General features: G+C 36.9%; 7 protein-coding genes across 10 annotated transcripts; 6 read left to right on the forward strand and 1 right to left on the reverse strand.

Annotated features, from left to right (window-relative positions):
- Positions 1 to 8,563: 8,563 nt before the first annotated feature.
- On the forward strand, positions 8,564 to 16,976 carry chic2 (cysteine-rich hydrophobic domain 2). Its single transcript, XM_052137976.1, has 6 exons — positions 8,564 to 8,829; positions 9,210 to 9,264; positions 12,970 to 13,125; positions 14,654 to 14,710; positions 14,803 to 14,862; positions 16,831 to 16,976. The coding sequence occupies exons 1-6, from the start codon at positions 8,696 to 8,698 to the stop codon at positions 16,879 to 16,881; spliced, it is 513 nt and encodes a 170-aa protein (XP_051993936.1). The 5' UTR covers positions 8,564 to 8,695; the 3' UTR covers positions 16,882 to 16,976.
- A 1,589-nt stretch (positions 16,977 to 18,565) lies between these two features.
- LOC127651913 (OCIA domain-containing protein 1) lies at positions 18,566 to 23,968 on the reverse strand. 2 transcript variants are annotated; one of them, XM_052137975.1, is made up of 8 exons: positions 23,823 to 23,968; positions 23,402 to 23,486; positions 23,264 to 23,317; positions 21,775 to 21,822; positions 21,557 to 21,686; positions 19,919 to 20,079; positions 18,880 to 19,029; positions 18,566 to 18,708 (listed from the first exon to the last, which is right to left on the reverse strand). In XM_052137975.1, exons 1-8 carry the CDS (start codon positions 23,880 to 23,882, stop codon positions 18,671 to 18,673), a joined length of 726 nt encoding a protein of 241 aa, XP_051993935.1. In that variant the 5' UTR covers positions 23,883 to 23,968; the 3' UTR covers positions 18,566 to 18,670. The 2 variants fall into 2 exon arrangements, with proteins under 2 accessions (XP_051993935.1, XP_051993934.1); XM_052137974.1 differs by having other exon boundaries at positions 18,880 to 19,032.
- Positions 23,969 to 35,653: 11,685 nt separating this feature from the next.
- On the forward strand, positions 35,654 to 47,893 carry LOC127651911 (recombining binding protein suppressor of hairless-like). Of its 2 annotated transcripts, XM_052137971.1 has the most exons (11): positions 35,654 to 35,687; positions 36,926 to 36,964; positions 37,073 to 37,168; positions 37,486 to 37,651; positions 37,774 to 37,948; positions 38,203 to 38,340; positions 39,017 to 39,129; positions 39,300 to 39,440; positions 39,612 to 39,767; positions 39,925 to 40,028; positions 43,668 to 47,893. In XM_052137971.1, exons 1-11 carry the CDS (start codon positions 35,668 to 35,670, stop codon positions 43,990 to 43,992), a joined length of 1,473 nt encoding a protein of 490 aa, XP_051993931.1. In that variant the 5' UTR covers positions 35,654 to 35,667; the 3' UTR covers positions 43,993 to 47,893. The 2 variants fall into 2 exon arrangements, with proteins under 2 accessions (XP_051993931.1, XP_051993932.1); XM_052137972.1 differs by lacking the exon at positions 35,654 to 35,687 and having other exon boundaries at positions 36,925 to 36,964; positions 37,073 to 37,167; positions 37,484 to 37,651.
- Positions 47,894 to 48,493: 600 nt separating this feature from the next.
- On the forward strand, positions 48,494 to 71,411 carry stim2a (tromal interaction molecule 2a). The gene is made up of 12 exons (XM_052137960.1): positions 48,494 to 49,180; positions 50,739 to 50,869; positions 51,783 to 51,897; positions 52,338 to 52,449; positions 53,249 to 53,364; positions 57,071 to 57,248; positions 63,526 to 63,703; positions 63,786 to 63,947; positions 64,061 to 64,161; positions 64,766 to 65,004; positions 65,372 to 65,555; positions 66,877 to 71,411. The coding sequence occupies exons 1-12, from the start codon at positions 49,027 to 49,029 to the stop codon at positions 68,267 to 68,269; spliced, it is 3,063 nt and encodes a 1,020-aa protein (XP_051993920.1). The 5' UTR covers positions 48,494 to 49,026; the 3' UTR covers positions 68,270 to 71,411.
- A 2,965-nt stretch (positions 71,412 to 74,376) lies between these two features.
- LOC127652210 (uncharacterized) lies at positions 74,377 to 77,530 on the forward strand. Its single transcript, XM_052138343.1, has 5 exons — positions 74,377 to 74,413; positions 74,536 to 74,925; positions 76,221 to 76,373; positions 76,477 to 76,535; positions 77,158 to 77,530. The coding sequence occupies exons 1-5, from the start codon at positions 74,377 to 74,379 to the stop codon at positions 77,284 to 77,286; spliced, it is 768 nt and encodes a 255-aa protein (XP_051994303.1). The 3' UTR covers positions 77,287 to 77,530.
- A 36,358-nt stretch (positions 77,531 to 113,888) lies between these two features.
- Positions 113,889 to 120,948, forward strand: LOC127651545 (caspase-6-like). Of its 2 annotated transcripts, XM_052137430.1 has the most exons (8): positions 113,889 to 114,023; positions 114,306 to 114,344; positions 114,619 to 114,658; positions 114,750 to 114,899; positions 115,097 to 115,173; positions 118,101 to 118,276; positions 118,397 to 118,544; positions 118,705 to 120,920. In XM_052137430.1, the coding sequence occupies exons 1-8, from the start codon at positions 113,993 to 113,995 to the stop codon at positions 118,941 to 118,943; spliced, it is 900 nt and encodes a 299-aa protein (XP_051993390.1). In that variant the 5' UTR covers positions 113,889 to 113,992; the 3' UTR covers positions 118,944 to 120,920. The 2 variants fall into 2 exon arrangements, with proteins under 2 accessions (XP_051993390.1, XP_051993391.1); XM_052137431.1 differs by lacking the exons at positions 113,889 to 114,023; positions 115,097 to 115,173 and having other exon boundaries at positions 118,705 to 120,948.
- A 745-nt stretch (positions 120,949 to 121,693) lies between these two features.
- On the forward strand, positions 121,694 to 130,587 carry LOC127651546 (caspase-6-like). Its single transcript, XM_052137432.1, has 8 exons — positions 121,694 to 121,834; positions 122,102 to 122,140; positions 122,478 to 122,517; positions 122,609 to 122,758; positions 127,138 to 127,214; positions 129,823 to 129,998; positions 130,119 to 130,266; positions 130,427 to 130,587. The coding sequence occupies exons 1-8, from the start codon at positions 121,804 to 121,806 to the stop codon at positions 130,579 to 130,581; spliced, it is 816 nt and encodes a 271-aa protein (XP_051993392.1). The 5' UTR covers positions 121,694 to 121,803; the 3' UTR covers positions 130,582 to 130,587.
- The last annotated feature ends 13,592 nt before the right edge of the window (positions 130,588 to 144,179 follow it).

Below are 144,179 nucleotides of genomic sequence, written 5' to 3' on the forward strand. Positions count from 1 at the left end.
AAGATCACTGCAATGGCTCTATACAATTTTGTTAAATTAAATACACAACATCTGGACTGCTTTAGGGTTTACTCAAGAAACAAATGGCAGGACTGATGACACTGATTTTGAGCCAGGGTCCCTTTCACCCAGACCAAAAGATTGCTGGACTTTTGATCTTGAATGTCTTGAAGATCAATCTGTCCTTTGAAAATCAAATTACAAATGTTTGTAGAACAGCATTCTTCCACCTAAGAAATATTGCTAAATTAAGGCAAATGCTCTCGGTTGCATTCATGACCTCAAGACTAGATTATTGTAATGCATTACTGGGAGGATGTCCAGCAAGATCAATAAAAATAAACTTCAATTGGTTAAAAATGCAGCAGCCAGAGTGCTGACGAGAACCAAGAAATATGATCATATTAGCCCCATTTTATCATCGTTACATTGGCTACCTGTTAAATTCCATATTAATTTTAAAATTCTATTAACTACGTACAAAGCTTTAAATGGTCTAGCTCCGCAGTACTTAAGTGATCTACCACGCTATATTCCAACACGTTCATTAAGATCGCAAAATTCTGGCCTGTTAATAGTTCCTAGAATATCAAAATCCACTAAAGGAGGTAGATCCTTTTCATATTTGGCACCTAAACTATGGAATAGTCTCCCAAACACTTTTCGAGATGCAGACACACTCTCTCAGTTTAAGTCTAGACTAAAGACTGATCTATTTAGCCAGGCATACACCTAATTTATCCTCCAACCCACAATTAGGCTGCTTTATTTGGGTCTGCCGGAACCAGAAACATTGATCATGATCTCTAACTCTGCAATAAATTGAATGGCATCTATGCTTACATCTTTTTATTTGTTTCCCTGTCTCAACCTCGGGACTCCTATCCTGAGGTCACCAGAACCGGCTGGATCCAGCACCATTCCTGCTTCATGTTGGACTCTGCTACATGTCGCAGAATGATGACGACTAAATGCAGCCGGTGTCAGCCAAACATCACTTCAGACATCATTAAATGCCAACTCCACCTGCATCACCTCGGTCTATTGATGGACTACGATCTTGAAATGGAATGCTTAGACTAACTATTACCAACAAAAGCCTTCATCAGCCAATTAACAAGGACAATTGCATCTATGTGAACTTCTGCAATTAATCAATATGGACTTCAAAGACTGTGGTCATTAATCTTACAGTTCAAACACAATCGATGTTTAAACACTGACCCTTAACCCTTACTTAGTTTAATAATTTTAAACCATGATTTTACACATACATAATTAATATTTACATTACATTCATAATGTTAGCCAGAGGGGAACTGGCCCCCACAGTGCGTCTGGTTTCTCCCAAGGTTATTTTTCTCCATTAATCAACATCTTATGGAGTTTTGTGTTCCTTGCCACAGTCGCCTACAGCTTGCTCACTGGGGTTATTAATACAATTATCATTTAATTATTCTTAAACACTATTAAAAATCGTATTTTATCTAAATTACACAATGATGTTTCATCGACATTATAGACATTACAGTCTTATCGTCTGTTAATGCTGATATTCTGTAAAGCTGCTTTGAAACGATGTGTGTTGTGAAAGGCACTATACAAATAAAATTGAATTGAAAAATTGGAATTGAATTGAATTGAATTGAAGTTCCATTTCAGAAATGGATTGAATTCATGCCTGAAACAGTTAAATACAACAAGTTCTCTAAAACACCAAAAAGGGAATACACAATTTTGAAGCCTGGCATCTGGACACATGTGATAAATAATCACATATTGCAAGAAGTGAAATGCCCCTGCACATTTGCCTTTAAAAGAGCCAAGGTCTATCCATCAGCCAAAGAGAAATACAGAAAATGTGACAGAGTGCGTGAAATGAACAGCCCAACGGTGCTCAAGTGTTTAATTAAAAACACTGATGACTCCCTGCACACTGGCTGTTCCAAGCGTGCAATGTCTGGTAACTTGCATGTGCAGATAGCCAAAGAACTGTGTGAGGGTAGAATGGAACCCCATGTATGGAGGGCATCAGAGGCAACAAAGCTGATGTATTTTGGAGATCCTGAGCCAAGTCATCTGCCTAATTTGGCCACCCTGCACAAAGCAAGAGAGAAATTATTTAGAATTAGGCGACAAGGATCCCATGGTTTCACTGCAGATGTTAAAATACAGTGCACCACACAGTGGTCGCATTAAAGACATTGGACTGAACAAGTTTTTCTGTCACTATTGGAGTCAAACACAAATGTATATGTACAAGTCATTCTCAAAGACATCTACTAACCCCACTGTGAGTTTTGATGCAACTGGCTCAGTAGTGAGGAAACTACAGAGACCAAATGGCAAGTCTGGCCATACAGTATATTCTTATATCAGGGCATTCTGGCAGGGGATGAGAGCTCAAGTGTCCCAGAGGTGCAAATGCAGTCAGAGAGACACAATGTTAATGCAATAACACATTGGCTGACAGAATGGATACGTGCAGGTACACCAACTCCAAAAGAGGTTGTGAGTGACTTTTCTCTGGCTTTGCTCGGAGCTCTGGTCAAGGCTTTTACTCCTCATCCTGATCTAAATACCTACGTCAATGAGTGTTATGGTGTCTTACTCGGTAAACAGTCAGCAAAAGTGCTACCTTGTTTGATCTGCCAGTGGGACTGCTTGAAGAAAAAACACAATCACATTAAAGATTTCTTTGTGAGGTCAATGGCATAGCTTCTCACATCACATTCCATGGACGATGCAAGAGAGCTACTATGCAGTATTACTGTTGTGGCTCTCAGTGAAGCAGAGGGCAATGACAGTTCTGGAGCCCCCCTCATATCAGAAAGGTGCAAGAAATACCTGAAAGCCAGAATTGCAGAAGAATGTGTCATAATTCCAGATGTAGAGGGTGAGGACCTGGAAATGGATCCATGTGACCAAACACAGACAGACCTACGACAGTGGGTAACAGACATATGAGAGGAGAGAAGGTCACTTGCCGTAGGTAATGGGGATCATGATAATATGCACTTCCTCCCTGAGATTATTCCCAATATAATCTGGCTAGCAAGTTACATACCACTCTGGACAGGGGTAATGATCCCTCACTTTCGAAGCACCAACATCACCGCAAGTTCAGCCAATGTTGAAGCAGATTTCAAAAACATCAAACGTGGCCTTTTCCAAGCATGAAAACTTGCCTATTCGGGTGGATGGATTCATTGCAACATGCAAATTTGTTCTGCAAAACAAAAAGGTGAGGAAAAAGGTGAAGCGGATGCAGCTGTTGTAACAGTGATCATCACAGGAGCCAATCCACTACCCACCACAACTTGCAGTGTAGATGGAAAACCAGAAATGGATGCTTCCTGTTCTGGGAAATCTGACAATGTCAGAAACATCCATCCAACATATGAAAACGCTGTTGAAAACTGGAGAGGCCTAGCGGTTCCACCCAAAAAGAGGAAGAGGAATTCATACCTCTCTCCTTGTCCTGAATTCCTCCATGCAGATCCATCTGTGAGGGGGAAAAGACTGAAAGTGGACCTGTTGAAAAACGTGCATGTGTTTCCTTCACAAAACAGTGCTCCTCACAGTATTGTGGTCTCAGCACACAAGTCACCCGGGAAGTTCCATATGTTTGTACTTCTGTTGCTGTACTGCAGGCTTCTGGCATGGCTCATCTTCAGGCCGCAGTGGAAGAAGGCCTTACCCTTCTGGAGTCCCCCTGCCTCAGGCCAATACAAAGTCTGTCACAGTGTCCCTCTGCATTTTTGTTATATGCCACACACCCTTGTTTTCCTACTCCTGTTTGGAGTAGTATCTGCTTTTCTGGAAGTCGTGCTTCTCAAGTCTATTATTCTGTGTGGTACATTATTTGTGTTAATGGATGTTTGATACTACACAGTAATTCAATTTCAAAAGTAAAATCATTTTGGCTTCTTAATTCATTGAGTCACAAGTTTCCACATATACACACACACACACAATATATATATATATATATTAGTACTAGTCAAAATTTTGTCAAAAGTTTGAAAACATTAAGATTTTTTAATGTTTCTGAAAGAAGTCTCTTCTGCTCACCATTCTGCTGCATTTTCAAGGCTTATTTGATTAAAAATGCAGTTGTTTTCTATCTGAATATATAGTAAACTGTAATTTATTCCTGTGATCAAAGCTGAATTTTCAGCATCATTACTTCAGTCTTCAGTGTCACATGATCCTTCAGAAATCATTCTAATATGCTGCTCAAGACCGTAGACTTTGTCAGTTCGAATAATAGTTTGAATAATAGTTCGGTAATTATGATAATTACTTAAACTTTATAATCCTTTATAGTCCTCAAAATTTATGAACGAAACTAAAACAGGGAGGAAAATTACAGGAAGCTATAGGTGTCTTTAAAGTCAAAAATATAAATTCTTATAATTTACTCACCCTCATGCCATACCAGATGTATATGGGATATTCTTTCATCTGAACACAAATGAAGATTTTTAGAAGAATTTTTCAGCTCTGTAGTAGGTCCATACCATGCAAATGAATGGGTGAAAATTGAAGCTCTAAAATCCACATATGGTCAACATAAAAGTACTCCAGATGACTCCACATCCAGATGACACAAATCCATATCTTCAGAAGTGACATGATAGGTGTGGGTGAGAAATAGATAAATATTTAAGCACTTTTTTACTATAAATTCTCCTCCCTACTTTGTTTCTTATTCACACTAGCACCATCTTTGATTTGAAATGGGAATGACAACGGATCGTGAGGAATATGCCGTTTAAATACAAACAACAACAACAATGGGCTGTGAGGGATATAGACTTACCATCTCTTCAATGGCATGAACGGAATAAAGCTGTATAAAAGCTCCATGATCACATCTGATTTTCTATAACTCATGTTGTCTGGAGTTCTTTAATGTTCTTGGAAAGATATTTGATCAATGTTTTGTCCGTGGAGTGATCCATGTAATTCTATCCCTCACAGATTTGTTTTCATTCCTATTAAAAATCAAAGATGGCACTAGTATGAATAAGGTCTGTTAATCTCCATTTTCACATTCTCCTTCTATTTTGGGGGATTCACATTCTTCATGCATATTACACCCAACTTGGGAAAGAGGAGAATTTATGATAAAAAATAATTAAAGGTGCACTAATTTTTAATACGTATTGGTAATTTTTTAATGTCTTAATAACTTACCTACACTGTAAACCTAACTGTTGTTTTTACAAAAAAAAAAATTTGCTGTGGTAATTCTGTAAAAAATACAGTTAAATGTAAACCACTTTACATAACAACCTGTACATTTTACAGTTTAAAATGGTTGTAAATAACATGCTGGCACTGTAAAAAAAAATGTACAGTAAAATAAATACAATTAATATGCCTTCTTACACTGTAAAAATCTGTTGTTTACTTTATGAGGTATTAGTTAATCATTTTAGTAAGTTCAGAAGGCCACATGATGATATTACATTCATCAGTAGTACCTCCTCCAGGAGCAATGACCAATACACATATGGAGAAAGCTCTCAAAATCACTCACACAAACACTAATCACCATCATGGTAACACATGTGACATTTAAATAAACTAATTTACATCAAATATAACACAGAACACCCCAGTGTACATAACTGATATTAAAAACATGAAGAAACATAACTATTCCCATAAAATATAATGACATGTAATGGGCCATGCAGGGAATTGTGGGAATGCCCGATTACTGTTTTTTACTGTAATTTTAACAATAATTTACTGTAAAAAAAGTGCATGTACTCTCTTGTTCTTTTCACCATTAATTATACAGGAAAATCGTTCTTTTTACATTTCAATGATTTAATTTTTACATCATTTTACATTTTATTGTAAAAACTACTGTATTGACTTTTAAAATATATTAAAAATTTTACTGTATATTTTACAGTTAATATTTGTTAATCAATTAACATTTTATTTCTGTAGTATTTTTACACTATTTTACTGTTAAAATTACTGACATTTTTTACATTGGATGCTGCATCATTCAAAGTGTTGTTTTCAGGTAACAATGCCATTGTAGATGTTCACTATGCACAGTAAACCAGGATTAATTTATTCAATGAATGAAAGTGTCCAATAACAGGGCAGTTACTGAGATTAAATGAGTAGTATTCAGCTGGTCATGTGATACTAACATGGCTGCCCCATGAGGCACCCCTGCCTGATGTAGAATAAATGTTACTGGTCATAAGATTACTGATAACTCTTCATCTTACATGAGTGGTCATGTAATTTTAATAATTATTTTAAATTGAGCCTCAGACAAGATGGAACACCTTTAAGATATAGAAAATTTGGGGCATAGTATCCAATTAATCAATTAGCCTGTCAAAAGCTAATTAAAGGCTTGAAATCATTTTCTGGAATTTTTCAAGCTGCTTAAAGGTACAGTTAACTTAGTATATGTAAACTTCTGACCCACTGGAATTGTGATACAATCAATTAAAAGTGAAACAATCTGTCTGTAAACATTTGTTGGAAAAGTGTTAAAGCAGATGTACTAAACAACTTGCCAAAACTATAGTTTGCTCATATGAAATCTGTGGAGTGGTTAAAAAATTAGTTTTAATGACTTCAAACTAAGTGTATGTAAACTTCTGACTTCAACTGTATATATTCATATTAATGGCACTATTTCTTTTGTTCATTTCTTTAGAAATAAACCTTTGTAAATGAGGGGGGAAAATACTGAGTGAACCTTTAAATATTTATCTGTTTCTCATACACACACCCATAGGTGTATTACAGACCGGGCCAGTGCCTAGGGCCCTTGACTACCAGGGACCTAGGGGCCCTGGGCTGCAAGGTCTACCAGCCCATCAACTTTGAAGACAAATGTTTATATACGCTTGAATATGTGGCCCCCACATCTGTCAGCTTATACAAGTTCCCCTCAATAAGGCCCTGTGAATATGAGGGCCCCCAGCCTGCTTATAGAACCCTTTTGCCTTCCTGTTTCTAATTACATTTATTTGACCCACTCTTTAAAAATTTGAAATTTTGTACTATTATTTAATACTTTAGGCTTTATAGGGTTAAGCTTTATGCTTTGTATGAAAAGTGCTGTCGAACAAAAATATTTATTATACTATTCATTGCTATAACTGCATTTCTCCCCAATATTACAAAGAAGATATTGATATTTTATATTGTGTGGTATAAAAGTACTGACCTAGAAACGTTACGTTTTTCGGACAAACTGTAATGTTGGTTTGACAAAACCTTGTCTGAATGTTTAAAGGCTTGAAGTTAGAATATTTTACAGGTCTTACAATAAGAAAGAAACAAAGAAAGCATCTTAAAGGGCTTGTGTGTAAGTTATGACCACTGAAGTTTTGAAATCATGAACATTCAAACTTGTAAGCTCATTTAAACATTCTGTTAATATAATCTACTTTAATGGATTTTGGCTTACATGATCCCTTCACAGGGATTTTCGATGGAAGAATAATAATGGCAGCCAAGGTGTATGGTCATTGCAAACCGAATTTACAATAAAATGACCAAATGACCGCTAGTTTTGTGCCTCACATCTTTCAGCCATTCGAAGCTCTCACAATGGAGGTAAATTCTCTGAATGAAAAAGGGTGTAGGGATAATCATTTCTGAATGGAACACACCCCATCATTCAGATGAGTTAGAAAAGATATAGCAGCACAAGCCAGAATTGCCTGAAATCTTTGCAAAGTTTCACCAAACCCCCAGTACATGCTGTAGGAGTCTATATGTTAAATTCTTTACATTTAAAGTGCTTGATGAAGTTAAAAATGTCACAATGTATTATTGCCCCTTTTAATATATGCATGTTTATGTATTTATTACACATTTTGTTACATTCTTGTTTTTGTATGCATAATTTGCAGTATTTACATTGAGTTTACATTATGTATAACAAAAGTTAAAATGCTACTGTCTCTTTAAGAACAGTGGCTGTTCAGCATACCTGTTTCGGTTGAGCGGTTTCTTTACCATGACCGTGCTGTATGTTTAAGTTAATCTGACAGTAAATAACAGAACAGCTATTAAAAGAGACTTAAATCAATGAAAACAGATTGCGTGGATCTCAACTTTGAAAGATAATTGGGCAAGGTTTCCTAAAAAAAAAATTGGCCCCAGGAGCCTAGCTAGTCATAATGCGCACCTGCACACACCTATCATTTTTGTGTCTGAACACATGGATTTAACCACTGGAATTTTATGGATTACTTTTATGCTCTCTTTATGTGGATTTTGGAGCTTCACAAATTTGGCACCATTGCATTGTGAGGAACCACAAATATGAAATTCTCTTTTAAAATCTGTATTTGTGTTTTGCAAATGAAAGAAAGTCACACATCTGGGATACCAGGAGGATGGGTAAATCACGAGGGGTGAACCATCCCTTTAAGATAACAAAGGAATTTATTTTTTTGTTATAAAGGTGGCAAGTTGCTTGAAAAAGACCCAAGCAACCTCCCAAAATGTGATTTCCATAATCTCGCGATGCAACCCGAGATAAACCCGCACGATATTTGCGGCGGATGTTGATGTTTTGATCCGGATTTCTGTCGTGATAACTGCGTTATAGCCAATATTACCGTAACGTGTGAGAAACGCGGTCTATCTCGGCGCTTCTCTAGCGAAGCATAGAGGCCGAGGCGGGGAGGCGATGATGGAGGACTTTGACGAGATTTACGAGGAGGAGGAAGAGGAAGAGGAGGACGAGGACAGGGCCGCGGAGGAGCAGCTGCTCAAATACGCTCCGGACCCGGTGGTAGTGCGCGGATCCGGACACGTCACTGTGTAAGACTCCCGGCGGCTCGTATTAATATATATTTGTTTAGATTATCAATCAATAAGTTTGTGAATCAAAGCCTCCAGAAGCTCAGTGCTTCTTTACAGACAGGAGACATGCTGGAGCCGGTGAACTGTATCATCTGAGTGAATACACAACAGCAAAGATAGTACAACTGGTGTGGTATAAGCTCTAAACCTTGTGAGTTTCCTACCTAGGCACCATTTTTTTTTTGTTTTACTTTAGATGAGCCTACTATGATCCAATATGCTGTCTAGGTAGGCAGATTACTAGATTGTGAGAGACAGACCTAATCTGACACATTTAATGTGTGAGTGTAAAATTAAATTGACATTTTTTTTGTTTTGTTGTTTTTGTCTCCCTTCAGGTTTGGATTAAGCAATAAATTTGAGTCGGAATTTCCCTCAGCCCTTACGGGAAAGGTGTGTAATTTGAATGCTTTTTCATCTCTAGGAAATGATAATCGTGATATTGTGTCATCTCTATTCACCTTCATATCATACTTGTGATTCCATATCAACCCTGTGTAATACAAAAGGAGTTAGTCCCTATTTAGCAGAATGTCCAGGCTGCTCTCTTCCATACAACAAAAGTGAATAGTATAGCCCAAAGTAGAGGTCAGCCGACAGTGGATTTTGCTGATACTGATATTTAAGGTAATGGGAAAGGCCGATAACCGATTAATTGGCTGATAGCTTTTACAAATTGATTCATATTTCTTATTCCTTCTTTACTATGACAAGGACAGTCAAAGAGTCAAAAATGAATAAAATCCTAGATGCATTTTAATGTTCAACCAAAATCCCACTAATAACTAGAAAAAAACTATATTTGGTGCTTACCGTGGGATTTTTAAGTACATACAAGCCAGAAATACATTGGGGATTTCTTATATAATCCATTATTAAATACATCTTATTTTGAAATTGCAAAATTATGAAAAAACTATTGTCAACTATCGGTATAGACCTTTGCCGATAACGATAGTTCCAAAAAGTATATATATCGGTCTACCTCTTGCCCAAAGTATATTTCGAAATGTGTACAAGACTCCGGACTATTTCTCTTCAGGTTTTTAGACCCATAAAGATGTCTTTAGATTCCTTCAGACTCGAGTTATACAAATGCTGGTATCTCCAGACCTCCTCACACATGCGCTCTTGACGTGCACATCCACTGTTGTCATTTTCAAACTTTTACCTGGATTACATCCTCTTCTAGCACATCTTTGTGACAACAGAGGCTCAAAAGGTGTGTGTTGCCACCTTTTGGACACATTAATTAGTGCAAATAATTCCAGGGACATGTGGACTCAAAGATGCATGCACGGTTCGAAATATTTGGCAGCACGCATTCAGTGCTCAAGTACTAAGCTGATGTTGAGAATTGTGTCACATGTCCTGTACATTGACGCTCAGTGTTCGTGTCTGACTGAAATATACTTTGGGCTTAACTGGGGCTGTCCAGAGCCAAAAAAAATTTATAAGTGCCATAAAAGCACCATAAGTGTAGTCTTGTGGCTATACTTGTGAAAAATCATACAGGTTTCCAAAAGTTTGGAATAAAGTTACAGATTTTGCTCTTATGGAAAGAAATTTGTTTTTTCATTCACCAAAGTGACATTCAACAGATCACAATGTATAGTCAGGACATTAATAACATGAAAAATTACTATTACAATTGGTTATTTTTATCACAAAATTCTTAAACTACAAAGAGTTCTCATCCAAAAATCCTCCACGTGCAGCAATGACAGCTATGCAGATCTTTGGCATTCTAGCAGTCAGTTTGTCCAGAAACTCAGGTGACATTTCAAACCACAATTCCTGTAGCACTTACACATTTCTTTCTGTCCTTGTTAGAGCCAGTTGTCCTTTGTCTAAGAAGACTGTAGTGTACACCTTTTTATGAAATCTTCAGTTTTTTTGGCAATGTCAAGCATTTGCCTTCATTCCTCAAAAAAATCTATTGACTGACAAGTTACTAATGAACGCTGTTACTTTCTTTTGCCATTTTTTACCTAGTATTGACCTTAAGACATGCCAGTCTATTGCATATTGTGGCAACTCAAAAACAAACACAAAGACAATGTTAAACTTTATTTAACAAACCAAATAGCTTTTAGCTGTGTTTGATATAATGGAAAGGGTTTTTTAGTACCATATTAGCAATTTAGCATGATTACTCATGGATAAATTGTTGGAGTGATGGCTGCTGGAAATGGAGCCTGTCTAGATTTGATCAAAAATGACTTTTTTCATCAGAAATGTCCTGACTATACTTTGTGATGAGTTGAATGCTACTTTGGTGAATTAAAGTACCAGTTTCCTTCCAAAACAGCAAATCTGTACATTATTCCAAACTTTTTCCCACCAGTATATATTTATTTATGCTACAGGAAGTGTGGGGTGAAATGTGAGTATCTGGACAAACTGACAGCTAGAATGCCAAAGATCTGTAAAGCTGTCATTGCTGTACATGGATGTTTTCATGAGAACTTGTTGAACTTTTAGTTTAATACGTTTTTGAATTTGTTATCAAATTATAAGAGTAATTATTCATGTTATTAATGTCCTGACTGTACATTGTGATCAGTTGAATGCCACTTTGGTGAATATAAGTACCAATTTCTTTCCATAAGAGCAAAATCTATACATTATTCCAAACTTTTGGCCACCTGTGTGTGTGTGTGTGTGTGTGTCTATATATATATATATATATATATATATATATACACACACACACACACACAGTACTGTGCAAAGTTTAGACACTTTAGACAAAATTTGGGATAGTGAGGATGTCTTCAAAAATAATGACATAAATACTTTGCATTTATCACTTAATGTCATACAAAGTGCAGTAAACAAAACAAAAATAAATCAATATTTGGTGTGACCACCTTTACCAGTAAAACAGTACAAAATCTCCTAGGTACACCTGGACAAATCTCCTAGGTACACTTTTCTTGGTTGTTGGCAGATAGGATGTTCCAAGCTTCTTGGAGAATTCAACACAGTTATTCTATCTATTTAGGCTGTCTCAGTTGCTTCTATCTCTTTATGTAATCTCAGACTGACACAATGTTCATTGGGGAGCTTTGTGGGTGCCATGACATCTGTTGCAGGGCTCCCTGTTCTTCTATTCTAATATATTCTATTTGCAAAAGTAATGTTTGGGAGTCTAACATTTATATTTCCTATTGACACACTAAAGCTAAAGATATAAATAACCATCTTAAGACAAATACTTGTGTGTGTGTGTGTGTGTGTGAAACCACCAAACGGGTATAAGGTCGTTAAAGATCAAAGAAATGTAATAGTGTTGCTTTTTTCCCCACTTCCATATATCAGATTTTCATGATTATTTGTATGATTGAATACTTATCGTATTTCAGCCTACTAACACAGGATATATATTTCTTTGTTTATTACAATACACATGAGTATTATATTCATAATATACAGATGACTACATATCAGGATGATTTTCTGCATATTATACAAGCTGTTTTTTACTTAAGGTGGCGTTGATGTTTCAGTGATTGACATGAAGTACATTTCACAATGCCATTTGATGACAAAGTAACATGGAAGTAAACTATAGCAAGTGTAACACATGACCAGTATAATTTGGATAAGTTAATTTGGGGGTACTACTGAAATGATTGTTGCATCACCTCTGTGATAAATGAAAAATGTTTTTTAATAAATAAAAATAATTATGTTTTGAGAATTTAACACTGTCTGGGCATTTTGTAGATCAATTTGTGGTAAATATCTTTAAAGACCTGAGGCATGTATTAATGTTTGGTGAAACACCTATTTATTTAAGGTTTAATTGGTAATCAATCATTGTACAAATTCAAATAGAAATGTCATGAAGTTATAATTCATAAATGTTCATTTACACTCGTATCTGAATGCACCTGAACTGCCTAATGTGTTTAACCTCCTATTAATGAAAGTGTTTATAAAGTGTTACCTATGGGTTAACCTGGAAGTGAATGTGTTTTTGATGGTCAGTTCAGTTGTTTTGATTTGCAACTCTTTCAATCTTTCATTGGTTCTCAATTGCTGCACACAAAGCAATTCAAAACTCAGAGATTCTAACATATTCTTGTCTAGGTAGCGCCAGAGGAGTTCAAAGCCAGCATAAATCGTGTGAACAGCTGTCTGAGGAAGGCTCTACCGGTGAATGTTCGCTGGCTGCTTTGTGGCTGTCTGTGCTGTTGCTGTACTCTGGGCTTTAGTCTGTGGCCGGTCATCTGTCTTAGCAAAAGGGTGAGTTTGTGAGAAGTTCATATTCACTTAACCTTAAAAAGGTGTTTGTATCCTGGGGGATACAAACATTTAAGACTCTTGGGAGGGAAGCAATGGGTGAGTCTGTCAAATATTGTGAAAATATTCAAAAGGGGGTTCTGCAAATACTGAGGACATGCGACTTTGTGTATGAAGTCTGACATTAATTCACAATCTTTATCTAAAAGGAATAAGGCAGCATTTTTAGCTGACCTCAAAGCAAATGCTCCTTATCTTTTAAATGTTATTTTCATGATGTCTAAAAGATATCAAATTAAATAAAGCATTTATTTTAGAAAAAAGACAACAAAAATAACAAACAAACATGGAAATGTATTACGTAGGCCCTAATGTGTTGGAAAATAGCAATGAATCAATGGTACCTGTATATTCTTCCTGTTTTTAGGGTTAAAGGAATGTTCAGTGTGAGTCAAGCTTTATCAACAGAATCAGAGACAAGCTGTTGATTACCACAGAAATGGATTTAGTCGTGTCCCTCAGTTTGTAGAAACTAACAACATGTACAGTAATGGACTGTTGGAAGTGGGTTAGGATGAAGTCTAAGGGACAAGAATTGCACTGTAACAAAATGTTATCCTGAAGACTTAAACATTATGCATAAAATATGTTAAAATGACACTCGATAAAATGATTACTAACCTGGTCTGTGAACATTTCCAATCCAGAGAACAGAACAGAAATCAGGAAGGTGAATGAAGGAGAAAAACAAAAAGGCATATCTGATGCTATCATCTATATATATAAAAAGAAAAAAAAAATTGATTTACTTTATTGTCCTTATTGCGATGCCAAAATATGGAGCAAATGCCACGTCCCGAAATCAATAGCTAATGCATAACCTAAAAATTTATCCGCTTAGAAAAGTAGTCCCTCCTCAAAAAGAAAGTTATTTAGACAATTTCCCAGCTCAATTAATACATATATTTGTTCAGAAAAATTATATAAAATGCTTTACCAAACATACAAGCTTCACATTGCTTGCTTTAATCTTCTGGAATGCCTTGCCACTTAGACTTCCATTGTCAGTGCATTACAGTAGGCTAAACATTTATTTATTTATTTTTTAAATAAGATGAGTTGAAATTATAACGTATATGTGGTATTCACGCTTATCTTATATTCAACCATTGTGATAACACTTTACAATAAGGTTCTATTTGTTTACATGTGCATGTCCGTGTGTCCGGCACTTATTAATCCTGGTTAATATTGATTTGAAAAAATGTTATTGTTCATTGATTAGTCATGTGAGTTCATAATGCATAAACTAATGTTAACATACAACATTTTGAAACTACTCTTAACCAAGATGAATAATTGTAATAATAATGTATATTAGACTGTTTAGTGTTACCAACATTTCTTTAGCAACCTTTTCTCCAGTAAGATCAGATCAGTGTAGTTTACATTTAAAAGCTCATTAATAACAGGCCCTCTTGAAGAATTATATTAATTATGTAATTTCTAAATGTATCTCTTTGACGTGTAGACACGCAGATCCTTAGAGAAGTTATTGGAGTGGGAAAACAGCAGATTGTATCACAAGGTATGTACATATTTGTATCGTTCTTGGGTGCTATTTGTCGTTCCATCCATAGCTGATTTTACTACCTTCTCGTGTCTCTTCCTTTCATTTAGCTGTGTTTGCATTGGAGGCTAAGCAAAAGAAAGTGTGAAACCAACAACATGATGGAATATGTAAGCCAACTACTAACACACACAAACACACAAGATCATTGTGGGGACTCTCCATAGACTTGCATGCATTTTATGGATTTTATACAGATCTAACGATAATTAAATACCTACCCTTAAACCTAACACTCACAGAAAACTTTTTGCATTATTAAATTGTCGAACAATATATAATTTAAGCCATTTCCCTCATGGCAACCGCTGGCTGGGCCCCACAATGTAGGTGATCTTAGGTTTTACTATACTTGTGGGGACATATCCTCGCAATGTAGGATAAACATGTACACACACACAAACAGGACATCTCATAGACTTAGCTGGCTAAAGATATATTCTATCACCTATCTCTAATCCTTACCCTAAACCTAACCCTCACAGAAACTTGTTGACTTCATTAGATTTAAATATAAACATAACTTAGGTGATTTATGAGCCTTTTACCAGTAAGGACCAGCTAAAATGTCCACACAAATGGGTTCTCTAGCACTTTCACTATACTTGTGAGGACATTTTCAAATATTTGGCACTCACAAGTAAAGTAAAACCTGTACACACGCACAGCCAAAGCTAGTTGGGCAGTAACATAGTTCATAGTTCCAAAAAGACTAAATGTGACATAAGTTGAAGTGTGAAATTTCTGCACCACTAAAGGCATTAAACAAATTTGCAAACATAATTGTTGTTTTCATTGGGAAACCCACAAAGGCCATATTATAAGTTGTGATCTTAAAGTCAACATGACATTTACTTGACACTTGTTTAGTCTTATTGTGAATGATTAATCGATACACATTATACCAGAGAAGAAAAAAAAAGTTTAATTTGTGTAGTCTTTCATCAAAATATAAAAACTTGCTCCACCTCTGAAATGACTTTCCTTTTCGGCTGACATCACCAGGATCTCCAGTGGATTAAATCAAGTCCCAGCCTATGTTTTTGGAGTGGTGGTGGCGTAGTGTGCTAAATCACATAACTGTTAATCAGAAGGTCGCTGGTTCAATCCCCATGGCCACCACCATTGTGACACTTAACTTCAGGTTGCTCCGGGGGGATTGTCCCTGTAATAAGTGCACTGTAAGTCGCTTTGGATAAACGCATCTGCTAAATGCATAAATGTAAATGTTTTTCTTGGTAAATATTATGTTTTACTACATTACAGAGAAGCATAATAGCCGCGTCTTGTTGACTTTCCAAAAACAAGATACAAATAATAATTGCATCCATGTTTGAAAACAATCATTATTTTTGCTATTACTTTTGTTTTTGATATGGGTTGTCGTGATACCAGAATTTCAGTCTGTACCAATACTGGTAATATTTTACAATTCACGATCCCACAGCAAGAATAGGTAATATGCTAATGCACATACTTTTTAGCCTATTCGAAAAGTTACATAATTAATTATCAGTTATGTAAACATTGCTTCTAAAAAATGTTTTTTAGGTTATTACACATAAACAGCTAAAACTAAAAATGTACTAAGTAAAAAGTTAACTAAGAAAATCAAATAAAACAATTAAGAACATTTGATTGTTTTCTTTTTAATATAGGGGTGTTTTAATTGTTGTTTTTATTAATATGCTATTAACCACATAGTAGACAGCCAACGCAAGGTCTAATGCTCAGATCAATCCTGATTCCAATACCGCAGCAGCTGCCTTTCCGAATTTCCCACGGGGTGTGAGCACTCTTCTTCTGAGCACCGGCCCTGACATGACAATCATCAGCATTTTGATGTAAAATAAATAACAGAGCACGAGCTCAAACAAGCGTGTGAGCATTTGAAAGCAGCCATGTGTCAAACAGCGCACCTGTACCAAATTGAGTTAGTACTTGGTACTACTAGTACTGCAGAAACACCGGTATCGTTAAATCATTATTTTAGTATCGACTTAGTCCCTAGTTTCTGATAGAGGCTCCAGAAATTACACACTTCAGCAACTTTTCATACTTTCTCTCCCCATGTACAGGTCATCCAAATAGAGTTTCTACCCAAGATTCCCATCTTCAGGCCGGATTAGCAGCGGGCCAGAGCGCAAGCCTCCGGCGTGGTCTTCCTGAGGTGCCTTTATCCGGTACTGTCATGGTTTTATCACGTGGCCTCATCCCCTTCCCTTTACACACTGAGCAAGAGACTCACTTCACATCTAAGGGCCACTAACAGCACTTCTCACTGAGAAAGCACTGTTTACAACCCATACACATTTGCACAGACTAGCGCACATGTCTGTGCTCTTCTGGTTTCGTGCATGCATGAATACACACTGAGGAACCTTTACTATCACATGATTACACAATACCTGCGAGGAGGCCATGGAAAGAAAGCTCCAATCCGGACCGTCTACTCTTAATCACACAATCTGCACACAAGCTAAGTGACATCCTGTTGCCAACAACCTCTTGAATCACTGTAGAATGGACCAGGACATCCTGAGGAAGGGGCAACTGCGTGGAATAATCTGTAGAATTTAACACGGTTACTGTATTTGTTAAAAGATGGATTTTTTTTTACGTATAAGGAACGGTTGAGGTCAACCCAGGATCAGATAGCTGAGAGCCAAAAGGACACGATCACTGCACAATGAATAGATTTCCCATCTCTCCTTATCACAAATGATCATATTCAAAGACAATCAAACGTTGACTGTGCCACGCACCGACTGGACTCCGATGGGACTTTAGCGAGTCTAGTTCAACTCCCGGACCTGATTTGGTCCAGGTGCACCAATGGGCAGTGATTCAGCACAGAATTATTAATTTTGCTGTTCTCCTTTTCTTTTTTTTAAACCTTTTGTTTACTTGCTCAGTTTTAAAAGATGAGCAGCAAACGTTTGTCTCTTGATTTGTGTGCGTGGGTGATTGTTTCTGTCTGTCCCTATGACGTGTTGTTTGTCATTTGCTCAAATGGAAGACAAATAAGCACTTCTAAATCGGTTTGGTCATGTTGAAAACGTTTAATGCATTATATCATCAATTATTCTGGGACAAACTGAAAAATTATTTCTGTTGCCATTTTTTAAATGTAAACCCACATTTGTCGGAGCTTCACCAGGGCAGAAAGATGCATCTTAAGTTTTTTTTTTACCATCTGTGTTTTAATCCTGGGTATAATCCTAGGTAAGAATATTTTTTGTGAAGACTGTTTAGGCTGAGCAAGCCTTTGTTGCTAGTGCAGGCCTTTTTTCTTAGTGAACTATACTTGTGTAAATGTATCCAATGTAGGTTTATAACTCCGTAATGTCCCATAACTCTCAAGAAATTTGGTCCTATTAGATCTTAAAACACAAAATGCACGAAGAGTGCGTGTTTCTATCACTTAAATTACGAAGCCCTTCTATTTCTTGTCTGATGTCACCCCAAATCCCAGGGACATCATCTTTATTTTTCAAACATTATTTCTGTGTATTTATGTACAATGTATGTACAGAAATAAAATATGCACAACTTGACTTTTATGACAGCCTGCATTTGTTCATTAAAATTTATTTTTTGTGTATGACCAAATTAAAATATTTAATAGTTAGATTAGATTCAATGCACAATTAGTGAACTAATGCATGTTTTTAAAATCTCAACATCCATTTTGTTTTACCATATAGTTGAACAAGTGAATTCGATATTTTTGTAAATCAAACTTAATTAACAGTTGCATCTTTAACTCATGAAGTCAATGACAGGATGTCTCTCAGACATACAGTTAAGCATCTGTATTTTAGAAGACATCAGTTTCAACAGCACAAACAGAAACATTTTTGACAGATGAACGTGCAGTCAGCGATTCTAGACGAGAGCAGTTTATCAAGGTACTTCTCACTCCTCCCATGTGTCTCCATATATATTCTTCTTCCCTGTTTACCAGAGAAAGTCAGAAAGAAAATGTATTTATGGCACCCTCTTTTAATATTACTATCAGGGAAATTATATTCTGAACCATTGAATCGACTCATTGTCATTTCATTGACAGACATGATAAGTGTATTAACAAGTGAGTTTTGGAAGATTGTTTTTAAAAGTCTTACCTCTGTTTGTTGGGGCGATCACAGTTTCCGGCTTCAGCTGTGTGTCTTCTTTGGGAGTCTTTGTGACTTCATAGTTTTCCCTGTTCTTACTCCGCAGTTCTTCATACAGCAAGGGCTTCTTCTGTGCGTCGTCCTCAATGTAAGATGGTTCTGCTGGATTTAAATATATAGTTCACCCAAAAATAACATTCTCATCATTTACTCACCCTCATGCCATCCCAAATGTGTATGACTTTCTTTCTTCTGCAGAACACAAATTATGATTTTTACAAGAAAATTTCAGCTCTGTAGGTCCAAAAAATGCAAGTGAACTGGTGCAAAATTGTAATGCTCCAAAAAGCACAAAGGCATCATAAAAGTAATCCATAAAACTCCAGTATTTTAAACCATGTCTTCAGAAGTGATATTATTGGTGTGGTTGAGAAATGGATCAATATTTAAGTCCTCTTTTGCTAGAAATTCTTCTCCCTGCCCAGTTGGGGGCGATATGCATGAAGAATGTGAATCGCCACAAAAAAAAGTGATCTGTTTCTCACCCACACCTATCATATTGCTTCTGAAAACACTGATTTAACCACTGGAGTCTTATAGACTGCTTTTATGCTGATTTATGTGATTTTTTCGAGTTTCAAAATGTAGGCACCCATTCACTTACATTGTATGGACTAAAAGAGCTGAGAAATTCTTCTAAAAAAATTCTTCATTTGAGTTCAGCAGATGAAAGTCACACATCTGGGATGGCATAAGGGTGAGTAATTGATGAGATCATTTCTGGGTGAACTATCCCTTTAAGTAGTTTTTAATACCAATGTATAGTTCAAGTAAATCTTTGTTCAGTTCCTATTCATAGTTATGCTTTATGTTCCTCCCTTTCTCTATATTTATATAAAACCTATGAAAGTGCAAATACTGATACATTTGTGTAGACACAGGTTTTGACATGATAACCAACAAGAATCAATATCCTGCACTGGGTTATATGATATGTTGCCTTACGATATAGCAAGCTCTATGTAAACAGATAAAGGCGTTTATTTACCTAGAAGCTGGGTGTCATACTGGGATGGTGAAGTCATAGGGTCACTGTAAGTGAAATCTCTGGTTAAAGAGAACGACTGATCTTTCCGATCATCAAGCTGAAAGGCCGGCTCAAAATCTGCTTTTTTTGGATCACTCAACTCCGAATTCTCATGGGTAAACCTGAGACAATACAAACCGGGGCAGAAATTTACTTTTCCCATTAAAGGGACAGTTCAACCAAAATTGTAAAGTTACTCACCCTCATGCCATTCCAGATATGAATGAATTTCTTTCTTCTGCTGAACACAAATTAAGATTTTTAAAATAATATTTTACCTCTGTTGGCCCTCGCAATGCAAGTGAATGGTGACCAGAACTCAGATGGTCCAAAAATGACATTCAGGCATAAAAGTCCTTTTTCACTATAAATCTCCACCTTTGATCAGCCCAAGCAGTAGGTGGCTGAATGTGAAAGTGTAGATTTACAATGAAAAAGGACTTGAATACTGATCTTTTTCTCAACTGCACCAATCATATCACTTTAGAAGATATGGATTTAACCACTGGAGTCTAATGGATTACTTATATAAAACCTTTTGAGCCTTTAAAGTTCTGATCACAATTCACTTGCATTGAATGGATCAACAGAGCTGAAATTTTCTTTTAAAAATCTTAATTTGTGTTTTTTTACAGAAGAAAGTCATTCACATTTGGGGTATCATAAGGGTGAGTAAATTATGAGGGAATTTTCATTTTTGGGTGAACTATCACTTTAAAAGGCAATTTTTTAAAATTAAGTATAAAAATACCATTCAAAAATATTTGTTATTCAATTTCAATGTATTAATACTTCATCAAAGCAATGTTTTAAAAAATTACATTTATAAATATTTATATATATATATTTAAATAATTGTATTTGATTAAAGATTACTCAATTCAATTTGGAATGATGGAATTTTGTTATGAAATTAAAATGTATTTAAAAAATAAATTGAGTGTGCAATGTCATCTTTTTGTGTGACATTTTATTAAATGTACTTAATTTATATTATAACATTAAAGTAACAAATTTCAACATGAATAACAAGACTTTAGTTCCTCTAACCCATACATTTAATCAACATCAACATGATGTTGTACTTTATAAAATAATATGTATATTGTATGCTTAAATAGAAAAAAAGAAATCATTATGGGGTAATTTTTACCAACATATTTAGAATTTTGCATGCATCTTTATTACTTTCAGTGGCATTTTTGCCCAGAGCCCCTTTTCCTTTTTAACCCTGACAGAAACAGAGAATAGAAATATGAAAATGTGGGCCAAATCTCATTTAGTGTTTAGGTGTTTTCACATAAAAAAAATTTAAAAAATGCATTTTGGTATAGCGGTAGGCCACCATTTTGATTCTTTTAATGAAGTTACAGTATTAGAAATCAAATGATTTTTTTGATGAAGCAGATCAGGGGCCCAAATATTCTAGGACACAAATATAAAAAAGAGAGAAGGAGCATTAGGCATCTGTTTTACTAAGATAAGAATAAAAACCTTATCTTGGGCAAACCCTTTTTTAGGGTTATAATAGTTAATCACAAAAGTACCATTGGCTAAACCTATACAAATATCAGTCATTTATAAGTGGGTTGTGCTCACATTGGTGGTTGGTGGCGCTGTCTCTGTCTCATTGCCTCCCCCAATGGAGAATTCTCCAGGCTCATAAACTTCTCCTGACATGTCTTCATATATGACATCTTCCCTCCGAGGTACCCACAAACACCAGCAACTAACACACACACACACACACACATATATTTAGTGTTTAGTCAAACAATAAACAATCACATATTTACAGTATTATAAGTATTACTCACAGCCTACTTTGGGCAGAGAGCCGAATCTACCGGAGCCTGTAAGTGCACCTAAATAAAATAACAAAACATTTAGATTATACCATTTTCATTTGATATAATATTGAATAGATAACTAAAAGAACATCATTGAGATTATTCAGCATTTAACGACCAAACATCATACAGGGACCCCAAAATGTATTTGGAAAATGAAGCTACACTTAAAGAGTATTTTCAATGGCATTGCATTAAATAATAAATTAATCTGCAAAACAATTATGTTCGACCAACTGTCAGAGCTAATTTCACTTTTATTAGATGTGTTTTGCAATTTCTTCCTTAGTTCATCACATTGCATGTGCTTGGAATAGCATACTATTATATAACTCTACAATTTCTGGAGTACATAGTATGTATATTTTTGTTGTATAAGTTTTCTGTATGCATGAAATATGAGCCATATTGTTTGCCAAAATGTGCAGAATATTACAGAGCACAATGTACGATACTGTATCCATCAATGCAATGATAGGTGTGGGTGAGAAACAGATCAATATTTAAATCCTTTTTCTATAAATTCTCCTCTATACCCAGCAGGAGGCGATATGCAAAAAAGAATGTGAATCGGCAAAAACGCAACAATCGAAAGTGGGGATTTATAGTAAAAAAGGGCTTAAATATTTACCTGTTTCTCAACCAAAACTTATCATATTGCTTCTGAAGATATGGAATTAAACACTGGAGTCATATGGATTACATTTATGCTGCATTTATGAGCTTTGTAATTTTGGTACCCATCAGTGTTGGGTAAGTTACTCTAAAAAGTAATTAATTACTAACTACAAATTACATCTTCTACAGTGTAATTAGGTTACTGTACTAATTACTCTGTCAGAAAAGTAATTGCATTACTTATTAATAATTACTTTCTAAAACCCTTATCAACCTCAACCAGATGAAAAATACAAGGATAGATATAAAACAATACTTTTAATTCTTTCAAAAATAAATCATATAAAATCAAATACATTTTTCATGAACTGGCCACAGAATTTAAGGTGGCAGCGTTAAATTAGAAAAAATATATTTTAACATTAGACATTACATTTTTATTTTAAATTCACTATTGTTTCATATAGAATTGTTCTATAGTTTATAAAGTATTTAAACACATTTAAATCAGAAATGACTGTAATTCAATTACTGAAAAATTAAGAGTAATTCCTTACTTTACTTTTTCAATGAAAAGGTAATTTAATTACAGTAATGAATTACTTTGTAATGCATTACACCCAACACTGATACCCATTCACTTGCATAATATGGACCTACACAGCTGAAATATTCTTCTAAAAATGTTTGTGTTCAACAGAAGAAAGAAAGTCATACATGTCTTGGATGGCATGAGAGTAAATTATTTTTGGGAGAACTATTCCTTAAAATGGCCAAATACTTTTTGCATCTATCTGTATACAACATTTAAAAAACAAACAAAAAAAAAAAAACTCACCTCTAGATATAAGAAACTGAGTGAGAGCCATGCCAATGACAGATATAGGGAGAGCTGTATTTGAGTAAAGAGAGATAGATAAACTTAATTAATGACATCAATAAAACCACAAGTTGAACAAATTGTATGTCCACTTACATCTGTACCAGAAGCTTTCCTGGTTGCACTCTCTGAACACCCTCCTCTCCTCCTCTGTGGGGATGTAGTCAATTCCAATGGGACCCTACAAGCACACATTATAAGTACTGTGGAAAATTGATATATACCATGGTACTGAATGACTACGATACAAGTACCACGGTAAATACATGGTAATCAAAGGTACTTCAGGGAATACCATGATGAATGTCCCAAAAGCCATAATACTATTTCCAAACACATGGTATTACTGCCATAATGTATAGGGTTAAGACAAATCAGATCACCCATTCAGTCAAATAAACGGGTCTCTTTATGTTATAGTGGACAGCAACAGTATTCAGGATTAGACTGGTCTAATCTAGCTGGCAACATCATGCAATCCTTTGTTTTATTAGACGTTTTTCGTTACCAAACACACCAAGGATGCCTGTCCTGGCTGTTCAGATTTCGTGAAACCCTCTGGTGACTGACGAGACATTGTGCTTCCGATATCTCTGGTATCTTTAGCTGTAGCACTAGAGCACCGGTTTTCCTCCAGACACCTTTACAAATGTCAAATACACCAGAACAGTCTTCTTCGACCGTGTTAATGGTGATCTGCTGCTCTATTACTGCCACCCTCAGGTGTAACATAGAATAACATTAGAAGACCCAATCTCTATACCTCTGCTTATTGTTCTTAAATTGGTGGTCGCTGGTTTAGGTCTAAATTATCATACTCTTTAAAACATATGCTATATGTTTACATGTGCTATATATAACATTTTTGTGTAACGTGATGAAGTGCAAGTGTAAAGAGTGAAAGTGAGTTCGTGCATGATTAAAAAATTCACTGTCCCGCATGCCACTGGTTATCAATGATTGTTTTATTATTCAATATAGGAGGACTAGTTTAGCCTGATTAGGAGATAGGCAATGCATTATTCCGCTAGGGTTTAGGGGTGTGCCCAATCGCTGATTCAATGTGGGTTGACAAAACAAAACATCAATGTGGTTCCACAATAGACGCATGTAATTTAAAGTTCCCAAACTCACTCTTAGTCTTAATGACGGTGATTTTCATTTTTATGAAATTGGATCCAACGTTTATCCATTATATAATGGCTATACACTGATACAGGCTATACCTTGATCCAAAACGTTGTAGAAAAACTTTAAACAAAACTTTAAATTAAAATACCAAATCACCGAAAAATAGCATTTGGAATCTTTGATATGCAAATTACCTATTACATGAAGCCTATATCAAATTAATAATTAATTTACTGAATTTACTGAATGGAAAACTAAACACTAATGCTTTTATGTTCACACTCTCACTGGTATAATTTATGAGGAAGAACAAAAACACGTGTTTGTAGTATTTTATAAACTTCAAATTAAAAGAAAAAAAAAATAGACGCTTTGATACATCTTCATTGCAACAAAGAAAGAGGAGTAACAACTCAATCGAGTAGTGACAGTGGCTTCTCAAAAGCACTCACATAGAAAATATCTTCACATTTTAAATTCGCAATCAGGCGCATCAAATATATCAATACTAACTTAATTAAAGATGCACTCAGTAAATCTTATCTAGTACACTTTTTGTCCAATTCTGCAAATATCTACTCACAGTCTGCTAGCTCTCCATTCTTTGGGTGGGCTGAAAAAAAAAGTAATATTTGTACTAGGGCTGTCGATTTAACACGTTAATTCTGTGCGATTAATTTGACAAAAAATAACGCGTTAAAACAATTAACGCATTTACTCGCAATGCCCTCCTGGACCATAATAAGGAAGAGTCCTGAGCACTGATCTATATATATAGAGAGAGAGAGAGAGAGAGAGAGAGAGGAGAGAGAGAGAGAGAGAGAGAGAGAGAGAGATCAGTGGTCCTGAGAAACGCAAGCTTGTAGTACCACCTGTTTACTCCAGAGGGCAGTAAGAGAAATTTCAGCTGTGTGAGCAACACGCAGTTTATACAGTGAAGAAAACACTTTCTTGCGTTCAAAACACTTGAAGGAGCGCATACGACAAAGATTTGGAATTTAAACTAGAAATTGTGTATTTTGTGATGAGGTAGAAACCACTGATCATTTATTTTTTCATTGTATGTATGTAGAGGCTTTATGGCTTGACATTCATGAGTGGCTCTTCCCAAAGGTTCCTCTTCTTTCAGATTTCTCTCAGAAGGACATTGTCTTTGGACTTGTTATGAACAGTTACAAAGATGATTTTCTGGTTAATGACATTATTATTTTTGGAAAATTTTATATACACAAATCGAAATATTTGAAATTGAAACCCAGGTTTTCTGCATTTCACAATGCATTTCTTTCTTACACAAAGGCCCTGCAAATGATGAAAAGTAAATATGCACAAAAACTTTTTGAAATAATTGAAGAATATGATTTAAAAAACAAACCCTAGCTTTTTATTTAAATTTTTTTTTTGTTTTATTTTGTTTTTTTGTTTTCTGTAATGCAATTTTGCACCTGATTTCATTGTTATATTGCAATGATATATGATTGTTGCCATGCTGTTTGTATATGCTATAGTTCAATAAAAAAAAAAAAAATAAAAAAAAACTTGAAGGAGCGCAAATGCGAACTAAGGGATCTCAAGATGTGTTTAAAAATTGAGTATTAAACTATATTTAACTTGAAACAGTGACCTAAACATTTTATGTTCATGATGCAATGCACTCGAGACACTACACAAGCATGTCTGATGCTGGATTGAGATTGAGAATATGGAAATTACCCATAAATATTTAATCTTGAATAAAATCAAAGAAATTTCCTTCAAACTTATTTATAAGTACTACCTCACTAATTATTTTCTTGTAGAGAGATTGAATTGTGGTGTCAATATATTCTGTACATTTTGTGGTCTTTCATTTATTTTGGAGTTGTCCATACTCGACTTGTTTTGTCTGATTTCTGCAATTTCTGCAAAAAGATTGTTAGAGATCATATTATTCCCAGCTTTCAACTTTGTTTTGAAAATGTTTTATTAGTTTTTTTTAGCTATGACATGTTTCTTCATAAGGAATATTATTTGATTAATGTTCTGCTTTTGTTGGCAAAGTTTAGTATTCATAAATCTAAGTATGGTGGTTATAAACCATTAGTTTTATCAATATTTAGAGGTTCAGCAATACCTAAGAACAATTTCCAATTTGAGTAACAAGAAAGCTGTAAAGTGTATTGAAATATGTAAACAATGTCATATGTTTATTTAAACGGCTTATTTATTTATTTATTTACCTTTTTGTCTCTAGATGTAAAAGTTTTGAAAACATTAATAAAAAAAAAAATTCTGACGCAGGTGTACATTGACGGGTGCTTAAACAAGCTCTCATAATAAATCTCGAACTGATTGACAAATTCACTTGTGAAATGGATTGCCGTGAACTGTGTGCCAATGATTGGATTATGATCAATAATATGGTAGTAAACAATACATTGTATTCTAAAGCTGCTTTTTGTATTGTCTTGATACTCTCTTGATAAGAACTCTTCTGCCACAAGAAAGTAATGCATTTTTATTATCTGAATATTTTTTATTATATATATATATATATATATATATATATATATATATATATATAATTTTTAAATATTTAAAGAGAACTATGTATAATTATATATTGATATAAATATGTATAATCTTTATATATTGAATTATTGTTATATGATGGGCTTTCTCAACAAATATTAGTATATGCGATTAATCACGATTAATTAATCGGGACACCATGTAATTAATTCGATTAAAAATGTTAGCCCTAATATATATATATATGGGAATTTTATGGATATATGCATCTTTCAGATCAATTTGAGGAGTGTCTATTGTTTGCATATTACACATTTTATCGTAAGTGTGTCATGCAGTTTGGGACTCATGTGATGCTCATGTTCTACCCGCTCCATACGGGTCTTGAACCGGCGTCTCCGGCAAAGGAGGCGGGTGTCAGGTCCTCTGTCAGATCCTTATAATGCAAGTAAACTGGTGCCAGCATTTTGAAGGTTCAAAAGTCACATTTAGGCAATAGAAATCTAATCCATGCGACCCCAGTCGATCAATGAATGTCTTCTGAAGCAAATCAGAAAATAAATAAATTGATAATTAAAAATGAAACTTTTAAAAAGCATTTCCAAGCAGTTGACGCACTACGTAGCTGTTGCGTGATGTAAGCGTGTTGGTAGGTTCATGCAAGAATTTGGAAGCGGCTCTTATTTACAACAGAATAATGAACGTCATGCGAGAGTTCGGCCATTTCAAACAGCATCAGTGCCCAGGAAGGAAGCACCAATTTACAGTTAAATCGTTTTAATTATCTACTTGTTTCTTACATAAACCTATCAATTAGCTTCAGAAGACATTCATTGATTGACTGGAGTCGTGTGGATTACTTTTATGATGCCTAAATGTGACATTTGGACCATCAAATTGCTGTCACCCATTTACTTGGATTGTAAGGACCTGACAGAGCTCTACAGTATCTTCTTCTAAAAAAATCTTTATTTGTGTTCTGCTTAAGAAAGACAGTCATACACATCTGGGATGGCATCAGGATAAGTGAATAATGAGAGAGTTTTCATTTTTGGGTAAACTATGCTTTTAACAACTCTGCTCCTTTCTAGTAAAACCTAGAAGTTGGAAGTTGACTATATTAAGATGGTTGTATTCTTTTTGATCTCAGGTACTGGCATCATAAGAATTGAAAGGGTATATCCTCTTTCCTTGGGATCCAATATTGGCACAACTACTACAGCAATACTAGCAGCCATGGCCAGTCCTGGGTAAACACTGGCAAATTCATTACAGGTTAACATGACATGTTAATTTAGGAAAAGGTTCTGTATATAGAGTATAAACACACTACCACTACCCAGTCCATAACTTCACAATGTAACTTTTTATCTCCATTAGATAGCCCTGGTTCATCTCTTCTTCAACATCTCTGGGACTTGCTGTGGTACCCAATCCCCTTTACATGTGTCCCAATTCGCATAGCAAAGGCTCTTGTTGGTATAGCAGCCCTTTACTGGTGGTTTGCTGGCTTTTACATCATCCTCTGCTTCTTTGCTTTCCCTCTACTGGTCTTCATCCTCTCTATGGCTGGTTGGCAGGTCCTTGTGGGTGTACTTGTACTTGTAAAGAATCACAAACCACAGTGGCTTGCTTCTTGTCTCTGGTCTTGGGACTTCCTCCCCCTATGGTCCACTCTCTTAAACCCTGGGACAAAGTGGTTGTAATGATGACCGCTCACTGCTGCTGTTGTTGTTGCAAGTGCTGCAATGTTGCTGAAGATGATGAGGAAATGGGAAAACATGAAAATATGGATCATGAAATAGAGATGTATGACAATCCGACAATTACTGTTAAACTCAAGGAGGAGAAGAAAACATTGGATAACTCTGATATCCTTAGGGGAACCTATTTATAAAGTAAAACGCAGCATTATATGTTATTACTATGCTATTATGTATGTATTATACTGTAATTATGCATCTATAAAATATTAAACTGGATTTGGATTTTGATACCTGACCTTGACTGCATATCAGAGAACTTCAGAAAATGAAAAAAAGAGGAAAAGTCATAGTTTTATTTCACTGTGTATTTTAAAGCCTTACATTTATTTTGCTTCTTGTCTTAGTCAATTTGTTTATATAAGATTCTATTATATATGGGACATTGTAAATGTTATTGTTTAATATAAAATCTTATGTTACATATTCTGAGAGTTTCTGCATTCTGCAATTGTTCTTTTACTTGCTTTTATGTGAAAGGCATAAATAGAAAAGGTCAACTATTACAAAAAAGTTGTATCAGAAAAAAAATCTGAATTTAAATGTGAAATGTGCATCATCCTTCATATTTCTTAGTTTCCCTTTATTTATCTGAGTAAACTTCATCAAGGGGATGCAGTACAAAAAATATTTACAACATGTTTTTTGTACACAACATAAAGAAAAAGTATTCAAAATTGAACTGAACAAATATGCCACTCTGCTTGAAAAATAAAATACAATTCTTATTTACAACAATTATTACAACAATAAGAAGAATCATAACAAGGTCCTTTTTACACAACATACATAATAATTATTTTAAATACAATCGTACAAGTCTGAACTCAAAAAAGTAAAGAAAACAAAATATGTAACAAAGATGGCAAAGGAGTCCTCGTGTGGCCTCTACTTTTTAAAATTTGTCTAGCAAAATCTTGAAGCAGATGCTAGAAACAAGTTAATATTATTTATAAAATACTTTTCAGACCAGTTAGTTAATGTATAAATAAAAATCTAGAGGTCGACTGGATTTGGCCAATACCAATAACTAAGGTGGTGGGAAAAGCTGATAACCAGTTTATCAGCCAATGACATTGTATGAAATTGATTTACAGAATGTCCAAAAACATTGTATTCTAAATGAACAAAATCCCAGATGCAGTTTAATGTTCAACAAAAATCCCCAAAATAACCAGGAAAAATTCAGATTTGGTGCACAACTCAGGACTTTTAACAATAAACAAGCCCGAAACACACTGGGGACTCTTAGTTTGAAATGATTAATGAATAAACGATCGGCAACTATCAGCATAGATTTTTGCCGATAAAGATAGTTCCATAAAGCAACCATTAGCAATAACCATATTAAAAACCAGGAACTGTTTCTAAGGCCTCATTTTTACTAAAGTTGTTGTGAAATGTACAGTAAGGGTGGAGATGTGGAGGTGGAGGGATGGTGTACTTTTAGCAGTTTGCTTAGTTTTATACTTACATTTTTCAAATTTGCAGTGGTCCTAGATTTTTTAATGTTATGAGAATTTCACCAGTGGGGCCCTCTTATATATATATATATATATATATATATATATATATATATATATATATATAGCCCCTAAACTGATTTGTGCCGGCAACACTCCCCCTCAATGCCATCTCTTCCTATGATTCTTCTTCTCAGACCCTCGTATTGGTTATATCTCTTCTCTTCTTAATGTCTCAAACAAGTGTATGGCAAGTGGGTAGATTTAAGATCATGACATCATGATTGCCCCAACTTGTCCTAACCTTTGCCAACTTGTTTATGATGCCCCACTATTTAAAGGTGGTGAAAGAGGATGTTGCAATGGTTAATAAATTGATAATACCTGATATAAAGTGAGCAGTGGCATAGCTGGATGGAGATGAAATTAGGTGAGGGGGTTTTGCTTTTGTCCATATCTTTATGGTGCCATGCACATGTTATCCAGCATGCTTTAAAATTGCACTGTCAGAGGAATTTATATGACAAACTGCTATGAGAACCATGTTGTGTCCCTTTTGTGATTTCCTCAATGATAAAGATCACTAATGAATAAGTAGACTTGTTTGAATGGACTGTTGTGTGACATTTTATTTTATTTTATATTATTTCTATAAAAATAGGTTCCTATTCCAGTTAAGGTGATTTTAAAGTTTCTGCAGGTATTTGCAAAGATTATAAACATCCTATCAGACAAATAATGTTTTTAAGTGCTAATAAGTTCTGAAATTATAATGATGTTATTTTAACAAAGTTTTGATTTAAAGAGTACTGTAGTTCAATACTTAACAGAAGGGAAAAATGTGATAGTGAAACAGTGGAAGACGTTAAGACTTTAATTATAGTACTTTATCAACTAGAATCTAAAGAATGTGGAGAGAATAAAGACAAAGTACTAGCTTTCATTTTCATATATTTTGTTTACATCAAAATGTGCATATTCACAAACAGGGTAAAGTGAAGTTGAGGTGGGTTCAGGTAAAAAAAAGCAAAACATAAAAGTGAAATAAAGTTATAAGAGTTTTGTGATGTGCTTGGAAAACCATCGCCATTAACACATAGCAAAAAGTTAACATCAGCTATTCATCATTAAACTCATTTTACACATTCTGTAAAAAACACGTTGTTTCACTCTGAAAAACCCCAAAAATGTAACTTTACTTTATTCAAGTAAAACATTATTTAACATCCCTGAATCAACCTGAACACATAAGGTTACACCAACAAAACTACTTTTGAGGGTTAGATCAGGTATACATAGCTCCTTGTGGTAAAAATCAGTTGGTTATCACCATTTTGTTTTTTACAGTGCCTATGAATAAGAGGGAATGGCACCCGTTTTGTAGAATGAACCATATATATTTATATATTAATTTATAATATGAAATATATTTAGAGGGCTTGGGTTTAACAAGGTCAATATGTGAACCACCATAAGAGTTTTATCCTATGATCTCTTATCTTGGTTAATTTCCACTGAGTTTAGTAATAGCAAGCCTTACACAACATATCAATAACAGCGCCTCCCCTAGAATAACTTTGATTAAAGCTTGGTCTAAGGAAATCTGGTGAAAGTAAAGGATTTGAAACTCAGGAATTGTTGTTGCTGCATATTCACCCTCGTTCCTTGAGAACCTTAGGTGAAGTAGCTTTTCGACAAGTAGTTTTGGTTCCAACCATTATGCCACTCTCATTCCAATGAACATGGGGCTTGTCATATATTTGAAGTGTTTGAACACACAAAGTTTTTTCTCAGGAATTATGAAGAGAGAGCTTGTTATTCAGACATTTGATATCCTGTTGAACTGACTGCAAACTTTATACAATTACAGTGTCATGTTTGTCATCATCCTTTTGTGTTCTGAGACTTATGTTGAAGATTTTTCCCCGAACTACATTTCCCATCATGCACCTTCCAGACATCCTCATCTCACACACCGGTTCCCCATTCCCTCTATTGTTGTTCCCAGCTGTTCATTGTAATGTCTTTAGTCCCCATGTGTATAGACCTATTGTTCTCCTTCCTCTTGTCCATTCTTGTTTGTATGGTTGTGAGTTTACAAGTTATGTTATTTCTCCAGACTACTGCTGTGACTTATAGTTTTCTTTCTTAGTGAAGCATTTCTTATTCATCATCTCTTGTTTTCTTTGTAAATAAATCTACTGCATTCCCTAAACTGAAGCGTAGTTTGTAGCAATCATATATATATATGATTGCTACAAACTATGTCACGCTTCAGTTTTGGGAAGAGTATGTATATATACGTACATACATGCCCCACCCACTTTAAACAATTAATTTCATTCTTAGATGTTTAGTATAAATTAAGTGGAACCTTTTTGGAGCAATCACTAAAATTGAATGGGAGAAAAATTTATTATTTTTAGCTGCCCTAGAGATGTTACACAATCAGGGCTATCCATCTGAATTACGAGCTTCACAATTTAAAACATGTCTGCAGACCAAATAAAATAAAAATAATTGCAAAGTAAAATAAAAATACCTAAACAGTACACTCTTAAAAATAAAGGTTCTTTATTGGCATGCATGGTTCCAAGAAGAATCTTTAACATCCAAGGAACGTTCCCATTGCACAAAATGTTCTTTGCAATGGTAAAAGGTTCTATAGATTATAAAATGGTTCTTTAAAAAATTGTTATTTCACTGAAAGGTTATTTGGGGAAACAAAAATTGTTATTTTATAGCATTGCTGCGAAAACCCCTTCATGGAACCTTAATTTTAAAGAGTGCAGCTTTAACTCAAAGAAGTGCAGGAATATGACTCTAAACAGAGACTACAAATTGGTGAAATAAACCTCAACTAAAGTCCTGACCACTTATACGTCACGGTGAACACTGTCATGCCATAGAGACAGGTAGGGCACACTGACAGACCCAAGGAAGACAGGCTGTGCATTGATTTAAGTGGAAATAGAACTTCACTTCTTGACATTATGTCCTAATTAAGGACCATTCCTGCTAGGTGAAACTCCAGCAAATTCGAATCTGACTGCTCATCACACTCTCACAGCAAAATCGTAAGGATTCATATGACTTTTCTAAATTTGGCTAATTTGTATGAAATAGTATGACTGCACTCGTGTGAATTTTTATGACTTTCACTGTAGCCAATGACGTTGCTAGACATCGTTTTCATCTAATACATGACAATTACTTTATTCTGTCACACACAACGGCTTCCTATCGTGTTTTACACACTCTACTGATCAGTTAGGTTTAGGTAAGGGGTATGAGTAAGGGCATAATATTGAAAAGCATGTCCTTGACACCTCACGATTCCTCATTACTTATCCGGGCATTTGAACTAAATGAAATCGCATGAATTCATACAAACTAAATCGTACTAAATCATATGAAATAGCCAACTCGTAAAATATGTATGAATTTTCATGAGATCGGATTGAGTTTTTTTTTCAGTTGAGCATAAATTAAGTTTAACTACATATCCACTGACTTTTAAACATAAAATGTTTATTTTATATAAGAAATTTAAAATGTCCTGTAGATTTATCCGTACTGTGTTTACTATAATGTACTCAATCCCTGAACTCATAACTTATTATTATGTTCAAGTAATGAAGGAATAGGAATATAATCATTAGGTAAGTAATCACTGATTAAACAGGAATATTCGTGTCCTATAGTACACTTATTACAGGTTCATTCCCTCTTGGAGTAACCTGTGGTTAAGTGCATTGTTCAAAGGCACAATGTTGATGGCTCATGGTTAACTATTGTGGGGATCAAAATAGCAACCTACTATTAATGATCCATAAACTTACTACATTACTTTTGCATCACATGGCCATTGGTTGGGTGCAAAACAAGTTGTGACAAGTACAGTGCATGCCAAGGGACAAAAGATATTCGATTGTTTTTAAACATTTTTGCGTTTGCTCAACATTGCAGAATTGAGTTAAATGCACTAATGTAACACTTTACAATAAGGTTCCATTTGTTCATTGGTAAACATGAACTAACAATGAACAATTATTTTACAGCATTTACAAACCTTGGTTAATAGTAATTTCAACATACTCCTACATTGTTCAATTCAAAAGTTGTATATACATTTGTTAATACAGTATGAACTGACATGAACTAATAATGAACAATTATATTTTTACAAAGTAACATTGCGAATGCCGGAAAAATGTGTTGTTCATTGTTAGTTCATGTTAACTAATGTTGTTAACCAATGTTAATAAATGGAACCTTATTGTAAAGTGTTACCAGTAAAACAAAGCAACTCAGTTTCACCATGAAACATGTATTTGACAAATAGGTTCAATGACATTTTTGTATTCATTTATAATGTATAACACTTGTATCTATTAATACAACTATATGTATTTATATGAAACAATCAATAGTTATTTCCTTTTTTTTTTAACTTGTTAGGGTTTCAATATCTTTTGACCAATGAATTTCCATGATTTTTTTAATGACTTTTGCAGTTGTTTGTGATTTTAATTAAATTTAATGAGATTGTAGAAATTGTAGTCACATAGAAATGCTGCTATGTCAGACAGTTTACTATGTAGCCGAATAAGAAGATGCAGGCCTGGAAACAGAGCTGTAGCAAGGTAATCTGGACCCCCTGACTGTATATTGCTCTGGGCCCCGTTCCTATTAGAAAATACAGTTTAGAATTTGTTGTGGGTCCCCCTGGACATTTACAACCACTAGCTATGGCCCTGCTTGGAAATCACAGTGGGAACCCAGTGTTCATAATGTTACTAATATGAATACTCTGAAGCTTCATTTGATATATCTACACAATCTGTTTGCTTTAGCTACACAGTAAAGTGATCTGTTTGATGTAGCACCATTTCCACAGTGAAGCAATGCTACCATCTGGTGATACCAAGACACTTTACAGTGCACTAGGCAGTTCCATAAATTCTGTTTAATCATGTAATGTTTAGGTTGTCAAGTGCTCTCACTAAGATTGTTGGAATTTATACAGTGGAAAGGGGCGAACACCAACAATTTTCTCACATTGAAGACTTCAATCAAGACTTTTAATAATAACATTCGTTTGGCATCTTTGGTTTTAAACTGCTCCCCGTCAGATCCCCATTTCCTGGAGTTAGCGCATTAGTTCCCCAGCTTCCTACCTACTAGAAATGTTTTCTCACGGCCCGCTCGAAAGGTGCGGTCTCTCTCTTCCCATCGTGAGAACTTTCACACGCGCCTGGCACTCGTCCGCAACACACTCTCGCGATAACAACAAAAATAACTGATCCCATAAGCTTCATATGCAAGCTTACAGGAAGTCTCGCGTGACTTGAGAACTTTCCCACGCTTGTGCACCCCCCTCCCCCCATCCGCGTCGCTCCGCCGGCCCCTCCCCCTCCCCATCAGTCCAGTCTGTTGTTGTGCGGTGTGGAATCTCGCGATTGTTGGCGTTATTAGAAGAGAGTTGGTGAAGATGGCGCCTGTTGTGACAGGGTAAGCAGCGAAATTACCAACGGAGGGGACATGGAAAAGTTGGAGTTATAACAAATTTCGCCTGTTTAATTGAAATAACTCGCTTCAATTTATTTTTCTACACCCCTGGCGGTCTGTCTGAGCACTGGCCGGTCGTTTCGCCGTACTTTTGTCCTGTTTTGTGAGCTTTTTAGCGTTGGCTCTTTTATTCAAGTAGCCACTTAGCTTTTAGTTAGCTTTTAGATTTTTTTTTTAGCAGTTTAAAAAAAATCGTCAATCTAATGATTAACCGTACACACAGTAAAACTTAAGAAATTATCTGTTTAGAAACTTCAACGTACTTTAGTATTAAAAAGCAAAACAATTAAGCCAGACTCGCGAGTTGGTGCACAAGAGAAAACAGTTTAGCAAATGTTAGCCAACAAAGTTAGCCAATCTAGTCTAGTACCATGACTGAGACTGAGGTTTCAGGAGAATTCCGACTTCTCTATTTTTTTTCATGTCAGGCATCCTTAGTAAAGCTATGCTAACTCTAAAAATGTTCTTAAAGTGCATTTGTTGTTGCTCGTCACAAATATGTGAAATATTAGTGTCTCTCTCTCTCTCTCTCTCTCTCTTTTTTAATCCTCTTTTCTCCACAATTTGGAATGCCCAATTTCCACTACTTAGTAGGTACTTAGTAGGTACGGTTACTCAGACCCCGCTTCTGGGACATTCAATCCATGCATCCTATCACGTGGCTCGTTGTGCATGACACCACGGAGACTCACAGCATGCGGAGCCTCATGCTGCTCTATGCGGTTTGCGTACAACTTCCCACGCGCCCCATTGAGAGCGAGAACCACAAATCGCGACCAGGAGGAGGTTACCCCATATGACTCTACCCTCCCTAGCAACTTGTCCAATTTGGTTGCTTAGGAGACCTGGCTGAGTCACTCAGCACACCCTGGATTCAAACTTGCTACTCCGGGGTTGTTAGTCATATTAGTGATTTCAACTTTTTGGGGGGTCTGTTCTTTGGCGAGTCTCAAGGCCTAGTAAACTGCCTGCGTAGACAGCATTTTGGGGCATGCTTGAATGAACATATGATGTTGAAAAAATGCTGTCTTTGTGTGCAGCTTTCTAAGTGTTGAGTTATAGCCAAAGAAAAACTTGATTGGATTGTTTGTAGTAGATCCCCAGCAGTAGTTAAGTAAAGTAAATCAACAGTAAGGCTTGAATTTGTAATACCACTGTATGTTGCATTTTGTTTTTTGCAGGAAATTCGGGGAGCTCCCTCAGCCAAAGCGTTTAACGAGGTAAATGCACTGTAAACTTGTATAGCTTACATACTGTAGCATATATGTATAGTTGTGATCGTATGTTTATTTGGAAAATGCATAAATTAACCTGGTGTGATTTTACAGAGAGGCGATGCGCAATTACTTGAAAGAGAGAGGAGATCAGACAGTGCTCATACTGCATGCAAAAGTCGCACAGAAATCGTACGGCAATGAAAAAAGGTGAGAAAGTGTTGAAATTCACCTGTCAATGTTTTAAGGTTGGAATATGATTAGCTGTTGATGTTGTATTTTAGACTGTTACTAAAGACAACATGAAATCAAAATAGACCCTTTTACTTCCTCAATGCTTGTTCTTGGTCTTTTTTTTTCTCTCATTGAGTATTCTGTTTCACTCAACATGCATCACATTACATGGGTAAAGTGGGTTGCAAATGCCTGTTTATGTTGACTGTAAATCAAGTTTTGGTCAGACCCAATTTCTTTCTTAATCAGTTTCGTTCTTTAATCAGTTTAAATTTGCTTTGATTCTGCATTAGATTCTTCTGTCCTCCACCTTGTGTGTACCTGATGGGTTGTGGCTGGAAGAAAAAGAAGGAACAGATGGAGAGAGAGGGCTGCTCAGAGCAGGAGTCTCAGCCTTGTGCCTTTATCGGTATTGGAAACAGTGAACAAGAGATGCAGCAGCTCAACTTAGAGGGCAAGGTGCTTTACGGGTTCAAATTTACATATGTTGTAACTGCCTTCCTAAAAATGAATTGGAAACCATGTTTGAAAGAACACTGCATATCCTGTCATCTTTATCCCTGTCTATTTTGCTTCTTCAGAATTTTTGCACAGCAAAAACATTATACATTTCTGACTCGGACAAACGAAAGCACTTCATGCTGTCGGTGAAGATGTTCTATGGGAATAGCGCAGATATTGGAGTCTTCCTCAGCAAACGCATCAAGGTCATCTCCAAACCTTCCAAAAAGAAACAGTCGCTGAAGAATGCAGACCGTGAGTCAAATTAATTTCAGTTGCTATAGGTCTGTTGTAAAGTACTATTTTTTTAGAGTATGAAGTCTTTTATGTATTTTAAATGTACCATTTAGTTCGAAAAATTCTAATGGGTTGTAGTTTAAAGCAGATACATTCTAAGATGCATTACCATTATGTTCAAAGCTATGCAGTATATACGGTACATTATATTGGGATGACCTACATTGTTTGGCGTTTCTCAATTTCATCTTCATTTTGATTCTCTCATGTAGTGTGCATAGCTTCTGGGACGAAAGTGGCTCTTTTTAACCGCTTGCGGTCTCAGACTGTCAGTACACGGTACCTTCACGTGGAGGGAGGAAACTTTCACGCCAGCTCACAACAGTGGGGTGCTTTCTACATTCATCTATGTAAGTCAGTCACCCAACAAGTCTATTAAAGGGGTCATGAGGAAAAAAAAAATCCTAGATCTTTTAACATAAGAGGTCATTGTACCATAAAACCATACTGTAAGTTTCAGAACTCAAAACTTCCACCTCACTGCAAAAGAGAGTATTTGTTGAAACCAAGCTGCCAAAAGGACTCAAACTGTAATAAACATTTGCATCTGTCCACCTCAGTATACAATAACACATCGATGCCTACTTATCACTTGATAAGTGAGATGGCGAGGAGAGAGATGGTCAGTCAAGAGCATGGAGCCAATCACAACAGTGGGCATTTACTGTCAAGTTTTAAAAGAGAAGCAGCACCAAAACCTAGCGTTTCTGACAGAGGGTCAGAATGAGTGTGGAAAAGGATCATGTTTTACAAATATATGACTTTGTTCAAAACATTTTTTACTAATTGTATAAATGATCTGCATGGAACATATTAAAATAATAAAGGCATGTCATGACCCTTTTAAACACATTATATGCCAAATCCATAACAACACCAGGGCTCAATGTTGAGCTTTTCCAGGTACTGGTTCTTCAGAACATAAATAACTGATAGTTTAGTACATCAGTTAAACATTGCTCATGTTTTTTCTACAGTCTTTTTGTTACATAGTGATTAAAGTAATTGAGATTTTGTTCACCCTAGTGGATGATGAAGAGTCAGAGGGAGAAGAGTTTACAGTCAGAGACGGTTACGTCCATTACGGTCAGACGGTAAAGCTGGTGTGCTCGGTTACCGGCATGGCTCTACCGCGACTGGTAAGCCACCTAACATTCATCCTGACAAAACAGAGTGACTGAGGATGTACATGATTAAAAGGCAACACATGTTGGTCTGGGGTGAGTGAGTGGTACAATGAAGGGATGATGTATTGTTGTGTTTCCTCTAATTTTAGAGCATACATTTTCTTTTATGCAAACAATCATAGATAATTCGTAAGGTGGACAAGCAGACGGCGCTAATGGATGCTAATGATCCTGTGTCCCAACTACATAAATGTGCCTTCTATCTTAAAGACACAGAGAGGATGTACCTCTGCCTTTCACAGGAGAGGATAATACAGTTCCAGGTAAACTTTCGTATGCTTATAGAAAAGTTGTTATATTAGTTTTGATCAGTCCTTGTAAGCTTGTCTTTTAAATAAAATGTAATACATTAAATTATAACATGATAATTGTGACATTACTTTTGCAATATAAACAATTGAAATATTTTCCTCCTAACTCTAAACCTCTCCCAGGCCACACCCTGTCCCAAAGAAACGAACAAAGAAATGATCAATGATGGGGCGTCATGGACAATCATCAGCACAGACAAAGCAGAGTACACTTTCTATGAGGGGATGGGCCCTGTACCCTCACCTGTCACACCTGTGCCTGTTGTTGAGAGTTTACAGGTAATGCACACAGACACTCGACTTTAAAGGTGCTGTAAGATGTTATTTTTATTGGAAATGCTGTTTTTCATGGGATGATGTCTTTAAGAAAGCACCAATTGCTTGAAAAATCAATTTTTGACAAACTATCAACAAATCTGAACCCTGAATGTTGTAGCTGAATGGAGGAGGAGATGTTGCCATGCTGGAGCTGACAGGCCAGAACTTCACGCCTAACCTCAGAGTCTGGTTTGGAGATGTGGAAGCTGACACTATGTACAGGTGACACAAACACACCAAACATTTTAAAGGTGCACAATTTTAAAATAATGTAAACTCATGCCACGGACATGACTCCAGATCTCTGTAACCTTATAAAAGCTCTTTTGTTCAACATGGAGAAGGTCCCCTCATGGGTGCTGGCATGATGATAACATGGTCAATCGAATACTGCTTGCTTAATCTCAGTAACCACCCTTTGATTAAGACACTTTTACTCATGGATTAAATTAACCATGGCAAACTGTAAATAGTGAATTTCTATAATGACATTGGTAACTGAATATTTTTGAGTTTGATTGACGCTTTATCCATAAACACTAACCCTAGATGTTAGTGTTAGTCCAAGATTATTTGCATAAAAAATTACTAAGTTCACCTTCAACAAACAGAAATAAAAATAAATGGACATAAAAGTTTTATTTGTGTTGAAACATATTATGTGAGAAGAAAGAGACTGCAGTGCAGAGTGAAATATAAGAGGCAAGAAACTAGCACATCAATGTGGGAAATCCCTGCCTGGGCAGTGGTCAATTTAACTGTTCATGTACAAACATATTTGAGAGCAGAAGGCTGTGTTTGACTTGTCAGAATCAACAGGGTTCCCATGGTCATGGTAAACCTGGAAGTATCAGGTAATTAAAAAAAAAAAATTCCAGGCATGGAAAAGTGACGGAAATTAGCAAAATAATAAAAGTAATTGAATCAGAGATTGCATCTGCTCTTTGCTGCCTGCCTCACTGGACTCACTGCAGTTTGCATACCGCAACAACCGCTCCACTGATGATGCCATTGCATCTACACTACACACTACTCTCTCCCACCTTAAAAAAAGGGACACATATGTGAGAATACTGTTTGTAGACTACAGCTCTGCATTCAACACCATAGTACCCTCCAAGCTTGATAAGAAACTCTGGGCTCTGGGCTTATACAGCTCGCTGTGCAGCTGGATCCTGGACTTCCTGTCAAGCAGATGCCAGATGGTTAGAATGAGCAGCAACATCTCATCACTGACCCTCAACGGCTGTATTCTAAACCCACTCTTGTATTCCCTGTACACACATATGACTGTGTGGCAACACATAGCTCCAATACCATCATTAAGTTTGCTGGTGATACAACGGTGGTAGGTCTGATCACTGACAATGATGAAAGAGAGGAGGTGCCCACAACCTCTCCCTCAGCGTCAGCAAGACCAAGGAGCTTGTGGTGGTCTTGGAGAAAAGACAGAGAGCACAGCCCCATCACTATCAATGGAGCACCGGTGGAGAGAACTCACTGAGGAACTCGCATGGTCCGTCCACACTGAGGCTGTTGTGAAGAAGGCTCACTAGCGCCTCTTCTTCCTGAGATGGCTGAGGAAGTTTTGAATGAACAACCACATCCTCACACGGTTCTACACCAGCGCTGTAGAGAGCATCCTGACTGGCTGCATCACTGCCTGGTGCGGCAACTGCACCCCCCTCAACCGCAAAGCCCTGCAAAGGGTGGTGCGAAATGACAGACACATAATTGGAGGTGAGATTCCCTCCAGGACATCTATACCAGGCAGTGTGTGAAAAAAGCTTGGAGGATCATTAGAGAATCCAGCCACCTGAGCCATGGGCTGATCTCACTTCTACCATCAGGTAGGCAGTATCGCAGCATCAGGATCTGCATCAGCCGACTCATGACAGCTTCTTCCCCCAACCAATCAGACATTTGAACTCTTGATCGCTCATGATACATATATCAGCACTGCACTTTATTAGCCTCAGCCTGGACTCACATTTTATACTTCTCTTAACACACTGGAACTGACTGTCAACCAAGAGCTGAATTTCAACACAACACTTCATACAGTGGGGGTACAGTGTATTTTTATTGTATGCAGTCTTCTTATTTTGTGTATAATGTATATTCTATATTATAATTTTTTGTATACAGCCTTATTGTGTATACTGTATTTTGTATGTTATTAGGTGTATATTGTGTTATGTAACAGATTTTATTGTCATAATGCAATGTTGCTTGGAACCGCACCCAAGATTTTCACCCACTGTTACACTTGTGTATATGGTTGAGTGATAATAAAGGAATTTGATTTGAGTGTGAGAGCGAAAGCAACTAATTACAGGTAGAAATAACCACAATGTAAATTTTACAGGTTTTTTTTTTTCATTTTAAAATATAACTTGTGAAAACATACCGAACCATGAAGAAACTATTTTAGCCCGTTTCAGAACCAATCAAGCAAGCTACAAGCCTGAAAACGGCCTAAATCGCAATTGTATATGCTCACGCGGTACTCCTATTGTTATTTTGACAAGTTCCATGTGACAGGGAATCAGAGGGAGAGATTTGCAGTGAGTTGGTTTGTTTGTCACCCTTGCACCATTTTGTATCGGGAAGTGTGTCATACTGGCGACTGAGAGAGTGAGATCCCAGCAAATCAGTCTGCATGTGTGATACCCTCGGCCAAAATAGTGTTGTTTGGAGTCTGCTAGTGTATCACCAGATTTAGTGAATCAATCTGAATTAGGGCTGGGCGATAGGACGATGTTATTGTATATCGATGATGTCTTAAAAATATCCTGATGCCGATTGTGACACTCAATTGACAAGACGATGATCGACGATATCAAGAAATGGCAAAACCATGAATCTGGCAAGTCAGCAAATATATTAAACGGTAGTCCATGGTGTGAAACTAGCACCCGCAAAATGCAACGAGGCTGAATCCAGTTCGCAAGCTCCTTGTCCAAATGTATTTCATGTGCAGGTAATTTTGCTCATCTACCCGCAACGAGCAGGCGACCTGTAAGATGTCTCTGAGTGACACGACAAGAAATGCTGTCAATCACAAAGACATTTGCTTGAAGAAACGCACATTATATTTTTAAGAACAGACAAAAGAAAAGCCGTCAATGCTTGTGTCTGATTCGCTGTTTGTCATGTGGAGCACACGCATGTAAAGACTTATCACTTTTTTTTTTATTAAGAATAAGTTTCAACGCATTTGGGAGCATTATTTTTTGGAACACAAGGGAGTTTATTAGGCTTTATTATTATTATGATACTCATTATCTTTACATTTATAATTGTCTTTGGTTCTTAATATGTAGGCTATTAGTAATTTTCCACGTGTTGTTGACTGATGCTTGTGTGTGGGAAATAAAGCTGTTGGGGATGGTTAATGTTTGGATTTCGGGAGGTGGTTAAATATGATTTTTTTAATCTTTTGTATTTTATTGCTTTTTTCATTTAGTTTAAAGTACAATTTTAATTTAGAAATGTCTTTTATGTTTTTCGTGTTTCAATTAATTAAATTTTTAAAGCAAAACTCGACCCTCGGCAGGGCGGTCTAAATATCCCGTATATCGGGATATTTTTTTTGGTGATTATCGAAAAAAATATTTTTGACATATTGCCCAACACTAGTCTAAATTTCATTAAAAAAAAATCAGTCTCCAAAGAAATCTCAAATGACTACAACATTTATGGAAATTAATTGGTCAAAAAGGGTGAAAACCCTGAATCAAGTATTCCAGAGAGTCATGTATTAATGTTTTGAACCAATTGGTCTTTCAAAGTGGTCTAATTGTGTTGGGAGTGTACAAGTGGATTTTATATTCTATGTAAATGTAATGTTTCTGGCAGGTGTGGCGAGAGCGTGCTCTGTGTGGTCCCTGACATCTCGGCATTCCGTGAGGGGTGGCGTTGGGTTCGTCAGCCAGTGCAGGTTCCCGTAACTTTGGTCCGTAATGACGGCATCATCTACTCCACGGCTTTAACATTTACCTACACACCAGAGCCAGGACCACGCCCTCACTGCAGCGCCGCTGGTGCCATACTGCGCACCAACAGCAACTCCTCACCATCATCTTCATCCTCCAGCCTACTGCTTCAGACAGCCATCGACAGCCAGGCAGGATATGCAGCTGGGAGCGTGACTTCCTCTTCCTCGGCTATGTCTGTTTCCTAACCTGGGGATCTTCAGGTTTGGTTGCGTGAGTGTGTGTGTGTGTGTGTGTGTGTGTGTAAGTGAGCCTGCTTAAGAGATGGTGGTTTCGTCAGCTCTTAGACTCTCCTGCAACAATTCATGGGATAAGGATCTCAAATCATGGAAAATGGTGCCACAGAGAGAGACGCAAAAGAGAGAGATAAGACTTCACAAAAGACTGGACAGAATAAATGAAGATGTCTCTCTTCTGTTCTCTCTCTGTCTTTCTTTATTGCGGTTCTTTTTCTATCTGTTTCCTCTCGTTTGAGGATTCGGCAACAGAATTGATGCGTGCCATGGATCAAGATGACACAGGATCAATGCATTAGCCTTAAATGAAAACAAAAAAACAATCAGTCGCAGAAGACACTTTCTCTTCAGATCAAAGCCTCTTCTGTATGTAAGCTTTGAGAGATTTTGTTTTCTACTAAAAGGCTCAATGCACTGTTTTTCCAGGCTTGAAGAAGAGTTATCATAGTAATATAGTTTTTACGGACCAAGAATTATTATTATTATTTTCTTTTTAATTGATATGTAATTTTATAAGCTTTAGCTAAGGTACATTTTTCACCTTTTTCAGTTTTATAACATATAGTAAACTTTTGTTACCAAATAGTTTTGTATATTTCTTGTGAGCGTTTGGGCTCAGAAGGAAAAGGTTCATGCCTTTTGAAAGGTTGAACTCATAGCTGCCTTTTGCTTGTCTTGGCAAATGCCTTATATCTTCTGGAGTTTTACCTGACCTTTTTTCTCTTTTGTAATAACATTTGTATGTCATGTATTTTGGTCTTATTTTTCCCCCACTAAACTCTGAGGTGTATACAATATTGATGCCGTTTTTGCGTATTTGGGAGACAGTGGCTCTTCTTGATTGTTTTTTTGGTTTTTTACTTTCTCATATGAAGTCCTTAACACAAAAGCTTTAACTGACTTTGCCAGTTGGCCTTACATGCCATATCTTACTCCTCAGAAACAAACTGCCACTGACCTCTGGTCCTTTTTCTTTGGCTATAGATGTTCAAGCTGCCAACACAATGGCAGCAATTTCTAATTTAGATATATAATCACTCAAAGCCTTTGGTGGGGAAGATCAGTATTGATCTGGTTTGCAAATCATTCAATGCCATGTCTTTTATTTATAATATCAAACTGAAAGCAACATGTAGGCAAAATGCTGCTTTGTAGTCATTTGGATCATATCATGAGGAAAAGAGGTTTTGGGTGATGGACCCTTGATGCTATAACAACAAAAAAACAATTATTTCCCTGTGAGGGAACTGATCTTGCACCCTGGAATAATGTTGAGATTGTTTATGCATTTTAAAGCCCCTCACCCCCCAACAAAAAAGTAATTCTAAAGAAATTAATATTAAAAAGTGTTTTTATTGCCTAAGAATGCCATCTTCTTGCACATTGTCATTGTATGCAACATAGGGATGCCGGTTTGAATATTGGTGTCGCAGTGTGAACATGAAACGTTTGCGAATTTTAAAGTGAGTGCTGAAACCATATAGAAAACAAGTAGAAGTAGGAGTGCTGCAAGTATAGCCATTACTGGTTTTGCCAGTCTAGGAATGAATGGAAAACAAGAAAAAGCACTTGTTGCATTGCAGCGCAAAGATGTTTGAGGGTGGTTTGTAGATCACAGATTCTTATCCAACCATTCATGTGTGACAGCCCAAACTGCTACAAACAAACGCTTTCTTTTTAAAATGGTTAAGGTGTTTCATTGTGATGTCATGTCACATCTTCAGTTTTTGATGTGCTTTTTTTCTCTTTTATTTTATTTTTTTTAACAGATTTACGCTTTATTAATATTTAGTACCAAAGTTCACTTTTTTTAATAGCTGTAGTCTAAAGCAAACCTTAAACCAGGCCTTAAACCACTACTTCAAGTAATTACTGGAACTGATGGTTTATAACACTAAAAATTATATCCTTTTGTAAAGAGGGGAAGAACATTAGTTTCTGCCTTTTTAAGGATAGATCACAGACCACGTGGAAATCTCAAGAGTCCGCTCTTTGTTTTTTGTTTTTTTTGTTTTTCCCCCAAGTCTGTTTAGACTCCATATGCATCATCATAATTTTGTAAGGGGAACTTGTACAATAACATGCTCTTGATTTTGCTTTCAATTGGAATGGGCTGTATTTTGTTTCTTTTGTAATTATAAAGGAACAGCAAAGGTTGTTCCTCTGTGATTTTTGTTTTCCAGTTGTATCATGAATAATATTGGTATAAGATTCTAAGTCAAAATAATATTATATCTAAACATTAATATTCTATGTTATTAAAATTGTTATATTAATGTTTAAATATTAATATTAAATATTTCTTCTTTGATTGAGGGACATTTTTATTTGTTGCATTTTTGGAAAGAAGCCTTTGGTTAAAGGTCTGCATTAGAAATGGTCACTTATGTAAGACATAAAAGCTAAAACCATGCATGCACAAAGCCTTTACCTAGTATCTATTGTGAGCTGTTTTCAATCCATTCCTCAATCAGGGAAAAATATTAAACTATCATTTGCAAGCACAGAAATGGAAACTGACATATCTAAAGTTCAAATTGTGTAGTCACACATTACCTTTCTATGTGTTTTCAGTGTTATTTCCTCTTCCTCCTCCAGTTGTCTTCCAGAATATTCTGAACACAGAGGACTGGCTAATTGGTTGATTTTAATACTAACCGTGTTGAGTTTCATCATCTCTGTTATGTAAGTTGGATAGTTTCCTGTCATCTGTGCCTCTTTACTTCCACTGAGCAGAAACTAGTGAATTTAGATCACTTTCCTTTGTCAGTTTTGTCTATAGAAAAGGTGAGTTGGTATGCTTTCTCAACCATTACAATTAATTGTTTTACATTTGGATGTTAACCAGCCATTGCAAAGTGTCTGCGAGCCGTTTTGGTTTTGAGTGCATGCTGTCTAGCAGATTTGAACTGTATTGGTGCTGTTTAGCTCTTAAAGGGCCAGTGTGTCTGTTTCTTTTGAAATGGATCACTAAACACAGTAATAGATGCAAAAAGTGTAATATGAGTGCAATGAGAAATAGAAAACCTATTGTTCTAGAAATTGTAGATCAAACAGAATATGAGAATTCTAAAAATATTAGGCTGAAATTGATAACATCTTTAAACAATGCAGAAAATTGTTCTGCCCGTGGTAAATCCATTAAAGATGTGCTCTACATGCATATTAATTATATTATTACTATGTATAATTTATATCAAATCTTTCAACAAATGGTTTATTGAGTAGTATGTTGTTATATGTTGCATGTTTAATCCAGTGAGTGGCATATTATCATGCTGGAAATATATTGGGCGGATTAGGGTCGGATGTTCCAGTGGATAAACTGTGCTGCCTCTTTAAAGGAATATTTCAGGTTAATTTCAAGTTATGCTGAATTGACAGTATTTTTGCATAATGTTGATTACCACAAAACTTAATTTAGACTTATACCTCTTTTCCTAAAAAAATGAGACACTCAATGGAAGTGAATGGGACAAATCTGTAAACATTAAAATACTGTTTAAAAATTATAGCTACAAGATATAAACAATGTGCATGTTAATGTTGTTATAGTGTGATCAAATTATTTAATATATAGAGGCATACATATGATGATGATGAAGAGAGTTTGCTTTGAATTACAATGACAGACACCTGTCACTTGTGCATGCTCCAAGAGCCAAACGTTTCCCCCAACCCACGGCCCAGTTTTTATTTTTAGACCATATGGGTGGTAGAGGTGTAACTTGAAGCCTTCTTTCTGTTGCTGTTTCAGAGTATGTGAGTCCTCAATTAATTATGTAAATACGATAGGGCTCAAAATGTGATCCTGAGGTCAAGGATTGTGTGTAGATGTATGTAGAAGTGAGAATGTGTGTAGCCATAAAAATAAACATTAAACGAGTTTTAACCGTTTTCCGCCGGCAGAATGGTTAATATAATTTAGCCTCAACAGAAGCGCGTCGTAATTCTGCAGTATCCAAGTGAAGTCAAATTTATTTGCACTTTTAACAACAGGAGGTGTTTCAACGCAGCTGTATACGTAATTATGGTGTAAAAGAAAATTAACTGATATAATGGCAATATTAGTTATGTTTAGTAGCGTATAAAGTGATTTTACAAAGCGTGTTCTTTCCCACGCTAGTTCAGTGGTGCGTGATTAGAGCGCCCTCTATCTGAAAATGCGTAACGGCTTCGGCTTCTGATTCAGTAGGCACGGCTTATTAATATTAATGAAGTTACGCTTTTTTAAAGTGTACGTTACCTAAACGTAATCTTATTATTATTCATGTAACGTGTATAGCAACGTCTTCCACTCAACAAATCAGATTAGCTGAACGTCGCTCAAGCTAATTAATATTTATTACTCAGGCTCCACCCAGGTTGGATTTGTAATTTGCATTTGGCACTGGAAAAGCAGACGCACGCAAAATGCTGAGGAAAAAGTTTGTTGACATTTAGTGCGTAGAACACTTATCGACACTTTATCCGGGCTTATTCTAAGATAGAAGAAGAGACCGTATCGCAAAAGCAGCTTTACTTCTTTGATAAGCAATTGTTCTTCATTTTATGGATTGTATTTCAACTTTTCCCGAAGGATTTCTGGATTTTAAATGTCATCGTATTTTTTGTAACGATTTCTTTTTCTTAAATTTGTGATTTTAAAATAATTGTATTTATTTAATACGTTTGTTTGCCCTAAGCTTTCGCATTTATTATAGGAAGTCGTCTTTGAGAACTTAACAGAAACATACATTTCTTTGGGACGCTCTATAGTTTTAATCGCCATAATGCCGTTTATAATTCTTTGGAGCTTTACATAAACACCGGTTATTTTTAATTTAATGTATTTATTAATTTATTTCTTTATTTGTTTGTTTGTTTCATTTTTTTATTTCTGAAATAGATACTCTTATTATTCCTCTTCTAACTTGTGTATACTTGGACGACACATTTGCCGGGAGCTGTTGCTGTTTATAGCATAACTATCACGTAACCTGCTGGATGTACATCTGTTTTTTGAATCATCCTCAACCCCATGCGATGAACATATTCTGCCTCACTGTACTGCTCGTGCTGTGCGGGCTGGTCTTCTGCGATTTTTCCAGTGATGAACCGCAACACACTGGTATATACAAGGACACAACTGCAACCACAGGCACGTGTGCACGACAGAATAATATGTTATATTCGTTACTTACAAAGAGTTTAAAAGTGGTCCTCACTCTATGAACTCATGCCCCATCTCCTAATGCTCCTTCATGTTGGCTATAGGCTATAATCGACACTAATAAAACTTTAACTAAATGTATGTAAATATATTTTATAATAATTATAAAGTATATTTAAATGAAGTATATAATATTACTATTACATTAATATTAGAATATCCTTAGATTCAAGTTTAACATAATCAAAATCATTTTGCTTTGGGGACTGCACCTATTCATCTTTACAAGGGTCATTGAGGTGACAATCATCATTTTGTCCATATCTATTATATTAATAAAGAAATGCATATTACATATGCAGTTCATACATTAAATTACTTGAATACACCTTCCATGATAAATGTGGTTTGAAAGTATTTTTTTTTTTTCTATTTCTATTTGATAAATATTTATTGTGATGTACCTAGCATAGGTTGCTATTCTGTTGTCATGTGACAAAAACAGAGAGGACCCATTTAAACCCTTTAGTGTTTGTGAAGTTTGGGTGGTGAGGAATCATTATTTAGTCATATCATTAAATCATATTTTGGCATTTTATGAATCTTATCTTAATGTTGTCTGGTGTAACCCCTGAGAAAACTTATTATTATTCTTGATTTAAAATTAATGATATATATATATATATATATATATATATATATATATATATATATATATATATATTATATATTATATTTATATATACTTTTAACCTTGAAAAGTATGTTTTAAAACTTTTTCTAAATCAATAATTTAATTAATAATTAATTAATTAGTTGTGTTCACTCATGTGTTTTCAAGTTGCAAGGAAAGTATTTTTAAAAACATTATTTACTGGTTATACCACATTACATTTTTAAAGTCATCAAATCAATTTCCACTCTAAGTAGTGTTAGCTAATTTTATCTGGTACATTATCAGTGCAACTACATTGTTTGAGTTACAGTGTAATTACATAAGCACAGCACAATAAAAGTTTACAACAACATGTAATTGAACTGTAGGTAATGCTTTAATGAATTAAAATGTGTTAAACACTGTAATGCACTGTAATGTGATGAATTATAATTTGTATTTTTTTGCCATTATGACAATTATTTGAATATCAGAAGAGAATATTGTTTCAGATGTTTTTATTAACATTCTATGGAAGAAATAAAAATTGACTCAATTGAGACAATTGTTGTAATACAGACATTGCAGACATTGGTATCTTGGCTTATTTGAGTACAGTTTGAGATATTGTTGAGATTTCTTCCTAAACTCTGCATGAGACATGATTTTGGGGAACTTGAATTGGTGAAAAATGTGAAGGAAATGTATTTTGCTTCATTTAATCTCATTGCTGTCTAGTAGAAAACAAACTGAGATACTACCAAGAAGTCATATGTGTTTTTTTTACTACCACTTGGTGAAACTGCCATGTGGTCATATTGAAACATGTTGACATGGCAAACGTTTAAAATTGCTCGACTAATCTTTGGACCTCCTGTGTGTTCCCCACAGATCCATGTCTGCGAGTGAGCCCTCCGTGTGCAACAGATGCTGACCGCTTCAGTCTGGAGGCTCTTCAACACATCCACAGAGAGATGGATGATGATCAAGATGGAGGCATTGAGGTGGAGGAGAGTGTTGAGGTAAGTTTCCCCACCCTAATGTAAATCCAGCAGGGTTCCAACACCATGAACAATACATTTCCAAATTGTACTTTACAAAAAACTATATCTAGCCAATAACATATTGTAAAACTGAGCTTAAGTTGTAAAAAGTGTAGAAAAAAGAGAAAACTAGAAATGTCTGACTTTTGAAGTTTAAAAAATTCCCGGTTATTTCCATGTTCGCAATGACCGTAGTAACCCTGTCCCGATTGCCAATGTTTGATCAGAATGTGTTGTTCTAAATTGGAACAACTGGTGGAGCAACATATGGTTCTAAGGTAGTAGCTATGGGGTCAGAAGGTGTGAACATTCCCTACTAAATCTACACTCAGACAATCAAACTCTGCTTTACCAGTTGTGTGAATGTCTCAGCTGGAGGGAGAGTGTTATTTCAAAGCACCCTTAGGTTCCTCTGCAAAGGCTGTTGGTCAATTTAGAAACACATGTTTCCACCAGATGCCTAAGACAAACTGTTCAAGCCTGGCACTGGTAGAACATTGCAGAGGGGGTTGAGTTTCAAAGAGATGTTCTGCAAGACGTCTGTGTCTCTGGCATTGAATTTCTCTCCTTCGTTGCTATAGACATGGCTTAGGTGGAATGAAGTAACCAACAGGCTGGTGAAGGCTGGAATCACATGGTGCATCTGATTTCAGCACAGACAAATTCCAAGACATGCACACAGACACTTGAGTCTGTAACTCTTTAGTTCTTAGATGTTTACTCAGCTGTTGTTTCAATTAGGTGTGTTGATGGATGCGGCTGGATTCTTTAGGATTTGTGAGGGGGTCTTCTTGTGTTGCAGAGGTTTTTAAATAGCTTGCCCTGTTTTCCTTGTCTGGATTTGAGTTTGTGTGTGAATACGCATAATGTCTCCTTTTGCATCTTACTGCAGTTCATCATAGAAGATATGCAGCAGCAACAACAGGCAAACAAGCACAGTAAACTCCATCAAGAGGACCAGCACATCACTTTGGAGGAGCTTTGGAAGGGCTGGAAATCCTCTGAGGGTAAGATGGTATCCATAGCCATGTCTTGGCAAGATCCCAATTTAAAAACATCACGTTACAGACCTTATTCACGCTAGCGCCATCTTTGATTTTTAGTGGGAATGACAATGAGGCTGTGCGGGATAGACTTAACATTGTTTCAATGGTATGAATGGTATAAAGCTGTATAAAGCGCCTACATCACATCTGATTTTCCACAACTCTTGTTGTCTGTAGTTCTTTGTATACTGAATGTTCTTTGAACGGATATTTTATCAATGTTTTGTCCGTGGAACGATCCAAAAACACTTTAAACTGCAGTACAGCCCATTGAAGAGACTGAAAGTCTATCCCTCATAGCCTCATTGTCATTCTCATTAAAAATCAAATATGGCACTAGCGTGAATAAGGTCTATACCCCTCCCTTTGCCATTTTCCCCCTATGAATTCTTTCTCCTCAGTGCATAACTGGACTCAGGATGACGTGTTAAGGTGGCTGACAGAGTTTGTTGAGTTGCCTCAGTATGAAAACAGCTTTAAAGATCTAAATGTGAATGGGAACACATTACCCAGGTGAGACAAATACAAGTCTGAACCAAATAGTCAGAAAATAGTTAGAAATGTTTGATATAATTGGTTGCCTGAAGAGTTTACAGGTACTTCCTATAATTTATTGAACTTATGCATAGACACACATATTTCTGGTCGATTTTGACACAATTTGGGGCATATTAATAAGGGTTGGTGCAGAGTCTGCATCAAGTTTCCGATTCAACAAGATAGCTTCACGTGTGAAGTATACAAGGATCTTTTCAAAATCATCAAAAGTGGCCAATTTTAGACTGCAAAGCTCTCAGAATAACAATAAGCTACATTACTGACCTTTTAAGAATCGTAATGGAAAAGGCATGTTCAAATATTAATTAATTACATCTAGCAGATACATTTATCCAAAGTGACTTGCATTGCATTCAAGCTACATTTTATCAGTACGTGCACATGTTAACCTAAAAATATGCTACATATGTTAACATCTAAATTAACTTTAAGTAAAAAATATTGTAACATGTAACATATTATAAAAATACAACAGGACTGAATCAACCTAAATACATTAGGTTACACCAACAAAATGTATTTTTAATGTTAAATTAGGTAAAAATAGCTCCATGCTATTATCTCCAAGTGCGAATTACCTGGGAGTCGGAACCATGACTTTGGCAATGTTAGTACCATGGTTTACCAATTAAGATACAGGGATGGAATGAAGTCAGTCTTCAAATATTCCTCAAAGATGTTTAGGAATCTCATCAGAATGCTCATCAGAAAGCAGTCTTATGGAATCCTGATCTTGCTTGATTTGTGTTAACAGGATTGCTGCAAATGAGCCATCGTTTATGAGTACCTTCCTGAAGATCCAGGACCAGCAACACAAACAGAAGCTCAAGCTCAAAGCCCTGGATGTGGTGCTGTTCGGACCCATCACACGTATGCAAGCATATAACTAAAACACTGTGTGCATAACACCTCATAAAATATCAGGCTCAAATAAATTATTTGAAGAAGCTATTGGAGTATTAGTAATTAAAGGGATAGTTCACCAAAAATGAAAATTCTCTCATCATTTTCTTACCCTCATGCCATCCTTGATGTGTATGACTTTCTACTGCAGAACACAAATTACATTTTTAGAAGAGTATCTCAGCTCTGTAGGTCCATACAATGCAATTCAATGGTGACCAGAACATAGAAAGTCCAAAAATGGCATAAAGGAGGCATGAAAGTAATCCATGAGAATCCAGTGGTTAAAGCAAGGGTGTGTAATCCAGAAAGGCTAGCAGTTAGCATGCTAGCTTTGAAAGCATAGAGCCCGCCCTCACTTCAGAGGTGTCTCCAAAGCCACGCCTCCTCTATCACACATGAACACACACACACAGAGCAAAGTCTTAGAACCAGGAGGAGAGACGTGTTGGTGGAATCGATCGCAATGGTTTCAGATTACCTCATGTCTCATTCACAGGTTAGACATTACAATAAAATGTAAACAATTTATTTATGCTGCGGTTCTCCTTCCATTCTCGCCCTCGCTCTGCACAGCATCAAAGAACCCGCGCTGATGACCTTTGATTGTCTGTGCGAACAAGTTGCGTGGTGGTATGGAAATATAGATTGACAGACAGAAAGGACATTCTATCATTACATTCGGACTGAATGCAATGATTGGTCGATCATTTTTTAGTCCTGTCCCTTCCACAGAAGCAGGGCTGGACTTGTAATCTGGCATACTGGGCATTTTCCCGGTGGGCCAACGCACTTAGGGGCCAATCAGGGGCTGACTGGCCATCGAGCAGACCAGTGGGTCGGCCGCGATACGTGCTGAGATAAGCTAAAATGAGCCGCTGCGTTATGCAATACTGACCACAAAACGGCACCGCAATATGCAGAAAAGGACAGCGAACACCGCTCAACTTTTGGGCCAGTTGCTATGTAAAATCCCGGGCCGATTTCTCTTCCCAGTCCAGTCCTGCACAGAAGATATATTATATATATATCTGAATATATATATAATGTTTTAATATTTAAAGATAACTATGTATAATTATTTCATCATTATATATTGAATTATTGTTATATGAGGGGCTTTCTCAGCATATATTTGTATATGCGATTAATCACGATTAATTAATCGGGACACAATGTAATTAAAAATTGTAATTACATGGTGTCTCGATATTTATTATATATATATATATATATAAATAAAAAATATTCAGATAATCAAAATGCATTACAGTCTTGTGGCAGAAGAGTTCATCATTTATAAGACAATACAAAAAGCAGCTTTAGAATACAATATATTGTTTATTACCATATTATTGAACATGAGCCAAACATTGGCATACAGTTCACAGCAATCCATTTCACAAGCGAGATTTATTATGAGGGCTTGTTTAAGGGCACGTCAATTTCAACAAGTGTCAGATATGCTTGTGTAGCGTCTCGGGTGCGTTGCGTCATAAACATACAATTTTTAGGTCACTGTGTCAAGTTAAATATAGTTTAATACTTAGAACATATCTTGAGATCCCTTTGTTTGAATTTGCGCTCTATCAAGTGTTTTGAACACAAGAACGTAATGTGTTTTCTTCACTGTATAAACTGCATGTTGTCAAACAGCTGAAGTTTCACTGACTGCCCTCTGGAGTAAAGAGCTGGTACTACAAGCTTGCATTTCTCAGGAATCTTCCTTATTACGGTCCGTGGACATTGCGGAAAATTTTTTATTGCGTTATTTTTTATAAAATGAATCGCACTGAATTAATGCATTAAATCGACAGCCCAAATATGTATATATACTCACCTAAAGGATTATTAGGAACACCTGTTCAATTTCTCATTAATGCAATTATCTAATCAACCAATCACATGGAAGTTGCTTCAATGCATTTAGGGGTGTGGTCCTGGTCAAGACAATCTCCTGAACTCCAAACTGAATGTCAGAATGGGAAAGAAAGGTGATTTTAAGCAATTTTGAGCGTGGCATGGTTGTTGGTGCCAAACGGGCCGGTCTGAGTATTTCACAATCTGCTCAGTTACTGGGATTTTCACGCACAACCATTTCTAGGGTTTACAAAGAATGGTGTGAAAAGGGAAAAACATCCAGTATGCGGCAGTCCTGTGGGCGAAAATGCCTTGTTGATGCTAGAGATCAGAGGAGAATGGGCCGACTGATTCAAGCTGATAGAAGAGCAACTTTGCCTGAAATAACCACTCGTTACATCCAAGGTATGCAGCAAAGCATTTGTGAAGCCACAACACGCACAACCTTGAGGCGGATGGGCTACAACAGCAAAAGACCCCACCGGGTACCACTCATCTCCACTACAAATAGGAAAAGAGGCTACAATTTGCAAAATTGGACAGTTGAAGACTGGAAAAATGTTGCCTGGTCTGATGAGTCTCGATTTCTGTTGAGACATTCAGATGGTAGAGTCAGAATTTGGCGTAAACAGAATGAGAACATGGATCCATCATGCCTTGTTACCACTGTGCAGGCTGGTGGTGGTGGTGGTGTAATGGTGTGGGGGATGTTTTCTTGGCACACTTTAGGCCCCTTAGTGTCAATTGGGCATCGTTTAAATGCCACGGCCTACCTGAGCATTGTTTCTGACCATGTCCATCCCTTTATGGCCACCATGTACCCATCCTCTGATGGCTACTTCCAGCAGGATAATGCACCATGTCACAAAGCTCGAATAATTTCAAATTGGTTTCTTGAACATGACAATGAGTTCACTGTACTAAAATGGCCCCCACAGTCACCAGATCTCAACCCAATAGAGCATCTTTGGGATGTGGTGGAACGGGAGCTTCGTGCCCTGGATGTGCATATATATATATATATATATATTTATTTTAATTTAGACCACTTAAATTAGTGATTGCTATCAGGATGTAAAGACACTTTCAACCAGTATAACAAAACATGTTTCTGGAAAAGATTGCACACCCTAGCTTTAAATCCATATCTTCTGAATCAGTATGATAGGTGTGGATGAGAAACAGATACTATACACAATAGTATATATACAAGATTTAAGACCTTTTTTACTATCAATCTCCATCTTTGACCAGCCCCAACCAGTAGGTGACTGAATATGAAAGTGAAAGTGTAGATTTGCAATGAAAAATGACTTTAATATTGATCTGTTTCTCACCCACACCTATCATATCACTTTAGATTTAACCACTGGAGTCTTGTGAATGACTTTTATACTGCCTTCTGGGTCTTCAAAGTTCTGATCACCAGTCACTTGCATTGTGAGGACCAACAGAGCTGAAATATTATTTTAAAAATCTTCATTTGTGTTCTCCAGAATAAATAACATTTTTGGTGAACTATCCCTTTACATGAAAAGTTTGCCATGGCAGTGTTCCAATCTATTGAGCAGACAAACAAAACAAATCAAAACACTAATGACTGAAGCACCAGTGCAATGAAATTATAACATTTGATACAAATAACCCTATCTATTTAAATGTCAATATGTCAAATGTACAAAAATAGCTCTGACTGGTGTGTGATATTTAAGAACCTGTGAAATCAAATATCTATCCAGTCAGCATGCAAGATAGACTTCAAGAAATGTTATATTGGCTGTTTGACTCAAAACCCTTCCTACCTGCACTCTAGGTCCTCCACACAATTGGATGAAAGACCTGCTTCTCATAGTGTCTGTGGTGATGGGGGTTGGTGGATGCTTGTTTGCACAAGCACAGAATAATTCATCCAAGGAACATATTTCAAAGATGATGAAGGACCTGGATAGCTTGCAGAGAGCTGAACAAAGCCTCATGGACCTACAGGAGCAGTGAGTACACCTTCTAAGGTCCCAAATATCTGATTATTCACCAAAATCTGCTCTTGATCAAACAAATGCATTATTTACTTAATAATGCACCTATTTCCTGCTGAAAGCATCCACCGAGCAATGGAACTGTCAACTCTTCTCATGCAGTGTTGGGAAAGATACTTTAAAACTGTAGAAGCTAAACTACAAATACTACAAGCAAAAAAAGAAGTATACTACATTAAAGGTGTATTTTACCCCAAACTGAAAATTCTCTTATCATGTACTCACCCTCACAATATTTCAGATGTGCATGAATTTCTTTCTTCTGCTGAACACAAACGAATATTTGAAGAAGAATATCTCAGCTCTGTTGGTCCCTTCAATGCAAATGAATGGTGGCCAGAACTTTGAAGCTCCAAAAAGCATATAAAGGAAGGCTTTAACCCAAAAGTAACCGATATGACTCCAGTAGTTAAATTAATATCTTCTGACATTATATAGTAGTTGTGGGTGAGAAACAGTTCAATATTTAAGTCATTTTTTTAACTATAAATTCTCCTCCTTGCATAGTATGTTGCGATATGCACCAAGAATGTGAGTCACCAAAACAAAAGAAGATGAATGTGGAAGTGAAAGTTGAGATTTATAGTTAATAAAGGACTTAAAAATGTATCTGTTTCTCACCCACACCTACCATATAGATATTTTTATGCTGCCTTTATGTCTTTTTTGGAGCTTCAAAGTTCTGGCCACCATTAACTTGCATTGTATGGAGATACAGAGCTGAAATAGCTGAAACAGTTTTGATCTCAATGGGATAACAGCATTAAATTTATACACATTAATTTGAACTGCTTTCCACTTAAAAATAAAAAACAAAACAAATTAGGAAACATCTTAATTTATATAATGTAATAATAATTAAATAAATTAAATATATACAGTCCAAATCATTGTTGAATTCAACAACATATTATGTGCATTTTATCACACTTTTTTTTTTTTTTTTTTTTTTTTTATTGAGAAAACGTTAAAGGGAAATACAGAGACATTTGAATCCGTGAAACAAAAAAAACAAAAACAAAAAAATCACAATTCTGCATCTTATTTCACATATCAATCATCTTTCTAATACATTAAGTATCCTTTCCAACAGTTTTGATGTCTTTAGAGCTTTATGGTTGTTTTGTATTGAAGTTAGAGAGTTATAAAACATCTTCAAATCAGTAGAAAATAGTCTAACATTTGGTACAGTGGATATACATTTTGCTTTATGTATATGATATTTTCCAAATAAAATGAGAAATTTCGTTATATTATTCATTTCCAATAAATCAGAGTTACAATCCATAAACAAGACCATTACCTCAGTTATTGTGATAAATTTATAAAATAACTCAAAAAGAAACCAAGAAACTTGGGACTAAAATAAATTAGTATAATTACAACTAAAAAATAAGTGTATTATTGTTTCATTTTCTTCATTACAGAAAATGCATAGTGGTGAAAACCCTTCTTTAAATTTACTAATGAAGTCATTACAAGGATAGTATCTGTTTATTATTTTAAAGTGAGTTTCTTTAACTTTATTAGGGAGTACATATTTATTTATATCAGACCACAAATTTTTAAAAACCAGAAAGTGGTAATCCTGTTTCCACTTCACCATTGCCTTAGGTGAAGAACTTTTTTCTTTGGTTAATATTCTTCTGATATATATATTATTAAATTTCTTATCTCTAATAGAAAGGCCCCCAACAGTCAGACTAGGAAGAAAACTTGGAGTTACAGGATTATACATCTTTTCTTTTTAATAAGATAAAGTACTTTCGGGAGATACAACGAATAAGTTTAAAGTATTCTTTAGAAGATACATTTGTCCCAATATAATTAATAAATTCATTATAATTAAGTAGGTCACCTGATTGATTTATCAAATCTTTAACAAAAATTAAACCTTTGTTAAACCAATCGTTCCAAAAAATGGTTTTGTTTTTGAATAGTACATATTGATTATTCCAAATAACACATGAATGGGGAGAGAAATTGTGTTTGTAAATTCATTTCCACGCATTCAAAGCTTGTTTATGAAAGTTGGACAACTTAATTGGGAGTTTAGTACATTTAAAATGTTCACAAGCAAGTAGAAAATTAAGACCACCACATTTTTTGAAGATTAAATTGGGAATGAAAAACCATGGAAGGCTATTATCACAAAGACAATGTTTGATCCAATTAATTTTAAATATATTATTGATAGTGTCAAAGTCTAAAGCATTTAGTCCTCCTTCTGATACACTTCTAATTATGGTTTTCCTTTTAATATATTCTGTCTTACCTCTCCAAATAAATTTAAATAAGATTTTATCAACTGCAGCACACATTTTAGAGTCTACATAAAGAGATAATGCTGGATATACAACTCTGGAGATGCCTTCAGCCTTTGAAATCAACACACGACCTTGAATAGATAAATTTCTTTGGAGCCAGCAGTTAAAAATATTTCTTGTTTTTTGTAATCTTTTCAAGAAGTTTTCTGTTAGTCTCTCAGAATCTGATTTACTAATTACAATACCCAAGTATCTGACTAATTGTTTAACCTGTATTCCAGATATATTTGAGTCTTCAAGTTGGTGTACAGCCATAATCTCACTCTTAGCCTGATTCACACTTAGACCTGAGGCATCAGAGAACAATTTAAGTGCCTCCAAAATAACAGGGATCTGATCTTTGTTTTTCAAAAATAAACAAGTGTCATCAGCGAGTTGACTAATAGTTAAAGTGAAATCTCCTATTTCAATACCTTTGATTTGAGAGCAATGCAGAGTGTAAAGATTCAAAGTTTCGGCTACTAATAAAAATAAAAATGGGGAAATAGGACATCCCTGTCTAATGCCTCTTTGGATACCAAAACGAGCAGACGTACCATTAGATAAAGAGACACTACTAGAAATATTTTTGTAAAGTGTGTGCATCATATTTGTAAAAGTTGGGCCAAAACCAAAATAATTAAGAGCTTGATACATGAAATTGTGCTCTACTGTATCGAAAGCCTTACAAAAATCTAAAAACAAAATAAGAGCTTCCTCATTGACCAAATCTGAATAATCTAAAAGGTCTAAGATCAGTCTAATATTGTTTGAAATAATTCTTCCTTTCATAAATCCAGACTGTGTGACAGATATGATTTCCTCCAAGCATGGTTTTAACCTATTGGCGTATAGAGATGCTAATAATTTGTAGTCCGAGTTGAGCAGTGTGATTGGGCGCCAATTATCTAAATGCAAAACGTCTTTATTTGGTTTTGGAACTAGTGTTATTACTCCTTGTTTCATAGATTCTGTAAGTTCTCCATTTGCTGCACATTCATTGAACACATTCAAAATAAACTCTCTAATTTCTTCCCAAAAACATCTGTAAAACTCAAAAGGTAAACCATCGGGTCCTGGGCTTTTGTTAAGTGGTGTTTTTTTGATGATATCATCTAATTCTTTCAATGACATCTCCTCTTCACAAAGGTTTTTGCTGTTTATATTTATACTAGGAATGTAAGGCTGTATCTTGTTAAAAAATAAACTACTTGAATCAGGATTAAAAAATGATGTATATAATTTTTGGTAAAAATCTGAAACAAATTTTGAAATTATTTTATCATCTGATATAAGAGTGTTATCAATATACAAAGAGGAAATTTTTTTCAGTTCAGCTCGTTTTTTTTCCAAATTGAAAAAGTATGCAGAGTTTTTTTCGCCAGCTTCTAGCCATTTGGCTCTAGATCTAATGAAGGCCCCTTTAGCCTTTTCTATATAAAAGGAGTCTAATTTTTCTCTTAATAGGTATAAACTTTCTTTATCTGCATCATTTGGGTTGGGAAGACAAGTAATGCGGTTAATTTCTTTCCATATAAATTCAAATTGTAATCCTTTTGACTTTAAAAGATCTTTACTAAATTTTATGGAGAACTTTCGACACTCATATTTAAACAATTCCCAGTTTAAGGTACTAGAAATATTAGTATTTTTTTAAAAGAATCAATTATGCCTTTAATACCCAAACAATAATCAGAATTGTTTAATAAAGAGCTATTCAATTTCCAATACCCTGGTTTCCTAAATAAGTTATGTTTAATGTCAGAGATTTCTAACTCGATACCTGCATGATCAGTTAAGGGTGCATTGGAAATAGAACATGATTTAACAGAAGAAATCAGATTATCAGATATTAACCAAAAATCAATACGTGATTTTTGTGTCAAATCAGATTTAAACCAGGTGAAGGAAGGGGAGAGTCATTATGTAAGGATCTATGAATATCTACCAAAGAGAGACTGGTACACATATCACTAATTATTTTGTTGACAGTAGTAATGCCATATTTTGGAGGAAATCTATCATAGCATAAATCAGGAGCCTCATTAAAGTCCCCACCCATAATTAGTGATGTAGATGGGTATTTTGTTTTTAAAGAAATTAATTTGGAGGTTAAATCTGTAAAGAGACAACTATTAAGACTGGATCGATTAAAGCCATAGACATTTGCTAGAATAACAATGTTTTCCCCAAACTGGATAACAATAATTAACCACCTGCCTTCATTTGAACAATGTGATTCAAGTAAAGTGTAATTAAAGTGTTGATTAAATAAAATCATAACCCCAGCAGAATTATTGGAACCATGACAGTAGATAATTTTACTCCCCCACTGATTCGACCAGAAACTTTCGTCTTTCACAACTGAATGCGTTTCTTGTAAAAAATAGACATCTCTACACTTCGATTTACAAAAAAGAAATAAAGCTTTACGTTTGGTTAAGTCTCGGATTCCCCTAACATTAAGTGAAAAACAGTTTAACTTAAATGACATAAAAACAAACGAACAAGAACGTGAAAGCAAAATCTATTATATAGTAAGTAAAACTAGAACTTCTAAATGGATTAAGGTAGACAAAAAGTGAGTGCAACACTTATCCAGACCTCCTCATTATAACGTTAATTAGAACAAGTTTAACGTTTCTCTAACCTAGGTTGGCACCCTTACAAGAAGTAAGTTCCCCGAGAATGAAAAACCTCACAGAATGTTAGAAGCACGGCAAAGAGTCACTTATATGTGGTCAGCTGTAATTTTCTTCCCGTCGATGATGGCAGCTGAGCCCTGAAACCCTGCACGTTTACCTTCCAGTCTAGCTTGGTTCACAAGTGGCCACAGTTTGTTTCGAGCCTCCCTTGCGCATTGTGTTAAGTCCTCCGTTATCCTGACATTCTTTTGTTTGAGAATTTCGGAACGCTTTGCGTCGGCCCAGATGAGGTCACGGTGTGTGCGAGAGGTGAACTGCACAATAATGCGACGAGGCTGCTGAGTGAGCCCTTTCTTCCCAAGCCTGTGGGCCACGTCGATGGAAGACTGGAGAACATCTGCTAGAGATGGTGAAACAAAGCGCAGTATTTCCATCACAGCCATCTTTACGTTCTCACCGTCCACTTCAGGAATACCAGCAATCCTTAGGTTCCACCGCCTTTTGTATGCCTCTAATTCATCCAGCTTTTCCCAAAGTTGTTTGTTTTCGGTCTTTAGCGATGTAACTTGATCCTTCATCACAGTGGAGTTTGTAACAGCAAAATCGGCCTTGTCCGAGATCGCGTTCATTTCAGATCCGAGTTCAGCGACGCGGTTTGAATTACAGGAGACAGAGTTTTCAATTGCCGTTAACTTCTCTAAGAAATCGTCTTGCTTTTTCCCAAGTTTCTCAATTGCTTCCAAGAGAACAGCATTCGATGGCTCTGTAATATGGCGTCGCATCTTCGATTGTGGACTCTTGGTGGGAGTATCAGGTAACGCTTGAAAGAGCCGATTTATCCGCCTGCACGGGCGACATTAGCGTAATCATGCACACGCTTTTACTGGTAAAGCGCCTTCCATGTTTCGATGAGGGAAAAGACCGATAGTTATAACCGACGGAAAGAGCAGTCACTTCTCAAATAGCATAGGCCTACAGATTAATTTCCAAGAAAGTGGGTATAGGAAACATCCATCATCTTCAAGAAAAATCCAGTTGTAAGGGTTCTTAACTTTGTAGTATTTAGTATCGAATTTATTCACATGAGGATCGGTTAGGTCAAGAATTGCACATACATTTTTAAGAGCTACTGAAAACACGACTTACACAGGCGCCATCTTGGCCCTCCCCCCGCATTTTATCACACTACTACTGAAAAGTGTAGATACTTTTAGTTAGTTGCTCCCAACACTCAAGACATGCAAGTGGCTCTGCTGATACTAATACATGTTTGTTGGAAAGGTTGGAGAAGGCCCAGGAAGAGAAGCGCACAGTAGCCGTAGAGAAGAAGAATCTTGAGGAGAAGATGAGGGACGAGATTCAGGATGCTCAGGAAGAAGCCAACCGACTACACAAACTCCGGGCGGGAGCTGTAAGTGAACTCAGCCGTCTTCTGTATGCAGAGGAAGAACTTGAACAGGTATGGATTTACATTTCACCCATTCAAACTTGACCCTCTACGACTCCGCTACACCTCCTGGCTCTCTCTACACCTTGTACAGGTACGTGATGCACTGAAGAGGGCTGAAAAAGATATGCAGTCCCTCTGGTCACTCCCTAAATCTTTGCAGCTGTGGCTACAGCTCACTCATGAGGTCGAGGTCCAATACTATAACGTCAAGAAACAAAGTGCCGAACAACAACTAATCACTGCTAGAGACGAGGTACTATAGAGATGAATGAGTCAGACCCAAATAGAATCTATATTTTTGATAAGAGGGCTGTAGAATCTCTCAGCTCACGTAAAATAATTTAATCACATGGTACTCTTGCATAGGCTGAGAAGATCAAGAAAAAAAGGAGTTCAGTATTGGGTACACTACATGTGGCACACAGCTCTTCATTGGATCAAGTAGATCAGAAAATCCTGGAGGCTAAGTAATTAGTTTATTCTCATTCAAACCTGATTTATGAAAATTTTGAACATTGAAGCCAAACTTAAAAAATGGATGAATTTCTTTGCATTTTATTACAAAATATCAAACAAAGTGGCATCTGCAAATATTATGAACCTTGGCCAGTTGGCCTTGGCAAGTCAGTTGCCCTCAAGTTCACTTCAGTCATTTATTGTAAAGAAAGGCAAACATAAGCACATTTTTTAAGCAAAGCATTTCACAAAAATGCAAAAAAAAAGTATAGCTCATCAATAGTTTGCAGATGCCATTTAGCCTTTAGCACCAATTCTCTTAGGTATACTTGTGCACAGTCTTTCACGCTTGTTGGCTGATAGGTTGTTCCAAGCATCTTGGAGAACGGGGGGTATCTAAGATGCTTGCACAATACTATACATTTTTGAGTTTGTCTTAAGCGTCTAAATACTTTTTGGGGCCAATTTATCCATGCTTCCTTTTGCTTGGCTGTTAAACAAGTTAACCCATATTTTGGCATTTAAAATTCAATCATGAGTACACTTAAGGTTGGGTTGCATTGACTCCAGCACAGTGAGCTGTGTCCTCATTGTTCCATGTGTCTTTTGTTAAAGGAATGCACTAGCAGAGGTGACTGCTTGTCTAAGGGAGCGTCTGCATAGGTGGCAGCAGATAGAGAGCTTGTGTGGTTTTCCAGTGATAAAAAATGCTGGCCTACCCAGTCTTACTGCTACTCTCTACCCAGACCCCAACTGGATGCTAATGCCCCGGGCTGCAATGCAGTCCTATCAAGTGCCCATTGCAGTGGAGGACATGGAGGAAGAAATGCCACAGATTATACAACAGATTCCTGGTTAGTACTCCTTAGCATGTGCTTTTTCTCTAATGCTATAAATCTGTCTGTCTGTCTGTCTGTCTGTCTATCTGTCTGTCTATCTGTCTGTCTGTCTGTCTGTCTGTCTGTCTGCCTCCTATTAACCACTCAAAACACTATTGCAACTGCTTAAGAAATGCTGTAGTTACTACCTAGAACACCTCATCAAACATTCAGAACATGTTAGAAATGACTTGGTAACATAAATACGCAAGAGATATATACTGTAAGTTTGTTTTTAATTGTCCTCACTTTAAGTAGAACTTTACTTTTCAAGCTTCAAATGTTATGAAACTAAATAAATGTGTATTGAAACAGACTTGAAATTTTCTTGCTTTTTTTATAGTCACAGTTACACCACTGAAATGTTCTCCACGGTCTCTGGTTCGCTCTCGCCGATCTGGGCACAATGTGTCATCACCTGTCATGATATCACCTGATCCTGATCTACTGATTCCCATTCAAGCTCCACTACGCAGATATGGAGATGATGATGAAGAGCATATCAGATTCTCTACTCTCATGAAACAGTATGTCAGCATGGAACTTTATCTTGTGAATATTGTAAAGGATTAATTTTAAGTATCCTCAAAAAGAGTAAGGCGTTGTTGTAGCCGGTCTTGTTTAACCCACTCCGAGCAGGATCCGAACTGACGTCAGCCGACATGGGAGGCAGGCATGTTAACAAGGAGGCTAAAGGTTACAGCCTCTAGTGTCAGTCGCTAATGTTCCTGATGAGGCCAGGGGAGAGAGGTTTAAACATACTGAACAGATATCATGTACCAGCTGGCTCCCGTTACACTCACCCCTCTAAACCTCACTCCCATCCGGGTCACGGCACCACTTTAACCGGTCCCGCTTAACCTGCTCCAAGCGGGATCCGAACCGGTGTCAGCCGGCATGGGAGGTGGCTGCACTAACATGGAGGCTAAAGCCTACAGCCTCTAGCATCAGTCGCTAGAGCACCTCTGAGGCCAGGAGAGTGAGGTTTATACACACTGCAAAGTTATCACGTACCAGCTGACTCTCGTTGCACTGGTTTTTCAGTGCTAGAGCAAGAAATCTTGCAGATAGTACAGCCTAAAACATTAAAGGGACAGTTGACCCAAAATAATGAAAAATCTGCCATTGTTTGCGCATCCTTGTGTTATTCGATTCAATAGGATCTTTTCCCTCACAGCATACAAAAGGAAATGTTTTACAGAATGTCCAGACTGATCTTTCCCACGCAGCAAAATTGGTTGGTGATTGATATTAGCCCCTTTCCAACATACAGTCTTGAAACTTCCCCTTATGATCTGTCTTCATGAGAACTCTTTAAGAGAAACTGCACTCCCGAGGAGACTTTTCCCTCAAAAGGAACCCCCATTGTGACTTCATTTAGTGTCGACCATTTTACTTCTGACGTTGCTTGCATGCCCGATTCAATAGCAACAACAAAATCAACAACACAGATGGAGGAAGTCAGGATCAGAGCTGCACATTTGTTATAGCTGTTTTACACAAACTGTGTCTTCAGGTTACAGTCTTTACACTGGCCGTGTGAGCCGTGCAGTCCTATGTCCCTGAAGCCACAGTGAGAAGAGAAATAAGGCACTCAGCCTATAGGATTTTAACATAAAAAATTGTACTGAACTACTCACACATTGACTTAAAGATGTCTTTATGCTAGTTAACCACGCAAAATTTTTTATTTGATTTCTTGGTTGTCCGGTCAAGATTATAATAGATTTCAGACTTGAAGTCTATTATATGAAGTCTATAAGGTGAGTAAATTATGACTGCACTATTTGTTTACACTCCCTTTAAATTATTGCTGAATATTCAATTAATTGTCCCTCTTTCTTACAGGGAGTCCATGGAAGCTTCCTCTGATACAGATTCTATGGGGTCATCCATCAGCAGAAAGTACACCAGCCTTGATTGTCCTCCTCGTAGAAAATACAAAGAAGGCATTTTCTCTGATAAAATATCCCGAAAGATTTCCCTGGATGGGCTAGAGGACAGTCCCTCCCACAAGATCTCACAGGAGGAGATGGATGAGTCTTTGAATAGCACCTCAAGGAAAGTATCCAGAGAGGAATTGGACATTGATACTCCATCAAGAAAGATATCTAGAGAGGAGTTAGATGCCTCCATGGACCATTCTAAACAACTGACAGGTAGAGGAGATTCTGAAGCTACTGTTGATTCAAGGAAATTACCCAGGGAGTTGCCATTAGATTCTACAATGAGGTACTACTCTACAGAAAAGGTATATTCCCCTGCAGGGATCAACATGGAAAGCCAGAGACAACGGACTTTCAGCGACAGAAAGGATCATATGGTCGACAGTTTTTCCAGAGTGTTTCCCAAAAGTGAGCATGACGCAGATACAACAAGTGGAAATAGATATTCTGATGGTTTAAAGACCACTTCCATCAAATTTAAGGATAATCTGGACATTCCAACCAACATCCAGCGAGGAAGGGAGTTTAGGGACAACTATGATACAACTTTTGAGAGTTCAGTGGAAAGCTCAAAAAAATTTAAAATGTTTCCGGGAAAAACAGATTTGTCCAAAGACATCTCTTCACGCATGATGGCGCAAGATGAATTTGATATGTCCCCTGATTTAGAAAGATTCAAAGTTAGAGACAATTCTATGGAGACTGCCTCTAGAAAAATGGTGAGAGATGAGTTTGACACATCAATAGAAACTCAGAGAAGAAAGTCTTTTAAGGAGAGCAGGGACGTCCACATGGACATTCTCTCAAAAAAGCTCTCTCGTGATGAGCATGATCTTACCACTGAGACCCAAAGAATTCAACGTAATAAGATAGATAGCTCTGTGGACATGCCCACTGGTAAATTACAGAGAGAGATGGTGGGTATATCCATGGAGGCTCCAAGGCGCAAGATGTCACAGGAAGAATTTCTAGTTACAAACCCATGCCAATTTGGCCCACCTGACCTCACTGTTAGTTCCTTGATGCTCTGGAAACCCTCCTCAGACCCACCCAGCACGCTAGTGTACGACGGCATTCTGGAAAAGTCCTACGAGAACCCTCTTATGTCCAGTCCTGGGGAACTCAGTTATGCAGCTGCAATGTCTAGCTCTACCCAAAGTCTCCTTTCAAATGAAGGTAAAACATCACGTTCATCGTCTTCAGAACCTGGTAGCAAAGACAAGAGCAAGAAGTCTTCCAAGCTTAAGAATTTATTCAAGAAGAAAAAGGATAAGGAAAAAGATAAAGACTCATAGAAATCAACAATGAGGAAGGCTGAAACTTGGACTGTCCTTTAAATTTGTTCTTTAAAGCTGGATTTGTCTTATAAACCCAAGGGATCAGTATAACATAAGAAAAGTTAAACATGCTTACAGGGAAGTAGCCTTGGAGTTTCATGGAAAAAAAGATTTGTCTTAGATATGCTGGAAGCAATTTAACCCTGACATTGGAAATCAGAATGGGATTTAGCTAAATGGATATAGTCTTGTGAAATTATGCCGAAAAAGGAATCCCTTTCAATGTATTACATTTTGATGAAGTGTTCTGTTTAGAGCAGCTGTCTGAACGTATTACATATTGCACATTTTTTTTGTGGCCGTGTTACAGTGTCACTTTCAGTTTCATAATTTTTAATAATTTTCAATGACATGGATCTGTGAGCTTTTTGATTAACTGCAAGAATTTTGTTTGTGTGTACAGATTAACTGATGTCATTGTAGCATAAAAGAGACAATTGCAACTTGCTTAGGTACTACTTTTTTGCACAGAGAAATAGGAAAAAATGCAATAACTTTAAAAAAATCATTACTAATGAAAGCTTTAGTTTACTGTAACTACAGTTTATGACTGATGTAAGTGATCTTATGAATTACAGAATGTGCAATATTTGCATAAAAATATATCAATCTATTTTTAACATCAGGGACTAAAAACGATTCAACGAATGGAAACTAAAACCGAAAAACAAACACAATTTTTTGCAGAACATAAACGAAAACAGGAACAAAGTGATTTTCAATTGTTCCAGAGTGAAAACGTTGGTAACTGGTTAATTGTTTACCAGTAATTTTTCATGAAACTAAAGGCCAAATTACATTTTTGGAACTACACCACTTCATGTTGCCTGAAAAAATTAAATGAAAATAAAAATGAAAATGAAGAAATGAAAATGTACTTTGATCCTGAAGGAAACTGCTGCATCACACATTTCTTCATCCCTGTTGTGGATGAAATATGACATTTTATTGATCTCACTGACAATAATTTTTTTATGCAGTTTACCTTTTCTATATCTGTTTTACTGTAATTTTGTGTTAAGAAGAAGGAATGACCTAAGTATTATACAGTAAGTATTAACAGGAGTTAATACTTTTTCTGGGAAGTATTTTATTGGTATTCAGTTCTAATTCTATTGTACATCACTTTTGGCAGCGTTTATTGTTTTAAAAATGTACACTAAATTTAACTTGATTTGGGAAAACAAATATTTTTTTAATGCCATTTCTGCGAAAGACATTTCTACAGACACTTAATTGAATGTGTCCCGTTTCCTCTTTGTTTTCTCTTTTAGTTACTAGCCGCTGAATATTTTCCTTATCTTTAATTTTGAGATTCAGCTTAACAAAAAGCTAAACGTTCAATAATCACTTGTGTTTTCCTTTATTTATTTGGTCCCAAATCTAAGAATTAGCTTTTCAAATAATTAAATAAAACAATATTAAATCATTTTTTAATAATTTATAATAATTAAATAAATAAATAATAAGGCTATTAACCACTGCATTAGGACATTAAAACAAGAAGACATTGTAAATGAATTGCTGTGAGTTACTCTATACAAATTTCAAACATTATTTCAGTTTGTTACACATTAAAATGTATTGTTGAAGCATCACTTTCATATTAACTTACCCCTAAATGTCATAGTATTATACACACGCACGCACGCACACACACACAGGCAGCCAGTAGTTTGGAATAATGTGCAGATATTGCTGTTTCGGAAGGAAATTGGTACTTTAATTCACCCATGTGGCATTCAACTGATCACAAAGTATAGTCAGGACATTACTGATGAATAAAACAGCATCATCTGTATTTGAAAAAAGTCATTTTTGACCAAATCTAGACAGGCTCCATTTCCAGCAGCCATCACTCCAACAATTTATCCATGAGTAATCATGCTAAATTGCTAATTTGGTACTAGAATATCACTTGCCATTATATCAAACACAGTTGAAAGCTATTTGGTTCATTAAATAAAGCTTAACATTGTCTTTGTTTTTGAATTGCCACAGTATGCAATAGACTGGCATGTCTTAAGGTCAATAATAGTTAAAAAAGAAACAGCTTTCTCTAGAAACTTGTCAGTCAATCGTTGTTTTGAGGAATGAAGGCTATACAATGCTTGAATTTGCCAAAAAAAAAAAAATGTCATACAAAGCTGTACACTACAGTCTTCAAAGACAAAGGACAAATAACTCTAACAAGGACAGAAGGAGATGTGGAAAGCCAGATATACAACTATACAAGAGGATGAGTACATCAGAGTCTCTAGTTTGAGAAAAAGACGCCTCACATGTCCTCAGCTGACAGCTTCATTGAATTCTACCTGCTCAACACTAGTTTCATGTACAACAGTAAAGAGGAGACTCAGGCATGCAGGCCTTATGGGAAGAATTGAAAAGAAAAAGCCACTTTTGAAACAGAAATCAAAACTAAAAGGATAGAGTGGGCAAAGGAACACAGACATTGGACAACAGATAATTGGAAAAGAGTGTTATGGATTGTGGCGGCGGGGGCGTTATCGAGAGTTTGTCCGTTATGGATCTTTGAGCTTTTGTGGGATAAGCTGTCCGTAAGGTGCATGACAATGCCTGACAAAACAGCTACATACATATACACTGTGGTTTGTTGTTTACATTTACATCAGACGACCCTTACCTCCCTAAGCACTGGTTCATTGCTAGAATGAACTTCAATGTGTTTTATGTGTCAGGCAAAGTCTGGCTCCAACTTACTAATGCTGACATTTACCCATAAACGTGAACTCTTTAGGACTGAGGTCTCTGTCAATTTTGTAATTTTTTTATTCTATCACAAAAAGTGGGTTTTCTGTATGTTTTCATGATTTAGTGCTGTTCACAGGTTCTTTGTGAAGTGGTAAAGATAGTCCTATGTTGATCTTTGTTTGTCTAAGGTGTAACCCCAAACCACAAATGTTTCCAGTGATCTTAGTAACTGTCTTCTTGAGAATTTGTCTTTGTGTGTAACTGTTTGTATGTGTGTTAAAATATAGCTATGGTTTCAAACATTTATAATAATAATAAAAATGTATCAGTTTTGGAACAGCTCTTTCTTTGTGGTCGTTTAAATTTGTTACTTTGAAATAAAAAATTGGCCAGTCCAGTTGTCAACATGTAAATTAAAGGAATAATCATAATTTACTCACCCTTATGTTGTTCCATTTTTTTCAAAGTGCAACACAAAAGAAGTTTTCATGAATATCGCAACCTTTCTTTCTTTTCAATGTAATGGTAGTTGATGGTGCCACACTTGAAAGCTTAAAAAGGACATAGAAGGCCAATGCAGATTGTGCATCAAATTCCAAGTCAAGTCAAGTCAATTTTATTTGTTTAGCGCCTTTCAAAACACACATCGTTTCAAAGCAGCTTTACAGAAGATGATGCATTAACAGACGATAAAACTGTAATGTCTATAATGTCGATGAATCATCATTGTGTAATTAGATAAAATATGATTGTTAATCGTGTTTAAAAACAAGTAATTAAATAGTCATTGTATTAATAACCCCAGTGAGCAAGCTGAAGGCGACTGTGGCAAGGAACACAAAACTCCATGAGATGTGGATTAATGGAGAAAAATAACCTTGGGAGAAACCAGACTCACTGTGTGAAGTCATCTGTTTCTGTGTGTTCATGAGTGAGAGAAGGACATTCACAGGGGCACACGTTCACGCAAGAAGTAATTTTAAGCGCTAAACTACATAAATTCTACAACAATTTGTCAAATTTTTGTAGACCTACTCCTTAAAGGAATATAAATAATAAATTGTCACACATTATACATACACTTCTGCATATACATGGTGAAATTATTTATTTTTCACATATCCCAGCTAAGTTGGGGTCAGAGTGCAGGGTCAGCCATGATACAGCACCCCTGGAGCAGATAGGTTCAAGGGCCTTGCTCAAGGGCCCCACAGTCATGTTTTGGTGGTGTTGGGGCTTGAACCCCTGACCTTCTGGTCCATAACCCAGAGCCTTAACCGCTGAGCCACCACTGCCCTAAATAAGCTCTCATGTGTCGTATTGCCACATGTTGACCTCCCTATTGGTCAGGATGTGTTTTCCCCCTGAAAGAATTGGAACGGAAAAGAACACCTTCCCCTATGCGTATAATAGCATTAGATGGCCCCAGCCGGATCTAATACTCTGTAGAGAGAAAACATAGAGAGAAAAGTCAGCAGCTGGCATGGCCTGCTCCCATGCAATTTATGTCGCTTCCCCCCTCAGGGATGTGGGGAACTACATGACATCTTTTTGGGGCATTGGAGGAGGTTACGTGCAGACTGATGCACCTGCTATTATGCACGCAGCAGCTTGCTTGCAACTGCATCAGCAGTTCACGTAACATGGTTCAGCTGTTGTGGTGTTTTTCTATAGGGACCCCTAACGTCACTACATCGACACAATGTCGAGTGAGTGACAGAAGGGGAACATCTTGGTTACTGTTCTAACCTCCATTCCCTGATGAAGGGAACGAGACATTCTGTCCCTCTTTCCACAACGCTGTACTAGCTGCTGAAATGGCTGGACCTTGTCTCGGCTCCTCAGCACAAAACCTTAATGAGAGTGGGCATTCCTTCTCCTTTTATACCCGTATGTCTGGGGGAGTTGCATGCAAATTCCACTTGCCAATTCTCATTGGCCTTTTCATGAAAGAATAGAGGTGTTCGGGGCTCTCAAGAGTGTCTACATTGACACAACGTCTTATACCCTCCATCAGGGAATGGAGGTTTTGACAGTAACCAAGACGTTCTTGCTCAAACCATTCACAAAGAAATATGTGATGGCTCAAAAATATGTTAGTATTTATACAATTAAATTCTAACCAAGAACTGTTTTGTATGCTGCACATTTGAAAAGAGCCATCATGTCACTTAAAATTCAAAACAGTGAAAACTGTCAGAGATCGACAAATGACATACTAGAGAATGCTCGTAGATAATTTCATTAAGAGTGTATAGCACGTCATGGTATAGGTGTGATGGTGAGCATTGGCATGTGCTTACATTCAGTTCCTAACCTGAGGAGGCTGAATCATCATAATTTCTTGCAAACAGTCTTAAGGGCTGTATTTCTAACATTTCAAGTAAGCAGGTCAAATTGACTGATTCTGAAACAGGAAACCAACCACCTTCACATCATCTGGTTGCACGATGTTTCAGTTAAATGTTGTTTAGAGTGCACAAACCAGAATGGAACAATTTGTGGTTAGAGACAGTGTCTGTGGAAACATGAGTTTACAACACCTTTTCTGAACCCAGAGCAATACACATCTCTAGCAAATACATTCATATAACACACTCAAAACATAAACATGAACTAATTCAGTCATTTAGAGGCCAAAAGAAACATTTTTATCTTCAGTTGAACAAAGAGATTAGACTGCTCCCAATATGCTATGATCTAAAACACTTTGCACACTACATTTTAACACTGGATTTACATGCATTTTTAAACCCCTGGTTGAGGCTTTTTGCTGTGCTAAAACCCTTATTGCAGTTTATGTATCAATAAGTGTTCTGGGCTTTGGGACATGACAGGATGTGACTGTTGGTTTCCTGTTATGGCCTTCTCCAGTGCCAGAAACCTTAACATTGCCCATAGATACACTATATGGCCTTCAGAAAACAAACAAACAAACAAATAAAAAGAGTTGGGCATGAACTGGCACAAATGATTTTCTGTGATGTGCTGTGTGAATAAAAATATAAAGATTATAACTTCAGATCAAATTCAAAGTATACTTTGACAATTTAACTTTGGATAGTTTTACAAAATACAAATTTGCTTTGGCTGTTTAACAATCAGATTAGATATATGATAATAATTCATGTATTAATTAATATACACACATCAGAGTGTCAACAAATGTAACCTAAAACATATTCTGGATGATATAACCCTCAATCTATGAGGGGAAAAAACAGTTTCAAACCCCAAGTGCACCTGTAGAAGAAAGACCTCCCACCACTCTGAACCAATCAGATAAGAGTTGACATCCGCATTGAAGACCCTCGCTCTTATCTATCAGTCACTATAAGTCAGAAACTGAGATGGAGCAATCAAGAGTAACCGTCATCGCACTTGTGTGTAAGTCCATTTGTGTTTTAGTAAATGATATAACAGCTGCTGTAAATGAGGAAATATAAATAAATAAATAAATAAATAAATAAAAGCTATTTTTCATTTGAGCTAGTGTTATGTTTTTGCAGGCACTTTGTTCTTTGAAGACCAGAAAATCTTAGGAACAGAAGTGGACATCAGAGTTCAACCAGGACACAACATCACTCTTTTCTGTGACTGTGCGATTCCATTTGGTTCACACATCATTTGGATCAGAAACAGCTCACATGAAAATCAATCATCTCTATTAATAAATACTGAGTACCTGTTCACGCAAACCTTTCCACATTTCAGTTTTGTGTCCAAAAGCTCAAGTGACTATTTTTGGGATCTACATATTGAAAACATCAGTGTCTCTGACCAAGGACTGTATTATTGTGGAATAATAGAAAGAAAAATACGAAATGATGTAAATGGCCTCATAATCGTTTCAGATGAGTACCGGTATGGAAACAGGAGAACTCGTCTCTCAGTATTGGGTGAGAAAGCATTTTTACATTGTTCATGTTGCTACTCCTGGTAAATTCCGGAGAACCTATAGGCCCTACTTTATACAAAAAGACATATTATTAAGACAAGACCATATAATGTCAGCAGAAAGGGTTGCACACATAATTACCACTTTCCACAATTGCGTGGAAGTCTTCAGTTTTTTTCAATCAAATGTTTTTCTCATTTCTTTTCGATAAATGTTCACTGAGGTAATTTACTTTTAGAAATGTATCATCAACCTTGGGAGGCCAACCTAAAAATATGACATTTTCTTTTAATTTTATACATAAAGTGAAAAACCAACGTATCTTTTTGTCTCCTTATGCGTACAACTATATGTATCCAAAACAAAAGTGTATAGCCCCAGTGACGGCTTTTACCATAAACGGTACCTTTTTGTTTTTTCCAAAAAGTGTATGAGGTTTGCAGTTTTGGAATCCTGTCAAAATGTGATACATGTCTAAAAACAGCTTAAATTTTACAGTTACATTTTGAAGAACATTTTCTCTATAGACACATACTTTAATGTCTTGTAACAAAAAAAAAGCTATTGAACAGTTCAGGGGCGAAAATTTCATCAAAATGTTGGGGGGGACAATAAACATAACAATTCTCAAGAGCAATTTTTGAAGGGGACACCAAGGTTTTTTTGTTGTTGCCCCGTATGCATTTGTATTATTTTATTTCTTAAACAATTATTTTAAGAATATATCATTATATTATTTACAATACACATATTTTAATGATATCCCCACTCCACGATTTCGCCTATGGAACAGTTAACACACGTTGACCTTTTGTGACAACATGCTCCAATAATGGGCATCTCTCCCCATCACACCTTCAAATTTTCCAGCAAATAATTTATATATATATTTATATTATATTTATTACATTTTCTAAATTTCTGAAATGTAAAACATGTGACAACCTGCCCCAAGAAAAAGTGACAACTTGCCTTATACATTACATATATATATATACATTTTACTTTGAACACAGTTCAAACTTGCAGTTATAATTGACCTTTTCCTTAAAATAAAAAAATAAAAAATAAAAAGAGAGAGAGAGAGAGAGAGAGAGAGAGAGAGAGAGAGATGATAATTAATTCAAAATTATATTAATAGACTTTTGGACCCATTCTCTCTCTACGTATTTATTGTGGAGTAGCATGTAGGACCTTTTCTCTATGCTTCATATAAGTGCTGTGAATAACATAACATCATATACATTAAGTGATTTAAAACAAATTGCTTATATGTACTGTACATGTTCTGTTCAGAGCCAGCATCTCCTTTTGACGAGTCCACAATCTCCAACCATACTTTATCAATAAGCAGCCTCTGCTGGAAGCTGCTGTTCAGCGTGAGTCCTGTGTGTGTTCTCTTCTTCTTCATCATCTGTGTTTACTGCCTCTGTAAGAAGAAAACTACAGGTACTTATTCACTCCTGGACTCAATTCCTAAATTCAAAGGAATTGATCAGTTGCTAACTTTGTCAAACCAGGTTTAAATGTTGTTCTCATTTCTTTCCTGTAGGTTCTGGAGCAGATTGTGGGGAGAAAGCTGAAACACAGACTGAGAACAGACATGATGAGGTACTGCATTAAATGTGCATAAATTGAACCATTACAAGACTTTCCCATATGCATCTTTCCACAGTCAAGTTAAAGCCGCTCTGATCAGGCTCTGTGCAGCTCTAAATTCTGCCGAGAGATGTAATACCACATAAAAGCTGTATCAAATTGTACTTTACCCACATCAGCCTCTAGTATCAAAGGTGACTCAGATGCTTCTTTGGTTATTTTTTAATGAAATGCAGCCATCAGTGCAGCCTTAAACTTTGTCTTTGTCATGAATGAGCATATAGGTTTTTTGTTTATAATTTATAATTGCATATTTTATGAATACTTTCATATATTTTATTATAATATTTATGTTCATCTTTTCAAAATCATCATTATTACTGCAATTGTACAGTAATTCTTGTGTGATCATATTTTTGTAAATGCCACCATTGACTACACATTTTTGCCACTTCAGATGCGGCTTCTGTGCCACGTTTAATTACAGTATAAAGATGGCATTTCTCTCTTTATTGCACTAACAATTAAGATTTTATTTTACAGATTTGAATGATAATAAAAAAAATAAGTTAATATGCTTATTTCTCTCAAGCTAAACATTTAAGTAAACAAATTATTACAATTATTTTTTCAGGGTGCAGATGAAGTGTATTATACTTCATTGAACACGGCTTCCATACAACAAAAACAGCCGAAGAAAAAGAGATTGTCCAGTGACTTTAGTGCTTATTCTGAGGTCAGATTTAAAAGAACAAACTGCTAAAGAGGATTCTGGAATTCTCTGTGAGCTCAGCTGTTTTGAATATGATCATCAGGTTTAACATTAACTGAGTCATTAGAAGTTAGTTTTGCTCTGTAACAGTATTAATGAAGTACGTTTTTAAAAAAGCCTGTAATTTCATACCTGTAATCATAAAATTATTGCTATCATTAATTATTAGTATTTGTAAAATTAAACCGTATGTGTGGATGTGGTCACTGTAAATAAAGTGTTAATAAAAAATAAATAAAAGCCATGTTTTGCAGAATGTGCATGAATATTATATTATATTATTGATATATTGCAAATAGAAAATATATATATATATTTTTAATATCTGTAGAGCTTCAAGGCAAAATCTTGGGAGTGGAAAGTTAGTGCACACTGTCATTTTTTAATTTGTCTTTCACAAAACAGCGGGTACAAAACTTTTACTTCACTCAAAAGATGGGAACAAAAATAACATACCATAGGCATTAGCTACCTCAAAATATAAAAAATCCAGTATGCACTTATCTCCTATATATAATCTATTTTTGGTTATTTATAACTGTATTAAATTTGCAAACATGTTAGAGGATCTACTTTTATTCTATTCCTGAATATAACTTTTGTTTTTTAGAGCTCCCCTGGTGATTTTCATTAAGCTATTAGTAATCTAAAATACGCTAGCAATTTGGCTCTTTTTTTTTTGTTTTGTTTTTTTTTTGTCTTGCACTGTCTGTGTCGCTTGTGGTATTGTATTGCTGACGCATTCTTGGTTTAGGTGACAATATATTTTTTTTCTTAGTCACGAAGGTTAAAGTACAAACCACAACATTTTCCACTTCTGCAACAGATCGGGTAGTATAAAAATAAATGTGAGAAAGTTTTTTTTTTAATAGACTGGGGGAGTTACCATCTGTGTTGCGTCAAACATTATAAACAGAACATTGTATGCATTACAGTGAGGAAAATAAGTATTTGAACACCCTGCTATTTTGCAAGTTCTCCCACTTGGAAATCATGGAGGGGTCTGAAATTGTCATCATAGGTGCATGTCCACTGTGAGAGACATAATCTAAAAAAAAAAAATCCAGAAATCACAATGTATGATTTTGTAACTATTTATTTGTATGATACAGCTGCAAATAAGTATTTGAACACCTGTCTATCAGCTAGAATTCTAACCCTCAAAGACCTGTTAGTCTGCCTTTAAAATGTCCACCTCCACTCCATTTATTATCCTACATTACATGCACCTGTTTGAGGTCGCTAGCTGCATAAAGACACCTGTCCACCCCATACAATCAGTAAGAATCCAACTACTAACATGGCCAAGACCAAAGAGCTGTCCAAAGAAACTAGAGACAAAATTGTACACCTCCACAAGGCTGGAAAGGGCTACGGGGAAATTGCCAAGCAGCTTGGTGAAAAAAGGTCCACTGTTGGAGCAATCATTAGAAAATGGAAGAAGCTAAACATGACTGTCAATCTCCCTCGGACTGGGGCTCCATGCAAGATCTCACCTCGTGGGGTCTCAATGATCCTAAGAAAGGTGAGAAATCAGCCCAGAACTACACGGGAGGAGCTCGGTCAATGACCTGAAAAGAGCTGGGACCACCGTTTCCAAGGTTACTGTTGGTAATACACTAAGACGTCATGGTTTGAAATCATGCATGGCACGGAAGTTTCCCTGCTTAAACCAGCACATGTCAAGGCCCATCTTAAGTTTGCCAATGACCATTTGGATGATCCAAAGGAGTCATGGGAGAAAGTTATGTGGTCAGATGAGACCAAAATAGAACTTTTTGGTCATAATTCCACTAACCGTGTTTGGAGGAAGAAGAATGATGAGTACCATCCCAAGAACACCATCCCTACTGTGAAGCATGGGGGTGGTAGCATCATGCTTTGGGGGTGTTTTTCTGCACATGGGACAGGGCTGACTGCACTGTATTAAGGAGAGGATGACCGGGGCCATGTATTGCGAGATTTTGGGGAACAACCTCCTTCCCTCAGTTAGAGCATTGAAGATGGGTCGAGGCTGGGTCTTCCAACATGACAATGACCTGAAGCACACAGCCAGGATAACCAAGGAGTGGCTCTGTAAGAAGCATATCAAGGTTCTGGCGTGGCCTAGCCAGTCTCCAGACCTAAACCCAATAGATAATCTTTGGAGGGAGCTCAAACTCCGTGTTTCTCAGCGACAGCCCAGAAACCTGACTGATCTAGAGAAGATCTGTGTGGGGGAGTGGGCCAAAATCCCTCCTGCAGTGTGTGCAAACCTGGTGAAAAACTACAGGAAACGTTTGACCTCTGTAATTGCAAACAAAGGCTACTGTACCAAATATTAACATTGATTTTCTCAGGTGTTCAAATACTTATTTGCAGCTGTATCATACAAATAAATAGTTAAAAAATCATACATTGTGATTTCTGGATTTTTTTTAGATTATGTCTCTCACAGTGGACATGCACCTACGATGAAAATTTCAGACCCCTCCATGATTTCTAAGTGGGAGAACTTGCAAAATAGCAGGGTGTTCAAATACTTATTTTCCTCACTGTATATGTCATTAAAATCAACGCAATGGAACGACTGAAACAAATTATTCCATTAATGTTTTATTTATATAAAAAGTAAAAGCATTCTTATGACACCTTGATTTTCTAGTCTAGTCCATGATAGAAAGGTGTATGACTTTCTTTCTTCTGCAGAACACAAATGAAGATATTTAGAAGAATATCTCTGTAGGTCCATACAGTGCAAGTGAATGATGATCAGAACTCAGAAGGTCCACAAATTACATAAATGAGGCATAGAAGTGGTTAAATCCATTTCTTCTAAAGAAATATGATAGGTGTGGGTGAGAAACAAATCAATATTTAAGTCCTTTTTTACTATCTCCTTATGACCAGTCCCAACCAGTAGGTGGCTGAATGTGAAAGTGAAAGTCACTTATACACCAGAATGTGGAAGTGATAGTGAAAGTATAACTGATCTATTTCTCACCCACACCTGTCATATTGATTCAAAAGATGTGGATTTAACCACTGGAGTCATATGGATTACATTTATACTGCCTTTTGGGCCTTCAAAGTTCTGGTTCACTTCCATTGTGCGATGGACAGAGCTGAAATATTCTTGAAAACATTTTTAATTGTGTTTTGCAGAAGAAAGAAATTCATACACATCTGATGGCAGAAAGGTGACTACATGATGAGAGAATTACACATTTTGGGTGAACTATCCCTTTAAGAGCCCAGAAACACAAAAGAGTCAAAGTCTGAAAAGTTATATGAGATGTAACACAGTAAAAACAAGCTCAAACATTTCTCCATTTTTGGAACACAATTCTGGAGTAATTGTAAGAACACTCATTACAATGCACCAGAAACTTTTTTTATATTTTACCTTGGTGGTTGTAGCCATAAATCAATTTACTAATTAACGAATAGGTTATTTTGACCCATTCTTACAATTCTGTATGTCTATCCTCATTGTTTTTTATGACAACATAAATTCAACATGGCTGGCGAAAGTGGTAAGACTGTAAAATGGCAGGCAAAAGAAGGGCACACTCACAAACCTATCGGTTCAGAGAGGAACCCTTTGAATAGAATAGATTGCCCTTTGAATGTCTCTGCATTGTTCTGTCTTTTCTGAGTGCTGAAGTAAAGCAATTATTGATAATTTACAATTTACAAATTCATTCCATTATTAATTTGATCTGATTCCAATTTTATATTAATCTGACTCCAATTTAAATTGACCTCTAATTTAGATTAAAGCTCTAATTTTTTATGATCATTCTTTTAATATAACATTTTAAGCTATTGATTACTCTAAATCCTCTTCTATGTATTGTCCTTTTGATCTTCAAACAGAGTCTTTAAATTACTTTCTCCTACTCGGCTCTCCTAAGTGGCTGTCCTACCTGGTTCTGCTGAGTGGTTTACTCTGTATAAAGCTCTAATATTCTAACTGAAATTCTTTCAATGTTTTTCTCCTGCCCGGCTATATCCAGGGCGGTTTCTCATATATTAAAGCTTCAGTATAGTTCTGTTCTAATGTTCTAATGAAATTCAAACTGAAATTATTTAAATGGCTTCCTCCTGTATTAAAGGTCCAGTAATTAAATGATTTAATTTGCCAGGTAAGATTTAAAACGTAAGTTACAAAATCAATCAAAGCCAATTTTACATATGATCAGAATAAACAAACATTACTAAAAATAAATTACAAATCATACCTGACAATAAGAAATTAAAATTGCAATTACCTGATAGAAACTACACGCAGTAAACTGTGTGGGATCGTCTGACTACAGAGAACCTCAAGCTCTGGGCCAGCTTCCCTTAAATATCCAGACAGAATAAACATTGTGTTCCAAATGGTATTATCCTTTGAACAATGAGAATTTGGGGTGAATGGGTTCTTGGCTTCCTGGGGTTTAACCTTATTAACATACAGGCAAGGAGGGGGATAGACCTCCAGAATAATTCAGTATTTGGCAAAGACCTTAAAACTTTGTTGTCATTAGTTTTACAAACCTGGGAAAAAGAGCATTATACCAGTCGCACTGAGAACTCTTAAATGATATCAAACATGCCTAGTTACATTATTTGTTTTCACGTTTATTCTGTGTTACATTTTCACATATACATTTTGTGTGTCTCTGTGTGCCTTGTGGGGGAGACAAGGGGGAGAGAGAAGAGCTGGAGTTTGTGGGGCAGAATGTGGATGGCAGGATGTCTCAGGTGGACACAGTGATTAATTTTTTTTTCTCAGGTGTAGGTCTAATATGTGAGAGAGTTTGAGTGTTCAAATTCACTTGTATTGTAAGTGCCTCAAACTGCAACCTCTATTTTTGCTGTTTTGTTTTTTAGAAAAGGAGGAATGCGTTAAAATACATTTTTGTGGTAATCAACATAATGCCATAAATGCTGTCGATTGAGCTTGACTTGCATTCAGGACTATAGCAATGAATTCTAGGCCCCTTTCATATTAAATACAGTTGTATTTTGTGGGCCCCCCTGGACATGTCGGTCCCTAGAATAATTTTCTCCTTTCTCCCCATTAGCTACGGCCCTGCTTGTATTGAATCCGGAATATTCCTTTAACCCCCCAAATCAGTAAAAGACCCTCCACAGCAGAAGACCTTATAACGTCAGGTGCAACCATTTCAAAACATCTAAAAGAGAAACTATGGAATTCAGGACAATGTGTGTATGCGTGTTTGTTTCCTGTGTTGTTTCAGTTATCTATCTATAAATTGACCTCCCTAATCACCTGACACACACGAGCCAGACTATGAATTTGAATGCCAACAGACCATAGTGTATTCAACAAAGCCAAGAAGACAGAGAAAGAACTCAAGGAAAACAAGTGACATTGTGTTACATTTACCGTCACAATCTGGATGAATGCAGACAACATATGTAGGGATTCATGAAAAGAAAAAATCACTTCTGATTATTCCTTTGAGAATTCAAAAACTACTAATACAAATACACAGGTGGCCAATAGTTTGGAATAATGAATGAATATTACATTCATATTGCCCTTTTCTGACACTTCACATAGTGAACAGAAGACTTTCCTCAACCACCACCAGTGTGCAGCATCTACCTGGATGGTGTGACAGCAGACATAGTGCACCATAGGTCTCCCATCCATGTACTGACCAGGCTCAACATTGCTTAGCCTCAGAGGGCAACCAGTCTTGTGCTACAGGGTGATATGGCTGCTGATAATAACATACAGATTTTGCTGTTATTGAAAGAATGTGGTACTTTTATTCACCAAAGTGGTTTTTAACTGATCACAATGTATAGTCAGGATATTAATAATTTGAAAATGTATCATTACAATAAAAAATAAAAAATAAAAAAAAAGAATTCAGAACTTAAACTAAATCCTCCACATGCAGCAATGAAAGCTTTGCAGATCTTTGGTTTTCTAGCTGTCTGTTTGTCCAGATACTCAGCTGACATTTCACTCTTTGCTTCCTGTAGCACTTGCCATAGATGTGGCTGTCTTGTTAGGCACTTTTCAAGCACCTTATAGTCTAAGTGATCCCCAAAAATCTCAAAGGGGTTAAGATCCATAACACTCTTTTCCAATTATCTGTTGTCCAATGTCTGTTTCTTGGCCCACTTTGTTTTTCTGTTTCAAAAGTGGCGTTTTCTTTGCAATTCTTCCCATAAGGCCTGCACCCCTGAGTCTTCTCTATACTGTTGTACATGAAACTGGTGTTGAGTGGGTAGAATTCAATGAAGCTGTCAGCTGAGGACATGTGAGGCATCTATTTCTCAAACTAGAGACTCTGATGTACTTATCCTCTTGTTTAGTTGTACATCTGGCCTTCAACATCTCTTTCTGTCCTTGTTAGGGTAATTTGTCCTGAGACTGTAGTGTACACCTTTGTAGGAAATGTTCAGTTTTTGGGCAAGTTCAAGCATTGTATAGCCTTCATTCCTCAAAACAATGAATGCCTGATGAGTTTCTAGAGAAAGCTGTATCTTTTTTTTTCTCCATTTTTGATCTAATATTGACCTTAAGACATGCCAGTCTATTGCATAAAGTGGCATCACGAAAACAAACACAAAGAAAATACCAAGAATCATTTAACAAACCAAATAGCTTTCAGCAGTGTTTGATATAATGGCAAGTGATTTTTTAAGTGCCAAATTAGCAATTTAGCATGATTACTCATGGGTAAGGTGTTGGAGTGATGGCTGCTGGAAATGGGGCCTGTCTAGATTTGATCAAAAATTACTTTTTTCAAATAGTGATGGGGCTGTTTTTTTTACATCAGTAATGTCCTAACTATACTTTGTGAATGCCACTTTGGTTAATTAAAGTACCAGTTTCTTTCCATAAGAGCAAAATCTGTACATTATTCCAAATATTTCACCACCAGTGTAAATTTTATGGATTACTTTCATGCTGCCTTTATTTGTGTTTTTTGTAGCTTCAAAGATCTGTCCACCATTCTCTTGCATTGTATGCACCTACAGAATATATTTCACAAAAATATTTGTTTGTGTTCTGCAGAAGAAATAAAGTCATACACATCTGGGATAGCATGAGGGTGAATGAATGATGATAGATTTAAATTTTTTTGGTGAACCATTCTTTTAATTTCATATATCTCAAAACTACTAGATGGCAGCATAGCACTTATTGTGCTTTAAAGACTGTCTGGTTACATAACGTCCCTTTTCTTCCAAGTCACTTCCTCAATTCTTCTTTTTAAATCTTGTGTGTGTGTGTGTGTGTGTGTGAGGGTGTATTTATCACTTTGTGGGGACCAAATGTCCCCATAAGGATAGTAAAACCCGAAATTTTTGACCTGGAGGGGACATTTTGTCGGTCCCCATGAGGAAAACAGCTTATAAATCATACTAAATTATGTTTTTTGAAAATGTAAAAATGCAGAAAGTTTTCTGTGAGGGTTAGGTTTAGGGGTAGGGTTAGGTTTAGGGGATAGAATATAAAGTTTGTACAGTATAAAAACCATTATGTCTATGGAAAGTCCCCATAAAACATGGAAACACTACGTGTGTGTGTGTGTGTGTGTGTGTGTGTGTGTGTGTGTGTGTGTGTGTGTGTGTGTGTGTGTGTGTGTGTGTGTGTGTGTGTGTGTGTGTGTGATAAATCCATGCATTATTTCAGACAATGCTGTGGCTTTGTTGTGTTTTATTGTCAAGTGTCAAAATGATTGCTATAATATACATGCCAAAGTTAGTAAATGGCTTATATTGACATATTATTCAAGTTTATCTTTTATTTATTTGAATTAGATCAGAAATAGTTGTTGGAGGGGGATTTTAAGATGTCATAAAGGTCACCTTGCAAGCTCTGCCAGCTGAACACTGCCTTGTGCTTGATGTCGTGTCATTGATGTTGCACCGTTAAAGACACGCCATTGATTTTGTTTTGTTTTCATGAATCACCAAAAACAAAAGAAGAATGTGGAAATGAAAGTGGACATTATAGTAAAAAAATAAATATTGATCTGTTTCTCACCCACACTGTTCTTATCGCTTCAGAAGATTTGGATTTAACCACTGGAGTCGTTGGATTACTTTTATGTTGCCTTTATGTCCTTTTTTGAACTTCAAAGTTCTGGCTACTATTCACTTGCAAAATGTGAACCAACAGAGCAGAAATATTCTTCTCAATATCTTCATTTGTGTTTAGCAGAAGAAGGAAAGTCATACACATCTGGTATGCATGAGGATGAGTAAATGATGAGAGATTTTTTGGGTAAACTATCCCTTTAATAATTAGGTTCAATTGTTTGTTTGTTTCTCTACAATGACCAATAAACCAATCAGCACATCCATCCAGTGCAAAGAGAAGTGAGAGAATATGCCATTTTAAATTGGCAAATATCTTGCCATAATTTTGCTGTAAAGTGGCAGTGTCAACATAAATGGAAATCTTGAAAGTGTTGTTCAGACTACTAAATTGAAAATGCCAGTTCCTCTTGTGTTCCAGCTGCTTTCAAAGGTTAACCTACATCTCTCTTTCATGTCTGTGTTCAGTCACCAGCAGTTAGATGGGTGGCACAGTTTGTGCCTGTCCCTATATATGCAATGCCACCAGATGTACTGCTTTGGGTTATCTAGTGAATTCCGACAATATCCATGATCTTTGGTTATTATCTACTGTACATGTGAAATCAGTTTTAATTCTGTAATTACTTAATTTCTCAAACTTTTGATTGGGCTAAGTACTGTTCATATACAAATCTAATCCAGCTACTCCAGGTTACAACAACGTGACAATATGTTGAACTGGAATTTGGGCTATATAAGACATTTTCTTTTTAAGACATGCTAAGACAACATGAGTAACACATTAAGACATGTCGCTCATCATCTGAAGTTGTTCATCATTTTGACACATGATGCAATGTCTGCCAGCATCTCATTGGGTTCCTGAGGTGTCAAACACTCATATGAGAAAGCACTGAGAAGCACGGCAAAGTTAAAGATTAACACAACCGATAATCAAAATGACCATATTATGCTCAAATTGGGATATTTTACTTACTCAAAATGCATATTGTCATAATAAATGATTTTAAAAGGTTATTTTTACAAAATGGACTGAAAGCAAGGTTTCCACTATTAAAAAGAAGCCAGAAGCTCTTTGAAAAAATGGTGGTGAACAGAATCCACTGGCTACAAAAAATATTAAGAGGGCGTAGATATGAGGTAATGCTAGATTACAAACTGTATAAAAAATGAGGGTTTTGACCAAGAGGGTCAGATCAAAGCTCGTGTTTGTTGGTTTGCTCAATAAACTCTAACCTTTGGAACCTGGAACTCCTGACTTCAAGAGTTTTCTTATTGAGAGGGAAGATGTCTTTGACACATTACGACAATGATTAAACACAATAGAAAAAAATATTGTGTTTAACTGCATTGTGCATGAACTTTGAGCATGCATTCAAGCCAACACAGACAAAACCACATTGGGGCCTACAGGCAACAGGAAACATTTCTGCTTGGTAACCAGCGATGAACTGAAAGATATGAAATATGTAATGAGAGTTCAGCACAAATAATATATTTAAGCAGACATGATAAGGGCATTCAAAAGTAGTTAGAATGAAAGGGTTGAAGGTGTCATGTTTTGTCATTATCGGATTTCGGATCTATCAACCCACTAACAACCCTTTGAATTCAACCCATTTGTTTCTAGAAGACCTTCACATTGCACCTATTTCAAACGATATGAATCTGACCTGAATTGTGTGTGTCATATTAGTGGGACACCTAAAATGCTATGTGATTGGGCTTAGACCTGCAACACCAGTTTCCTTTCACAAAGTACACTGTAAAATGCTAATTGACAATTGGTACTTTATAGAGCTGTTTTTACCTGCTTTTACCTGCTCAGCTGTTTTTACCTTGAAATTAGTTTTATTGGTGTAACCTAATGTAGTCAGGTTGATTCAGAAATGCTAAATAATATTTTTGACTTTCAGTTTTTAGATTATACTTTTTTTGTAGTGTAAGACACAGATGTTTTCAGTAATAAAACTGCTGCTTTAAAGAAAGAAGAACCAGGTGTACAGTGCAACCAAATCAAAGCAAAAGATCTAAAGGATGCTGGAAAGAGGTCGACATGCTCTCACATTACATATCTATGTCCAGCCCACTTCTGTCTTCAAGCATTGTATTTAAAATGCTTCCATGGACGTTAACCAATCAGATGAGAGATGACAACTGCATAAAGACCCTCACCAGCGTTAGTTATTCACAATAATGCACACATTTTAGTTTGTGAATCGCCATTAAAAAGAAGGAAGAAGTTGCTCAAAATTACTCATTGAGATGGAGAGATCAAGAGTTACTGTCATTGCACTTATATGTAAGATTTTTTTCTCAACAATTTAATGAAATATAATCATTTTGTAATAATTGTAAGTGCTCAATAAAGTAATTTTGTGTTTTCAGATGTTTTATTGCTCAGTCAGAAAATAATCTACACTGCAGAAATGGAGATGAATGTCAGACCAGGAGACAACATCACTCTCTACTGTGACCGTACTTTAACTCATGGGATCAGCATTTTATGGATAAGAAACTGCTCTCATGAAAATCAACCCTCTCTCATGATGGACTATAGGACAGTGGACCAATACGCTTTCAAACGTTTCAGCTTTATTTACAACCCCCACAATAGTTCCCATGATCTACACATAACTAACATTAGTGTCGCTGACCTGGGACTGTACTACTGTGGAGAAGAAGAGACTCAGGTACATACAAATAAAGATGGTTTCATATACTCAGTTAAAGTGTACTACTATGGAAGCCGAACAACTCGTCTCTCTATTGCAGGTAAGAAAACACTGCTAAATGTTATTTTATCATTACTGTGTATTTCTGGAGAACAATAAGTTTGACCTTTCTCAGTGAACAAACAATACAAACAGAACAATTATAATTAGCCCTTAACATGTATTGATTATGTTCGTTTTATTTCGAGCCAGTGAATTCCTCTTCTGGACCCTCCACCACCATCTCCCCATCTCTTGTATCAGACTGTATCCTCTGCTGGAAGCTGCTGTTCAGTGTGTGTCCTGTGTGTGTTCTCCTCTCTTCACTTCTCTCCTCCACTTGTGTATACTGTCTCTGTCGTACTCCAACAGCAGGTACACATTTACAGTTTCTTTCCTTGACACCTTTATTACAATGATTTTCAATTAAACTGAGTGTCTTTGGTTCTTTGTGAGTAGTTAATGTTGCAAACCAATTTTAAATGTTTAAAAAACTGCAGTCTTATATTTCCTGTTCCCAATCACTCGACGTTATGTCGATGTAATGACACTACGGGTTGCTCTTGAGAGCCTCAAAACACCTCATGTCTTTGAGAAAAGGCAAATAAGAATTGGCGATTGGAATTTGCATGCCACTTTCCAGAACATACGGGTATAAAAGGGAGCTGGAATGCAGAGTTTTTTATTCCGAGCCGAGTGGTTGTGTATCAGCGAGCTGACTTCCACTGCTGTTCCATTCACCTCTTCAAGAAGCATTTGCTGTTGGATATACAATGCATTCCAGCGGCTTTCTCTCCATCTGCACGCTCAATGCAGAGTATGCCCCTGGGCACTTCGACAGCGCAAAAAGTCTGTATTTCTCCTCTAAAGAGTATATTTCCAATTTAGAGCAAACACATTGATGTTGAACGTCTTTTTAAGGATGCCTTTCTGTCTCTGTGTAGTTCCTGGGTGCGGTTGTTACCTCTGGCGTTCACAATCGCTGTCTCAAGTATCTGGGTTATGATCACATTGAGGAAGCATTCATGGATTGTTCATGTTCTCACTGCGAGAACATGACCATGGGAATGCTGCGGTCGCAGCTTTCCTTCTTCCGGGGGAAAGCCACTTCAGCTGTCCCCCGCTGGTCCTTCTACCTATGGTATGAGGCAGCCCCGGTTGACGCTGAAGGATATTTGGAGGCTTCAATGGGTACGGTTCCGCCAGATAATCCCCCATGGACCACTCATTCCCAGACATGCTTGTAAGCTTCCATCCAGTTCTGGGATGAGACATGCAGCTCGCCTCAGTGCCAGCCTAATGTCTCTTTCGGAGCTCGCGGGTTAGATGAGATGTCGATTGCTTCATCGGACAGCGCCTTGGTGATGTCAGACGCAGAGGACTCGACCGGGCTGGCGTCTTTAGGTGGGCCGGCCCAGTCTGAGGCCGATGTGAAACTGACCGCCATGCTTTCCCAGGCTGCTGCGAGTGTCAGGCTAGAGTGGAACCCTCCACCCGTCCCTGAGCACTTGCGGCTTGACAACTGGTTCTTGGGGTCGGCTTGCGACCACGCCCCCCACCAGTCCCCTTCTTCCCGGAGATGCAAGGACTACGTCGTTTCTGGCGACCAAACCCTACACGCTTCTGCCCTGCATGCCATGGCCCTCCTACAGGTCCATCAGGCCAAGGCTCTAAAAGAGCTGCACAAGGGTAGTTCTGATCCCGATGTGCTGGAAGAACTGCGCTCTGCGACCGATCGCACCCTTCGTGCAACGAAGGTCATGGCGCAGTCAGTGCTGAACTGCCTGAACTTATCCAGACAGAGAACCCTCCTAGGCCGTGCCTCTTTCCCTCATGTGACCTCTCCATGGTCCTGCTGGGCCTTCAGAGAGCCCCGTTCGAGCCCTTAGAGTCAGTTGAGTTAAAGGCCGCCTCATTAAAGACCATCCTCCTGACCGCGCTCACTTCCATCAAGAGCTTCGGGGACCTGCAAGCGTTCTCTGTCAGCGAAACATGCCTTGCCCAATGAATGTGGCATCCTCGTGGGCACTGGCCAATGGCACCTCTCTGACAGACATATGCAGAGCAGCGGGCTGGGCAACACCCAATACCTTTGTGAGATTCAACAATCTCCGGGTCGAGGCGGTTTCATCCCGTGTTCTTTCAGGTATGAACATGTAAGTTTCATAATGCGGGACAGCTGGCAGGGTGTACCGCTTGCATATAGTGCCTATCCCCTCCAGGAGGTGAAGTTGTGTGCTATTTTCTCCCATGCGAGTTCACAGACCGTGAACCCTGGATGTCCTTCCTCCTAGCCCTCTGACTCACAAATTCAGACGAGGAATTCGTAGTCGGACCCAGTACGTGTGCTAATGTGCCCTGTGCTGGGGTAAGTGCTCCACAGGTGTCCGTTACCCGGTTACCTCCTGTGATGTATCTTCCGTGGCAGACCTGCATCTCCCTTGGGCAGAGCTCTCTTTGCCCTGGTTCGCTTTGATGTAGAGCTCCTCTATGAAAGGCAGGACCTACCACCACGCCCCCTTCCATGTGCGGCCTTAAGCCCATGTGACATATTTGCCACATGTTTACCCCCCCCCCCCCCTTTGGGGTAGGGTGTGGTCTCTGCGGGGTCTTTTCCTCCTGAAAGAATAGGAAAGGAAAAGAACGCAGATGCATTTTATGAGCTTTTAAAAGCCGCAGCCGAATTTATACTCAGTGGAGAGAAAACTTCTCACTTCTCACCTGCTCCCATACTAGACACATCTCTCATTGGCCTTTTCTCAAAGATATGAGGTGTTTTGGGGCTCTCAAGAACGACCCCTATTGACACTACATCGACCCAACGTCTAGTTCCCTCCATCAGGGAACGGAGTTTATGACAGTAACTAAGACGTTCTCCAAGTTCCTTCACTGCTTGACTTTAATTCAAGAATTTATATATGGTGGCCCCAAAAAGTATTTGGACACTTAAGGCACACTTAGAAATTTATTTGCATTTTAAATAAAAATATCATTATACGTATGATTTCGCAATACATAAAAAAAATATCAAACAAGTTGGCATTTATTTATAAGAAATATAGGTAGCAAAATCACACTTTTCAAGCAAAATATTTCACAAAAACTATCATTGATGTTTCTTAGGTTTTAATGATTAAACAATAGATATTTTATTAGAAATTAAGACAAACTGTAATTGGACACATTTCTATATGTCAAACTTTGTGGAATATGTCCATTGCTTGGGGCATCTGTGTAATCTTGAGGGGAACTGACTTTCACTAAACTGACATTCACTTCAAATCACCTTCATACCAGATAAAAGTTATCACACAAATGGAAATTTAATGTAAACGTAGTATAGCACATTTGTTTTGTTTTTTTGCAGATGCCACTTGGTTTGGTATTTTGATTTGAATGCAATTAAAATAATATCAATGGACTTAAGTATCCAAAAATGCCTCTTTTAATACTTTTTATGACCACTGTAGTGAAGTGTTTTAAACTTGAAGATTTTATTGGGTAGCTACCATAGAAATCACATACATATATTACTACATGTACAAAACATGACCTTACCAATTGCTGTGTAGATATTTTGAGAAAATAAAAAGAAAAGATAAAATATTAAATGTTTTTAAAACGTTTGATGACTAATAAAGCTGTGCATTTCAATATTCCATGTTGCATAGTGTTATAGTATTTTTGTTAATGACATGCTATATGTTTAGGATTACAAAACACATTTATTGATGTTCCTGTGTCAGACTTGCATTATAGACTTGACAGTGTTGACACATTTTCATACTTTTGATTTTATAGATTATGAGCAGTGTGCAGAGATATGCACAGCAAAAGTTGTAAAGGTATTTATTTTGTTACATGTTTTCAGTACATTTTAAAGCTTCACCATGTCAAAGATAATGGATAAGGTTACCTGTCTCTATTATTTATTTCAGGTGAATCCTACAGAAAAACATCAGTGTGAAATGAGTAAGAATGGAAAGTTCTGCCTCCACACCGAAGTCACTTATAGATTACTGACATCTACACATCCCTATGCAAAGATGTGACTCTTTCTGCTGAATTTATACAAACTCAGCTGCTGCCAGTCATATGTGTAATTGCTAAAAACGCTCTTTTTGTTCTCAGCTATTTCAGTTATAATTTCTGTATGTGCTGTTTTCTCATGAATTAACATTAACATTAGGTATAGGTAGATAAACATGCAAACACACACACATGCAACATACACAACACAATTACTATTTTTGTAAATCACAATAGAAATGATTATTAAACCATTTTAAATACAATTTAAATAATTTCATTTTAAATGTTTGATTAAACCCCTAGTAACATAGAGAAAAGTCTCTTTATTTATTTTTATTTTTCCAGAATTGCTACCAAACCTTTGAGTCTTTAGGTGATCCAGGGCTTTTTTAAAGGTTAAAACTGGTATCAAATGATAACTGGGTGCTCTTTAGCCTTATGATGTAGTTTGAGTTTAATTCAGATAGCCTATACAATTAAAGTTCAATAGGGGTTTAACAATATGTACAAACTCAGACAGATGTGCCACAGTGTCCACAGCTTAAGGCAGATCTCCATGTGTCTTTGAAGCCCTGATTCAGAATGGCTATGTTTTTCATAGAAGAGACAAGTGTAATACATTAGGAATTAACTATTGAACTATTGTAGACAGTCACAAAGACTTCACAAAAATAATGCTAGACTAGTACTTTGTTACTTATTTTATTGTCTTGTTGTTTATAATAGAGTAATTGTGTATAATAGAATAATAATGTTTTGGTGCAACAAAATGCAGCTGACCAGAGCAACAGGATGTTATAGTGTGTTTCCTTTATGTGTTTGTCAACCCCCTCTCTCTCCTCCCCCTCTCTCTCTCTCTCTCTCTCTCTCTCTCTCTGTTTTATGGCCAGCTATCAGTACCAACTACAAATGTTTGATACCAAAAAAATTATTTTTGAAAGAAAGACAGTAAAGGGAACAGGAGGAAAGAACAAAGAGTTATTTAGCACCACGGACAGCGAACAGCTTTGATCACTGAATTGTCTTTATGTAAAGTAACAGATATCAAATACTTTTTTCCTGAGGTGCCCTAATAGTGCACTGTAAAAAGTGAAACTGTGCAATTGTTAGCTTAAGGAATTGTTTGTTTGTTTGTTTCTGATCGGAACCATCTTTTTACAATTAGCTGTCTGTATGGAAAAACACATGGAGATAACATCAGTTATAGCAGATCATAAACCAACAACAAGGCTAATGTAAAGATGTTGCACATCTCACTCAAACAGTGTTACCACAATCAGACCAAGTGGACCGAGCGACAGGATGTTGTTGGTTTCCTGTTTAAATGTCATTACTTCTGTTGGAGCCATAGCTCAGTTGATATTGCAAGTAATTATGCCTTGTAAAGAGCAAATTTCTCACAGGTTCACGGTTTGAATCTGACCTGTGTCATGTCCTGACCCCACTTTCAATCTTTTCCCACAATTTGTTCCTGTCTTTCTCTCTCACTCTCTGATTTATAATGGCATTAAAACCCCAGCAATTAAAAAAAAGAAACATTGCTTCTGAACTTCTCACAGACTGTTATCAAAACTCAACTTTGTGATGCTCCCTATCTAACGTGTCTTGCAGCATATGGACCCAAATACAGAGTCTAAGCTGCTAGAGTCTGTATTTGCTGACCAAGCACAATGGCTGAGTCAAATCAGATATGTTTTTAATATCTGATTCTCAAAATAAAGATATAAGAATTCAAGAAATCAAAAGAAAGTCTTTTCAAAGTCTTCACTGTCCCGTGGGAAGATTGCATGGATGAGGCCTTTGAAAGGAAGCTCTCAAAGTACGCAGGACTTGTCAGCAACTGTCAACATGCTGGATGGAGAGCGAGGTGTCTTAAAGTGGAGGTTGTATGCAGGGGATTCGCAGCCCGTTCATTCGCCAGAGCCTTCAGCAATTTGGGCATTGAGGGAGAGAGGAAGAGGAGAGCTGAAGCAGCAGAGAGGGTCTCAAGATGGCTGTGGCTCAAAAGAGGAGAGTCATGAAGTCATAAGTTGCTAGACATCTGGACACAAGCTGGATCAGCCCTGGCTGGGTCACCCGGAGGAGGGTGTATGATGCTGAAATACCCAAAACACCTGATGATTCAAGGCATATCACTGAAGATGTGTCCAGAGGCATCAGTAGATGTATGTACACAGTCAAGCAGATGAATGACATTAGAGTATCTCAATATATGAGGAAATAATGAACAAATAGTAACACAAGACTCAATTGCTCTATCTAGTGGAATGTTTATTTACAGTATCTATTTCATACCGGATGCCATTCATTGTCACCAAACCCCAGTGATTATCTTACAGTTAGGATATCCTGGTTAACAAAAGGCTTTAAAAAGGCAGGCATTGCACACTGTTCTGTAACTTGTAGATAGGCGCTTGTTGTTGTTGTTAACTCTATGGCATTGAATTATCTGCAAGGCCCAATTAAATGGCTGAATTAGGTTGAAGATGCATAGTTGGTGCAACCTTTATTTTTCTCTCAAAATTACAACTTTACACCAAGGTTTCTTTCAGTGATGCTCTTGGTTTGTGAAAACAAATATTGCTAAGTCTTTTTTACCAAGTCAGTCCACTCGGCGGCCATCCTTGGAATGCTCTCAGGCAGGCTGGGCAGCCAATTTTTTATGTAAACAAAAGTGTACATATAAGTCCAGCTCCCATCCACTTGAATGGGTAAAGAACAAAATCTCCTAAACGGCTGGTCAAGATTACGGTCAAAGCTCATATTTCAAATCAGCAGTAAAATCTGACAAAACCAGTATAATAAATCCTGCGTCTTTACCTATGATCACACACACACACACACACACACACACGTAGTGTTTCCATGTTTTATGGGGACTTTCCATAGACATAATGGTTTTTATACTGTACAAACTTTATATTCTATCCCCTAAACCTAACCCTACCCCTAAACCTAACCCTCACAGAAAACTTTCTGCATTTTTACATTTTCAAAAAACATAATTTAGTATGATTTATAAGCTGTTTTCCTCATGGGGACCGACAGAATGTCCCCACAAGGTCAAAAATTTCGGGTTTTACTATCCTTATGGGGACATTTGACACACACACACACACACACACACACACACACACACACACACACACACACACACACACACAAAAAAAAGAAGCAATTTTTTCAGGCTTGTCTAGCTAATGCGATTGCGCATTCTTGAGTTGATTGACAGGCGATGTCTGTATCTAAAAGGCGATTGGCTCTTTCAATCTCCTGTAGATGTGATTCACATGAATGTGCGTCATTCACTCGGTTATTAAAGTATTGGCAACATGTTTGGTTGTGGTTATTACTGATATTTTTCCACCGTCTGTGGTGCTGAAACTCTCTTTTGTTCTGTTTTTCATATTTACTCTTCTCTCACTTTTAATCCACAGCGTAGTTTTCCAACCCCTTCAAGGCTGTTTTTCAAATGCAAGTAAATCCTCTTTTTTGAGTGACTATTTAGAGACAGTCTCTCTTAAACTCTCTCACTGGGTTCCTGGGGTTTCAATTCTGTCTCTCTAATTCTCAATTTTGCACATAATTGAGAATTCGAGAATTTGCATAATTGCACATTTGGAATATCTTCATGATGATCTTCACATTATGAGAATTTTCCATGACCTGAATTGTGTATCAGATTAGTAAGACACCTAAAATATGCAGTGTATGGCTTTGACCCACAAAACCTATCCTGTTTCATTTTATATACACTGTAAAAAGTGGTAACCTGCCTTTATTACCTTAAGGAGCTTTTATTACCTGATCAAACTCTTAAAAGAGTTTTGATGGTATAACGTGAAGTAGCCAGGTTGATTCAGACATGGTAAATAATACTTCTGACTTGTATCAAGGTTTTTTTATTACTTGTGCAATTCAGCCTAACAAAAACAGCATGATCATATAGATTTTCACTGTACAACATCAGGAAAACAGGACCCTTCTTCTCTGAACATGCCACACAACTCTTTGTTCAGTCAGCTTGTTATATCTAGACTGGACTACTGTAAAGCTCATTTAGCTGGCCTTCCTGCATGCATAATTAGACCTCTGCAAATGATCCAGAATGCAGCAGCACAACTGGTCTTCACAATGTACCCAAGAGAGCACATGTTACACCCATCCTTGTCTCTCTACACTGGCTGCTGGTTGCTGCACGTATGTTCAAGATTTTGATGCTGGCATACAGAACATTCACTGGGCCTGCTCCAGCTTACCTACAATCATTCCTGCCGAGCTATGTTCTCACCAGAAGCCTACGGTCTGCAAATGAGTGGCACCTTGTTGTACCAACACAAAGAGGCACCAAATCCCTTTGCCGGACTTTCGGCTTCACGGTACCTAGATAGTGGAATGACCTCCCCAACTCCATCCGTGAAGCAGACTCCCTCTCTGTCTTCAAAAAACGGCTTTTCACAGACACATCTTTTCCATGAGCACTTGACTATACACTCATAAAAAAGAAAAATAGATATTGTTCTTGTTGGACTCTAATCTCTGTCTTGGATAGTATTTTTCTGATGCAATTGAAACTTTGTAATGGAGCACTATTTGTACTTCTGTCTCCTTAAGATGAATCTCTTGTGTTGTATTCTTCCTCTTTTTGTAAGTCGCTTTGGGTAAAGGCATCTGCCAAATTAATAAATGTAAATTCTATGGATATTTGGAAATTCTCTGTGAACAAACAGAACAATAATTATTAGTCCTTAACATGTATTGATGGTTTTTTTTTATTTCGAGCCAGTGAATTCCTCTTCTGGACCCTTCACCACCATCTCCCCATCTCTTGTATCAGACTGTATCCTCTGCTGGAAGCTGCTGTTCAGTGTGTGTCCTGTGTGTGTTCTCCTCTCTTCACTTCTCTCCTCCACTTGTGTATACTGTCTCTGTCAGTACTCCAACAGCAGGTACACATTTACTGTTCCTTCCCTTGACATCTTTATTACAATGATTTTCAATTAAACTGAGTGTCTTTTTAGAATTAATGCACAGGTCCCCAAAAATATTTGGACACTTCACTACACTTAAAAAAGAAAAGATTTAGCATTATTTAACAAAATATCACACCAAATGGAATTTATTTATAATAAATGTAGCAAAAACACACTTTTCAATTAACACATTTCACAAAAATAATAATTGAAGTTTTATAGGTTTCAAATCCACAAACAATGCATTTATATTTTAAAATGAAGATATTTGAAAGTACACCTGGGGTAACTCCGCCATCTGTGCGAACTTGAGGGAAACAGACTTACAATAAATTGCCATTCACTAAAAATCTAATTCAGACCAGTTGTAAAAGTAATTGCAAAACCAACTAAGAAAAGTAAAAGGTACACTGTAAAACATTTCCTCTTAGATTTACAGTAATATACTAGCAGCAATTTCACGAGCAGTTTACTGCAAATATACAGCACACTTAATGTAAAGCTCAAATGCAGTATTTTAACATTTAAAATTAAAAAATTACGGTATTCATTAAATACAGCACAGATACTGTTGGAGACATTATATTTAGACGTAAGCTTTGTTTAAGCCGCTAGAGGGCGTATGCGTATTGAGTCTTTAAAGAAGGTGATGATGTGTTACAGGTGCGCAATGGAAGGTCAAACAAACTTTTTGACCGTGCCGTGAGAGTGCTGTGCTCGCACAAATAACTGGTTGTTTGAACTAAATATTTTGTTTGTTAGTGGAAAGTCGAAGTTTTGGGATATATTTTTGCCATTTGTTTTGTTTAGTTATTTCAAGTCAAGTGGTTTTTATTGTCGTTTCAACCATATACAGTTAGTACAGTACATAGCAAAACGAGACAACGTTCCTCCAGGACCATGGTGCTACATAAAAACAACAAAGGACCAACATAGGACCACATGAGACTACACAACGAAATAAAATACCTATATAAAACCTATATACCTATATAAAGTGCACGTGCAAACATGTGCAAAAAGTACAGGACAGTACAACAAATTACTGACAATGAACAGGACAATAGACAGTGCAGCTCCGACCAGTACTCAGTAGTGCAAAAAGATGACAGTTTCTAAAATGTAAACATAACATACTATGAGATAATGTTCTATGCACATAGCAGTTATTGAGGTAGCAGACAGTTATAAAGTGACAGTTATTAAAGTGCAACTCAGGACACGTGTGTGTCAAACCAGTCTCTGAGTATTGAGAAGTCTGATGGCTTGGGGAAGAAGTTAGTTACACAGTCTGGCCGTGAGGGCCCGAATGCTTCGTACCTCTTGCCAGACGGGAGGAGGGTAAAGAGTTTGTGTGAGGGGTGTGGGGTCGTCCACAATGCTGGTTGCTTTATGGATACAGTGTTTTTTGTAAATGTCTTTGATGGAGGGAAGAGAGACCCCAATGATCTTCTCAGCTGTCCTCACTATCCTCTGCAGGGCTTTGCGGTCCGAAACGGTGCAAGTCCCAAACCAGGCAGTGATGCAGCTGCTCAGGATGCTCTCAATAGTCCCTCTATAGAATGTAGTGAGGATGGGGTTGGGAGATGTGCTTTCCTCAGCCTTCGAAGAAAGTAGAGACGCTGCTGGGCTTTCTTGGTGATAGAGCTGGTGTTGAGGGACCAGGTGAGGTTCTCCGCCAGGTGAACACCAAGAAATTTGGTGCTCTTGACGATCTCCACAGAGGAGCCGCCGATGTTCAGCGGAGTGTGTTCACCTTGTGCTCTCCTAAAGTCAACAACCATCTCTTTTGTTTTGTCGACATTCAGGGACAGGTTGTTGGCTCTACACCAGTTCGTCAGCCGCTGCACCTCCTCTCTGTATGCTGACTCGTTGTTCTTGCTGATGAGACCCACCACGGTCGTGTCATCGGCGAACTTGATGATGTGATTCGAGCTGTGCATTGCTGCACAGTCGTGAGTCAGCAGAGTGAACAGCAGTGGACTGAGCACACAGCCCTGGGGGCCCCAGTGCTCAGTGTGGTGGTGGTGGAGATGCTGTTCCCGATCCGACTGACTGAGGTCTCCCAGTCAGGAAGTCCAGGATCCAGTTGCAGAGGGAGGTGTCCAGGCCCAGCAGGTTCAGCTTCCAATCAGGTGCTGGGGAATGATTGTGTTGAATGCTGAGCTGAAATCTATGAACAGCATTCGAACGTATGAGTCCTTATTGTCTAGGTGGGTGAGGGCCAGATGGAGGGTTGTGGTGATGGCATCGCCCGCTGAACGGTTTGAACGATACGCAAACTGCAGTGGGTCTAGTGAGGGGGCAGCTGGGTCTTAATCTGCCTCATGACGAGCCTCTCAAGCACTTCATGATGATGGGTGTAAGTGCGACGGGACGGTAGTCGCTGAGGCAGGACACTGAAGACTTCTTTGGCATGGGGATGATGGTGGTGGCCTTGAAGCACGTTGGAACAACGGCGCTGCTCAGAGAGATGTTGAAGATGTCGGTAAGAACATCTGCTAGCTGGTCTGCACATCCTCTGAGCACTCTGCCAGGAATGTTGTCTGGTCCAGCAGCCTTCCGTGGGTTGACTCTACGTAGAGTTTTCCTCACATCTGCCGTGGTAAGACAGAGCACCTGGTCGCTGGGAGGAGGGGTGGACTTCCTCGCCATCACGCCGTTCTGCACTTCAAACCGAGCGTAGAAGTCGCTCAGCGATCTGGAAGGGAGGCATCTTTGTCACAGGCAACTGATGTTGTCCTGTAGTTGGTGATGGCCTGGATGCCCTGCCACATGCGCGCGGTCACCGCTGTCCTGGAAGTGACTGTGGATTCTCTGGGCGCAGCGCGCTTTGCCTCTCTGATTGCCCGTGACAGTTTGGCCCTAGCTGTTCTTAGGGCTGCCTTATCGCCTGCTCTGAAGGCGGAGTCTCGGACCTCAGCAGCGTGCGCACCTCCGCAGTCATCCACGGCTTCTGGTTGGAGCGCGTGGTGATGGTCTTGAGAAAGTGACATCATCAATGCACTTGCTGATGTAGCTGGTCACTGATGCTGTGTATTCCTCCAAGTTGGTAGAATACACATTGCAATGCCAAATAGACAATAAATGGATTGGCATATCCGAAAGGTATGGGCAATGAGTTTATTTTATTCAAGACAGAAGCATGTCAAAACCAGACTTCTAAAACCCATCTGTGTCCCTACAGCTACTATTCTTCAAAGTAATTACAGTTAACTTTTTTAAAGTGCAATTAATTAAAGTTAAGAATGAGGGTGACAGGATTGGATACAGTTTTGTTTGAATGCAGTGTTTGTCTGGCCATGCGTTTAAAGTCTAGGCCTTCAGTGTTATTCATGCCATTAAGAAAACAAAGTTTCACATTGTATAATACACCTTTGCCTTTGGGCATCATACATTATATACTCAAAGATCTGCACTTGGGTAGTCCTGATCCCTACATGTTGCAGGAACTGCTCTCTGCGACCGACCTCGTCCTCCGGGCCAGGAAGGTCACAGCGCAGACACTCGAGCAGGCGATGGCCACCCGCGTGGTCCAGGAACGTCACCTATGGCTGAACCTGGTCGAGATGCGGGAGGTACACAAAGCCCGCTTTCTCAACGCGTCTCTCAGTCTTCCAGCTCGGCCTATTCAGTGACACGTCGACGACTTTGCCCAGCAGTTCTCATTGGTGAAGAAACAGACGGAGGCCATTCCAGCACGGGCCATACTCCATCTGCTCACCGAGGGCATCCACTTGCTGCTTCCAAAAGCCAGGCAGCTCTGCCTCAACCTGGGCCCAGCTCTCAGCCCTAGCATCGAGCGCCCCGCAGGAAGCGCTCGCCCCCCATCTCTTGAACGTCCTCGAGGACCCGGAAGGCTCCCAAGTGTTCCTGAGACGGACGGCCCAGGAAACGAGACATTTGCTCCGGAGCTGGTAAGCAGACCACTCCGTCCCCCGGTGGAGGGCTTGGAGGAGAATCCTTGTTTGAAGTTATTTCCTTTATTCAAATTCTCAATAAAATAGCGATTTCCTAATTTCCTGGGTCATCTGGCCCGCAAATGCTGGCAACCCGGACCCTCGACTGCTGCCCCTCGGCCTGCCGGTTCTGACAAGACTAGACGGGACATGCTTTTGGACACGCTTTTGCCTCCCGACGCAACACTACCTGCTCTGCTCCGCTGTGAAGCTTCGCCAGGTATGTCAAAAGCGATTGCGCCCCTAGTGTCCCTCGCACGGAGCTTGGGCGCATGGCTTTCACTTCCCAACCCATCGCGCTGGCTGGCCAGGACCATCCAACTCCGCTACGTGATGCAGTTCGACAGGCCCCCTGTGACTGAAACACTCTTTGGCCTGAATGGCAAGCGTCATGTCTGGAGGAAACCAGGCACCACTCATCACCTGGCCAATACCATCCCTAGAGTGATGCATGGTGGTGTTAGCATCATGCTGTGGGGATGTTTTTCAGCGGCAGGAACTGGGAGACTAGTCAGGATTGAGGGAAAGATGAATGCAGCAATGTACAGAGACATCCTTGATGAAAACCTGCTCCAGAGCGCTCTGGACCTCAGACTGGGGTGAGGTTGATCTTCGAACAGGACAACGACCCTAAGCACACAGCCAAGATAACAAAGGAGTGGCTATGGGACAACTCTGTGAATGTCTTTGAGTGGCCCAGCCAGAGCCCAGACTTGAACCCGACTGAACATCTCTGGAGAGGAAAATAGCAGGAAATAGATATGCTTTTTTCTTATTTTTTTATATCAGTTATGTACAAAGTTTGTTTTATGCTATATTTTTTGTAGCTTAGTTAAGGTTTATTACATTATTTTAGTGTCACATGTGTTACTGGGGTGGTGTTTTGTGTTTGTGTGAGTAACACTGTGCACTGTCTATACATGTATATTCATTTAATTATTGCTCCTGGAAATGCCATTCTTGATGAAATTTAAGTCAGTTACAGATTTTAACAATATAAATAAAAAAATAAAAAGAGAACGTGAAAAACTGATATTGGTTGTTTGAGAAGGCTCATATATATTTGTTTTTACATTCAATATTGTAAACGGTATAGTGAACTGTACATTTATGGTACCATGGATTTTTCCCCAGCATGCTTTGCATGAGACTTGATGGGGAGAGTAAATGTTAAAATTAAGAGCAATTGTATATGTTTTTGTGCAAGATCAATTAAGGGGGAGATTTGTATGTATTTAATATTCTGTTGTATTAATATTTGGAAAAGTTTCTGTAATGTTTGAGTCTTGGGGTTATCACTGTGTTGTAGAGTCGAGCTTGAGCTTAAAAGCTCCTGAAATGTCCACGTCTCACAATATTAAATCTAAATAAATTAGTTTAAAATGCAAAGTGGAGTAAACAATGTTCAAGTAATGAACAATGTTACAAATGTTAATTTTTCTAAATAAACAGTCAAAACAAATTATTTCAATTTATAGTTGAAACATGCTCTTTCAAATTACATTTTAAACATGTCATTTCAACTAACAGTGTCAACAGGATATTTGAAATTAATTTTTAAACATGGTATTTTAATTATGGTTGAAGTAATTAAAGCATTGTCATTAACATCTGCTGTAGTGTTGTCACGGTACCAAAATTTCAGTAGTCGGTACCAATACCATTGAAATTTCACGGTATTCGATACCATTTTCGGTACCAAAGCAAAAAACAGGTTCTAAACAACACTCTTTTATTCACAAAGTTAACAAAACATTAGCAGCAGAACTAAGAACAAAAATATGCCATTGAGCAACACTTTAATTTAAATATATTATTTTTTAATTATAACAAAACTGAACAATGTATGCTTCAAGTATTTTTGAACACTTATATAAGATTTGCTTCAACTTTTGCAACTTTTAAGTTTTTGCCAGTTACTAAAAGCATACAATAGAATGAATTAAAAAAAATTCCAAACTTATGTGCAAAGTGCTCTCGTATTAATAAAGCTGCATATTGCCATTTTTCTTCATGATAAGAAATGCACAGTGACATATATTATGATGAAATAAGTCACAAGCAATCGCGTTCTAATCTAGCTGCATTAAGTGTGCACCCTCGAGGGATGAGCGTCCCCGAGGCAGAGTCTCTCTCAGCCGGGTGCCGTTTCAATCTCTCCCCCTTAGATCAAGACATTTAATCAAGACAACTCATAGAAGAGGCACTGACCACACAGAGAAATGCCAGTTTCTGAGTTTATAGTTATTAACATGATCTGCTTCTGTATTAATTGAACTTTAATAAAGCTATAACACATTAAATATAACTGCATTTGTAACGCCGGGATGTTTCCTTTAAAGAGCTCCGGTTCCGCTTATTCCAAATCGAGACTGCTTCTGAATTTACTTTTTTTTATTTTTTTATAATTCCCTAATACTTTGGGATCTACATAAGAAGTGCTGCTCTCGCGCAGCTCTCGCGCGTTATTAGTCTAGTATGATTTCATTTTACGTTAAATGAGATCAAACGATTATTCAACAATGAAAATTTTTCTCGTCATTGTTTTATTTTCGACGTTGTCGATAATGCCGACTAATCGTTTCAGCCCTAATGCAAATGATAATATGCTTTTAAACTAACCTGCTTTGGTTGCTTGAATTAATCCGGGTGTCTGTCTTGCAGGTGCTTTATTAAGTTTGATGTGTTTCCTCCTTTCGTCAGACAATTGCGAGTAGTTTACTATACCTATACTACAAATAGGTTTTTGCTGATCTATGATGTTTCCCTTTTCATCAGCCTCAAATACAAAGAATTTCCAAACCTGGCTCTTTCCACTTTTCCTTTCGACAAGATTCAGTTGAGACTCCGCAGCAGCTTTGCTTGTCGCCATCTTTTGCTTGTTGTGAGAGTTCAAAAGTTCCCGACTCTGCATGGGTACCGGGTAGACCGGGTACTCGGTACTCCGGCACCTTCTGAAATTCTGGTATCGTAAACATTTTTTTGTTTCAGTACCGACTTGGTACCAGAGTACCAGTATTTTTGACAACACTATCCTGCTGTGTGACACTTTCTTCATTAACAATTTTAAACCACATTTTATTGTCTTGTATAGCTATACACTCACCTAAAGGATTATTAGGAACACCTGTTCAATTTCTCATTAATGCAATTATCTAATCAACCAATCACATGGTAGTTGCTTCAATGCATTTAGGGGTGTGGTCCTGGTCAAGACAATCTCCTGAACTCCAAACTGGATGTCAGAATGGGAAAGAAAGGTGATTTAAGCAATTTTGAGCGTGGCATGGTTGTTGGTGCCAGACGGGCCGGTCTGAGTATTTCACAATCTGCTCAGTTACTGGGATTTTCACGCACAACCATTTCTAGGGTTTACAAAGAGTGATGTGAAAAGGGAAAAACATCCAGTATGCGGCAGTCCTGTGGGCGAAAATGCCTTGTTGATGCTAGAGGTCAGAGGAGAATGGGCCGACTGATTCAAGCTAATAGAAGAGCAACTTTGCCTGAAATAACCACTCGTTATTTAGTGGTTATTTGAAATACAACCGAGGTATGCAGCAAAGCATTTGTGAAGCCACAACACGCACAACCTTGAGGCGGATGGGCTACAACAGCAGAAGACCCCACCGGGTACCACTCATCTCCACTACAAATAGGAAAAGGAGGCTACAATTTGCAAGAGCTCACCAAAATTGGACAGTTGAAGACTGGAAAAATGTTGCCTGGTCTGATGAGTCTCGATTTCTGTTGAGACATTCAGATGGTAGAGTCAGAATTTGGCGTAAACAGAATGAGAACATGGATCCATCATGCCTTGTTACCACTGTGCAGGCTGGTGGTGGTGGTGTAATGTTGTGGGGGATGTTTTCTTGGCACACTTTAGGCCCCTTAGTGCCAATTGGGCATCGTTTAAATGCCACGGCCTACCTGAGCATTGTTTCTGACCATGTCCATCCCTTTATGGCCACCATGTACCCATCCTCTGATGGCTACTTCCAGCAGGATAATGCACCATGTCACAAAGCTTGAATCATTTCAAATTGGTTTCTTGAACATGACAATGAGTTCACTGAACTAAAAGGGCCCCCACAATCACCAGATCTCAACCCAATAGAGCATCTTTGGGATGTGGTGGAACGGGAGCTTCGTGCCCTGGATGTGCATCCCACAAATCTCCATCAACTGCAAGATGCTATCCTATGGGCCAACATTTCTAAAGAATGCTTTCAGCACCTTGTTGAATCAATGCCACGTAGAATTAAGGCAGTTCTGAAGGTGAAAGTGGGTCAAACACAGTATTAGTATGGTGTTCCTAATAATCCTTTAGGTGAGTGTATATACATACTATATATAACATATTATTATTGTACTTGTTGTTTCCCACATCTCATATTAACTAATTTTAAAAAGTTTATTTGCACTTCTAGAAAAAAGTTGAAAGGTGATTAAGATCTTTTAAAACTTTGAAGGAATGCTGACTTGTCACAGCACCTAAAATACACACTTTACTTGTACTTTCATGTACATTTTAACCTAACATTTGTATGTTGTTTGTCTGATCAATAGAGTGCTTTCTCTAAAAAAAGAAAAATTACTCATCATATTTACAGTGGTTTTATATGTTTTAAAATTATGAAAATGTTTGCACTGGTGGGGCCCATTGTTATGACTATCACTCAATAGAAATTTCTTTTTTTCAATGCAAAAATTTGAAATTGAGCCAGAAAATTAAATCAATGAGGCAGTGTGTTATGGTGTGGTCTGTTGCTGGCTGGGTTTGGTGGGCCGCTCTGGGACAGAAAGTCCAGGGCCACTTTTTAGACACAATAAATCACAATAAAAATTATTGTACATTTTTTTTAAAAACAATTTACAAATATATAATTTATAAAATACTAATAAAATAGAGATTGCTATAAAGCATTATTTGGAATTAGTACATTTGAGGCTCTAGGTGATCCAGTGCTTTTAAGTTTTAATTTCACATTCTGGTATAAACATTGCTCCCATATGGCTTCAAATTTACATTTTACATTTATGCATTTGGCAGACGCTTTTATCCAAAGCGACTTACAGTGCACTTATTACAGGGACAATCCCCCTGGAGCAACCAGGAGTGAAGTGCCTTGCACAAAACTGGAGGGTGTGTTAAGGAACCGTCTGAAAACTACAGCCATCAGCACCAATGCTACAAATTGCAATACAAAGTACCTACTAATTTATTCCTCCAAACACCCACAAATAGTGGGTTGCAGTGGGCAAAAAGGTGGAGAAACCCCTAGCTAGATCACTAGCTAGAAAGCTAAGATGGAACATCATTCAGATTTGCCTTCAGTTAACATGAATGCATGATACTTGGTCACACTTTCTCTTTTCTTCTTCCATGTGTATAGGCGTTATGATAATTAAGTATATGTGTATGTATTTTTTTTTCTCCCCCTACGGGTAGTATCATTTAAACCTATATTATATTACATTAACACTTATGACATAATATACATAATATTCAACATAAAAATTACAGCATTCCACATAAAACGTATATAATACCTAATATTGATATTTCATTGAATGAACAATTTTACATATATTTTGTGTATTTCAAACAAAAAAAATTCTGTATTTTATTTTGACACATTTTGTCCACACAGAATTTTGTATTTTATTTTGATACATTTTAAACTGAGGTATTTTTTATTTTAATTTTAAATACAATTTCATATATTTGTGCCCATCACTGATTTTGAGTAGTAGGGTTTTACCTCAGGGTCCAGCCGAACTATTACTTCCTGCTCCGGTCATTGCCCATCCTCCAGCCAAGCCAAACATCGTGCTCAACACTTTCGTTGCTACTCCACTTGAGCAACCTTTTTCCTTGGAGCATGGCTCACACACCAGTCACTGTCCGCATGTACTTCAGCGTGGAAGCCCAGACAGCTGGCTGTGGCCCTGCGATGCCAAGTATAACATCCGACCGGACAAGAGAAATTGTGGAGCCGGTGTCCACGAGGGCTTGGCAGAGGTAACCGTCCATAGTACATGAAATGTAGAGGCCGTAATCCTGACCCGCCATCACATATTTCCCATAGAGGGGGGTAGTAGGTGAGGTGAGTGGCAGTCCCACTTCCCAGCAACTCTCCTCCAGTTTCCCGACAGCAAGGTCGAGACGTCGGAGCCAGGCAGTTCCACGCCATGTTAACTAACTCACCACAACAGTAGCAGGACTCCTCCATTGCCATCTTTGCCGGTGTACCTGGCTTGACACACTCTCGCAGAGGGAGGGGGGGCGAGCCATGTGTGGCTGCTGCACTGTGCTGAAGACGGCCACCACATGCTACTCCTCCTGGAGCACCTGTTCCAGGGACTTGGGTCACAGGTCAAGGCGGATGTGTTGTGCTGCCGGAGCGCCACACATCCGTACATGAAATGCAGAGGCCGTATTCCTGACCCGCCATCACATATTTCCCATAGAGGGGGGTAGTAGGTGAGGTGAGTGGCAGTCCCACTTCCCAGCAACTCTCCTCCAGTTTCCCGACAGCAAGGTCGAGACGTCGGAGCCATGCAGTTTACACGCCATGTTAACTAACTCGCCATGACAGTAGCAGGACTCCTCCATTGCCATCTTAGCCGGTGTACCTGGCTTGACACACTCTCGCAGAGGGAGGGGGGGCGAGCCATGTGTGGCTGCTGCACTGTGCTGAAGACGGCCACCACATGCTACTCCTCCTGGAGCACCTGTTCCAGGGACTTGGGTCACAGGTCAAGGCGGATGTGTTGTGCTGCCAGAGCGCCACACATCCGTACATGAAATGTAGAGGCCGTATTCCTGACCCGCCATCACATATTTCCCATAGAGGGGGGTAGTAGGTGAGGTGAGTGGCAGTCCCACTTCCCAGCAACTCTCCTCCAGTTTCCCGACAGCAAGGTCGAGACGTCGGAGCCAGGCAGTTCCACGCCATGTTAACTAACTCGCCACGACAGGAGCAGGACTCCTCCATTGCCATCTTAGCCGGTGTACCTGGCTTGACACACTCTCGCAGAGGGAGGGGGGGGTGAGCCATGTGTGGCTGCTGCACTGTGCTGAAGACGGCCACCACATGCTACTCCTCCTGGAGCACCTGTTCCAGGGACTTGGGTCATAGGTCATGGCGGATGTGTTGTGCTGCCGGAGCGCCAGCAGGAAAGCTTTGAGGGCCAACTCCCCCTATATTGCCACCGCGCACAGTGGGTACCCTTGTAGGCCATAGAATTTGACATCCGCTACGAGGGACCCCAGACTTCCACCCTCCTTCATCTGATGGGTAGCCAACTAAACCCCGAAGCAATGCTCCAGGCTGCCACGAGGGTCATTTAATGCAGCTGCTCGGCAAGCATGAGTTCATGATGGATCTGCAGGATTGGACCCTCGATTTAAAACAAGCACTTCTTGGCCACAAGCACACAGCCATATCAGCTCACTGCAAGAACAGCACCCGCAAGTGAGAAATGCATAATGGCATTTAAAGCAAAATAATTATATAAAAAATAAAATCAAAAAAACTTCACTGACTGTATTCAAATCAAGACTCATCTTTTTAATGCTATCTGTGATGTAATCAAATAGGTCTTGCAGTATGTACACAAATAAAGAAATTCTAAGCGCAATGGTTGAGCCAAATCAGAAATGTTTTAAGACTAAGTCTAAATTAGACTTAATTTAGTTAAGTCTAATTTGTTGTAGCTAAACTCTATGGCAGCCAAGCATGTATGCCTATATACTGTATACGAACTTACCTGGAGTTATTTGGATGTATTGACTCATCTGCAAGGCCCAAATATAAATGATCAAATAAGGTTGAAGATGTATAGTACGTGAGCCCTGTTGGTTTTTCTTTGCACTCAGGTTTTTTTTATTGCAACTCTTGGTTTATGAAAACAAACAATGCTAAATAAAACTGAACATAAAATGAGGATGGTAAGGATTGCTAATAAAAAAGTTCATCTCCTGTAGACGTGATTCATGTAAATGTGTTTCCTTATATTAAAATGTTAACAAAATAAAGTTATTATTTGTTATTTAATGTTATAGATATGAAATATTGTTAAACAATGAAAAACAAAGTATATGGCCTATTGCCAACATGTTCTGTTATTACTGATATTTTACCTCTGTCTGTGGTGCTAAAACTCTCTTTTGTTTTAATATTTACTACTCTTACTTTTAGTCCACAGTCTTGCCACCTATTCAATGCTTCAATGCTTAAATGCATTAAATTAAATGCAAGTAAATTCTTCCGATACTGAAAGACCATTTAGAAACAGGAAGTCACAACACTAAAAAGTGTTTGAGCTAGTGCTTTCAAATGGGATGGAACAATTTGTGGTTAGAGCCAGTTTCTGTTGAAAAAAGGTGTCCATTGTCCAAGTTTCTCACACAAGGTCTCATACAGTGAAAACTTCAACACACCTTTAAAAATGTCCCTTTAATATGCAAAGGACAATAAAACATTAGATCCTCTTTAAATGTGGCAAAGTTTGTCACTTTATGTCTTTTAGAATAAACACTGCATAAACTGTTTAATTATCAGATAAATTATTCAAATTACACTCTGAATTTATTTAATGTGTTTGCCTGGTTGATTTGGGATATATTTTAAAGAGCACCTATAGTGACCAGAATTATATGATCCTTAATCCATAAACAAACAAACAAAATAAATCCAATCCTAAACATTTTAACAGCCTTTAGCAGAAAGACCTCCCACTTCAGTGAACCAATCAGTCCAGCACTCAAATTCGCAGTGAAGACCCTCACACTTATCAGTTATCATCACCCACAGAGATGAAGCGAGCAACCGTCATTACACTTGTGTGTAAGTCCATTCATATTTAATTTAATTTAACATGTTATGATGCATGCTGTATGGCATTATCAAGAGACGCCATATAGGGAAAAGATTCCTATTTAAATATTTAGACTTTCACCTGTTTGAACTTGTGAATGCTTTCACAGGGGTTTTGTTCTTTGAACATCAGAGAGTCTTGGGGACAGAAGTGGACATCAGAGTTCAACCAGGACACAACATCACTCTTTTCTGTGACTGTGTGATTCCATTTGGTTCACACATCATTTGGATCAGAAATAGCTCACATGAAAATCAATCATCTCTATTAATAAATACTGAGTACCTGTTCACGCAAACCTTTCCACATTTCAGTTTTGTGTTCAACAGCTCCAGTAACTATTTTTGTGATCTACATATTAAAAACATCAGTGTCTATGACCAGGGACTGTATTATTGTGGAATAACAGAAAAAAAAATACGAAATGATGTAAATGGCATCATAATCTTTACGGATGAGTACCGTTATGGAAACAGGAGAACTCGTCTCTCTATCTTAGGTGAGAAAACATAACTGCTTTTATTGCTTTTGCTCATTGAATACTTTACTCTTTACTCCTATTTTGAAAAGAAACAATTGCCTCCAAAAAGTAGAAAAGACCAAAAACAAAAACTTACTGGAACCATAACTAGCTAAAAACATCAAATTTAAAAATCTAAATGGTTTTCAAGAATTATTTATATTTATGGAAAAATGGTATTATATATATTTTGCATATTCACAATAAAAAAAAATAAGCCACACCCAAATAAACTTGTATGTACTTATGTAATGAATGAGCGATGAAAAATGGAGGTAAGTAGACTTTGCCTTATTAAACAAATCTAACTATATGGAGGTGGGAAGCTGAAGCATGATATTTCTATAACTTGATAGTAAATCTGGCCTCCAGTAAGATGCAGAGTCTATTGTACATTGGTGGAGTCAGTTTGCAAATGGCTGTGTGAGAAATTTTAAGACTGAGCATATACTATATTGTTGCATTCAAACCGTTTAGAAGAATTTAAAGTTTCTAGTTTTTTACTTATTTATATGTGTTCTCTTTGGAGACTGTTCCCAGCCCCATATGTTTCCCCCACATGGACAAATTAAATAACAAAACATGAATGGCTTGTCTGTCTTTTTAATTCAAGAGTGCAGGATAGGATTATTAGCTTAAGAGTGCACGGAGGAAATTTTGCCTATGCTGCGTACTGTAGAAAGGCTTCAATACAAAATGTATTTAAGTATGCTGTATGCCCTTCAAAGAGAGTTGGTGGTTTATGTATACATTCATGTTTTCAGAGCCAGTGTCTTCCCATGTTGAGCCCTCCACCACCATCTCCCCCTCTCTTCAATCAGACTGTATCCTCTGCTGGAAGCTATTGTTCAGTGTGTGCCCTGTGTGTGTTCTCATCTCCTCACTTCTCTCCTCCACCTGTGTGTACTGCATCTGCCGCTCTCAAACTAAAGGTGCACATTGCACAATCATTATTATTAGCAATTGAGGGTTCGTGCTGTGTTTTTGTGTTTACAGCAGTGCATCATATAATTTAATATGGCCAGTTTTCCATGTTTCTCCATTACATTACTAAACACTTTTTCATATTATTATGTTGTAGAATATTCAGGTCTAGCTACAATTAATGATTAAATGATTGGACGACTACAATTGAGGAATGGCTTTTAAAGCGTTAAAATAAACTAGGAGGCAAACTATAAAGGTGTTTTGTTTTATATTAGAACGCACATGTACACTCGAAGCTCCTGTGTTGGACCTGCAAGACAAACTTTTGATCACTTGTATATTTTTTTAGGTTCTGAGTTGAGAGCAGAAACACTCAAAGCGAATGTTTTTAAGGTATCTATCATGTTTTTTTGTTTCCAGTAAACTTTACTATTTCAAAGATGATTATTTTATTGTCTTTCTCTCTTTTTCATTTCAGGTGTCTCCTACAGAGAAACATCAGTGTGAAAAGAGCAAGAATGGAAAGCTCTGCCTCCACACTGAAGTCTCATATAGACTACTGACATCTACTCATCCCAATGCCAATGTGTGACGCTCCTTGCTGAATTTATACAAACTCAACCATTGCTTGTAATACCTGCTGTAATTGCTTACCACATTATTTTTGTATACCCTAAACTTCCATTAGCAGGAAAATAAATTAATAGCATGCAATAACATTATCTAAGTGGGTTATTAATATTATTAAGGATTATTATACAGTATATATATATTAGCCTATAGGCCATCCGAACTTGTTTCACACACGCGCTCTCACTCACAGATACGCCTGAACGGACCATACATGCTGCACCACGTCTCGCTGTTTCTTCAGTGTCTCACGGAAGACTGGCACATTTTTAGACACTGTGTCAAGTTAATAAGAGCTTCAGGTTTTAAAAATGCATGTGCATGTGCAATGCATTCTGTGTTTAGATTGTTTTTTTTTGTTTTTTTGTTTGTTTGTTTTTAGCACAGTAGTCACACAGATTTAAAGTTTTGAACAAACACTATATTTTTACAAAGTTCTTGTAAAAATATATGTAGGTAAATATATATATATTTTTTGGTTTTATCACTGTATTGTGGAGAAACTGGAAAACATGCATTAATTATCTTTAAGATTTTTATTACATTAAACATTTTGAATATACTTGGCTACAATGGTTGATAGGATGAATTAAAAAATATGATTTAAAATACATTTTATACATTTTATTAAGCAAACATTTTTTAAATGGGGCCCCGGCTTGGTCGGTTGCTTAGGGCCTCAGAAATCGTAAACCCGCCCTTGCACAGGATGTGAGAAGTGGTTTTATTCTTCTCATGCTGGTAAGAGTGTATGGCCTTCTCTTTGTGTTTCAAAGGTGTGTATCCAAACCACAAATGTTTTCCGGAGGTCTTTATTACTGTCTTCTTGTGAACACATTTACATAATGTTTGACTTTATCAGCTCTCCTTATTAATATAGGATTTCAATTATTTATTACTGCTATTTAGGACTATCTATCTATCTAATCTATCTAATCTATCTATCTATCTAGCATGCATGCATGCATGGGTTTCCCTGCACCCTGGTTCTTTTCAATGTTGCATCTTTACAGGGTGGATTTCATTGCTACTTATAGAAACTGATTTTTTTTTTACTGCTAAATAAAATGGCCAAAACCTGAATTCACAACTTGAATTTAAAATAAATCATGCAATAAATGATTAAACAATGCAGTAAAATTAACAATCCAGTAAACAGTGTATTGCAACATGTTTGGTTGTGTTTTTTTTATACTAATAGTTGTCTGTGTTGCTGAAATACTCTTATGTTCTGTTTTAATATTCACTCTATTGTAACTTGTTATCCACAATAGTCTTGCAAAGTCTGCCTGAAAGGCAGTATTTTTCAATGAATCAAGTAACTTCTCTCAATTATGAGAGACAGCTAGAATTGTTACATGCTAGATTAACAGGAAACCACAACCTTATGATTATGTTTGTTCACTGATAATACGTTAATAAGTTATTTACGTTAATAACCCATTTACCATGAAGTGTTTGTGGTATTCAATACAATGAAACTGGTGTTTCACTGTTAATACACTGTGAAGTTTGTTTAGATAAACATTGATGTCAGCTTGTCTGAAAGTTTAGAAATGTTTAAATAGTCGTTAAGTTAGACATTATATAGAGAGAGAGAGAGAGAGAGAGAGAGAGAGAGAGAGAGAGAGAGAGAGAGAGAGATAGATAGATAGATAGATAGATAGATAGATAGATAGATAGATAGATAGATAGATAGATAGATAGATAGATAGATACGGACGGAAAGAAAGAACAGAAAGAAAGATTTTAATATATGCCAAAGCAAAAAAAAAAACAAACAAACAAAAAAAGAGCCAATGAGAGCAAGTTATGGGCGGGGCTACGCGTGTCGCTCCGCCCATATGTGTTGTCCCACCCAGTTGCCAGCCAAATCATTCTCGCTTTCGTTTAAGATAGTTACTGCCAACTGACGTAAACCACCAAAGAAGAAGAAGATAGTTACTGTTGTTAGGATTTTCCCTCAGGTTTTGCTGAACTCGCACACCAGAAACAGCAATGGCAAGTCACATCAAGAGCGATGCATCTGGTAATATTCTTCTTTTCATTAGGTTACTTGTAAAAAGAAAAATCAAAGGTCATTATACGGAGTGAGTTTTCCCTATGTTGTGCACGGCAGAGTGGAGAGTCTGGTTCAATTTCCTTGTTCCGGGCACCTGAAGTAGCTGGGAGCACTAAAATTGATTTACAAAGTGAATTACACTCCGCGATTACACAGATGATGAAATATGATTTGTAACCGAGCTACTCCTGAATTAATACTTTATTATTCTTTATCAAGTAATACAATGTCTTTCAATGTTCTCTTAAGGAAATGTGGTGAAGGACAGCGCTGTAGCAGGACAGACAGGTGGGACTGAATCTCATTACTCAGTAATGACCGAAGTAGCAGAATGAGAGAGAAAGATGATGAAAGAAGTTGTATAAAGTGCACATATAGCATTTGACTGCATCATTACTCTGTTAAATCCTGTGCTTGACAATCTGTTTGTAAAGCCATTGAAATCCAGTCCAGTTAGGTGCTCAGTACACAATACAGGCTAGACCTCCGTGTCTGTGAACTTTAGATCTTCTTGCTAAAATAAAAAAAAAAGTGCTTGTGTTGATTTTGTCTGTTCTTTCAGTTGGAGAGAACATTACTGAGACTGATGCCTTCAATGAAAGGTAATGCCTTGTAGAAGTTAAACTGTGTAATCTATTACATACAGGAATTGTACAGATCTGAGTTGGTCAAGCAATGTATTTTTTGTGTCAGTTTATTTTCTCTGGATCCTAATGAGGAGTATAAGATGAACCACAAAAGGCGAGGAACGGTTCTGATCTTCAATCATGAACGTTTCCACTGGCAACTCAGGATGCACGACCGCTCTGGCACGAATGCAGACAGACACAACCTCATCCGAAGGTATTTGGAATATTTGTCAAAATGCTGATGTATTTTTTATATTATTAAGAGTAAAGTTACACAATAGCAGTCACCCAACCACTGTCATTGAGCTCAGATTAATGCTTCACCTACAGTCATGACCATAGTTTTATTGCATTTGTAAAGAAACCGTATCAAACGTTATTTATTTTATTCTGTTTTATATTGGTTGTCAGATTTCAGGAGATGGATTTTGAAGTGAAGGCTTGTGATGATTACAAGCGGGATGAAGTTATGAGCACAATCACAGAAGGTACAAATGTACTACACTGTGATTTCAATATTTCCTTTTTCAAAAGTAGTGGAAGCTAAATTTACATAAGTCCCAGGATAAAAACAACTTAAGCCAGTTGTTGGAATGGCAATCGTTAAGAAATAGAGATATTCATATTATACTGTATGACTTTACTTTATTTAGTTGTAAAATTTTTTTTAAGGCATTTGCATTCCAAATAACATGGTGGTAAACCTTCATCATCGTCACACATCCTGTTTTATTCAGTTATGAAACTCACTGTGCGGTTGAGTTGGATGGTGCGGTTTGGTCGACACATTTTGCTTTCAGAATAACACTTTTAACAGAAAAGGAGAATTGGGAAAATTTTCTGATAGTTTTAATTGGTTTTACAAACCAAAACATTCCATAAGGCTATTTGCAATAAGCGTGAAAGATGCAATGGATGCTAACAAAATTCTTCTTTGCACTTAGTGCAAATAGTGTTAGATTCTGTTTTCACCCCTAATTACTGTAAATACTAACATACAGTATAGAGCATCACTACATTTATTGTGTTTATTTAGATAGACACCCTACACCAACCCTACCTCTAAAACAAATCACTGCGAGACAATCTACCTCTAAATTCATTTTTATTTATTATTATAATTAGTATTAAAGGAAATAAAAAGAGTAGAGACAGGAAATTGGATGGGGGAAAAAGTGGGACAAAAGGTGGAATCAAACCTAGGTCATCTGCAGGAGAAAAGTACATCTACTACATCGTTACACCCCACGTCACTGCAGTGATGCTAGGGGTTCAGTTTGCCTTAACGTTCTGTGTTTCCACCAGACTATTGGAGTGCAAATAGTTGTTCTGTGTGGCAGGTGCTATCTACACCTTGTGCAAATAGTCACTCAGTGTTTTCCCCCTCAAATGAAGCAGAATATTCAACCGATCATTTTCTAATTTTACCAGACGTAACCGCTAATGTAAGGGCTGCGTTTCCCAAAGTATCGTAAGCTTAAGTTGATCATAGAGACCATGCCATATCATCTACTTCGGCTTACGATGCTTTTGCCCAGTTGAATAAAAATGAACATTTCAAAATGGCACTTTATGTTCAAAAGGTTACCAACTCCTGAATATCTGTCAAAAACATCTGTGTCACACTGTTGATTAACACAAAAAAGATAAACAAAACACGTTTACATTAGCACACCTTACTAAGTCTATATTTTTTGATCATACAGCTCCAGAATAAAGGTTTAAAATAACCAATTCATCACACTGGTTTGCATGAGACCCATGATTAATGTATATATACATAAAATTATTTTCATTGGTACCACAGATGCTGTGAATAGAACTTAGGTTCAGTTTCATGGAATATTCTGGGTGTTATTCAAGTTAAGTTCAAAAAACTGCTTTTGTAGCATAAAGCTGATTACCACAAAAATGTATTGAGACTTTTCTCTACTTTATTTCATTAAAAAATACTCACTGTTTCAAAAGTATAGCCAGAACAAATGAAACAGTATAGATGTTAACAAGATTTTAGTTTACATAGAAAATTTTAATAAGTGATTTTATTAAAGGTGGGGTATGTGATTTTCTTTTTTTACCATTTTTTGAAAATAACTTGAAATCCTATTCCTAACCCACTTACTGGCTGTAAATTAGAAGCACTGAAATGAATTTAATCATCTGTGGAACGGGCAGGACTCGAAAAACTCCAGCCAACCATTTTCAAGACCATCTAGAATCATTAGACAGAAAATGTGTCAATCAAACGGTCGTACCATGCCCCCCTCCCCCCACCACCCTGGCGCGCGTGTCCCGTTCGTGCGCATACTCAAAGCTCGTGACCCAGTAACAGGAAGCGATTGTATTTATGTATGGAGAATAGAGCTTTTATAGTGCTAGTGGGGTTGTTCCACATTTCTATGAATCCTGTTTTGAATAGAAGACCGCTGTACAGACGCCAGGGCTGGCGATGTTCTTTTTTTTTACAGTTATGAGAAAATCAGCTCTACACCTTTCAAGAGTGGTATGCGACCCCCTCCTCCTGCTGTGTCAACAATTTGCTTTGAAAAATTGTCTGACAGGTGAATGCACTGTTTGACTAGTGAGTCTAGAACACTGCTAGAACACTGCGCATCTGAGTTTTCAGCTCAGTGCATGATTGCGGCGTCCATGTTTTTCGAATGGGTGGAGTCAGGGCCAGCGTTGGAGGAGAGAAGGTAGGACCTTAGAGTTGTGTATTTTCAAAATCTGCCGGCCGTTTTGCAAATCACATACCCCACCTTTAATTAAACAGTATAGATGTTAACAAGATTTTAGTTTACATAGAAAATTTTAGTAAGTGATTTTATTAAAGTTATTTCTAATTTACAGCTTTGTTGTCATGATGATAAACCCCAAATCCTAAAATGACCATAAAGACGATCTGTACAGCTCAAACGATTCTCTAGTTTTAACAGAATTAAGAATTAATGTAAGTGGTTTTATAAAACTATAAGCTTCACATTTCTATCTATAAAAACCTTCCAAAAATTGGCCCCTGTGATGAGGAGGAGGGCGTGTCCAGGCTGTGATGGAACATGGCTGGCGCTGAATCAGCTGATCAGCAGGAGAGTGAAATAAAGGGGTGGTTCGGCCGCACTGCATGTTTGTTTATGTTGGTTGTAAGTTTACCATTAAACTTTACGTTGACATTTCAGCCGGTTCCAACCTCCTCCTTGCCCATCCTTGAACTGTTACCGCCCCATTCACTGCCATTGTAATTGCCTACATTTTTGCTTATTTTTAAGAAAAGGAGGGACGAGTTTGTCATTTTTTGTTGTAATCCACATTATGCCACAGAAGATGTTGATTGAGCTTCACTTGTATCAAACCCAGAATATTTTTTTTAAATACATTTTTCTTAAAGCTTCATATGGCTGCAATCTTTTGATTACAGTTGCTGCTGCTAATCACGTGGATGCAGACTGTTTTGTATGCATCTTTTTAAGTCATGGGGAAAATGGCCAAATCTATGCCTATGATGGGGTCATTGATATTCAAGACGTCACTGCTCTTTTCAAGGGGGATAAGTGCCGTAGCCTTGTAGGAAAACCCAAAATCTTCATCTTGCAGGTAATTTTTCCTTCATTCTCAAAATGTAATTTGCAATGTAATCAAGATAACTGATGCTTAGATCAAGCTTTGGTCAGTTTTATTTCTTTTTGTACATAAATAAACGTCTTTTAACTCTAGGCTTGCCGTGGTGACAAACATGATGAACCTGTGGTACCAATGGATGTGGTGGACAGTCATATGATCAATGACGTGGTAGTGGATGCTGGGGTTCTCTACACTCTTCCAGCAGGGGCAGATTTCCTTATGTGCTACTCAGTGGCTGAAGGTCAGTATGTCTGGGAATATTCCTTGTGGTAAATGGTTTCTCATGCAAGCATCATGCATTTTGCTTTTGTGTCACCCACAAATCTACTACAGGATACTTTCATGTACTTGCTTAGATGCAGCTTAATAGGTATTGACTGGATGTTTTCTTCTTTTAAAAGGATACTTCTCTCACCGTGAGACCATAAATGGTTCGTGGTACATCCAGGATTTGTGTGAAATCCTAAAACGTTATGGTTCCACACTGGAATTTACTGAGCTCCTGACACTTGTTAACAGAAAAGTTTCCTACCGCAGAGTGGGCAACGCCACTGATCTCAAAGCTATAGGCAAAAAACAGGTGCCTTGCTTTGCATCCATGCTCACTAAAAAGCTCTTTTTCAGGGCTAAGAAAGAATAGTAGTGTTAGGGCCTTTTGAAATAAGGTATTCAGGGATTCTTTTATTTTATCTGATTTATTTAGATTTTGTTTGAAAATTTTCCTTCTGATCCTATATCCATGGTTTTTAAAAATAAAACATGGAAAACATGATCTTTTGCTTGTTTTAGCCTGGAGGTTTGACATGGGTTAGGGTTAAAAAGTGCAAGTAAATTTGTAATTTTATAGATTAATTTCTGACCTATTTATGATTTCCCAGAATTGTATTCATAATCAGCAGATTGATGTAATGCAGCAGATTTTATATTGACAAATTAAACAAAATAATGACAGGCCAAGTCCCCAGTTATTTAAATCCATCTATTTTCTATACACGCTTATACTGTGTAGGATCGCAGGGCTGCTGGGGGCATATTAAAGAAAATGGAAAAGTTAAGATCTGAGTTAAGTTACGATTTTCCTCAAATTCATATTTCAAAAGCAAATCCTAACTGTAGCTAAGATAGGATAATGCATTTAGGAAATGTTATTCTGTAATAGCCTTTGTCCTAAATGAGATCCAAACTGAAATTGCCATGTTTACAAAACAGATAAGATGGGATCCTAAATTTAGGATCTTTCTGTAATATGCCACCTGGAGCTTAACTACCTCAGTGCGAAGGCAGTGAAACCAATGGGAACCAAAAGAAAGAATGAAAAAGAAAGGCCATAAAATATCGAAACTTTGACACACATTCCAGATGTTAAGCAACTAGTTTTAGTAAAGAATTTGAAGATCCAGGATTTTGAGAACTTTTTATTCTGAAAGAGAAAGACCAAAACAAGAAAATCCAGTTAGACTGTTAATTCACTTGAAAGTCTTCTTAGAAAGTGTATCTACCTACCTACTTATGCCTACTTGATTTTCATACAAACTACTTGCTCATGAATAGATAGAATTATGTTTTTTGCTTGTGCTGTGAAGCTACATCTTTGTACACTCTAAGATCTAACTATTATTTTGCCAGAGGCCACAAAGAACACTTTTCTGGTGTATCAAATATGTTTGGTGATTGTCACAGGGCATGTCTTGTGACCTATCATTTATTTGTTTAGCTTTGTGGCATTGGGTGCTTATTAGTATGTTTTGTAAGGCAAGATTTAATGATTTGTGACTATTAATGAATGTCCATTTAATATGTTCTTTGCTCAGTTCCATTACCTTGTAATGACATTTATAGATTGACACTTTTAATGTATGAACAAAACTCATAATATACATATCATGGCCTCTTTGTTATGGTTGAGGATGTATGAGTTTCACTGACTGTTTTATGCTCTGGTGCAATATGGATAATTGGGAAATTGTGTTTTGTAACATAATAGAAGATATAATAACTTCTGCTGAGACTTGGTGGATTGTCAGTGTGAATAGCCAACCAGTTTCCTTAAGCCAACTTCACACTATTTTATTTTCTTCAGCCGATTTCCAATCTTAGAACTCAATGACATAATCACTGGAGAATAGTGGAAATATTTCAATCTGTATGTGACATCCTCGACCAAAATCAAGTTTCAAATCAGGTAGTGTGATGATGCCTTTAATATATAGTATAATTTGTATCAAGGATGCTTGTGATTAATAAGTCTGTAATGATGCCATTGATTAAAATCGATGTAGTAAAATGTATATACAATTTGTTGGCTCAGAAATTGCAAACCTGCTCTTCTGTATTTTATTTTTAATAGCTTTGGTACTGTTTTCACATGTAAATGGTATGATTTATTGTATTAGCATATTTATTTTAACTTTTGCAAAACTTAGTACTAGTCTCCATATAGATCATCAAAAGTGCGTTCTATTCCATTTTTAATGATGTAGTACTTTAGGATGTCATACTGTAACTTTATTGATCACACCTATTGATAACATGATGGATCGGTATTACCGACTTGTTTTGTGAATTTGATTAGGGAATTTTTTTTTTCATTATATATATATATATATATATATATATATATATATATATATATATATACAGTTACACAGTTTATTTTAGAAACTCCATAAAGGCTTTTTGATACATGTATCTAATATTGTTTGTCATTGAATTAAAGGTGCACTCCGTAATTTTTTCCCCCCATTAAAAAAGTTTTACTCCTAAAGAAATTATTTGTAATTTTGAAACGTGTATAAAATCCTGGGCGAACGGATGTCGCAAAGTTGTGTAGCCTAGTTGTAACTACAGCTCTCCATCTGTGGTTAGAAGCAGAGTTCCATATTAGTTTGTTGTGTCGACGTCATTGATTTGGCCGCAACTGTGGTGTGTTCTATTCAGCCGTATCACTATGCCCTTATTCCTTTGAAAGACTTCATCATCCACTCTGATAGCTTTAAAAGGCTTGAAGTTGTGGTGCTCAAAAGTTATTTTTATTGGAAATTTGAAACAATCTTCCAGCGTGACTGTTACAATTGTTCTCCCTTCGAAGTGCCCTCCTAAGGCATTATTTATGCCATTTGAAACGAAGGATTGGCTTCAATTTCTATTTTATCATGTACAAGCGAATATCTTTGTTACCTGTACTAACCTACGTAATTTGGTTAAAAAAAAAAAAAAACAGGAAAAAGAAAGAATTATAGTGACTGAACAGAAAGAAAGATTTTAATATATGCCAATGCAAAAAAATAATAATAACGAGCCAATGAGAGCAAGATATGGGCGGGGCTACCCGTGTCACTCCGCCCATATGTGTTGTCCCACCCAGTTGCCAGCCAAATCCTTCTCGCTTTCGTTTAAGATAGTTACTGCCAACTGACGTAAACCACCAAAGAAGAAGAAGATAGTTACTGTTGTTAGGATTTTCCCTCAGGTTTTGCTGAACTCGCACACCAGAAACAGCAATGGCAAGTCACATCAAGAGCGATGCATCTGGTAATATTCTTCTTTTCATTAGGTTACTTGTAAAAAGAAAAATCAAAGGTCATACGGAGTGAGTTTTCCTATGTTGTGCACGAAAAACTGGAAAGTCTGGTTCAATTTCCTTGTTCCGGGCACCTGAAGTAGCTGGGAGCACAAACAATGATTTACAAAGTGAATTACACTCCGCGATTACACAGATAATGAAATATGATTTGTAATTTGTAAAAATATGATTATTCTTTATCAAGTAATACAAATGTCTTTCAATGTTCTCTTAAGGAAATGTGGTGAAGGACAGCGCTGTAGCAGGACAGGCAGGTGGGACTGAATCTCATTACTCAGTAATGACCGAAGTAGCAGAATGAGAGAGAAAGATGATGAAAGAAGTTGTATAAAGTGCACATATAGCATTTGACTGCATCATTACTCTGTTAAATCCTGTGCTTGACAATCTGTTTGTAAAGCCATTGAAATCCAGTCCAGTTAGGTGCTCAGTACACAATACAAGCTAGACCTCCGTGTCTGTGAACTTTAGATCTTCTTGCTGAAATACACCCTCTTAGAGCACAGTTAATTGTATATCTGTTCTATAGGACTGTGGTTCAAAATCACACCAAACATTAAGTGCTTGTGTTGATTTTGTCCGTTCATTCAGTTGGAGAGAACATTACTGAGACTGATGCCTTCAATGAAAGGTAATGCCTTGTAGAAGTTAAACTGTGTAATCTATTACATACAGGAATTGTACAGCTCTGAGTTGGTCAAGCAATGTATTTTGTGTGTCAGTTTATTTTCTCTGGATCCTAATGAGGAGTATAAGATGAACCACAAAAGGCGAGGAACGGTTCTGATCTTCAATCATGAACGTTTCCACTGGCAACTCAGGATGCACGACCGCTCTGGCACGAATGCAGACAGACACAACCTCATCCGAAGGTATTTGGAATATATGTCAAAATGCTGATGTATTTTATATTATTAAGAGTAAAGTTACACAATAGCAGTCACCCAACCACTGTCATTGAGCTCAGATTAATGCTTCACCTACAGTCATGACCATAGTTTTATTGCATTTGTAAAGAAACTGTACCAAACATTATTTATTTTTAGTGTTGTCACGGTACCAAAATTTCAGTAGTCGGTACCAATACCAGTAAAATTTTACAGTATGCGATACCATACAACATTAGCAGCAGAACTAAGAACAAAAATATGCCATTGAGCAACACTTTAATTTAAATATATTATTTTTTAATTATAACAAAACTGAACAATGTATGCTTCAAGTATTTTTGAACACTTATATAAGATTTGCTTCCACCTTTGCAACTTTTAATTTAAGTTTTCACCAAGTACTAAAAAACAAAACCTAAATAAACAAGCATACAATAGAATGAATAAAAAAAAATTCTAAACTTATGTGCAAAGTGCTCTCTTATTAATAAAGCTGCAAATTGCCATTTTTCTTCATGATAAGAAATGCACAGTGATATATATTATGATGAAATAAGTCGCAAGCCATCGCATTCTAATCTAGCTGCATTAAGTGTGCGCGCGCGAGAGATGAGTTCCCAGAGGCAGAGTCTCTCTCAGCCGGGTGCAGTTTCAATCTGTCCCCCTTAGATCGGGACATTCGCGCAACTCATAGAAGAGGCACCGGCCTCACAGAGAAATGCCAGTTTCTGAGTTTATAGTTATTAACATGACCTGCTTCTGTATTATTTGAACTTTATAAAGCAATTTTACTGCATTTAAGATGTTACGCCGGGATGTTTCCTTTAAAGAGCTCCGCCTCCGCTTATTGGCTAGTTGATTTTACGAACGTTCCATGATTGTCAGACGTCACTGGTGGGCGATGGTATTTCCGGTCTAACGCTACGTTAGGTTCATCGACGACGCCGGTAACTGTCAGGTAAGACTAGGACCAGATAAGCATGGCTTTCTACACCAGATCCCTTCAACATCTGCCAAGGATAACGATAAATGACGCACAATCGAATAATTCAAGCTGCCATCATCGGCTCCCACGAGCAAGAGGGAAAAGGGTTTCAAGATATACGCCTCTTCATTCATTGACAATTATGAAGGTAAGTTATGCTATGTCTTTAGCTAGCTGTAGCCCTAACGCTAGCTGATGATGCTAGGTGACGTTAGGCTAGAAAGTAACCTTTACAAAATACTTATTAAACGATTAATTTTAGTTGTTGGTCACATGTGGTTTATTATATGTTCATTTTACTATCTGACATTGAATAAATGTATGGGCGTTTCTTCAACAATGGGCACTTTTAGGCTTGTGAAGTTGAATAAAAAAACTTGTTCAAAAGTCACGTAACACCATCTCATATGTTTAAATTATTTGTCTAGTTTTAAGGTCTGTAAGAGGACAAACTTAGATTATAAGAGAAGTTATGAGACTGTGTTAGTCTCATAACTAAGAAGTTATGAGTTATTCTGTTTTAAATAACAGCATTGAAATGTCATTTCCACCACATCTCAATGCTGTTATTTAAAAACAGAATAACTTATGTCAGTCAAGAATTGTCTAGGATCATTTTTGTAACTAGTTTTATCAGTTTTTCCACAATGCACAAAATATAAGCAATAAATGATGCAACAAAATTGAATTTTCATTCATCTAAATGAAATCAATTAATATAAAAGTATAATTTAGAAATATAAATAATATTATAATCTAAATATAAAAAGTATTGTAATGTATTATAATATAAAAAGTATTACACAAATCTACTCTTGCAATCCATATCAATTGTACTTTGGTCATATTTTTAAAAAATGATATTTTTGGTTACAAAGTACATAAAAGTGCCCATAGTCTAAGAATCACCCATATACTAATGACTTGTGTTGTTCAGTTACATGTATTGAGAGTATTTAGTTATCCCCAGTATCAAGTAAAGACAGACAGGGAGAGTCAGCATCCGTGCTACCTGTCATAGATCTTTGAGGAAACATGACAAACCTCACACCATCAGAGTAGGATGAAAGACAGTTCAGTTGTTCGTCTGATCCAACCAGTTCTGTTCTGGGGCTTCAATTTGGCAATGATGGGTTAAACTGGCAAACAAATGTATAATTACCTAAACAAGTTGAACATCTTAGACAACTATCTAGCTAGCCAAACGTTTGAAGTAGGTAACACTATGATGACACGTGCCTGCCCTATTAGTGTTCTAGTAGACCTACCATTCCTATATGAAACCCCAGAAGCTGGTTGTTGAGACAGTTGCTTTGCTGTTTATATTGTGTTGTGTTTAACTTACTTTCTTACTAACCCTAAAGTAACCTCATTCTCTAACTCATAGTAGCTAACTTGAAAAATAATGCAAAATGCACTTTTGACTTTGAGATATCTGATCAGTTTGTGATCTCTGCTGATTATAACACACTTTTTTGTTTTTTAAAAGATTGTCCTAGAAGACTCCACTCCTGTTCAGCTCTATGAGGTCGAGTGCTCCTGTGTGGCTGGCAGAGCCTTAATCATAATGTTGCATTACTGTATCAGACTGTACAAAACGTGTTTGTGTGAAAATCAATGTAAATAGTTCTCTTTAAGAAATGCACATGTATGTACATAAACAACAAACCTATACAAGGTACCTTTTGTTATTATGAATTCAGTGTTAGTAGTTATTAGATTACGTTAAATTTTATTGTCATTTAGCAGAGTACAGGTACAGAGCCAATGAAATGCAGTTGACATCCAACCAGAAATGCAAAGAAGCATTAAAGTACTGTTGAGTACTGTATTATGTGCAGTTATGTGGACTAGTTATCTACAAACTCATAACTCATACAAAATGTCAAACGTTGCATCACAATGTTACAATTATAGGAGCCATGTTATTGTTGAGTGTAGTATGACAGCTTGTGTCTTTGTATAATAAATGTCTGAATTAACTCATGTATTTGTGTTCCTCCTGGCAGTGTAAAGACAATAAATGACATGTAAACATTGTCAATATTTCAGACAATTTTCTGAAAGGTATATCACAAGATACAAAAAAACAAACAAACAGCATAGTAAATTACAAAATATATAAGCAGTATATGGAAGCTCATAGAGAAAAATACAGTCCTTGGCGCTGGTAAACAAAAAATGTTTCCACTCAAAAGACATGGCACAGCTCCTTGAACAAGTTTTCAGGCGTCCTGTGGTTATGATGAAATCTTCTAGCTTAAAATGTCGACTGCATACCCGGTGTTATCGGTAGGAGTGAAGTTCTCGCGTCTTATCTTGACTAGCCACTGAGCTCGTACCTCAGGCTGATGCGGAAAACGATGAAAACTTCAGAATTATACCTCGATGAAACGGCACATCGAGGAACACTACAATGTAATTTAGAGTTGCCAATTTGATACTGATATGTAAGACGTTTCTTATTTACTGTTAACATTTTACATACGGTACTCACTGATAGCTTGCCACTCACTCTTCCACAACATCTACATCGGAAATACCGGTAGTAACCTAAACCGGAAGTCCCCCCGCCCACCACGCAGATTTCGAACGTTCGTCGCGTCACCTGTGCACATAGCGAATTCCACAGCGGTACATGCTTCTGAATGTACTTTTTTTTTTTTTTTAAAAAAAACATTCCCTAATACATTGGGATCTACATAAAATAAACTGTGAAAGTTTAGAGTGCATCTGGACTGATCTGTGTAATTCTTCCTCCATCAGGCATGAACTGCTGCTCTCACGCGATATCGTTACAGTTTATTATGATTTCATGTTACGTTAAATGAGATCAAACGACTATTCAACAACGAAGATTTTTGTCGTCAGTTTTGTATTTTCGACGATGTCGATAATGTCGACTAAACGTTTCAGCCCTAATGCAAATGATAATATGCTTTTAAACTAACCTGCTTTGGTTGCTTGAATTAATCCGGGTGTCTGTCTTTCAGGTGCTTTATTAAGTTTGATGTGTTTCCTCCTTTCGTCAGAAAATTGTGAAAGCACCGTTTACAAATAGGTTTTTGCTGATCTATGATGTTTCCCTTTTCATCAGCCTCAAATGCAAATCATTTCTAAACCTGGCTTTTTCCACTTTTCATTTCGACATGATTCAGTTGAGACTCCGCAGCAGCTTTGCTTTTCGCCATCTTTTGCTTGTTGTGAGCATTCGAAAATTCCCGACTCTGCATGGGTACCAGGTAGACCCGGTACTCGGTACCTTCAGAAATTTTGGTATCATAAATAATTTTGTGTTTGAGTACCGACTTGGTACCGGGGTACCGGTATTTTTGACAACACTATTTATTTTATTCTGTTTTATATTGGTTGTCAGATTTCAGGAGATGGATTTTGAAGTGAAGGCTTGTGATGATTACAAGCGGGATGAAGTTATGAGCACAATCACAGAAGGTACAAATGTACTACACTGTGATTTCAATATTTCCTTTTTCAGAAGTAGTGGAAGCTAAATTTACATAAATCCCAGGATAAAAACAACTTAAGCCAGTTGTTGGAATGGCAATCGTTAAGAAATAGAGATATTCATATTATACTGTATGACTTTACTTTATTTAGTTGTTCATTTTTTTTAAGGCATTTGCATTCCAAATAACATGGTGGTACACCTTCATCATCGTCACACATCCTGTTTTATTCAGTTATGATCGGTATGAAGTCCAAACTGTAAAAACTGTAAAAATGCAACAAAACAAGCTGAGTGGAAATCACTGTGCGGTTGAGTTGGATGGTGCGGTTTGGTCGACACATTTTGCTCTCAGAATAACACTTTTAACAGAAAAGGAGAATTGGGAAAATTTTCTGATAGTTTTAATTGGTTTTACAAACCAAAACATTCCATAAGGCTATTTGCAATAAGCGTGAAAGATGCAATGGATGCTAACAAAATTCTTCTTTGCACTTAGTGCAAATAGTGTTAGATTCTGTTTTCACCCCTAATTACTGTAAATACTAACATACAGTATAGGGCATCACTACAGGGTGTTTATTTAGATAGACACCCTACCTCTTGACCTAAACTTACAAAAATAAAACATAGTTTTACTACATTAACCAGAGTATTACCATGGTATTTTGTAGTAAAATCAAAGTAACCACAAAATCAAACATGCTTAATATATTAGCACAATATTACTGTTTTACACCATGATTAATTGTATTGAAACTGAACCCTGGATACTACAATATTACTTTAGTAAAACCATGGGTAATTTTAGCCAGGTCATGCTTTTTTCTAAACTCCCTGACCTTCACAGTGACCAAATCACTGCGAGACAGTCTACCTCTAAATTAATTTATCCATCCATCCATCCATCGTCAACCGCTTATCCTGTGTACAGGGTCGCGGGGGGCTGGAGCCTATCCCAGCTAACATTGGGCGAAAGGCGGGGGACACCCTGGACAGGTCGCCAGTCCATCGCAGGGTAAATTAATTTATATTTATTATAATTAGTATTAAAGGAAATAAAAAGAGTAGAGACAGGAAATTGGATGGGGGAAAAAGTGGGACAAAAGGTGGAATCAAACCTAGGTCATCTGCAGAAGAAAAGTACATCTGCTACATCGTTACACCCCACATCACTGCAGTGATGCTAGGGGTTCAGTTTGCCTTAACGTTCTGTGTTTCCACCAGACTATTGGAGTGCAAATAGTTGTTCTGTGTGGCAGGTGCTATCTACACCTTGTGCAAATAGTCACTCTGTTTTTTCCCCCCTCAAATGAAGCAGAATATTCAACCGATAATTTTCTAATTTTACTAGACGTAACCGCTAACCTAAGGGTTGTGTTTCCCAAAGCATCGTAAGCTTAAGTTGATCATAGAGACCGTCAATGGTTTCTATCATCTACTTCGGCTTACGATGCTTTTGCCCAGTTGAATAAAGATGAACATTTTAAAATGGCACTTTATGTTCAAAAGGTTACCAACTCCTGAATATCTGTCAACAACATCTGTGCCACACTGTTGATTTAACACAAAAAAAAAAAAAAATGTTCAATATATTTAAAAAGACAAACAAAACACATGTTTACATTAGCACACCTTACTAAGTCTATATTTTGTGATCATACTGCTCCAGAATAAAGGTTTAAAATAACCAATTCATCACACTGGTTTGCATGAGACCCATGATTAATGTATATATACATTTTATTGTTTCTAAAATTATTTTCATTGGTACCACAGATGCTGTGAATAGAACTTCAATTTCATGGAATATTCTGGGTGTTATTCAAGTTAAGTTCAATAAACTGCTTTTGTAGCATAAAGCTGATTACCACAAAGATTTATTGAGACTTTTCTCTACTTTATTTCATTAAAAAATACTCACTGTTTCAAAAGTATAGCCAGAAAAATTTTAACAGTATAGATGTTAACAAGATTTTAGTTTAATAAAATTTACTAACATTTTCTATGTAAAGTTATTTCTAATTTACAGCTTTGTTGTCATGATGATAAACCCCCAAATCCTAAAATGACCATAAAGACGATCTGTACAGCTCAAACGATTCTCTAGTTTTAACAGAAGAATTAATGTAAGTGGTTTTATAAAACTATAAGCTTCACATTTCTATCTATAAAAACCTTCCAAAAATTGGCCCCTGTGATGAGGAGGAGGGCGTGTCCGGGCCGTGATTGAACACGGCTGGCGCTGAATCAGCTGATCAGCAGGAGAGTGAAATAAAGGGGTGGTTCGGCCGCACTGCATGTTTGTTTATGTTGGTTGTAAGTTTACCATTAAACTTTACGTTGACATTTCAGCCGGTTCCAGCCTCCTCCTTGCCCATCCTTGAACTGTTACCACCCCATTCACTGCCATTGTAATTGCCTACATTTTTGCTTATTTTTAAGAAAAGGAGGGACGAGTTTGTAATTTTTTGTTGTAATCCACATTATGCCACAGAAGATGTCGATTGAGCTTCACTTGTATCAAACCCAGAATATTTTTTTTAAAATACATTTTTCTTAAAGCTTCATATAGCTGCAATCTTTTGATTACAGTTGCTGCTGCTAATCACGTGGATGCAGACTGTTTTGTATGCATCTTTTTAAGTCATGGGGAAAATGGCCAAATCTATGCCTATGATGGGGTCATTGATATTCAAGACGTCACTGCTCTTTTCAAGGGGGATAAGTGCCGTAGCCTTGTAGGAAAACCCAAAATCTTCATCTTGCAGGTAATTTGTCCTTCATTCTCAAAATGTAATTTGCAATGTAATCAAGATAACTGATGCTTAGATCAAGCTTTGGTCAGTTTTATATCTTTTTGTACATAAATAAATGTCTTTTAACTCTAGGCTTGCCGTGGTGACAAACATGATGAACCTGTGGTACCAATGGATGTGGTGGACCGTCATATGATCAATGACGTGGTAGTGGATGCTGGGGTTCTCTACACTCTTCCAGCAGGGGCAGATTTCCTTATGTGCTACTCAGTGGCTGAAGGTCAGTATGTTTGGGAATATTCCTTGTGGTAAATGGTTTCTCATGCAATCATCATGCATTTTGCTTTTGTGTCACCCACAAATCTACTACAGGATACTTTCATGTACTTGCTTAGATGCAGCTTAATAGGTATTGACTGGATGTTTTCTTCTTTTAAAAGGATACTTCTCTCACCGTGAGACCATAAATGGTTCGTGGTACATCCAGGATTTGTGTGAAATCCTAAAACGTTATGGTTCCACATTGGAATTTACTGAGCTCCTGACACTTGTTAACAGAAAAGTTTCCTACACGCAGAGTGGGCAACGCCACTGATCTCAAAGCTATAGGCAAAAACAGGTGCCTTGCTTTGCATCCATGCTCACTAAAAGCTCTTTTTCAGGGCTAAGAAAGAATAGTAGTGTTAGGGCCTTTTGAAATAAGGTATTCAGGGATTCTTTTATTTTATCTGATTTATTTAGATTTTGTTTGAAAATTTTCCTTCTGATCCTATATCCATGGTTTTTAAAAATAAAACATGGAAAACATGATCTTTTGCTTGTTTTAGCCTGGAGGTTTGACATGGGTTAGGGTTAAAAAGTGCAAGTAAATTTGTAATTTTATAGATTAATTTCTGACCAATTTATGATTTCCCAGAATTTAATTCATAATCAGCAGATTGATGTAATGCAGCAGATTTTATATTCACAAATTAAACAAAATAATGACAGACCAAGTCCCCAGTTATTTAAATCCATCAATCCATCTGTTTTCTATACACCCTCATACTGTGTAGGATCGCAGGGCTGCTGGGGACATATTAAAGAAAATGGAAAAGTTAAGATCCGAGTTTAGTTACGATTTTCCTCAAATTCATATTTCAAAAGCAAATCCTAACTGTAGCTAAGATAGGATAATGCGTTTAGGAAATGTTATTCTGTAATAGCCTTTGTCCTAAATGAGATCCAAACTGAAATTGCCATGTTTACAAAACAGATAAGATGGGATCCTAAATTTAGGATCTTTCTGTAATATGCCACCTGGAGCTTAACTACCTCAGTGCGAAGGCAGTGACCCAAAGGGAACCAAAAGAAAGAATGGAAAAGAAAGGCCATACAATATCAAAACTTTGACACACATTCCAGATGTTAAGCAACTAGTTTTAGTAAAGAATTTGAAGATCCAGGATTTTGAGAACTTTTTATTCTGAAAGAGAAAGACCAAAACAAGAAAATCCAGTTAGACTGTTAATTCATTTGAAAATCTTCTTGGAAAGTGTATCTACCTACCTACTTATGCCTACTTGATTTTCATACAAACTACTTGCTCATGAATAGATAGAATTATGTTTTTTGCTTGTGCTGTGAAGCTACATCTTTGTACACTAAGATCTAACTATTATTTTGCCAGAGGCCACAAAGAACACTTTTCTGGTGTATCAAATATGTTTGGTGATTGTCACAGGGCATGTCTTGTGACCTATCATTTATTTGTTTAGCTTTGTGGCATTGGGTGCTTATTAGTATGTTTTGTAAGGCAAGATTTAATGATTTGTGACTATTAATGAATGTCCATTTAATATGTTCTTTGCTCAGTTCCATTACCTTGTAATGACATTTATAGATTGACACTTTTAATGTATGAACAAAACTCATACATATCATGGCCTCTTTGTTATGGTTGAGGATGTATGAGTTTCACTGACTGTTTATGCTCTGGTGCAATATGGATAATTGGGAAATTGGGTTTTGTAACATAATAAAAGATATAATAACTTCTGCTGAGACTTGGTGGATTGTCAGTGTGAATAGCCAACCAGTTTCCTTAAGCCAACTTCACACTTTTATTTTCTTCAGCTGATTTCCAATCTTAGAACTCAATGACATAATCACTGGAGAATAGTGGAAAGATTTCAATCTGTATGTGACATCCTCGACCAAAATCAAGTTTCAAATCAGGTAGTGTGATGATGCCTTTAATATATAGTATAATTTGTATCAAGGATGCTTGTGATTAATAAGTCTGTAATGATGCCATTGATTAGAATTGATGTATTAAAATGTATATACAATTTATTTGCTCAGAGATTGCAAACCTGCTCTTCTGTATTTTTTTTTTTTTTTTAAATGGCTTTGGTACTGTTTTCACACATAAATGGTATGATTTATTGAATTGGCATATTTGTTTTAACTTTTGCAAAACGTGTACTAGTCTCCATGTAGATCATCAAAAGTGCGTTCTATTCCATTTTTAATGATATAGTACTTTAGGATGTCATACTGTAACTTTATTGATCACACCTTTTGATAACATGATGGATCGGTATTACAGGTATTACCGATTATTTTTTTGTGTGAATTTGATAAAGTGTGTGTTTTATATATATATATATATTGCATTAGACACACCGAGCCGGCATAAGCAAACTAAGCGGCTTCTTAGGGCCCCCGTTGCCACCAGGGGGCCCCCAAGAGCACATGAAATGACAGCTTGATTTAGTTTTTTTGTTTTTGTTATCTATGTCAATGGACAATGGTAATTATACAAAAACGCAATATTTATGTTAACGGGCTGCAGGATGCAAGCACATTCAGACAGCAAAACAGCAATGTCACAAAAAAGGACATATTCCTCTGGTGCAGTGAAAAGGAACAAGAATAAAACAGAGGATGAGAAAAATATCAAGTTAAAGGTATGTTAAGTAGCTAGGCTATGTTACTAGCTAACATTAGCTGGTTAGTTAGTTAACATAGCCTATGTAGGATATCTTCTTTTTTTTAGGAAAGTTTGATTAAACATCAGTAAATATCCTTGACATCTTAATATATTATAGTACAACATATTACTTTGCTAGTTTTAAAGTTTTTGTCTTCTGTGTAAAAATAACTTTCCTGGTGTAACGCTCTGCTTCAGGAAGAAGGAAAAGTATAGCTCACAACTGAAGATATTACGTGCGGAGGCCAGACAGATTCACTGAGGCGATTTGCATCTCACAACTCGGGCTTTATTCCAAATCGAGCTTGTGCAGCATAACTGTCTGTCACGCTCTCCCTTCCACATCGTTACTTAAAGTAAAATAAAATAAAAATCAGTATCAAACAGAAATTACACACCCATGGGGTGTTCGAGACACATGGTACAACAATACCAATATGTCCACTCTTCCAAAAAAAGGGAGCGCGTAGCTCTTAAAGGGTCCACACCATATTTCTACTCGTTACACTGGGTATATATTTTTGTAATAAAAATAAGCTTCTGTTCCATAAACTTAGTACTGATAACAACTTAACATTATTTATATTAGTCTACCATTTTGGGGTCTTTTCTATTATATTCCAATATCATTATGCTTCAGTTAGCTAGTTATAGATTAAGAGTTGTTGTTTAGGAGTACAGATGACTTGCTGCTGTTTATAATAATTAGTGTTGAGAAAATAACATTCTGTTCTGTCACATATGTACTTTTATGAAACTTCCCTATGAGCACTGTTGAAATATTTTGGAGGTGGGGCACAACCAATGCCACCTTCCCCGAGTGCCAGTGCTACATCTGAAGATGATTTTTCAACAATCCCAGATCAATATATTTATATGGATAAACCATGCCTTTGTTTTTGACAGTTGCATTACCTTCTAATATGACATCTAACATGGCTAGCTTTTATTATTATTATTTTAATCTTTCATCAGGTCCATCCTCTGCAGGCGAGGAGCACTTCCCAGCATGTACATCCACTGATCCTACTGTTCCTTCCATGTCTGTTTCAACCTCAGCGGATGTGGCAAGTTAATAGCACAGCAGCCTTTGCATTTGCTCAGTTTACTGTAGAATATCCTGATATTAATATTTCTAATTATAATTATTAATGTAATTTCCTTATATTTCCTTCTGCTTCTGTGGTCATTGGGAAGTTGCTTCCAGTAACACTATATCAATTCATGCCAATTTATTTGTCTTCTGTAATAAATTGAGGGCTATAACACATTGGATGCCTTTATATATTGTATAGATGATCAAATTACAATATAGAAAACTGTAACGATGGCTTAACATTCAGATAAGGAATGTATAATTCATATATCACTATGAAGTTATTTAATGCTTCTGCCTGGTTGATGAGAACAAATCTTTTAAAAAAAGAAAAGAAAAAGTACAAAGTTTCCATTGCTGTGGGCTAGTGACCAGAATTATATAACCTTTACTCTTAAAAAAAGAGTTGCTATTTATTTAGAAGAATCTCACTCTCTCAGAAACTGACAATCAATCTCTGTGATTGAGGTAGAAAGAGATACCACACATCGTAAGTTCATGTGTGTAATTATTTTTTACATTTGAACAATATAATCCTCTTTTATTTTTATTTAAACTTGTATTATGCTTTTACAGGAGTTTTGTTCATTGAACACCATGTCTTTGGGGCCAAAGAAGTCACCAGAGTTAAACCAGGAGACAACATCACTCTATTCAGTGACTTGTGTCATACCATTTGTTTCACATATCATTTGGATCAAAAACTGCTCACATTAAAAAAAAAACATATCTCTTTATAGTATCTTCAAAAAACTGTTCAGGGGGATCTTTCCATGCTTCAGTTTTGTGCCGAACATCAGTGTCTCTGACCAGGGACTGTACTGTGCTAAAGGAGAAAAATAATATGAAGTTGAATAACTAAATAATTAACTAAAAACATTTGTTGAACCATTCAAAACCAGTGTCAGTTAACTGCATCATTTATCACAAAACCTTTGATACTGACAAATGTAAATTACTTTGAATCTATACACATGCTAGACAAACAATATCAACCTAAATGTTGTCCCAACTAGCTGAACAAATTTGTCTAAACAAACTATTTAATATTGAACAATGTTTGCCAGATCCCGGTATGAATATATTTTTAATTTTAGTGTTCCTTGCTTATGTTTGCTGTTTGCAGAATTTATCTGCGATGCTGTTGTTGTTTTTGTCATCACTGTTAGTTAATAGTTGCGTGATGATGTTCCGAGCTCATCTTTTTACTTCATGATGTTTGTTGATTGTCATCACTACTGTAGTGGTTTAGCAATTTTCCATTGCTTAAGGCAAAGCTTGTACTGTGTACTTTGCATATGCAGTTCAAATTAAAAAAAAAAGTGTAATTGGGATCCTGGGTAGCTCAGTGAGAACGACACTGACTACCACCCCTGGAGTCACAAGATGCAGTCCTGGAGTGGTGGTGGCGTAGTGGCTAAAGGACAGGGCTGTTAATCAGAAGGTCTCTGGTTCGAACCCCACAGCCACCATCATTGTGTCCTTGAGCAAGACACTTAACTTCAGGTTGCTCTGGGGGGATTGTCCCTGTAATAATTGCACTGTAAGTCACTTTGGATAAAATCGTCTGCCAAATGCATAAATGTAAATGTAAATGCAATCCAGCATGTGCTGAGTGACTCCAGCCAGGTCTCCTAAGCAACCAAATTGGCCCGGTTGCTATGGAGGGTAGAGTCACATGGGGTAACCTATAATGTGGTTCTCGTTCTCAGTAGGGCACGTGGTATGTCTCTGTGGTAACATGCTCAACAAGCCAAATGATACAATTAACGGTCTCAGACACAGATGCAACTGGGATTCGTCCTCTGCCACCCAGATTGAGGCTCTATGAGTCACTATGCCACCATGAGGACTTGGCACATATTGGGAATCGGGCATTCCAAAATGGGAAGAAAAGGGAAGAAAAAAATAAAAGTGTGTAATTATATTTCTATTATTTGAACAAAACAGGTCAAATCTTTAGTTAAACATATGCAGTGTGTGTGTATATATATATATATATATATATATATATATATATATATATATATATATATATATATATAATGTAGCTTGAGTCAAAGCAAAGGTAACAAAACTAAGATAAGTTGTATCAACACAAACGTTTTACCACAGATAAAATTTACTTTTTATAAGGCAGTGAGTTTCCATAATTTATTTTATGTTCAATGAACTTGTCTGGGCTTAGAGTGTACATACTGGAGAACATTTGCTTTAGACTTTACCCAAGTAAACAATATGAGCAAAAAAAAAAAACTATTCCAAGTAACTGCATCAATTGCTTACCTATCATTGGAAATCTATGTGGTTACAATAATTGTTTCTATATACGCAAAAAGTTCATTCAAAGGGATAGTTCACCCAAAAATAAAATTATCTTTCCATTTACCTAATGATTACAGCCCCATTAACTCCCTGTGCCAATGCATTGATGAAGTAAACAGTTGGATGTGCCAAAACGTTCTTCAGTTAAACAAAGACAAAACTGCGTTTGGAAACAAAGATGAAGTTCTCAAGGTGAATGCATACCTTGACGCTAGGGGTCAAACAACTAAAAATCAAGTCAGGAATCTTGGTGTGTCTCTAGAGTCAGACCTTAGTTTCAGTAGTCATGTCAAAGCAATAACTAAATCAGCATACTATCATCTGAAAAATATTGCAAGAATTAGATGCTTTGTTTCCAGTCAAGACCTAGAGAAACTTGTGCATGCTTTCATCACCAGCAGGGTGGATTATTGTAATGGACTCCTCACTGGCCTTCCCAAAAAGACCATAAGACAGTTGCAGCTCATACAGAACGCTGCTGCCAGGATTCTGAGCAGAACCAGAAAATATGAACATATCACACCAGTCCTCAGGTCTATACACTGGCTCCCAGTTACATTTAGGATTGATTTTAAAGTATTATTGCTGGTATATAAATCACTCAATGGGCTAGGACCTCAATATATTGCAGATATGCTCACTGAATATAAACCCAACAGATCATTAGGATCACATCAGCTAGAAATACCAAGGGTTCACTCTAAGCAAGGAGAGTCTGCTTTTAGCTATTATGCCAGCCGCAGCTGGAACCAGCTTCCAGAAGAGATCAGATGTGCTCCTACAGTAGTCACATTCAAATCCAGACTCAAAACACATCTGTATAGCTGTGCATTTACTGAATGAGCACTGTGCCACTGTGTGTCCGACTGTTTGTCCTGTATTTTATTTTATATTCTAAATTGTTTCAATTATTCTTATTTTTATTTTTTTATTCTTATTTTAATCTCTTCTATGTAAAGCACTTTGGGTTGCCATTTTGTATGAAATGTGCTATATAAATAAACTTGTCTTTCCTTGCCTTGCCTTGCCTTACTCACCCTAATGTCATCCCAGATGTGTTAGACCTTCTTCTGCTGAACACAAAGATTTTAGAATACTATTTCAGCTCTGTTGGTCATCACAATGCAAGTGAATTGTGGCCAGAACTTTGAAGCTCCAAAATGCACATACAGGCAGCATAAAAGTAATTCATAAGTCTCCAGTGGTAAAATCTATATCTTTAGATATAGGGTGAGATATGGGGGTGAGAAACAGAAAAGTCATTTTTGTTAATTATTTCCTCATATATTGAGATAATCTATTGTCCTTTTTAATATGCCCTTATTTGTTGCACCATTTAACACTATTAGGACACCTCAATATTTTATTAATTTTTATTTTACTAATGTTACTTTCCATAAGGGCAACTCATGATGACTCATTACATTTAAAGATAAATTAGTTATTATTTCTGATTGAACAGCAACATGTATGCAGTACAACACAGACATACACTTGTAAAGAAGAAACATTTGTAGCTGGTCCTGATAGATGGCCTTAGAGAGAGAGAGAGAGAGAGAGAGAGGGTTTGTGCATTCAGGTAACAGAAAATGGCTATTAACCAGGATATCCTGCTTTACAGCCACCAAAAAAAACTTAATTAAGTTAGTGCAACATTGCATTTATTCTTCAGTATTTATATATCTTTTGGCCCTTGCTCTAAGTAACATTTTTAAATCTTAATTTTGCCTTTTCTAAATATCTCATGATTACGTCCCTGCCTTTCCACAATACATATTTTTATTGATGTTCTCTTATTACATTTTGAGGTGGAGTTTTGAGGCTTGCAGTTCATACCAATATACTTAATTACATATATTTTTTAAATTACAATGTCAATATCAACTGTATGTCAACAGCCCAGTCAACAGCCCAACAACCGGCACAAAAGATGCCTTAATTATCTTAGTTCTGTTTAACGGCACACTAAAATGACAATATATTAACACAGCTTTTTTTTATAGATATAATCATTATTAATTTATAGTCATGCAATCTTTTTATCTACAACATGCTTTTTGAACAGACCAGGTAAACATACAAAACATATATTATGCACTGCAGTTAACATGTTTGTTTAATTTGCAGTTAACATATTTCCTTACAACTTTGGCCCGTTATTGCTTGTAATAAAGATAGCAAGGGAAGGAACAGTGAATGAGTGAGAACATATTGGTAAACGTGTACCTGTAGATTGAGAGTGACAGAAGCAGTACATACAGGTAGAGGAGAGAAGTGAGGAGAGGAGAACACTCTCAGGACACACACTGAACAACAGCTTCCAGCAGAGGATACAGTCTTATTTATGAGAGGGGGAGGTGGTGGTGGAGGATTCAGCATGGGAAGAAACTGACTCTGAAGAAAACATAAACATGAATATATTTCACCATCTGTCTTTGGATTGCATAAAGTACTCAATTTCATTTTGTATTGTAGCTTTTATATGTAGCATTGATACATTTTCTTCTTTGCACTCTTAAGCAATTAAAGGAATACAAGATGGCACCATGGATGGCAGCCTCTCCAATTGGAGCTCTCCAATTATTTTGTTGTATTTCTTTGTTCGGATATCAGCCCTCTTCCTAACAAAAAGGATGAACTACATATCCTCACCTGTACAAAAAAGGACTTTTCCATCTATGCTGCCTTGTGCTTCACAGAAACCTGGCTGAGTGAAGCCAAATCGGACAGCGCATTACATCTGCTGGGCTTTCAACAAATTGCATTGCGGTGTTAACGTGGAAAATGAGAGGCTGTGGACCAAGCTTTTATTTCAATGATAGTTGGTGTAAAGATGTAACAACATTAAAAAAAAGATGTGCTGTCCTAATTTGGAAGTGCTCTTTATCAACTGTAAGCCTTTCGCTGCAGGACTTTTACTCCTTTATTCTGGTGATTGATTATATTACCTGATTATATGTTGCAGCGCTGCTACAGCTGGCTGATCAGATCACAGACACAGGACAACAATACCCGGACTGACTTATTATTATTCTCTGCGATTTTAATAGAGCCAATCTCACCCATGAACTGCCCAAATATAGATGGCACATTACTTGCCCCACCAGAGACAGAAATATACTGGATCACTGCTACACAACCTTAAAGGATGCATATCGCTCTGTAAAGACTATAAAAAGATGGACCAATAAAGCAGAGCTGGAACTACAAGCCTGCTGTGTCTGCACTGATTGGAGTGTTTTTGAAACTACAGACACCATTCTGGCCAAGCTTACAGATACTACTAGGACTATTTAACGTTCAACAATGACAAACCATGGTTTACAGCAAAACTCAGGCAGCTTCATCAGGTCAAAGTGGGTGCTAACAGAAATGGGGATAAAATCCTGTACTATTAGACCAGAAACACACTGACAAAAGATGTTAGTGTTGCTAAAAAAGCTTCTCTGAAAAGCTGAAAAACAAGTTTTCAGCTAACGACCCTGCATCAATGTGGAAAGACATGACTAACTACAAGATACCATCCTCCAAATGTGTAGGGAATCAACAACTGGCTGATGACCTGAATATGTTTTTACTGTGGATTTGAAAAACACAGTCTCACTCCCCACACCCGCTCTGACCTTCACTTCACACAAACATCAACACCTCCTACAACGTCCTCCTTCCCTTCCTGCTACTCAACATTCACTTAAGATCTGTGAAGAAGATGTGTGCTGGGTATTCTGGAAAAAAAAGACAAGTAAAGCAGAGGGACCAGACAATTTTTCACCCTCTTGTCTAAAATCCTGTGCTGACCAGCTAGCTTCACACAGATCTTCAAAAGATGACTGGAGCAGTGTGAAGTTCCTTGCTGCTTCAAATGCTCCACCATCATCCCATGCATGACACAAGTAATTTTTCCAAAAATTGTTTGCAGACATTTTATTGACTATTTCACAATTCCAGTTGGTTAGAATTTAAATGTGCCTTTTAAGCAGCTTTATGACATCAAGCTTTAAAGGGGATAAAGGAAAGGAAGAGGCAAGAACCGGCTTAACAATATAAATAATAGGTTAATAAGCAACTTAAACAAAAAGACAAATACACAAAGGTGTCGGCAGCTGTCCGTAAATCTCTCTCTCTCTCTCTCTCTCTCTCCCACTGCAGACTCCAGTCAGCCTTTATCCTTCTCCAAGGGTAAACTTGTCCCAGGTTTCATCTGATTTTTACAGAATGTACAAAATACGTCTGATATCAATCTTAGTAATGCATTTTTTTATATTTAAAATACATATAAAATCAAATATTTTATGTAATTTTTAATTTTCACAATTTAGTAGAATAATTAAATAACTAAACAATTATAGTCAAATCGAATAACAGAATCCAAGTCAAAGAGATTTATCTGAAAGGTAAACTTATTCTATGAATTATGTACAGTGCAGGCCTATGAATATCTACATATAAAGACACCCATATTTTTAAGTGAAGGCATGCCATAAAAGCAATACTAATCTATATTGAATACCAATCAATTCGCCTATTAGGTTATAAGGAATAGAGAATATGTTTGAAATGCAAATCTAATATACTGTATTAAATGTCCACAAATAGAAATAATTTTTAGAAGACTATTTCGAATTCCAAATATAGGTTTTATCTAGCAAATGTTACAGTAAGCTGTTGTAATTGATCTTTGCTCTTTTTTGTTTCTACACACAAAAAAGGGTTAATGTAAAGTTATCTAGTATTTACATACATGTATAAAGAAAACAAAAGCAGAAATAATTTCTTACCCAAGAGTGAGAGAATTGTCCTATTTCTATAATAGCACTCATCCTTATGATACCTTTTTCATTTTCACTTACTAATTTTTCTACTTTAGCACAGTAATACAGTCCCTGGTCAGAGAAACTGATGTTCACAATATGAAGATCATTGGAGATACTAGAGATGTGAACAAAACTGAAGCATGGAAAGATCTCTTTGAACAGTTTTAAAGTATCTATAAAGAGAGATGGTTGATTTTCCTTTGAGCAGTTTCTGATCCAAATGATGTGCGAACAAAACTGCATGACACAGTCACAGAAAAGTGTTATGTTGTCTCTTGGTTTAACTCTGATCTACAATTATGTCCCAAAGACTTTGTGGTCTTCAAAGAACAAAATGCCTGCAAAGGTGTAAAACAAATAAAAAAAAAAGTTGAAAGATAATGATAGTATTTAAATATTTAGAAATGGATCTTTACCATGTGTGGCATCTCTCAATGCCATGTCATACAGAATACAACAACATGTGAAATTAAACAAAAGTATACAGAGACTTACACACAAGTGTGATAACTATAACTTTTGCTCGCTCAATCTCAGAGACTCAGTAGCTGTTCTAGCTTGTTTTGCGCCCTGGGCGAAACCTGCTTCAACATGGGCCCAAATTTTTTGACCGGGGGGGATGGTAGCAGGAGGTGCTTTGGGCGACTGCCTATATCTCCCATGCCTAAATCCGCCACTGCAGTGACTTATGGTGACTAATAAGTCTTAAAATGTGCAAATGTGAATTCTGGTCTGATTGGTTCACTGTATTGGGAGGTCTTTCTGTTAAAAGGCTTTGTTATACTTAAGGTTAATTATTTTGTATTTTTTATTTTTTTGTTTTTTTTAGATTGAGGTTTTTGTTTCATTCTGATCACTGTAGGTGCTCTTTATCGTGGATATAACCACCATTAACCGGCAGACATGTTAACTAACTTCAGAGTGAAATTGAATTAACTTGTATCTTATTTTGTATCTGATTATTACTGTAAACATTATATATCATTTTGGTTCTGAATACATAAAATGCTAATCTTTGCAATATTTAAAGACATCTAGTGTTTATATGTTCATGGCATATGAAAAGTGACATTTTCCATATAAGATAAGAATCAGTTTTCCTGTTTTGTATAATAATATATTTGTTTGAGATATCGATTACTCTGGGTCCTGAATTCATTTATTTGTTTTATTTTTGGTAGACACTGACTCTAACCACAAATTATTATTTTTCATGTGTGCCCTTTAAACATGTCTTAGTTGCCTTAAGGTTCCTTTCAGGAGGAAAAGTATACATACAAAGAGCTTAAAAAAGCAGAAATAAACAGACACACAAGGCTAATGGAATCTTTTGTGTTTACTTAGCTCACAAAAACAATGTTACCACTTTCTGTGCAGAGCAGACCAAGTGGACTGAGAAGATGTTGTTAGTTTCCTGTTTAAAATATCATTGCTTCTGTCAGAGGTGTTGCACAGGAGGTAGTACAAGTATTGACGATGCTCCCCCAGGGCACAGTTTGGATCTGGTCTATGTCATGTACTAATCCTATTCTCCCTCTTGCACTCTGTCTAGTTATGAAGGCCTTAACAGACCATTAATAAATTGTTAAATAATATATTTTTTACACACACTGTAATCAGGACTTGTCTTTGTGATGCTATTCATTTCAACAGCTCCTTTATCCAGAGGTTGTGTGTTAAAGTACAGTGGTTGAGACAAATCAAAAAATCTTTAATGACAAAGTTTTAAAACAAAGTTATACATATTGTAAAGACATCAAGCCCCAATGACAGAAAAATAAATAAATAAATAAATCACTTATCAGAGTGTATCAGAATGTCGATGTGTGACATTAGCACTGATGCAGCTCAACAAATTATGAAAAAGAACACTGGTGTAACGAGATGCAATTATAAATATTAAAGTTCTTTTATATTGAATGCAGTGTCTAAAAAAAAGACCCTGAATTGTGATGCTGCGCAACGATCAAAGACGTTTGTCCAGTGTGCGTTTACATAGAAAAAGTAATTAAAAACAGTGTAGACAGGTGTGAACAGCCCGTAACTTGCCCTATAGCCTGCTTGAAAAACTGACCCGAACCTGGCCCAAAACCTGTAGGTTTGTCGGGTACTGTAGGACACCGGGGTTGAAGACCTCTAAACACTAGCAGAATTACCAAATAGTTATTTTGGTATTTGAACACATTTAATTTTAATGTGAACCCTATTAATAATGCATGATTTTGGATCGGTTCATAATTAAAAAGTACATATAATTGGCCGTGTCAGACAATGCTACAAACTTTTCTTCTGTCAATTTGAAAAATCCAACCAAACCTGCCAAGCGTCCTGTAGCGCATAAAGGTGAATGTAGTCACGTCATGGGGGGCCTTCATGGTTTACCGGCCCATGGGCCTCTCAGGTCTTAATCCGTCCATGCCTCCAGAAATTGGTTTTGGACAGGCTATTGAGGCAGCATAACCTCACATCGTTGCTAGGATACCAGCAACTGATAATCACCATCTGGTGCGTCTACATTATTCAGTCCAACCAAACCACAAAAGTCTAATAATAATCTACAGCAATATTAAGACAGTTTTTGTGATAACCAAGTGTATATTTAATAACTACAATACTTTATCATTAGAAATTGAATGAAAAGTTGGGAAAAGCCTCTTTGCCACCATTTTGTTTTCTTCTTCAGCTCAACCATTGTGGAACGGCAATTGGAGATCGTGAACAGGATTGGGGGATTTCATAGGCAGTGAAGGATACATCTATGCTGCCTTCAAAAATCAATTAGATGAAGGTATCTCAGTGGACTTGACGTGACATGAGCATTGGATCCTGATGTGCCTTGGTCCCTTTTACTCAAGCCCAGACAGAGTTTGCAGCACCAAAATCCATTCAAACAGTCACGTCAACATTACTGAATGAATATAAATTAAGGTTTTGTGGTTTTATCCAATAATACTTGATAACAGCAGTATAGAATGGATGCTTTT

The sequence above is a fragment of the Xyrauchen texanus genome, chromosome 11, assembly GCF_025860055.1.
Source record: "Xyrauchen texanus isolate HMW12.3.18 chromosome 11, RBS_HiC_50CHRs, whole genome shotgun sequence".
In the NCBI taxonomy this organism is placed as follows: Eukaryota; Metazoa; Chordata; class Actinopteri; order Cypriniformes; family Catostomidae; genus Xyrauchen; species Xyrauchen texanus.

What these genes read in the sequence shown, in the direction of transcription:
- chic2 (XM_052137976.1), top strand. Translation starts at nt 8,696, where the DNA reads ATGATGGAGGACTTTGACGAGATTTACGAGGAGGAGGAAGAGGAAGAG. An exon ending in TCATCTGTCTTAGCAAAAGG is followed by an intron (nt 13,126 to 14,653) that starts GTGAGTTTGTGA and finishes TTTGACGTGTAG; the next exon opens with ACACGCAGATCCTTAGAGAA. An exon ending in CCAACAACATGATGGAATAT is followed by an intron (nt 14,863 to 16,830) that starts GTAAGCCAACTA and finishes CCCCATGTACAG; the next exon opens with GTCATCCAAATAGAGTTTCT.
- LOC127651913 (XM_052137974.1), bottom strand. Translation starts at nt 23,882, where the DNA reads ATGTCTCGTCAGTCACCAGAGGGTTTCACGAAATCTGAACAGCCAGGA. An exon ending in GGAAAGCTTCTGGTACAGAT is followed by an intron (nt 23,318 to 23,401) that starts GTAAGTGGACAT and finishes ACTCAAATACAG; the next exon opens with CTCTCCCTATATCTGTCATT. An exon ending in CAGCGCCACCAACCACCAAT is followed by an intron (nt 20,080 to 21,556) that starts GTGAGCACAACC and finishes GTATTGTCTCAG; the next exon opens with GTTTACCCATGAGAATTCGG.
- LOC127651911 (XM_052137971.1), top strand. Translation starts at nt 35,668, where the DNA reads ATGGCGCCTGTTGTGACAGG. An exon ending in GTCGCTGAAGAATGCAGACC is followed by an intron (nt 37,949 to 38,202) that starts GTGAGTCAAATT and finishes TCTCTCATGTAG; the next exon opens with TGTGCATAGCTTCTGGGACG. An exon ending in AGAGGATAATACAGTTCCAG is followed by an intron (nt 39,441 to 39,611) that starts GTAAACTTTCGT and finishes AACCTCTCCCAG; the next exon opens with GCCACACCCTGTCCCAAAGA.
- stim2a (XM_052137960.1), top strand. Translation starts at nt 49,027, where the DNA reads ATGTACATCTGTTTTTTGAATCATCCTCAACCCCATGCGATGAACATA. An exon ending in CAGAGGAAGAACTTGAACAG is followed by an intron (nt 63,704 to 63,785) that starts GTATGGATTTAC and finishes CACCTTGTACAG; the next exon opens with GTACGTGATGCACTGAAGAG. An exon ending in GATTATACAACAGATTCCTG is followed by an intron (nt 65,005 to 65,371) that starts GTTAGTACTCCT and finishes CTTTTTTTATAG; the next exon opens with TCACAGTTACACCACTGAAA.
- LOC127652210 (XM_052138343.1), top strand. Translation starts at nt 74,377, where the DNA reads ATGGAGCAATCAAGAGTAACCGTCATCGCACTTGTGT. An exon ending in AACCGTCATCGCACTTGTGT is followed by an intron (nt 74,414 to 74,535) that starts GTAAGTCCATTT and finishes ATGTTTTTGCAG; the next exon opens with GCACTTTGTTCTTTGAAGAC. An exon ending in CTGAGAACAGACATGATGAG is followed by an intron (nt 76,536 to 77,157) that starts GTACTGCATTAA and finishes TTATTTTTTCAG; the next exon opens with GGTGCAGATGAAGTGTATTA.
- LOC127651545 (XM_052137430.1), top strand. Translation starts at nt 113,993, where the DNA reads ATGGCAAGTCACATCAAGAGCGATGCATCTG. An exon ending in CGCTGTAGCAGGACAGACAG is followed by an intron (nt 114,345 to 114,618) that starts GTGGGACTGAAT and finishes CTGTTCTTTCAG; the next exon opens with TTGGAGAGAACATTACTGAG. An exon ending in GTGCTACTCAGTGGCTGAAG is followed by an intron (nt 118,545 to 118,704) that starts GTCAGTATGTCT and finishes TTCTTTTAAAAG; the next exon opens with GATACTTCTCTCACCGTGAG.
- LOC127651546 (XM_052137432.1), top strand. Translation starts at nt 121,804, where the DNA reads ATGGCAAGTCACATCAAGAGCGATGCATCTG. An exon ending in TATGAGCACAATCACAGAAG is followed by an intron (nt 127,215 to 129,822) that starts GTACAAATGTAC and finishes TTTTGATTACAG; the next exon opens with TTGCTGCTGCTAATCACGTG. An exon ending in CCAAAATCTTCATCTTGCAG is followed by an intron (nt 129,999 to 130,118) that starts GTAATTTGTCCT and finishes TTTTAACTCTAG; the next exon opens with GCTTGCCGTGGTGACAAACA.